This window comes from Mus caroli, unplaced genomic scaffold, assembly GCF_978045245.1.
Source record: "Mus caroli unplaced genomic scaffold, Mus_caroli_1 scaffold_11, whole genome shotgun sequence".
Taxonomy (NCBI): domain Eukaryota; kingdom Metazoa; phylum Chordata; class Mammalia; order Rodentia; family Muridae; genus Mus; species Mus caroli.
Genome location: NW_028227266.1, coordinates 104,706,419 through 104,840,394, shown reverse-complemented (window position 1 = coordinate 104,840,394; position 133,976 = coordinate 104,706,419). Strand labels below are relative to the sequence as shown.

At 44.0% G+C, this 133,976-nt stretch overlaps 1 protein-coding gene across 1 annotated transcript; it reads left to right on the top strand.

Annotated features, from left to right (window-relative positions):
• Window positions 1–33,191: 33,191 nt before the first annotated feature.
• On the top strand, window positions 33,192–131,665 carry Col6a5 (collagen type VI alpha 5 chain). The gene is made up of 40 exons (XM_021172713.2): window positions 33,192–33,272; window positions 35,512–36,207; window positions 41,287–41,919; window positions 44,212–44,772; window positions 47,144–47,698; window positions 50,157–50,732; window positions 52,875–53,450; window positions 55,395–55,735; window positions 55,835–55,916; window positions 64,700–64,842; window positions 66,854–66,946; window positions 70,113–70,166; window positions 72,673–72,744; window positions 73,012–73,038; window positions 73,174–73,218; window positions 73,312–73,365; window positions 75,874–75,936; window positions 77,235–77,300; window positions 77,698–77,751; window positions 81,339–81,374; window positions 82,383–82,445; window positions 83,945–84,007; window positions 84,959–85,021; window positions 86,803–86,865; window positions 89,411–89,461; window positions 89,563–89,598; window positions 91,269–91,331; window positions 93,184–93,246; window positions 96,201–96,236; window positions 96,351–96,387; window positions 98,094–98,105; window positions 99,145–99,632; window positions 105,728–105,821; window positions 106,335–106,991; window positions 109,810–109,900; window positions 112,397–112,605; window positions 123,622–124,311; window positions 125,615–125,711; window positions 126,406–126,638; window positions 131,275–131,665. The coding sequence occupies exons 1-40, from the start codon at window positions 33,206–33,208 to the stop codon at window positions 131,292–131,294; spliced, it is 7,923 nt and encodes a 2,640-aa protein (XP_021028372.2). The 5' UTR covers window positions 33,192–33,205; the 3' UTR covers window positions 131,295–131,665.
• The last annotated feature ends 2,311 nt before the right edge of the window (window positions 131,666–133,976 follow it).

Here is a 133,976-nt window from a genome sequence, read left to right as displayed (position 1 = left end):
GCAACTAACTAGGACTCCAGGTGATTCCTGGGTATCTCAAACCCCTTCAAACATCTCGTTCACATCTGCGTCCGTGCCACATGAGTGTAGACGCCTGTGGAGACCAGAAGACAGTGTTGGATCGCTTGAGGTGAAATTACAGGCAGCTGTGAGTTGAAAAACATGCATGTTGAGAATCGAACTCAGGTCCTCTAGAACAGCAAGGAAGTTTTCTTATTGTGGCTGTTTTATCCAAAGACCACCAAGGAGCCGATTCTGATGCAATTGCACTGGGGTCTTTATTCAGGCACAAGCTTGGGCCACACGGCCATCTTCTGACACAGCAGGGTGGGAGGGTGAAGGCTCAAGCCCGGTTTTTTCAGTAAGCATTTATTGAGGCAAACAAACAAGCAAGGGGTTTCTAGCCTGACACACATCTGAGTGGGGGGCTATTAGGGAATTGTGCTGCCCTTTAAAATACTTGGCTGGTGCTGGGAGCCAAACCATAAACTTAACTCCTGTTTTCCTCCTGATGGGTGGTTGTTAGGAAGTGTCAGGGGCAGGCTTGTTGGAGCATAATCTGGAAACTAGTGCTAGGGGCAGATTTGTTTGGGAGTAACCTGGAAACTGGTGTTAGGTACCGGCTTGTTGGTTAACTCGAGTTCAACCTTAGGTCAGGTTCTCTAAGATGGAGTCTGAACTCAAGATCTGGTCTCTCACTCTTAATTGCTGAGCTGTTTCTCCAGCCCTCCATGTTTTTACCTTTAATTCTGCTTCTCTTTGTGAGTCTGTTTCAGTTTTTCAGACCAGATATCTCCAAGAGACTTGATCAACCATCACAGCACTTCCCAATAAGCCATTGGAAAGAGGAGTCAGAGGGCTGGCTGTTCCCTCTTAGAGTATCAGATGTCACCCAAATCCTCCCACTGAGGAGGATTGGACTTGAACAGTGGAGACAGAGCCCCCCCCCCCACCCACCCACCTTGATCCTCCATTTCCAGTTCTGGTTTCCTGTCAGAAAGACTTCCTCTACTTTCTGGTTGATACTAACAGGAGGGTGGTTTATAACTTGAGGTCCTAAGAGTGCATCATATTCTGAAGCTGTTGTCTGATTTCTAGGTAGGGGCGGGGAGGTCATGGTCTTGTAAATGCTGCCCCTACCACCTGGCTTCAGATTATGCAAGAACGACCTTTCCTGGGGAAAACTGGGAAGGAAATGAAACCGTTTGTCATAAGTGGAGTAATGCCCAATAGAACCGGCTGGAGAACGAGGCTTTTGGATTCAGGTTTGAGCTGGGATGGGGAAACATAGTTGGGTTTGAAACATTTCCTTAGCATCCACATGGACAGAATGAGGCTCAAGTAGAGAAACACAAAGGTATGTGCTACTATAAGCTGCCATGATTCACTACATGAGTGCTTTAACACAAAACAAGGTGGTGGAAGACATCTAATTAAGTGCAACAGAACCAAGAAAACCCAACTCTATTCTCACTGTAGCCATAGAAACCAAACAGTGTTGGTACGAAGGGAAATGTCTCAAACCACTGAGTATGCGATGTCGCTGCAAAATATTATGGGATCTAGAGCATTCTGTTTTTAGTTGTAGCAAACTGTTTCATCCCCTACCATTCCTGATCCCTCTATGTTCCTCCCCACAGGCATTTATCACTTTTGATCATCATATATCATTTATGGTATTTATATCTTATTATCATCTGCCCTTTTTTCAGGCCTTCATAGTTTCACAGGGGCAGATATTGATGCTGTTTTGATTCACTGAAGTGGAGTGGGCCACAGTTCTGATTACTACGAATTCAGTTGTCTGTGGCTGGCCATGGTTAAAAAATAGTAAATGGCTGGGTGGTGGTGTATGTCTTTAATCCCAGCTCTGGGGAGGCAGAGTCAAGCAGACCTCTGAGTTCAAGGCCAGCCTCGTCTACATAGTGAGTTCTAGGATAGCCAGGGCTACATAGAGAAACTTCTAACCCTAAACAAAATAGAAAAGTCATCCATAAATGAACAGTGTGTAAGTTAAGATCACTTTCTGAGGAGTACAGTGGACTCATACGGTCCTGCTCCGTGGCTCGCAGAGTGAGAATCTTCCCTTGGTCCAGCACATCTGTATGGGATTTGTTGCTACTGAGTAGTCATCTCAGAGATCAGGGGACACTTCAGTGCTCATGTCTCAATGATGAGGTTAAGACAAGGCAATGCTATGGTGAATGTCCACCTTGAATGTCCCTTATTGCACGTGAACATTGTGGCATCTCACAATAAACATTCTTACAGTAGGTGGTGTCATAATTGTTCCTTTTATTAATAGTTATCATTCCTAATCTTTCACTATACCCAATTTATAAATTAAACTTCACCACAGGCAGGTATATGTAAGGTTTCTATATGTAAATAGTAGATGTACAGTTTGGGTCTATATCTGGTTTCAGTCATCTGTTGGGAGTGGGGCTTGGAATACATTCTCTATTAGCATCAGAGACAAGCTTTACGGTGGCCTGTTGCCTCCGAATCCAGCCATGATGGCACTCCTAGGCAACAAGGACCCTCATGCATCTGTTGCCATGGTAACCACCACACGTTCCTAGTGTGCACCTTGACTGCTCACCTTATCTGGTGCATCTCACCTGTGCGCAGTGGCAGTGGTGTGCATGATTACATCACAGCCCGAATAAAAGTCAGAGACCCCCAACCCCTCACCCCTTCTTCTTTGCCCCCTTCATCCTTTTCTCTTCCACGCTTCCCCATAATAAACTTGTTCTCGTGGAGCTAGCCAGGTGTGATCTGTCCGGATATGAGCTGCCTTCTAACACAACATTCTCCATGCATAAAGGGCGGCTGATGGAGTCCAAATGCTTCAAGTGGTTCCTGGAACTTGATTACTGCTCAATAAATAGTTTGGAATAAATGCTTCTGCGCATCCCAGCAGCACACAGACCTCTCCATGAATAGGTGTTAATGAGGAGAGCCAACTGTTGGTCTCTGGCCTTTGAACAGTCAGCTCTCTGGGCAGTTCCTGACTGCTGTTTCATTACAAAATAAGAAAGTTCAAACTCAAAGAGTAGGAGACACATGGTCTCATGAGAAGCAGGCTGTATGATGGTGGGCAGAATGGAGATGCTGAGGGGTGAGGGGACTTGGAGAAATGAGTACAAAATCCAAAAAGAATTCATGCATTGGGCACCACTGAGTGACATCATACACAGCTCTTAACTGTTGAGATAAGGGCTCCGAGAGTAGGGACTTAGATGGGGAATGCTTCCAAGCAATAGATGTAGGTCTGGCCTGCCGCTAGCCCTGCACACCCAGCCGGATACCTGCCACCCCTTTAGCAAGTAGTTGGCCACACAGGACTGCTTCCATGGAAAAGAGGAACACCAGTGACAAAGGAGCCAGCGAGGAAACCAGAGAAATGTCAGGAGATTAAAATGGAAAAAGTTACTGTGGCAGGAACCTGAGAAGAACAGGGCATGGTAGGTTATGCCTTTAATCCCAGCATGTGGGAGGCAGAGGCAGGGGCATCTCTGAGAGCTTGAGGCCAGCCTGGCCTTCATAGTAACTTCCAGGCCAGCAGAGCTACGTAGTGAGTCTCTGTCTCAAAACAAATAAACAAACAAACAAACAACCCAAAAAACAAAAAGTAAAACAAACAAATAGCAGGGAGAGAGAGAGAAAAACCCAGCTAAACAGCAAAACAAAAACCAAAAAACCCCCAAAACAAACAAACAAACACTCAAAAAGCAAATGTTACCAAGAATAAGAAAATATGGAACAAACATTTTTCCTGAAATAAGTAGGAGAAAACCACATGTGTTCTTTGCAATAAGAGCGTAAGGAATAGATGCTAGGGTACGAAGAGGATGCTTTTTACGAATTCTAGGATGAGATAAAAATGTGCTGGAAGAAGCGGGGGGGAGGGGAAGGAAAGATGGAAAACATTATATGTCAGAAGCAGAAGAAGGGAAAAGTCATAAAAATAGCGTCAAAGCTACAAAACTGTAAGTCACAAAGATACCAAGCACACGTTTAAGAAACTGGAGCAAAACCACAAACGAGCAGAGTGGAAACAGAAGGAAGACAAAGGAGTCTTCATTTCTGTCCTACACCATTGGTATCCGCAGCTAAATTTATAGTCAATTGAAAAAGGCTCAAGGACACGGAGTTAAGAAAATCTGTGCGAAACGTAAAGATTAGGCTTCATCTTGACAGCAACGCGCTCTTCTGCAGTGGAAACCCTCGCGGGTGTCACCTGGGCAGGGGAGTAGTTACTGTCAGGAACGTCAGACACTGTGCGTTATCCCTTATCACTGGCAAAAATATAGAGAACACCTTCCAGGAGGGATGAGGGCTTAAGATTCCGGAGGGTTTAATCTGTGGTTTCTTGGCTATGTGCTTTGGGCAGCCTGTCGCAGCAGCAGGGGTGTGCTGCTGAAGAGCTCTGTTTATCTGAATGACCCGCAGCCGCAGGCAAGAATCAACAAGGAGCCATAAAACCCAAGGAGCCGCCCTCCCCTACGGAGGGCCCGACCTCTCAAAGCTTCAGAACCTTGCCAAATAGCACCTCTCTCTGCGGACCCTGTTCACAGTCTTCGTTCTAATGTCGATCAAAAACCCAAATTCAAGTTCCCATCCAGGAGTTAAGGCAATCTCTTAGCTGTGAGACCCTTTAAATAAAATACACATACCCCTGACGTCCTATTGCACAGTGTAAACATACCCATTCCAAAAGGAAGGGGCTTGGAAATTAGCAAAGAAAAGACTGGACCAAAGCAAGACTGAAACCTGAATGACAAACAGCAGTAAAGGGGAAAGGAAAGGACATGGCTGCTCCTAGGTGTGGTGGGGGAGAAAGTTTATTATAGATGTGTGGGAGCACATCTGGGAGAGTCCAGGCTGGACATGATCCTGAACAATGTGGGGAGAGGGAGAAGGGAAGTGGGCGGGGGAATCAAGCACAGTACCCAGGAGGCCAAAGGTGCTAAAGGTACCAAAAAGAGGGGTGGGTAACCAAAATGTCTGGTTTATGTAGGGAAGAGCATCTGTGGGAAGGACCCTGGACTGGAGAGTTCAGGGTAGAGGGCAGGGTATGCCAACCATACCCTGTAATGGGTAGGGACTGACGGGTGCTGGGAGAACCTGGAGGCGAGGTTGGCTTTGATATGTTAAATAGGCACCTCAGCTTTTTGCTCCTGGTTTGAAACTTAACATAAGTTAAGCTTCCAACAGGGAAACAGGCAATCTTTAGCTCTGTAGTAGGCTGAGAACTCTGGAGTCCTGATATGAACTCCAACAGCTTTGGGTAGACCCTACACCTATGGCTTTGGCTTTGGCAGGCCACATGGCCACATGGTACCTCTTTTCTGGCTGACGCCATGCATTGCCCGCGGCCTTCCTCAGCAACTGTTTCACAGTCTAGCCTCTTCAACCGCCTGGGAAACTTCCCCTTTGAGGCTTTAACATCATCCTTACAGATTCATATAGTATCCTTTGGGAGGCTCCCTGCTAGGAATCTGACCCTGCTCACCAGGACGGGAGATAGAAATGGGCTAGGTAGTTTAGGAGCAAGGATGTAGGAAGAGTTCCATTATTGTTCTTGGCCTGAAGCAGGGAGTTTCCTGGATTCTCTGCATGGGATGCCAGAGGGAGAGGATGGTATCTTTTTGCCTAAGCTAACAGCCTTCCCTGGATGCTTCACTTCATGTTGAAACTCCAGTTCAGAGTCTAAGCTTCCTGGTGAACAGCTTTTGAACTGGGTCTCTCGAGGTTTGTGGTGAAAATGAGTTATATTTGTTCCTCAATTCCAGCCCATCTTATAAATTATTTTTGGGTTACCTCTTCAGAGTGGGGAATATTATAATAGCCTTAATCGGGGATCTATTGAGGTCCATTAAGGGAAAATTATTTCCTCCTGGTCAAAATAATGAAAACTACCCTAGCCTTGAATGGAGCTGTGGAATTCTGATCTACACTGAAAACTACATACCACTGTTGGCTTACTTATGAAACTGCAGCTGGGCCTATCTATCCTTGGGTAAGTAGAGCTTACAGGTTAGAGACATTTTGTTTTATAGATTTCTTAAGCACAGTAATTAAAAATTTAAATATAACTTAGCCCCGTTTTTTGACAGCTAGTGTTCCAGACATGATAATATGTAGATAAATAGAAATTTTACACTCACAGTCTGTAGTCTGCTCCTAATAGGAGTCCTTGTTCCTATCTGAAACCTGACAAAGGCCAACTTTACTGTCTACATGTCTGCTAGGATTGTTGTCTCTGAGATCTCATAAGAGCTACCTACTAAGCTCTGATGACAACATTCTAGGTCTTCTCTAGCTTGCATCTGCAAACTCTTCCAAATTTCTCCCCCAAGCCATCTCCAAAGGCCTAGGACCCACACAACTTGACTTTTTCCCAGAAATGATCCCACCCTCCTGCTATCTATTAGTCACTTTGTACTCGCTGTGACCAAATGCCCTACAGAAACACCTTCAATCAGGGAGATTTACATTCAAGCTACGGCCACTTGGATCCATGCACTTGGGAAGAACATTATGGGCGCAGGAGTGACTGACTCAATGGCTGATCAGAAACCAGAGAGTGAGACAAGAATCAGCCTGGGATAACACCCCGTGGTGCTTCAGATGAGAATGTCCCCCATAGACTTGGGCATTTGAATACTTCATCCCCAGTTGGTGGTACTGATTGGGTAGGCTTAGGAGGCGTGCCTTGCGGGGGTTGGGGGGAGAGTATATCACTAGGGATGCTATGAGGCTTTAGAGCTTTGAGTCAAGCCCAGCTTACTCTCTGCTTTCTGACTTCTGTTCAAGCTATGAGCCCTTAACTTCTGCTCTAGCCACTAGGCTGCCATGCTTCCTTGTCTTGATGGACTCTTATTCCTCTGGAACAAATAAGCTTTTATTTATTTATTTATTTATTTATAATTTTTTTAAGTTGCCTTGGTCATGTTGTTTTATCAGAGCAACAGGAAGGTAACTAAGACAAACCCCAATGACTCATTCCCACTGACCGACTTTTCTTTAGGCAAGCGCTGCCTCCCAAAGGCATGAGACACTCTCAAATCACCATTATCTGAGGATCAAGCATGCAAAACACAAGCCTGTGGGGGGCATCTCAGATTCAAACTATAAAGTTTATAGACATTTGGGATTGGAAAGTATTTGAAATCTCTTTACAAAATCCTTCCTACAACAAAACATCTACTAGAAAATTCTTACTAACTTTTATCATGGTCCAAGCACAGAGGTTGAATGCCTGTACAGTTTTCCTTAATGGTTTCTGGACTCGATTAGTCAGACTAGTTTCCTTTTAGAGAACCTAGGCTGCAACAGCCCAGAAATGTTAGGTGTATGCAGCTGGGACAGCTATGATGAACACTGACATAAATCATCCTGGCAATATCTGACTTGCTCGCTGAGTAGAATTAGCATGGAGAACTTAAAAGTCCTCATTTTTAATATCCTTTAAAGACATCTTTACACAATGAAGCTTATGCCTGACAGATGTTTGCTGATTCTGGAGTAAATAATGGTGACTTCAAATATGTAAACATAGCCAGGGTTACTCAATAACTCATAGCCAGAGTTACTCAATAAGTCACAAAGAGAATCCGTTTCCCATGAGAAGAAGCAGAAAGACACGCAGAGCTTTTGGTATTTCTTTTAAGTGTTTAACTTGAGTATATACATGGACCACACAATGTGTATTAATTTATTCAGATTTTTGACTTCTATAATGTAAATTATGTTGGTAAATTATCATGTGCTATTTGAGCTCACTGTGGAGCTGGCTCTGGAAGTGGGGGTGTCCTGCTTGCCCCATTTCAGACTCAAGAAAGCTTGTCTCAAAATGTCTTTTGAGGCTTCCTGTTTGGGGAAGGATTGTCCCCTTAACAGGGGTGAGAAGGGAAAACCAAACAGTCTTCAAATAAAAACATGGCGCCCTTAAAGGCAGCAAAACCCCATATATAACCAAGGCCATGTTAATCCCATAAAATGTTTCTGGAGGAAAAAGGAGGCTCTGGAAGGTCAGCTGCGGGAAGGTCATTCATTGAGAGAAAGCTCACCCCAAACTCTGACTGCTCCAGTTCCCCCAGTTGATTTCTACTAGATGTTCTGAATACCCAGTTTCATGATGTCTATCTATGCATCCATCAATGTATCTATAGAGCTATGTAATTATCTATTATCTAGCCACCTTTCTACCTATCTGTCTCTTACTATTTATTTCACTTGAACGTAATATGTCCTTAATAAACTAATTCACTTGAAACCCAGAATATAGCTATAGTGTAGATCATTCTCCAAGCAGTACAAAGTGACACACATTGTTGTTGATTTTTAGAGTCATCATAATGAGCTTTCACGGTTCTTTTCTTCTTCTTCTTCTTCTTCTTCTTTTCTTTCTTTTTTTCTCTATTTCTTTTTCTTTCTTCCCCTTTTTCCTCCTTGTGGTGCTGGACATAAAAGCCCCGGCCTCCCACAAACTAGGCTAGTGATCTACTCCTGAGCCATAGCTCATCTCAGGAGATTTCCATATCAGATATTAAAAAATCAGCTCCAATAAGCTCAGATTTTAGTATGGTTTTATATAAAAGCCCTAGAAATGATATAACACTAAACAAATTAACTAATTAGAAAATACATATGTTTGCAAACAGATATAGAAATTAAAATTTTATTTATTTATTTATTTATTTATTTATTTATTTATTTGAGATAGAGTCTCACTCTGCTGTTCCTGCTGTCCTGGAACTCACTATGTAGACCAGGTTAGCCTTGAACTCACAGAGATCAGCGTGCCTCTGCCTCAAGTCCTGAGATCAAAGGCGGGTGACACTATGCCAGGCTCAGAAATTGAAAAATTTGAAGGACCAGAGGCTATTAAAAAATTCCCTAGAGTGGGAAACCATAATCTATTAGTGAGGGAATATTTACACAGATGGGAGGAGAATCAGGAGCGGCTCACGCTGATTAAGCACAGGAGGCTTGGGAACAGGGTGAGAACTGGGATGGCTAAGAGGAAAACCTGATAGAAGCTACCACAGGGACGGCCAGACTAGGGGAGTCCCTCTGCTCTAGGTGGCAGCTGTCTCAGAGACGGTCTTCAGTCTGAAAGACACTTGGGGAACATATCCCATGTCTACCCAACTGCCACTAAAACCAACATGGTGGACCAAAAGGGTACTGGATGGTTGTTGTTGTTCTTTCTCCATGTGGGCTGGTGAAAGGGGATCTCAACGGCTCAGGTAACCTCACAAGAAAAAACCATGCACCAGTGGAGAGGATTCATTCAGAAGGAAATGGAGACACTGCACTCCGGGAGGTCTAGGAAGCTGAGAATCAAGAATGCAGAGACTCGATCTCCATCATTCACTGCCATTACCTAGCCCTACCCAGTCTCCGTGATATCAGACTGAGACCCAGTAAAGTAAAATAATCTAATCTACCTCCGGGTGGTCCATCAGCTTTCAGATGTGCCTGCCTCTTCCTCTGCCTGGTGAATCCCCACTTAGTCCTTCTGGCATTATGTCCTCATAGTGACCTCCATTGGGAGCCTGAACCACACCTCGCATCCTAGTTTGGTATCTGTTCTACCAGGCTGCCTCACAGGACCTCATGACTTCTTAGATAACCTATTCCTCACCCTTAACTTCACTAAAGCATGTTCTCCCACATCCAGCATGGATTGGGCCCTGGAGCCACGTCTCCGGGCAGTGAGGGAATAAAGAAATAACATGCAGGCGTGGGTACAGAAAGGCTAAAATGGACACTCAATGTCTTTGTTATGTACAGCACATAAGGAGGAGTTAGCCAGACTCAATGGGAGGTCTTTGTAGCCCGGAAGTCTCAGGCTGTAAACAGTATGAGAAGGCAGCTGTAGTTGCTAGTTTCTGTACACATTGATCAAGTTGTTCATAAACATATGTACTTGAACACACTGTCCGTGCTCACGTTTAGACCAGAGGAAGGTGTTGCCATCACAATGGGTGGTCTGAGACATTGTGGCTGTTCGCATGCCATGCACCTAGGACTTCATCTGCTCTTGGCGCATTTACACCTGGCTTCCTCTGCTCCCTCCCATGGCGCCTGTGGCATTCACTGCACAAGGATTTGATCCTATTGCAGAGCCCACAGGACATCTTCATTCTTACTTTCTTCCCACAGACACAATGTTTAGCAGTTGGACTCCTTAAACCTGGTTGTTGTGAAGGGCAGAGGGAGGCTGTGTAAATGTGGGCCAATGGAAAAGGCACAGTGAGTGCCTGGTGCCCTGTGGGTCAGGATTCTGTGCATTTGAATGCATGACTCAATTCTTTGGCTCGTTAGCGCTCATCTTTGCCAATAATGTTTTTATCTAAAGAGTCACCCTTGGTGTCTTATCAGATCCACGTTCTTGGCACCATTCCCTAAGAATTCTGATTGAGTCAGCCTTAGATAGAGTGTCATCCCCTGGAGCCTGGGCAGGCAGCCTACCGGTGGCCACAAAGACACGTGACACTTCTTTTCCCCTAGGAACGAACCATCAATTGCCAATAATTCCTAGGCGAGAGCTAGGGTGTCACGAGACCCTTCCTCTACTTGTGCTGGAATTTTGATTGGCTTGTTTTTGTACAGCCATAGAAACTTTGAATTAAGTGTGTGTGAGTCTGGAATCCCTACTTACCCCTGTTCAAGCTGGGAAATCCCCAACTCCCCTCCTTCCCCCAACCCAGCCTTTCCAGAGAAAACTCTCCCTCCTGCTTGGAGGAAATCTCCTGCTAACTTGCCATCTTTCCTTGTCTCCAGTTTCTGACAACCCACCCAAGACTGCCTGCCCAGGGGTTCAGTTTTTGACAGAATCCCAGCTCCTAGCTGGCACACTGTCACTCCTTGCCTAAGCTCTGTAAAACTCCCTCGCTTTAGCCTGGATGTGTGACTCCACTGACCTCCACCTGTGAGATCGGTGGACCTGCTAGAGCTGCCTCCTGATAAACCTGTCTTTATCTACTTTTAATCTGGTCTAATCCGGCCTATATCTGCGTCCCTAAGGGAGAGAAAAAACTTGTTAGTGTGCATCAGCCCTGTTGTGTCCAGAGGACAGCATTTCACAGCTGTCTGACTCCCAACTCTTTGATTCTGTCTGACGGTTCTTCTGCTGTGCTCTGATCCTCAGAGGGAGGAGGTTCATACCGGGGACCCATCTGTGGCTGGAAGCACTCACTGAGTCTCAGCATTTAGAGCAGGCTGAGTCTGCCTTACCCACTGCCCGTTGCACATGCCTGTCTCATAAAAGGGAAGCCAGAAACCTGAAGTCAGGAACCTAAGAACCTGTCAAGTACAGCGCCTTCGAAGCTTGTCTTGAGCCTTAGCCACTTATCATACAATTTTACTGGCCAACAGAGTGGCGTTGGGGTCGCCTGCTTTGTCTATAAGTTTGAGCTAACTCTGAGTTCCACTTTGGTGACCTGACCCTCTGTAAACTTTCCCATCTGCTGGGGGAAACATGCTGAACCTTGGATCGGAGTATGCTCAAGTGTTTGGCTCCATATGTTGAGTGGGATCGGAGATGAAGTTCTCTATGCTTGGCTCTTTATTTGAAATGCAAACAGAGAATGCATTTCACTGTTTATTCTTTTACTGTGGTCCCATTTGTAAGTTAATTTAGAACAGTTTTAAAATGCCAAAACGACTAAGACATAGCTTCAGTAATCAAATATAACCAAGATTAAGGGAGAGAAACAATCTTTCTTTTAGTCAGGCTTCTTTTATTGAGCAAAACACAACTCAAGTTGCCCAAGACAGGCCATTTCCTCTTCACTGTATTTATGGGAGGACCAGAGTCTCAATGCTGACTGGAACACAGGGTTCCAGTGCTCCCCAAAGCCTCCCTCTCTTCTTTGCAAGTCAGCACTCATCTTTGAAAGATCCTTTCAGAGTGACTGGAATGTGGCTTCTGTCACTTTAGACTCATATTTACTAAAAACCAGTCTCCAGCCTCCTTGGACTCAGGATCCTAGAGTGGCCAGAACTGTAGTGCCAGAGAAATGTTAGTGATCCCCGAAACCAGACAGGAGCCGATCTGATGCAACTCATAGCAGGGTCTTTATTCTATTTGAGCTGTCCCGGCCCCTCCAGCTCACCACCTGCACCACCTGCACCACTGTCACATCATGCAGGATGGTTTTGGTGGTGGTGGGGGAGCCCTGAATGTCTTTATAAGGCAAGCCTTTATAGTAAGCAGCAAGCGTGTGTGTGTGTGTGTGTGTGTGTGTGTGTGTGTGTGTGTGTGTCGGGGGTAAGTGTGCAAGCATCTAATTGGGAAGTTACTGTGGCCTTTAACACAATTGGCTGGTGCTGGGAGTCATATCATAAACTTGGTGGTTGTTAGGCAAGGGAGGGGCTTGTAACCTGGGGGTGCAGGTTTGTTGTGGGAATAACCTGGAGACCTGGTCTTGTTGAGGGTGTAACCCAGAGACGCTCCTCTTGTTAGGCATTAGCCTAGAGACCGGAGCTAGGCTCGGGTTTTGTTTGGGGGGGGGGGCAACTTGGAAACTAATGCTAGGTACCAGCCTGTTAATTTACCTGAGTTCAAATTTAGGTCAGGTTCTCTAAAATAGAGTCTGAACTTGACTGAGATTTGGCCTCTCAGAACAAACTTGGGCAAGTCCAGTCCTTAGATCAAGAAATGTGACTAACGACGTGGGCCTCCCACTACTGCCAAATGACATCTCTTTTGACAGTAATACAATTAGAAAAATGTTCCTAAGACAGAGAAAGGAAGATTCAGGAATTCAAAGCAAAAATCTCGGCTCAGTATGGAAATGAGAGGAACTTGCTAAAATAGTATTTGTGTGTACTTACATGAAAACTTACTTTTTAAGTGTCATATATGCTTCATATATATAATGAAAATTAAAATAAAATTATATTATGCTGCACTTTGATATGATGATGTGTGTATGGAAGAGAAAGGGAGAGAGAAAGGGACAGGGAGAAGGAAAGAGGGAGAGCGGGAGAGAGCGAGTGTGCCCTACAGAGACCGGAGTGGCTATCAGCTGAGAGCGAGTGTGCCCTACAGAGACCGGAGTGGCTATCAGCTGAGTGAGGATGATGATGGAAAGAGAACTCTTAGAGGAACATTGGAGTGAGTTTTTAAGGCTTGGTGGCATGTCAGCAGGCACACACACATAAAGAGTGAAGGTGTGTATGTCTTTGTGGACTGTGTGGGCCATACCAAGCTCGCTGCTATTTCAGTGTAAATTGGCAAAGTAGGCTTGCATCTACTTCTTCTTTTCTTTTTCTTTTTAATCCAATCCACTCCCATTTACATTCCTGGCTCTAAATTGAACTTCATCCTATTGTTATTTAGATCTCTGTTTTTGGCTGGTGCAGCTGGAAGGGCTTAATGCCATGCCTGGGTTCCTGAGTCCAATCCTGAGGATCCTCGCTGTGGAAGGAGAGAACCTGCTCCCTCAGATTGTCTTCTGGCCCCCACACTTGTGGGGCACCTGCACACCCACACTCATACCCACCATGCCCACGCGCAGTTAAATATGGGAGTTTAAAGTCAGACTTCCTTTAGAGGTAGACTGTTAGGCGTCTTTAAAGTTCAGCCTTCCGTCTGGAACCTGAAATTGTCCAGCTGTTCTGCGCGCGCTCACTGTGGCTTAGCAGACCCTCTTCAAGTTCTCCATTCTCCACTATTTTGGGAAAGGTGTGGTCTATACCACAGGAGGGGCAACACTCATGAAGGTCCCCCTGTCGGACTCTTCCTGAAAGGCCAGCGGGCCTTCTCTCTATAGTACTATGGTGGGGACAGGGGACAGGGGACAGGGGACAGGGTCAGAGTTGGGTTTGTGAGAAAACGAGGCTTAAAGATCCAAACTGCACATCAAAGAAAAACGGATGCTACACGAGGGGACACTGTGTGCTCCATAATTGTCACCCTGAGCCCTTCAAGCTTACTTCCCTCTCCCGTGTTGTTTCTCTCATTCACCCACCAGCAAGTGGGATTCAGAGACAATGGAAAGTTTGTGACCCGGACTTGCTGGGGTTTGTCCAGGTTGGCTAAGGAGGCCGCCGTGGCAGCGCAGACCTGGTTTTGACAACAAATTCATACTTCTTTTTAGTTGCAGATACCCAGAGTTTCATAGGCAAAAGGAATCACCACCTGGCCAGTGAGAACAGATGCTCAAACTCAAACCGGATTCTTCTTCTCTGGAGATGGGATATAACTGATTAGCCTCCGAATCTAATTAGTAAGGAAAACACGTATTTATTTTTTTAAAATTGAAAGCATGCAAATATTACAATGAAAAATGCCTGGAGTTATAGCTAAATGTGAAATTGGTTCCACTAGCTTATTGTTGAGTTTGAGGCTCGGTTTAGAGATAAAGGGAAACAAAGCTATGAACGAAGAGAGAAAAGTCCAACTGTTTGGGAAAACCACCCGTGGGCTGATTAGGCAGATGAGCTTCATCCTGTAGCCAGCAGCTTCCAGGAGCCTGGGGATTCTGGGGAACATGAGGCTGTGTCCCCATGACTCCCAGAGGCACTATCAAGGAATGGACGGATGTGGGGGAAACTAGCCAACATGGCTTGATGGTGACACACTACCTACTGCCAGCTGCTTCTTCACAGAAGACAGAGGGAAGCAAGGATCAGCCTAAAGCAGTGTCACTAAATCATGAAGGCATTCATTCTGCCTCTCATCATGTGTTGCATACCCAACACACTGATAAGCTAGTGCTTTGATGTCTCCACCATCCTCCTTTCCCCAGCCCAGTGTCCTGCCGAAGCTCCACAAGCTTTCCCATCATGCATCGGGCCATGCTTCTCACTGGCAATGCTTCCAACAAATTCTTGAATAAGCCTCTACCAAAATTCTTATAAAACCCACATTTTTATTATAATTGGCAAACCCCAGCTGGATGCAGCCCCAATCACTGTTTGGTTTTTTTGTTTGTTTGTTTCTTTCTTTTTTCTTCCTCCCTCCTCCCTCCTTCTTTTCTTCCTTCCTTCCTTCCTTCCTTCCTTCCTTCCTTCCTTCCTTCCTTCCTTCCTTCCTTCCTTTCTTTCTTTCTTTCTTTCTTTCTTTCTTTCTTTCTTTCTTTCTTTCTTTCTTTCTTTCTTTCTTTCTTTCTTTCTGCCACTTTCTCACCCACATGGTCCCAGCAATCCAGGGCTCTGTCAGTTCCTAGGAAATGCTGTGGTCTGTCCCATTCCACTGCTTTTGTACTAGGAGATCCTGAGCCTGGCCCTGGCAAAGCTGGGGCTACTTTAGCCAGACTTCAAGTTCATTGCTTCTCAGAGGAGCTCTCATCCCAAAGCTTCTCCTCACCCCTGACATCTCCTGTGCCAGAGAATCCTGTGTGTTTATGGCTTCCTCAGCAGGCACAGGACTCCAAAGTAATTTCAGCTGCTTCTTATCTGGACTCTCCAAGATCAGGAATCTAGAACATAGTAGGATTTTAATAAATGTTTTTTTTTGAAAGAATGAACTGGCATTCAGAGAAAAAAGGATTGGGGGTTTATATAAAAATATAAAGGTATAGAGATATATGGGGCTGATGATGGGTTTGTTAAAAAATCATATAAACACTAGGTATGGTGGTGGATGCCTTTAATCCCCAGCAACTGGGAGGCAGGTGGATCTCTGAGTTCTAGGCCTGCCAGGGCTATACATCGAGACTGTCTTAAACAGAAACGAAGCCAAAAACAAACCCCCAAACAAACAACCAAACCAAACAACAACAATAACATCAACAACAAAACAAACCCCAAAATTCAAAACCAACCAACCAACCAACCAAGAAACAACCGACTTCATATAAGAGGTATCTGAAAGCTTGAACACTCACTCGAGGTGTTAAGGTGGTGGTCACTCAGCACAAGTCCCATAGGGTTAGCATTGTCTGAGCTTCTGTCCCACTGATTTGCTTCCACATTACCTCTGCCTTTTTTCTGTCCTCTGCTGGTATTGAACCCAGGGCCTTGTGCATGCTAGGGCTGTACTCTACCACTGATCCATATACTCAGCCCCTGCCCTCTGTATCTTTCTGGGGTCTGCCTTAGGCCTTTTTGATGAAGCTGATTTCCCTCTATAGACTACGGGGTCCTAATTTCACTGTCACATCTGGGGGACTGTGAAACCCGTGAGACCCAACCCTTGCTGCTCTCATTGGGGTCGGGAGCACAAATCCAAAGCTGTCAGCTGTGCCTGGATCTTCTGCATCTTAGTTTCCCCTTTGCTTGCCATATTCTTCCTCCACTGTGGTGCTGAGTGAAGCGGCTCTAGAACTAACCTTGTTTTCTTGTGTGCTGTTGGGGAATGAAGACCTGTGGTCACAGGTTCTAGGGAGTCACAGGGATGGCCTGCCAGTCGGTGCGCACAGTACAAGTGATGGGCTAGCTGTGATACTGGCGTGCCTTTCCTGTGTTTGGTCACCTGTCGTCGTCCTGTCTCCCCCCCCCCCCCGCATCCCCCCTCCCCCGTCAGGAAGTGGGGCACTATACCCTTTCCTTTCTGCAAGGCCACCTTCTCTGCCCTTGCTTGCAGTTTGTTTTAGAGTAAGTCTGTGTCCTGTAAGCTTCTGGCAAATGTAAACACAAGCCATCCCAGGATTCTGCCATGTCTAAAATATCCCCACATAAGGAAGGCTTTTCTAAAATAACAGTGTCTGGCTTTCAGTGTGAAATCGCTAATTATTACATCCTGTGCCTCCTGTGAAATGTGTCATCCTAACAGACAGGGGGATGTGTTGTTCAGCGTGGCTTCTAGGACAAGGCGTCAGGTGAGCCAATGAGAAGAAAGCAGTGTTTGTCGAGCATTAACTACATGATGCACGCCGGGCTCTCAGGGGTAACAGATCCACATAAGGAACAGGGACATAAATATGTTATATACTTAACAACTCGAGGAACTGCAATCTAGAGGAAAAACAAAATCAAGTAACTTGTTCCAAATCAGACAGCCAGTAAAGTAAGATACATAACAGAAGGCACACTTTACAAGTACATCATTTTGCTTTATTCTGAGGTATTGTATGGCAAATATTATTATGTTCATTTTGCCAGTAAAACAGATCGGCTTGCCCAGAATCACCATCATCTTAAATCCTCATCTCGCCGTTTGTGAACTGAGAGCTGTTGTCTTCCCAAATTCACATTCTAGTTTGGAAGATGTTGCGTCAATGTAATTGTGCGTTTCCCGACGGCTTAGTAATATATAATGGAGTTGTTATTCTTGTTCAGTAAGATCTAAAAGAAATATTGTTTTATTAGCTTTAACATCAAAATGAAGACACACGCCTGCAATGTGGCTCCAAGTGTTTAGCGAGGCCTGTGTCTGTTATTCTTGCTGGCTGACTCATGGAGACTTGGGGTTCTCAGTCTTGGGGGCACTTTTATTCACCTTCCCCCGTGGGATCAGACAGGTTCTCTTCAGGTTTCTCGGATTTCAGAGATTTTTTTTTTTTCAGCACTGAGGGAGGCCGGGGCTCCCTTTCAGTTAGGAATCCACAAGCTTTCTATTTCTGATGGTTTTTGGGAGAAGAGGGTTTCTCTTAATGACAGTTTCCAGGCTTGCAGCATTGGACTAGAGACTCACTGTCTCATTGAGCCTCTATTGACTGTACTGTGCCAAGTTATCCTCACAGCTGTCTTGACCCTTCTCTGTGTTTCTGTAACACAGAGTAACACACATGAATGACAGTGTGATGTCAACAGCTAGATTCCCCAGAACACCAACAGATCACCCTGATTATCAAACTTTTTTTTTTGAGACAGGTAACCTAGTCTGGCCTCAAATTCTATATATTCACATTCAGCTGATAGCTGAAGATGACACCAGCCTTCTGACTCTCCTGCCTTCATCTTCTAGGTACTGAGATTACAGGGTTGTGTCACTACAATCAGTTTGGGCAGTGCCAGGGATCAAACCCATGGCTTTGTGCTTGCTAGGCAAGCATCCTAGCAGCCGAGCTATGCCCTGCTGATTAGACAAAGGTGATTAGTAAAGGTGCAATCTGCAGAGACAGAGTCTTCAGGGTCCTGCTGAAAGGGAGCCAGAGGGTGTCTGCAGGAGTAAGATCCTGGCCCGGATGGTGGCGTTGGCAAGTTAGAGAAAGGCTTACACATGGGTAGAGTTCATGGCATGTTGGCTTTGGGTTGCTGGAAATGGGGAGATAACGGAGTTGAAGCAAGTCTTTTGGGTAAGCTGGTCACTACTGCCTAGCCAGCTGTTTTGGTAGGCTGGTCACTATTGCCTAGCCAGCTGTTTTGGTAAGCTGATCACTATTGATAAGCCAGCTGTTTTTGTTAGCTACAGCCTTGTCTTTCAGGAGCAAGCATTTCCTGGGGGAAGCGGCTAAGTCACCTATACTTGTTTTCAGTGTGCCTTAAGCATAGAGAGAAGAGAGCAAATTATATTCTAATAGTATTTAATAATAAGAGGAGAATGGGTTGGCTTCAGTTATGATTAAACATTTGTTATTAATTTTAAAAGTGTGTGTGTGTGTGTGTGTGTGTGTATGGGTTTATGTGTATTAGGGTGGGAAGTCGAAGGATAATCTGGGGTTTGGTTTTGCCTACCACCATGTTTGACTCTGGGTTCTTTCCTCCTTCACTGGAGCCTTTGCCATAGTCACTGGCCTGTGAGGCTTTGGAGGTTCTCCTGCGTTTACCTTCCATCTCTCACCAGGTTTGCTGAGATTAAAGCCACCTGCAGCCTGCTTCCTCGTGGGTTCTGGGGATCGGAGCTCAGGTGGTCAGTTTTCTACGGCAGATGCTTTACAAATGGAGCCGTATTCCTGCCCGTTATTAATCCACCTAATTTAACACAGGCGTGACCAAGTGACACCGAGAAAGCATTTCCTGATCTTTTTGTTTTCTTTTAAGAGTTCTGATTGCGTCATAGAGAAAGTCATACTCCACTCAAGCCATCTGCATGCAAAATCATCTTGCATATTCCTGATAATGCGGATTTTAAACTGCACCAGTGTTTCCCAGTGGGGGCCGAGGAGCACAGAGCAGAGTTTGGTATCTATCACTGTGCTGTAGTTCTCCACTTAAAGCGTTTGCAGAAGACAGGCACTATGCAGGCTGGGTGAACGCACAGCAAGTGTAAGTAATGATAACGTCTGGGAAAAATGTAAAAGCCTTTTTATACTTGAAGAATCTGGCTTTCTTTCTTTTTCTTTAACACCTCCTTCTTTTCCAGAGAAAAGACAATGTGCAACCCCATTTAGCAAAGTAATTTAGCTTTGCCAGAGTCCCTCCTCTGTGCTAGGAATTAGGGTGTTCTCCCTAAGAACTTAGTGTTCTCCCTGCCTGGATGCGTTCATTTGCTGAGCTCCAGACTCCACTGTTTGGGTCTGAATTCAGCTAATGTATCTTTAGGAGAATGAATACAATCCTCAAGATAGGATGTGTTTACATTAAAGTTTCTTCAGGGGAAATTTGTTTCAGTTTTAGAAGAAGAAGAAGAAGAAGAAGAAAAGGAAACAGGAAATATTGATTTCTCCAGAAAAGGCAACAGATCCCCAAAGACACTTGATTTCATACGGTGATTGTAAAACTTAAATCATAATTGTATCGCTTGTGTTGCAAATAAACCTCCCGTAATAATACTTCCTAGAGATTTTTCTGACTCAGGTGGGTGTCTTTTCTTGCTTAAGTAACTCTGCTTGAGAAGGGGATCCCAGTGAGTAAATCTTTGCTCCCTGGGAACTCACAACAGCCCACGCTTCCCTTTGGACCCGTGAGGGTGAGTTAGAAGCTGATTTTCCCCTCCAGCTCTGGCTTGGCAATATTCTTGCCCCCAGGTGTCACTCTGTGCTTCGCTGTGTGGTCAACAACTGCTAAAGCCTGGACAGATCTGAGAGTCCTCTGGAGAGCAAGCTGTGACACTCACATTCAGGATCCCGGGACCCCTGCGCAGATCACTTGGAATTCTGTAGTGAGTGGGTTCAGAGCAGAAGGGATACATTCTTTGGGGACAAACCATTTTACTCGCACACAATAATTTTTTCTTATTAATGCAAACCAAAACGGGTATTGGTTTACAGAATTTTGTGTTCTCTCTGTAAAAAAGGAAACGACCTAAGGAAAAGAAAATCTTAGTCATCCGGTTTCCAATCTCATTTCCCTTCCCCATCTCATTCTTTGTGGGGACACACGTGGAAACTTTCTAACATTAGAAGCAACGGCAATATTGGGGCAGGGGTGGGGGTGAGTGTTCTGGAGGTGTTTGCTCAGCAAGGGAGAGCCCTAGTCTCTCAGGATAGGCTTTAATCATTGCAAGTATCTCCAGAAGGTGTCTGATATTGCTGTGTGGTGAGGTGAAATCTCAAGCACCAATACATGTCCAGGAAAGACAAACAAAAGTCCAATGTTAACACTAAGTAAGGATAGCCCGTGCTTTCAGACCTGCTAAGCACACCTTTGCTCCTGCCACCCCTTACCCCCTTCCCCTTCCAGAAACCCCAGGATAAAACCTGCGGCTGCTTCGGAGGCTTTTTCTCTTTATCCTGCTCTCCGTAGGGCATGGCCCTCCTAGGAGATTTTCTCTGGTTTCCTCCTAGCTAGATAGGAAGAACTGCAGAGCAAGGAGCCATAAAGTGACTCCTCAGTCCGAGTAGCCACAGTGACCTCCCAGTCAGCTGAGATGGTTGTGGATTTCTGAGAAACTCTGCCTTGCCAAATTCATGCGGCTTCCCTAAGACCGGTACAGTGGGCCAAGCCAAAAGACAGCTGGAGGCCTCTGACCGCTGGAGTTGAAGTTTGCCAAGCTTTAGAGAGTCCCTGGGGGGAGCCGGGCCAAGGGCGCAGGGCGGGAGTCAGCGCTGACTTAAAAGAGCTGATGGTGCTCAGTCAGCACCTGCCCCGGAGCAGCAGGAACCCAGCAGCGAGGTGCATGCTCCAAGGGGACACAGGGCTGCACTGCGGGCTGCCCCAGGATCCTCGGGGACCCCAGGAAGTCTTGGTAAGTGTGGGGTGCAGGGCTCCCAGCCTGAGATTCAGGGTGTAAGGAGACTCTCTTCCTCTGCCGATTTTGCTTGGGTTCCAGAATTGAGGCTCAGAGAATATTGTCACTAGAGGAAACTGAGGTCCCTAGAGCAGCAGTTCTCAACCTGTGGATCATGACCCTCCTCCCGCCTCCCGGTGGTGTCCAATCAGGTGGTGTCGCTTATCAGATATCCTGCATATCAGTTATTTAAAAAAATTACACTTTATGAAGTAGCAAGGAAAATCCTTTTACGGTTGAGGGGGGCATCACAACATAAGGGACTGTATTAAAGGGTCTCAGCGTTAGGAAGGTTGAGAACCACTGCCCTAGAGGCTGACTCTTAGAATGGAAGAGGACCTCAATTCAGTGTGGTTTCCAGGTTTTTAAAAGCATCTTGGAAATGTTTGCTCGCTGGGAGTGCGGTTGGGGGCTCTCCAACCTAGACCCTCTGAATGTGTATCTGAGGGTCTGCGGACCAGGATGGTGTGTGCCGGACTTCTCTATCATTCAGTCAGCCTGTTGATGTCTAAGGCCCATGTAGAGGAGCCCTCATAGAGAGCAGTGGGTGTACTGTGGGTGGATTCCACACTGGTCTGATACACTGTACTGTGGGAATTGGTGTCTGGCCTCAAATTCTGAACTGCCCTGTGAGATTTCCTCAAAGCACCCACAGCTTCTACAAACACTGCTGAGTTTCTAGTGTGTATGGAACTCCAGCGAAGATTCTGAGCGAGTTAGCTGCTCTCAGAATCTCCACTTTGAAGCCTGCTTCAGCTCCAGTGGTGGAAGCCTGTTAATTAGGTGCAGGGTTTCCTAGCCCATGTGGATGTTGATTTTCAGGGCTCAGCTGCCCTTCGGAAGTTAATTTTCATTGTTGCTGATGTTGTCTATCTAGCCTGATTGGTTAGAAATTTTGGAAGAGATGTAGTTTATGAATTCTGAACAAAATCTCTAAGAAAAACCCACAGTTGCAAAATATACTATTTGGACATGTATACTTTGGTTTATTGTGCTACAATTTACAAGTAGAATAAATCGGTACACTATTAGTTCCTAATGTGTATGTGTGTGTGTGTGTGTGTGTGTGTATGTCCACACGTGTCACTGGTGTGTACATTCAGAGGTCAGAGGACAAGTTGTGGGATTTAATTCTCTCTTCCCACTAAGCAGTCTCTGGGGATTGAACTCATATCTTCAGACTTGGCAGCAAGTCATTTTACTAGCTGAGACATCTTAGTGGTCCCTAGGGCATCCTGAAACTTCTAAGGAATTGATGTAAAAACACAATTCCCCAAGATTCTGAATCATCCTTCAGATGAGCTGGCTTTTCATCTTTGCCCAGAACCCACCTCATTAAATATTTAACAACAAAAGCACACATATAGTTTGTGTTCAGTTCTTGATTTCGTACTTTTTCTTTTAGTGGTTTAATTAAATTAAGCCTACATCTTCTTTTTGGTACCAATTTCTTTGCAGGTCTCCCCCCAGATTCCCCTCTCTTTGGATGCAGTAAGTGTGTGGTGTTCTGATTTAGCACTTGCCAGTTTTATTTCAAAGTGTTTCCCCGATATTCCCTACCAATGACAGGCCAATGACACTGAATGACCATCACTGTCTCAGATGAAACAGAGATATGCTCAACACAAGACCAGCTACTGGTCAGGGTTGCTTGAAAACCAGTTTTAGTTATGTCAGTAAAATCAGGAGGCCTCTCTGGGAGTCCTGGAAGCCTGCAAAGATGATTTGTGTCTTAGTTAGGGTTTTATCGCTGTGAAGGAACACCATGACCAAGGCAACTTTTATAAAAGAAACCATTCAATTGGGGTGGGTTACATTTTCAGAGGTTCAGCCCATTATCATCATGACGGGAAGCAGGGCAGTGTGCAGGCAGATATGGTACTGGAGGAACCAACGAGTTCTATATCTTGATCCTCAGGCAGCGGAAGGGGAGTGTTTAACACTGGACAGTGTTTAACACTTGGGCACTAGGAGACCTCAAAGTCCACCTTTCTAGTGACCCACTTCCTCCAGCAAGGATCCATCTACTCCAACAAAGCCACACCTCCTGGTAGTGCTACTCCCCATGGATCAAGCATTCAAACACATGAGTCCATGGGGGCCATAACTATTCTAGCCACCACAGTTTGCAATGATTAATTTTCAGATCTAGGCTGCACATGGTTTGTTCTGAAGATTTAAATGAGTATATGCTCATTTGATGGTCCTAGGTAATACCTCAAGACTGTTTGTTCTCTTAGCATGGAATGATGTGATAGGCTAGTGATTATTATCTTGGAAGGAAGCAGAATTTTAGGAGGATGAAGTAGTGCATTAGAAAATATCTTTGTAGTCAAGAGAGGCTGCAAGCCTTTGGGCAAGCTATGATAAGCGCTCCATCCTCTGTCTCTTTGTAAAATGGGTGTAATTATAGTTACTTTACATAACTAAAGGAAGAATTGAGCCGAAATAGACAGCATATAAAAATTTTCCACATAGTAGATTTATTGAATATGTGCTAACATTTATTAACATTATAGTTGTATAGCTAATTTTAGGCTAATTGTTTTCTTTTTTAAAAAAAAGATTTATTTGATGGATCACAGGGACCCCAATGGAGGAGGTGGAACAACAGTATGAACTAACCAGTACCCCAGAGCTCTTGACTCTAGCTGCATATGTATCAAAAGATGGCCTAGTCGGCCCATTGGACATGCAAACTTTATATGCCCCAGTACAGGGGAATGCCAGGGCCAAAAAGTGGGAATGGGTGGGTAGGGGAGTGGGGGGGGAGGGTATGGGGGACTTTTGGGATAGCATTGGAAATGTAATTGAGGAAAATACCTAATAAAAAATATAAAAAAGATTTATTTGTTTTATATACGAGTACTCTGACGCTGTCTTCTGACACATTAGAAGAGGGTATTGGATCCCATTACAGATGATTGTGAGCCACCAGGTGGTTGTTGGGACTTGAACTCAGAACCTCTGGAAGAGCAGTCAGTGCTTTTAACTGCTGAGCCATCGATCCAGTCCAGGCTAATAGTTTTTAACAACTTGGAAACTAAAACATAAGTTTGAGTAAATTGTAATGTATATTGTCAGAGGTTTGGCCAGACTTCTTGATTAATAGGACAGCATAATCTATAATTTACATACTAATTATTTATATGTGAGTATTGCTAAAAGTTTAACTATGTATTCATGTGAGTACTATCACTATATATTTTTTTTTCCACAGAGATCAGAGAACTAACACACTGAGAAAAGTTCTATTTTCTTGCTGGGTTACAGCCCCTCTTCCTCTATCTGTAAGATAGCCCTAGCTTTCAGGGAGTTTACAGTGTGTTTTCATAACCTAGCTCGTCACCTTGTCTATCAATATAAGGTTTTCTTTCTTTTTCCTTTTTTTGTTTTTAAGATTTATTTATTTATTATGTATACAGTGTTGTGTCTATCTGTATGTCTGCATGCCAGAAGAGGGTACCAGATCTCATTATAGATGCTATGAGCTACAATGTGGTTGCTGGGACTTGAACTCAGGACCTCTGGAAGAGCAGACAGTGCTCTTAACCTCTGAGCCATGTCTCCAGTCTTCTTTTTCCTTTATTTCCTAAAGATTTATTTATTTATTTATTTATTTATTTATTTATTTATCTACCTACGTGTTTATTTATATTTTATGTGTGTGAGTGTTTTGTCTACATGTGTGTAAATGCATTGTGTGTGTGCGCAGTGCTTATGGAGGTTAGAAGAGGGTATCAGATCCCTTGGAGCTGGAGTTACAGATGATTATGAATAGCCATGTATGTAGTAACAATTTCGGAGTTTTAGTTTCCTCAAAAAACAAGTATTATAAGAATATGTTTTTGTTTTTAATCCCAGGTGTAAGATGTGGGGTTGCCTCAGATTGTCCACAGCAGCTGACTATGATTTGCCTCGTGCTCTAGGAAATGTGTGATTTTTGCCAGCTGCCGATGGTTTCTGCAATCGTGTGACATTTGGAATTTTAGGAACTTTTGAGAGGGTATATAAATGCTAGGTCCCTGACAGATGGGGTTGTTTTTGTTGTTGTGTTCTTGGTTGCTTGCTGTTGATTGCTGTTGGTCATGGTTGGTTAAGTAGTCATGAGCAAGAAGAAACAACAAGAAAATGAAATTAGATAATCTGATGGCGAATATCAAACTTGCCCCAAAGAATTCAATGTCCCTAATCAGCAGGAAATGGTTTAATGATAACATCACCCCTTTCCCTTCTATTCTTCTTTTTCTCCTATCTAGTGTTAGGGGGGTGAAAGGGTAGAAAAAGGGTGGAGAATGGTGAAAGAAAGAAGAACTTATAAAGTAGCAAAGGCCTGCTGCATCCGTGGGCATCCTTGCAAGAGGAACAAGGGCTCTTAGCTGCTCAACCATCACTCTGGCCTCTATAGGATTCCTCCTAATAGAGAGAAAACCCAAGAATGTTGGAATATTGGACAGGAAACTGCAAGTCTGCAATACTGATACAAGATGAGAATAGTTCTTAGTTCTTTGGAGAATATAGTGTGTGTGTGTATGTATGTGTGTGTGTGTACATACCCACATGCTCATGAATGTGTATATCAATGAATGGGATGTTGGAGAGAACGTCTTAATACCAGCCTTCTAGGTAACTGGGTGGTTTAAGGGCATTCAAGTAAAACAGGTAATCTTCCCCAAGTAGAAGTACTTCAGGCATGAAATAGAGTAATAGTGATATTTTTACCTGGCCTTGAAGGAAGTTATGTAAATTGCTAGCTTTCAACCCCAGAGTAATTCTGGGAGGTAAAAATGACAGGCATTTGGCTAGGATGACGTGCTCAGTCAGCCGACAGTGATTCTTAACTTCTGATCCCTAGTCCATTTACTTAATGGGTGGGCAGGGTTATGTTGTAGAAGAAACGAGAGAGTAAAGATGACTTCACATATTTAGCTTTGCATTGGGATGAGATTTAAAAAAATATATTTACAAAGAGTGAGCTATAATCAAATTCAGCAGCCATCGTCTGAATTTGATTATTCAGAGATTCGTTGTCTCCAAATATTAACTCAGGTTAATATCACGGCATGTGCTAGCTGTGGGCCATGTGGGTAAGATACCTACCATTAGTTCATCCTTCTGTGGTTTTAGTAAATAAAAGTACACACCTAGGGAGGATAGAGACAAAGGATTAAGAGGGTTGATGGCCATGTAGTAAGAGATGTGTAAGTACTGCTGTTCTGTCCTCTCACAACTAAGAAAATTAAAGAAATGACAAAGCCAAAGCTAAGCTAATCAAGACAGCTGACTGGGAAATAAATCTAGAAACGATATATATTCATTTGAGTGAAGTAGCATCAAGGACTTAAAAGCACACACAGTGAGGGGAAAACTTGGATGCTCAGTAGTAAGGAGCCATAATTTAGCTAACAATTATGAATGCTGAGTATGCAGAGCCAAATCTTGTTGGATACTTTATTCCTCAACATACTACCTCCCACAAGTATATCCAAAGGTTTCACAGGAAACTCAAGGAACCAGAATAAGCCTCATCCAAAAAAATTTTTTCCCATAAATTTTTTTTCAAAAAAGTTTAAAACATTTGTAGGATTCTGTCTTTGTCTTTTATTACAAAGCAGATTCCTTAGTTTATGGCTTGGCATTTGGGGGTCCCTGTATTTTATCTCTTTGCAAATTATTCTGACTCCTTAAGTGGCTCATAGGGTGTTGGAAGGAGGCTTTTTAATGTACGTTACTCTTTGTGCCTGAAAGCCTGCAATAGTTCCGTGAATTATCTATCTACTGTGGGGCTAGCTGGCTAACAAGTGACAGACGGCAGAGTTGTTAACTTACCTATAGCAGAGTTTCTTTTAAGCCTTATTCATCTTGGCCTTAGAAGACAGAGGCATACACAGAGCTCATCCCCTCTGTTCTGGTGAGTATGCTCTTAGAATGAAATATCAGATATTGTCTCCTTCTGCAGAAAGGAGACAAGCTTGTGGGGCAGTTTCCTTGCGCTAACAGGCTGTGTTGTCTAGCTCTTGGCTCCTCTCTGTCCTCCATCCTTGATCTCCTCCTTTTTGTGCATAAGATGACTTCAGTATTGGAAAGTAAACTCAAAGGTTCCTTCAAGGTCTATGTGATGCAAAATCAATCAATCAATCAATCAATCAATCAATCAATCTCTTCATGTACCCCAAGCATTCCAGTACAACTCTTCTCCCAGCCAAAGCCCATCTTTGGCTCACAGTTGCCAACAGGATAAAGTTAAGTTCCTTCCAAGCTCCCTAGGGTGTCTAAAGTCACCTACCACCTAGTCCTCTCAACCCTGCCTTTCCTACATTGTCTTCCAAGTCTCTCCTTCTCCCCGACCCCAACATCTTGGTCGCTGTCAATGTAGAAGACTCCAGTCTCTGATCTCTCTCTGTCTCTCTCTCTGTCTCTGTCTCTCTCTCTGTCTCTGTCTCTGTCTCTCTCTCTCTCTCTCACACACACACACACACACACGAATGCACACACATACACATACATGAATACATATATGCATGCATACACACACATGCACACACACTCAAGTGCACACACATACACACGCATACCTCTATTGTTTATTGCTACCAACAGGGCTCGCTGTCATTCTGATCTTTGTCACTTTTGCCTTTTATTTACTCCAGGAGTCTTTCAAATCCTCTCAAGATGCTGCCTCTTCCTTGAAGCCTTTTCCAAATTCTATGCTGTTTTCCAAGTGTTTTGCTGATACCCTCGTTTGAGATGATACCTCATGCTGTCTTCTTACATCCCTATCTGCTGTCTACCTTTCTCACTTACTTCCTGTGTTATTTAGTGCTCTGCACTAAGCACTGGAATCAGAGAGACTTGGTCTCTGCTCTGGAAAAGTTTGCCTTTCAGAGAGTAAACATAGAGAACAGAAATAATCTTGCAAGCTTTTGGTCTGCTTTCTCCTGCTAACTCTAAACCACCTTCAACAGTGCCAAGAGTATAGTTGATTCTGAAGATAAGTATGCTGAATGGGCAATGTATCAGAAGTATGTGTGTGGGTCTACGTGAGCACATATGTACCTATGTGTGTATGCTTGTGTATATAAATATTTTTGAACTACACAAAGTCTGGTGAAACCACAGAGAAGAAAGGATACCCTTGTCTAAAACAAGAGTTGGACTTGGTTGGGAAATACACTGTTCTTGCTTTATGTAAAGACTGGGTTGTCATTTTCATCGTCCTACGTTGCAGGAAAAACTTCCTTTCTATTTCTCCTACTCTGAGCCAGCCATGGGCCTCCATTTATTGCAAAGGTGAAGCTAGGACTGTTTCTGCACCCCTGTACCCTGCTGGAGTTGCCCTATCCCCTAGGGATGGTTCAAGAATGGTCCAATATGGTAGAATGGTGTACTAGTTATTTCATTTGTCGATATGGTAAGACACCTGGCGAGAATCAACTTAAGGAAGGAGGGATTTATTCTTAGTCACAGTTTTGGGTTGCAGTTCATCATGGTGAGAGATGCATGATGACAGAAGAGTGAGGCCACTGGGTGCACTGCATCTGGAATTAGGCAGGAGAGATGAATGTTAGTCAGACTATATCAGGAGAGATGAATGTTAGTCAGACTATATTGTCTTTTTTTTTTTTTTTTTAAACATAGCTCTGGTTGTCCTGCAAGTCACTATATAGCCCAGGCTGGCCTGAACACACAGAGATCCAACTGTCTCTGTCGTCTAACTGCCGAGGTTAAAGGTGTGCACTGCCATACTTGTCTATATAGTTCTATTTTTAAAAGTGTGTGTGTGTGTGTGTGTGTGTGTGTGTGTGTGTGTGTTATATGTGGAGACTGGAGAATAACCCCTGGTGTTATCTTCAGTAATGTTGCCCACTTCCTTTGAGACAGGATCTCTCATTGGCCTGGAGCTTACCAATGAGGCTAGGTGTGAGGAGCGGGTGTGGCAGCAGTCCCAAGATGGTGCCCGGGACTGCAGCTAAGTCTTATGACTTGCACCTGACTTCCTCATACACCTGAAAATAAGCCACGACCATCCTGAGAGCTGTGCAGGTGCACCATGTTACTGGTGAATCCATATTTGGTGGAGACATGCCCCTGCCGCCCTGATTAGCTGAAGCTACGTGCTTGGTGAGGTGACATGGCCTTCTGTGAGTGGATGGGAACTGAGTGTATATAAGAGTGAAGAGGCCCGGGTTAGGGAGAGAGATAAAGTGGAAGGATAAAGTTGAAGCGAGAGAGATGAAGACTGAAGTTTGCTGAATAAACTGCTGTTAGAAGGACTGGTGGTCATGTTGTTCTTGCTGGTTGAGAGCAGACATGACAGCTAGGCTTGCTGGCCAGTGAATCCTGTCTCTGCCTCCCCAGTACTGGGATTACAGACACACATTTGGCTTTTTATGTGGGTGCTGGGACTTGAACTCAGGTCCTCATGCTTGCAGAGCCACCACTTTAGCAACTGAGCTTTGACAGATGCTTAGTTTTTCTTTTTTATTGGGCCTGGGACCCCGGCTCACAGAGTAGCACCGCCTACATCCGGGCGGTCTTCCACTCTTATTTAAACCTCTCAGAAACACTCTCAAAGGCAAGCCCAGAGATGTGTTCTTAGGTGGTTCTAATGCAGTCAAGTTGACAATAAAGATTAAACACTGTGCTTGGGCTTGGTGTAGGATGCTTAAACTGTAGAGTTGACTTTTCATGTATAGAGTATTCCTTTGTTATCCTCGAGACATTCAAGATATGGTCTTTTGTCCTAGAAGTGCCTGGTTTTGCTGCAGTGGGAGGTTTGATAGGGCCTTGAGTGGCAACGGCTGGCCGGTGCAATCTCTTATCACTTCCTAATTAACCCAGTTCAACCACTTTTTCTTGAGGACCTGGTTTTTTGAGCAGACACTGAGCTGGACAATTAGAACTTTCAGTGGTGGGACAGGAGGCATCCAGCCCTGCCGTCAGCAGCTGCTCAAACCGGGAAGAAAAGATGGGTTAAGAAAGGCCTGTGCAGAGTCCCAGGACATGGCGGAATGTGCTAAGTGTCCGATAGATGTGCAAGAAGCTTGGGCCTGGGTGTGCTGATAGATTTGGGAATATGAAGGAGATCACACATTCTTTGAGTAATGGATCCAGGGAAGAAACAAGAAAACCATGAGAACCAAAGGCCACAGGACCATGAAGCACCCAAGGAAAGACAAGAGAATCAGGCTGGGCCCCTCACTGTCCCTACTGATGGGAAAACCAAATATGCATTCCAGATGTCCCCAGAACTGGGCCAAAGCACCAGAGGCCATGTGACCTTGGATTTGCTGTTCAACTTCAATAGATCTCAGATCCCAGCTTTCTGGAATGGCAACCATGTGTGGTCTGGAGCCTTCAGCAGCTGGAGCGTGTGGTTCCTGAAGTTGTGATCTTAGCCCTTTTGCTTGAGCTCCTTATTCTGGTCCATGCTCGATCCTGGTCTGTGTGTGGGGTTCTTATGCTGAGTGATGGATGATGAGCCAGGAGGAGAGGAGGGTAGATCCAGTGAGAAAGGAGACAGTGACTGATGGGAGGGGCACCCTCACTTTTATTTTCTACTCTCATTCATCTCTTCTTGTTCCTTTAGCTGCAAAAGGAAAGGAAGAAAAAAAAGGAAGCTAATTAATAAGCTGTTTTAGTGTTAGGATTTAGTTGTGTAAACTTCCAATAAACTGTTTACATAAGCAGTTGCAAACCAGAGGACTCAAGACCCCAACACCTTTGTTGTGTTAATAACTTATTAAATAATTTCTGGTTTCTTTTAGTGTCTGATGCTGCTAGAATATCACAAGCCTTACCATGTTCTTAAAACAAAACAAAACAAACACAAAAAGACTTTGTTAAGATTTTTTTCCCCGATTTACCAAATTGCCTCAGGACCCCAAATTGCACGTTTCCAAACAGACCATCTCAGGAGATGTGTGACAGGAGAATAGGGGCTGGAGAAGGAACGGTCAAGATTAACACAGGAACAAGCCAGTTGGTGGGGAATGGGCTGGAGACCATTCCCTATCTGGGTTTCATGCGTCAAACAGAGCATGCTCAGTCAGTATGCAGAGGGAGGCTAGAAGCTGGTCTTCCCCTGGGCGTCATCTAATGAACAGAGCATGCTTGAAGAAGGCCCTCTAAATACAAACCAGAGAGAAGAGTGCCATATAAAAGTCCTATAAAGTACAGTCTGCCTTGTGATCCAATGCGCTCTGGGATCCTTCCTCATCCCACTAGCCTGCTTCTGTTCTTGGGAGTATTTTCCCTTTCTGAATCAGCCATCTCTGTTTCTCTAACCCTGTGTCCCTGATGTGGTTCCTGGAACAAAAGTTCCTAGAATCTGGTCCCCTCTGAACTCAGACCATCCGCGCAGCTCTAAGCACGTTTTTCTTTTTCCTTTCTTGGTATCTTTTTCAGATACTGGCCAAAATTCTAAGCATGCTTTCCCTGGTCTTTCTCGCTCTTTGTCCAAAGTTTTGCCACCCTTTGGCTCTTGATTTTCTCTCTGTCCCTTCTCCATCTCTCTTCCAGGAAGCCACAAATATTTGTGGTTTCTCTGTCCTGTTGTGTTTCTCCTGAGCCCCAGTAAAACTGTCCTTATGTTCCATTTTAACAAGATGGAGAACACAAAAGGAAACCTTGGTTTCCTTGGTAACAATAAGAAGTACAGTTACCCAGTGAGAATGAGCAATGCTGCCCAGTATCCAAGGAAACTACTCCCGCCTGATAGCCTGATGTGTGGTTTAACTATTTCTCCACAAGGGACATGGGGTTCCCTCCTCCCAGAGGCCATGCTAGTTTGAATTCCCATCAGGCTCTCAGAGTTGGGAAGCACATGGGTTGAGTTGGTTCTCTTGGAAGCTTTTCAAACTCCTCATCTTTTTGAGTCCCCAGTCTGGTTTGGGCTATCTCTACTCCAGAAAGAGATTAAAACCTCTAAAATATAATTTGTTTACACTACTAAATTATTTCCAACTTAGCATTAAAGGATCATAAAATTTTCAGGGGAGGGTGTTGAAAATGTATGAGATTGACCCACCCCTAAGTACTGAGATAACCTATAGCTGGAAGATTTATTTATTTAATTTATATTGAGTACAGTGTAACTGTCTTCAGACACACCAGAAGAAGGCATTGGGTCCCATTACAGATGGTTATGAACCACCATGTGGTTGCTGGGAATTGAACTCTGGACCTCTGGAAGAGCGGTCAGTGCTCTTAACTGACTGAGCAATCTCTCTAGCTCTGTACTGATAGTTCTAATTCTAGGGATTTTTTCCCCTTAAATTTAAGAATAATTTCTTAAATTATTGCCAGACCATGGTGGTACATACCTTTTGTCTAGCACTGTGGAGGCAGAAGTGGATCTCTGTGAATTTCAGGCCAGCCTGGTCTACAAAGTGAGTTCCAGAACAGCCCAAGTTGTTTGTAACATAGAGAAACCCTGTCTCAAAAAATATATTTTTATTACCATTATTATTTTAAAGTACATCTTAAGGTGAAATATAATACACAGGGTGGGAGGAGTCTCTTTGCAAGTCATTTGTCTGCTAAGCGTCTGGTATCAGGATGTGTAAGCAATTTCTGCTACATGGCAACAAAAGCCTGCCTAAAAGTAGGCATGATATAAATGTTTCTACAAGGAAGATCTATAAGCGCCCAACATATATGGGAAAAGATATGATAAGTTTTCATAAGAGAATGCAAATCAACACCACAATGAGATTCCATTTGAACTAACTAGAATGGAGGTCTCGTGCAGCTGAGGCTGGCTTGGAGTCACACTGTAGCTGAGAATGAAGGTGAACACTGAATTCCGCTGCCTTCCACTCCTAAATTATGGGATCGCAGGCATGACCACCATACCCAGCCCTGGTCGCAGGCATGGCCACCATGCCCAGCCCTGGTTGCAGGGATTGCTACCATGCCCAGCCCTGGTCACAGGGATTGCCACCATGCCCAGCCCTGGTCACAGGGATTGCCACCATGCCCAGCCCTGGTCACAGGGATTGCTACCATACCCAGCCACATTCAGGGCTCAACTCACATCAACATCTGTTTTCCACGCACTTGCTGGATGCCTACTTCTCTTTTCTTTCTTTTTTTTTAAAAATACTTCTTTTTCAGTATACTATTCTGTATAATTCATATTGCATTTTTCTTTTCAGAATAAAAATAAGAAACCCCGTTAAGAGAATGAAGCTCCGGCTAATTGCGTTTGTCCTAATCCTCTGGACTGAAACCCTGGCAGACCAGAGCCCAGGTACCAGTATAGTTTTTGTTCATTTTTATTTGGGAAAAATGAACATTTTTATGCTTTATCAAACTTTAATATAAAGGAATACTTTATTTACTAACAGATCAAAGTATATATCACTTAATAATAATAATAATAATAATAATGATGATAAGAATAATAACAACAGCAGCCTTAGGAGATAAAATGACTTCATCCCTTAAAGGTAGGGAAAGCTTTGGGTAAAAAAAAATCATATAGCCCTGGCTAGAAAATCTTTATTCATTGATTTGCATAACTCTTAGTATCTCATCTCTGGGAATACACTAAGCCTATTTGTGAATAGAATAGTTTCAGCCTTATCTTTAGAAATGTTGCAGAAATGCTAATCAGCAGACAACTGAGCAGGCACTTAGAAGCGAGCAGAATTCAGCTTTGGAGATGAGCATCCAAGGGTGTTTTTGCATCCCGTTTCCACCCAGGGGACTTTTCACCACAGTTAAATACGAGATCGCCAGAACAAACACTGTAGGTAGAGGTTAAAGCATTCCTTCCTTTGCAAGCTGGGTGTGTGGAGTGAGCAGATGGCTGTGGTAATTGTCTCTTACTGCAGTTTCCAGTAGGTGTTTGCTTTCCTACGAGGAAGGGCTCCACCAAGCTTGCAGAACTCAGCATACTAAACTATTTCAGAAGTAAAATTTTAATTCACTATTCCGACATTTTCCTATAGTTTCAGGTGTCTTCACTAGGGTTTCTAGTCCTGCGGTAAAACCCCATTGGCCAACATCATCTTGGAGAGAAAAGGTTTATTTGCATTTACAATTCCACAGCACAGTGTGCCACTGAGGGAAATCAGGGAAGAGATGCAGAGCGGGAACCTAGACACAGGCGCTGATGTAGAGGACATGGAGTAGAGCTGCTTAGGGCTTTCCCATGGCCTGCCCAACCTGCTTTCTTATAGCACCCAGGACTGCCAGCTTGCGGGTGACATTTGTTGCCTTCAGTAAGCTGGGCCCTCCCACATCAATCATCAATTGAGAGAATGTATTGCAGTGTTGCTCATGGGCCAGTCTGGTGGAGGTGTTTTCTCAATTGAGATTCCCTGTTCTCAATTCATCCTGGCTTGTGTGATAGCAACATAAAAGCAGACAGCCAACCAGGCATCAGTCATTACGAGGCTATCATAGCACAGGGTAGTAGTTTGATTTTGTTAGGTGCGTATATAAAGACTCAATCTGTCCATCCATCTCTTTTACTAATATATGCTTTCTTATATGTATATATATATAATATATATTATATATATATAATGTGCAATATATAATATGTAATATATGGTATATGATCTATGATAAATATATATATATATATGCTTCCCCTTTAGTTGGTGGAAGACAACTAACCCCACATGGAAAAACATAATCTAAGTGTTTCTGTGACTAAATCACTGCCCTTTTCCCTTTTCCCATTTACAATATGAAATATACACGCTGAGTAGCCCCAGTCTGAACATCCTCAATCTGTAATGGTTCAGGACCCCAACCTTTGTGAACCCCAACAACACCAAAGGAGGAAGCTGCACTACAGCCTTTGGCTTTCCCAGATCACCTTTACCAAAGAAGACATACCTGTAATTTTTCCTTCTATCCAAATGTGGGGGATGGTCTGCGTCAATGGTGGGCCCATAGGGGAGTTTCGAAGCTGATCCCTTTGCCTCTGCATGGCGTAGCTGTGGCAATGGATGGTTCAGCCACTTTCAGACCAGACCTGGTGATGCATTGGTGACCTCTCTTTGCTTCATGCCCACGTCTGATCCCGATCCTCCTAGTTCATGGTCCCCAAAGAGTCCATACACATAAAGTCTCTCTTCATGTCCTCTGAAGTTCTCCGGCCCAAGACAACTGCTTATTCTCTGCGGTATCCAAAAATAGGTATTAATCCTCAAACCACATTGTGACCTTCTGGAGGGCTACTGTCTCATTAATTTTGTAGTACAGTATCATAGTTTGGGGCTCCAGAAATGAAAAGAAAGTTAATTACCTTCAGAGATAGATTGGAGGATGAATGGTCTGTTGGGTAACTTTACTAATGAACTCTTGACGTGTCAGGCAGAAGAAGTTTCTTCTGTTTGAACTTCCAGCGAAAACAGTCTTTGGAATTATGATAAAGCTTTGACACAAGGACATAGTCTTAAGTGACGACTGAGGTTTAAACTGTGATGGTGGAGATAGATCGAATGTTTGCTTGCTGTCTTCTTATTGTGCAGGGCCAGGCCCCGAGTACGCAGATGTGGTGTTTCTGGTGGACAGCTCCGATTACCTGGGAATTAAGTCCTTCCCATTTGTGAGAACTTTTCTCAACAAGATGATCAGCAGCCTCCCCATAGAGGCCAACAAGTACCGCGTGGCCCTGGCCCAGTACAGCGATGCTCTCCACAATGAGTTCCAGCTGGGCACTTTCAAGAACAGGAACCCCATGCTGAACCACCTGAAGAAGAACTTCGGGTTCATCGGTGGCTCCCTGAAGATAGGGAACGCCCTGCAGGAGGCTCACAGGACCTATTTCTCTGCTCCCAGAAGTGCAAGAGATAAGAAACAGTTCCCCCCAATCCTGGTGGTGCTGGCTTCAGCAGAGTCTGAGGATGATGTGGAAGAGGCTTCGAAGGCCCTGCGGGAAGATGGGGTGAAAATCATCTCTGTGGGGGTGCAGAAGGCTTCTGAGGAAAACCTGAAGGCAATGGCCACCTCTCAGTTCCATTTCAATCTCAGGACTGCCAGAGACCTCGGCGTGTTTGCCCCAAACATGACACGGATCATCAAGGATGTGACTCAGTACAGGGAAGGGACAACTGTGGACCTAATCACAGCTGTAGTCCCAACCACACCTGCAGCCCCAACCACACCTGCAGCCCCAACCACACCTGCAGCTCTAACCACAGCTGCCAACCACATTGATAAGACAGGTAGGAAGACCTTGAGGAGGCACCCAATCCCCATGGGCTCCGTATCTATCCACCCTTAACTATGGCAGCTCCAATCTGTGTTGTCTCAGGACACCAGCTGTATTGAGCTGTTGTGGGATTTCCACACACCAGCCTTTTCTTTGCCTCTGCCTGCGCCATTTCTCTGACATCAATCCTGTTGCCTTCCTTTGCCTCCTTTTGGCAGAAAAGAGCCATCATTTAAATCTCAAACCCATATTACTCCTCTCTTTGGAGGCTTTCATTTTGGGTCCCAGTATTCCTTGGGCACATCTTATGACAACAACCTTTCCCATGATTTTCCATCTCTCTTTGTCCCTGTCCTGTACCATGAGTGGGCAGTGCCATAGGGGCAGAGTTGGCAGCTCGTGTTTTTCTCTGTCTTCCTTGAACCTAGAGAGTGAGCTGGTGTCTTGTTTCTCGTTATGAGTAAATGAACATCAGGCTATCATAGATTTCTGAAACCCATCTAGACGGCTCCTTTTTCTTCATAGTCCTGGTGATGTGAAGCTTATGGGCGGTAATTCAATAAGTGACAATCAGCTAGCATATCACAGCTCCTGGTGAGAATGGGGACTGTGGGACGAGAGGCTTGTCTGCACATGTTCAAGCTTTGTCACACAGGCAATATAGGGGTGACTTGTCTGGTCAGCAGTATGGTAGGCTGCAATCTTGGGCTTGTAGCATAGTCCCTCCTGCACCATTTCTTCTAAGCTCGTGTCTAATGAGTACCATCCAGTACCTGCTCCAGACAGAGGGCACTTGTTACCGTTCCAGCTATGTGGTCCGTCATCCTATGGTGATAGCTTTTACATTTATAGCTAAATATTTCACATTTCCATATATTTAATATTAGGATATATTTTTTGCAATGCATTAGTAGTGCTTTTTAGTGAGACTCTGAACTACTGCTATTAAGTAACAGTGTCTCCCAGCAGAGTTTAAACGGAAGAAATACTAGTAATATTTATCAAAGGCTTATGGGATAAAAATGAGAGCAATTGGGGACATCTCAAATCGAATTGGTTCAGTATCTCCCTCATGTACATAATTCAAGACCTCAGCTGTTACCTTGCCTATGTGAAAAATTTCCCATTTCCTTTCCTGAGGACCCCCAAGGACATCTCTGGGGACCCCTTCATCCATGCTGATGTTTATGTATTCAGAGCTACTCAGGATCAGCCTTTACCCCAGCTATCAAAGTATGTCCTTTTAGGGCGTATGTCCCCAGCCCCTGCAGCATGTCCTTAGTTAGGTAAGTTCTGATTTCCATTCCAGAAGCCATCTCTGTTACCTTCCAGCTTCCGTCCAGCTGCCTGGACTGCCTTCCCTTCTGCTCCGGGAAACCCTGGATTTCATGTAGAGACACACAGTGCCTTCTCTTCATTTACTTTGATTCTTGACTCCGTTGGCCCAAAATAGGAATGCTATTGCTCCATTTGCTCATACCTTCTTATTGAAGGATGCTGTACTTATGTCTTAGGTGAGTTTTCTATGATGTCTTCAAAGCAGAACACCAGTCACTGGGGACATGGGCCTAGAAAGCACCAGTAAGAAACAGGGAAAACAAAACAGGAGGTTGCACACGCCGTCCTGGTGATGAGGCAAATGGGCCAGTCACAGCTCTAGGTGTGTGTGCAGTAAGAATGCTGCTCTGGTGAGAAGCCTGGCCATGCCTCTGAAGTACAGCAGCACAACCCCCAGCTTGGCAGACTTCCCTGGCTGCTCTCTGACTCTTCGGGTATCTCTTAGTCTGGTCTCTTTGGAACAGTGGAGCTCTGACTCTTTCTTAGAGGGTCCCATGTATTGATCATATTTCTACTCCTTGTAGTATAAGACAGGATGGAATGGTCCTTGCCTTCTGGAAGTCAAGGCAAGGCTGTGTTAACAGTGATTTTAAATTATGGCCTAGATGCTTAGGACTGTGGGTAGTTTTTGTTTTATCCTCCTCCTCCTCCCCCTCCTCTTCTTTCTCCTCCTCTTCCTCCTCCTCTCCTTCCTCCTCCTCTCCCCCCTCTTCCTCCTCTCCTTCCTCTTCTTCCTCTTCCTCATCTTCCTCCCCTCTCTTCTTCCTCCTCTTGTTTCTCTTCCTCCTCCTCTTCTTTCTCTTTCTCCTCCTCTTCTTCCTTCTCCTCTTCTTTCTCCTCTTCTTCTCCTCTTCTTCCTCATTCTCCTCTTCCCCCTTCTATTCTCCTTCCTCCCCCTTTTAAACTTTTTGTTGATTCTTTGTGAGACTCATATCATGCACTCCAGTCCTCTGTATCTCCCTATTCCTTCACATCCTCTTCTCTCCCTTGCAATTTTCCCCCAAAGAAAACAAAAAAAGCAAAACAAACAAAAAACAAAAATCAAAAAATAAAAAACAAATTAAACAAAACAAAGCATAGAAAATATCTCATCATGAAAGGTGCAGTTTTGGAGCTGTAGGATCCGCCCCTTCACGTGCTCCAGCAGTTCATAGATGAGATAGATGTTAGGGTGGGTTAACTCAAAGCCCTGGATCTGGCCCGGGTGGCAGCTGAGTTGGATAGCCTGCTAGCTCTCCCGCATTTGGGTAGTGTTCTTAACCTGTGGACTTCTGTTCCCTTCCTTGTAAAGTGAGGGGAATTGTGTATATCTACTAACAAGGGTGAAGGGGCTTGTGTGATGTTTATTTATTGCTATTGATACTAACGGCTGTTGGCAAATAAATGCTGAATTGGGTAGGTCATGCTGGGACTTAGTTTACTCAGTAGTGTGGGATTCTGAGGACAGTTCATTTGAATTAGTTTTAATTAACTCTCTACAAATACTCCTGTTCTCACCAGGAGCCCCACACTAGAGGGGCAGAGATAAGTAAGACATGTTTTTCCATCTTCTGGGGTCGCTTGGCAATGGTAGCGTTTGGCAAGACTAAGCTTGTGTCTTGACCCCACTTCCCACAGATGCAATTCATCCACTTGTGTTTGGAGTAGGTATTTGCTGTGAATGTGGTGTACTTGGCCTGAGACTCCAGATTCTTGCAAACAGATGCCTGTGTGACATCTACTCTGGGATGTTCAATGCTAAGTGGATGCTAACATGTCTGAGGTGGAACTCTCAAGTCCTACTGTAACTCCCTCTTCCTACTGTCTCAGAAGGACACAATGACCCCATTCATGCAGATGTGCAAGCCCTAAGCCCAAGAGTTTCCCTCTGTGTCTGTGTTTGTGTCCAGTCATTAAGCTTTCTGCTGCCTCTAGTCATTCATCAGAACTGATCTTGTTGCTCCATCTCATTGCTGTTGTCCTGCCCCTTGCCTGGCCTAGAAGAGGTATTATTGTAACCTTAAGTTCCTAATTTCCTTCAGCACCTAGAGCGATACTTAAGATGTGGGACAAAAATGGGATCCCGAGTCTGCTCGGGACTAGGGCCACTGGGCAAGGCAGACTCCAGGTTGCCACTGGGCGGGCATTGGGCTGTGAGAAGCCTCAGGACCCCACTCTGGGGGTGGTAAGGAAGGCGCACACAGCCTGGGGTCCTCACAGAACTGCCTGAGTCTGGCTTTGACTTTCAGGCACCACAGACACTGCTGGGTACCTTGGAAGAGCCCGTTCTGGTGTTCCTGGGCCACATGGAGGTCAGGGATGACAGGTTCTCACTCTTGGACATCCCAGATGCTGATGTATGTTGAGGAAGAGCTGAGAACAGAGTGGGGACCCTTGGGTGGACTCTGGCCTGGGAACCAAAGGGAAAAGGGCAGAGAGGAGAGTCTGGCTAGCTCAGGTGGCTGGTTTGGAGGGTGGGTTGGCATGCTGCTGGCAGCTGGAGTGCAGGGAGGCTTCCCAGTGGGAGGTTAGACACACACATGGCTCTATAGAGGGAGACCTACTCCATTGCTCCAGCACTGCGGATCCCGATGAGAAGAGGCAGTTCTTGGTTTTAAAGCATTTATTGAAGAAAGGCAGAGAGAGGGAGAGAGTGGGGAAGGAGAGGCCGGCCATAACCATGTGGAGAGAGGGGGAGGGGTGGGGGAAGGGAGCAAGAGTAAGAGCAAGAGAATAAGAGAGGCAAGAGAGGGAGGAAGGGACAAGCAGCTTCTTTTATAGTGGGCTGGGGCTACTTGGCTGTTGCTAGGTAACTGTGGGGGTGGAGTCCAGACAATACCAGGAACTTAGGGCATCGCCTACAAGACTGATGGCCTCACACCTCTCTGCAGGGGGCTGTGGGAGGCTGTAGATTCAACAGGAGCCAGGGGCCCAGGAGGCATGAAGGTAGGAGTTTGGCCTGTGCTCAACGGGGACCAGGCTGTCTGTACACAGTTCACCACCCAACATTAAGACATTTAAAACAGGTCATGTGACTCCTAGGAGATCTGGGAGATCTGAGATCTCCCTCTGAGTTCATCACCATGGCTTCCCTTCATCCATTGGCTCTAGCCACTATGTATGTCTTGCTTGTCTCTGCCTTTTGCTATTCTCTCTCCTAAAATTTCTTTCTTCCAAATTCCCTATGATCGAATCCTACACATTTCATCCAAATGGGACCCTTTCAGAAAGGCCTGTCCCGACTTCACAACTTGCATGGGTGAGAGTCTCTTCCTCAACCACACATCCAGTAGAGCCAATCAAGCCACCTGCTTTGCTGTCTTTGTAGCAGTTGTCACCTCTTGAAAGAAAGTAATCTGGCCACCGAGTGTGAGTTTGTTCAGGTCAGAAATATGTCTGCCAACCCATCCCTGCATGTCAGCATGAGAAAGTGATGAAGGTGGTGGCAGCCATGATGGTTGCCTTGCTGATGAGAGTTGGGTGTGGACGAGGGTTACTGTAGAGGTGGTCACAAAGATGGCTGCAGCAGTGCTGGCTATAAGCATGTGGCAGGAAACTGGCTAAGTATAGAAGAAAGTGTACACACAAAACCTCTGAACTCAAGGACCTTGCCAGTCTTATTCAGAATTCTCCTGTTGTGTTTAATAAGGGGAAGCAATTCAGACTGGGTCTGTGGTAACCCTGTCCATTTGCATTAGCATCTCAACCATCCTGGAAGTCCTCTCATCCCGGGCCAGTGGTCTCTCCTAACCTCACAACTTTTCTGTTTCCACAGTTCCCTTTCCCACCTCTTGCCAGAAAGACTCCCTTGCCGACCTTATATTCTTGGTGGACGAGTCAGTGGGGACCACACAGAATCTGAGGGACCTGCAGAACTTCCTGGAGAATGTCACCAGCTCTGTGGATGTGAAGGACAACTGCATGCGGCTTGGGCTGATGAGCTTCAGCGACAGGGCTCAGACTATTTCGTCCCTGAGGTCAAGTGCCAACCAGTCTGAATTCCAGCAGCAAATCCAGAAGCTTTCTCTCCAGACTGGGGCATCTAACGTTGGGGCCGCCATTGAGCAGATGAGGAAAGAAGGCTTCTCAGAGTCCAGTGGCAGCAGGAAGGCCCAGGGGGTCCCCCAGATTGCTGTGCTGGTCACCCACAGAGCATCAGATGATGTGGTACGGGAGGCTGCACTGGATCTGCGCTTGGAGGGTGTAACTATGTTTGCAATGGGCATCGAAGGGGCCAACAACACGCAGTTAGAAGACATAGTGTCATACCCTTCCAGGCAGAGCATTTCTACACACAGCTCCTACAGTCACTTGGAATCATACAGTGGGAACTTCCTGAAGAAGATCCGCAATGAAATCTGGAACCAAGTTTCTACCCGTGCTGAACAAATGGAGCTGGATAAAACCGGTATGTCTAGAAGACGCTTGTTATTACGTAGCTAATGGGAATGGTTGTCTGGGGTTGGGGCAGGAATGGGCATTGAGCAAAACTCAGTCAGGGGACTTTTAAGGGTTGTGAGAACATTAAAAAACAACAACAACAACAACAAAAACGAAATCTGGATAATGGTTGCATAGCTATAAATATGCCAAGATCCATTAAACAACATACTTAAACAATTGATCGATTTTATAATGTACCAATTGTGCTTCAGTAAGATGTAATAAAGCCATACACATTATACATAAAACATTTTTTATAGTGTAGATAAACACAGAGAAGAAAAAAAATAATCTATAATCCCACCTTCAGATAACACTGGACTTGGCTTGTTTTTTAATGATGTCTCTTTGCTTGTCGCTCTGTCTCTGTTTCTTAGAGCATTAATAAACCAAGGACATTTACGTTATCCAGATACTGTAACGGCAAGAAATGTCAGTGTCCAGGAGCCTGGCCATTCATGTCCTCTGACCAGAGCATTTTCTATTCCTAGACACGATAAGATAGAAACTAAATTGTAATAAAATGACTGTTGGGGTGTGGCATCCTATCAGAAAGTCAGTTTTGTGACTGACAGGTCTAGTGCCACCCAGTTGACAACAAACGTCTCTATTTTAAAAGCCAAATCTACACATTGGTAGCTCTACCTCTGATTAACTGAACTGTGAGGCCTTATGTCAGGGAACAGATTTCATCTCTGCCTAACCAACTGGTGGACATGTTCTGTAGCTGCCGTTCGAGGGTTAGTTACCACCAGCCAGTGAGTTATAAATGAGATGACTTTTGATTTTATTTAATTAAGAATGTATTTATCGTGTGGGTAGGAGGCATTTGAGGTACAAGCACACATGTGGCCTGGCACTCTGTGGAATTGAGAGGACAGTGTTTGAGTTACTTCTTGTTTTCTACTATGGATTCTGAGGATTGGACTCAGGGTGTTGGGCTTGCATGGCTATTATATTACTTACTGAACAATTTTGCTGACTCTAACTTTTATTTAATTTTAAAGTCTCCTTAGTATAACGGGTGGGTTTTTTTTGTACAGTTACATGTGTTCCTGTGTGTGTACATACTTATGTGTGCCTGCATGTAGCGACCAGAGGTCACTGCCGTGTCTTCTTCAATTGGTTTCCACCTTACATTTTGGGGTTGGGTTTCTCACTGAACCTGGAGCCCCCAGGTTCATCTAGACTGGCTGGCCAACACACCCCAGGGATCTTCCTGACTCTACCTCTCCAGCACTAGGATTGCAGAAATGTGTGACCTCCTCACCCCTTAATGTAGTTGCTCACACTCGGGCAGCAAGGGAGTTCCTGGCTGGGCTCTAAGTTGGTGGAGTAGGAGCATCAGTGACGGATGACGAGTGTTGTCCAGTGTCTGGTGAGAGGGCAGAGGGCAGGGAAGCCTTGGGATCTGCTGCGCTCGCCCCACATGCTCTCTTTAGCATCACTGGCCACTGCTGCCTTACTCTGGCGAGCCCTCCGCTCTTTATTATGTATCAGTTCGCTTTGCTCTATCTCAAGGTTTGCAAGCCCAGATCAACCTGTGCTTGGCAGAGGACCGTGATCTTGGCCCCAAAGCTTTGTGTATTGATCTCCATAGTTGTAATTCTCTGGGTTGGACTTATTTATTTCTTAAGGAATGGTGGCTCAAAGTCTACAGCAGTGTCAGGAATCACTAATTACCCCAAAGCTGCCAACAACAAGAATTCTAAAATGGCCAAGTTGCTCTGTGTTTAGAAGATTGGCTCATTTACATAAGGAGATAATGGCATGGGGAAACTTACAGTTTGAAAATGTGCTCTTTGTTTACTGGCTGTGTGATCTTAGATAAATCACTATGCCTTGCTGTGTTTCCGTGTTTTCCCAAGATGGTGGTACATTTCAAAGGTTAAAATGGACAGAAAGATCCAGGCACCATACCAACACAGAGGCTTATTTTTGTTTGTTTGGGTTTTTTGTTTTTTTTGTTTGTTTGCTTGCTTTGTTTTTTTGAGGCAGGCTTTTTTGTGTAGCCCTGGCTGTTCTGGAACTTGTTCTGTAAACCAGGCTGGCCTTGAACTGGGAGATCTGCCTGTCTCTGCTTCTTGAGTGCTGGGATTAAAGGCGTGCATCATCACTGCCTGCTTCTGAGGCCCTGTTCTTTAGATTCTCTACAGCCTCATGTTCCCTTACAAAGCCTGGGACAAAGTTCCCTCGAGATGCTCTGTGACTAACAGAGTGCTCACTGCCCACACTCTCACATTTGTTTTCTTTTTAGGCTGTGTGGATACAAAGGAGGCTGACATCTATTTTCTCATTGATGGGTCGTCCAGCATCCGTAAGAAAGAGTTTGAGCAAATCCAGATATTTATGTCATCTGTGATAGACATGTTTCCTATCGGCCCCAACAAAGTCCGGGTTGGAGTTGTGCAGTATTCACATAAGAATGAAGTGGAATTTCCTGTCTCTCGCTACACGGATGGCATTGACTTGAAAAAGGCTGTTTTTAACATTAAGCAACTCAGAGGTCTTACATTCACTGGGAAAGCCCTGGATTTCATATTGCCTCTCATAAAGAAGGGAAAGTCAGAGAGGACCGACAGAGTCCCCTGTTACCTCATCGTGCTGACTGATGGGAAGTCAAACGACAGCGTTCTAGAACCTGCCAACAGACTGCGGGCTGAGCAGATCACCATCCACGCCATCGGGATTGGTGAGGCAAACAAGACACAGCTACGGCAGATCGCTGGGAAGGACGAAAGGGTTAACTTCGGACAGAACTTCGATTCTCTGAAGAACATAAAAAATGAAATCGTTCACCGCATCTGCTCTGAGAAAGGTAAGAGAAACAAAGTGAAACCCAGAAAGGGATGCAGAAAAGTCAGGCGAGGATGGGAGTGGAGCTCAGTGGTAGGACACTTGCTTGGAGTGGATATGCCCAAGGTTTGAGCCTCAGCCCTGCAAAGCAAGCAAGCAAGCAAGCAGGCAAGCAAGCAAACACACCCAACAACAACAACAGAACCAAAGTTGGGTATTATAGTAGGTGGCTGAGGTTTTCACTGGAAAGAAAGGACAAGGATGCAAAATATAGGTGATTTTTTTTTTCCTGAACCACTGGAAAGAAAAGCAAAGAAGCAAATGTGTAGTACTGTGGGCAGAATCCCATGTCCTGGGATTCATCTTCCTCTTTCCCCTGCTGGTGAACATAACACAGTTGTCATATACAGTTGGGGGTCTAAGAACAAGAAGATGAGAAGGAAGGGTTCCCAGTGTCTCCTGGGTTGACTACAGGAAAAGAGAAGAGCTTTGGGGGGCACAACATAGAGGACACCATAGATTCTTCTTCAGAGAAGAAGGTTCTAGGCTGATGTGAGGAGGCTGGTACGGTGTTTGTAGTTCAGGTATCCAGGCATGGACAAGGAAATGAATCCTAACTAGTGAGTGGTGCTTAGAATGCTAAGGAGGCTAGGCCTGAGGGACCAGAGAACATCAGTACGCCCCACAGCCGATGCTGATGGCTGACACAGTATGTCTGTGTGCTGGACTAAAGTACTCCAACAGCAACTCTTCAAGCCCAAGGTTACAGAATGGTATTGCTCGTTTTTCTCATCTGCAATAGGCTGGGCAGTTCAGGTCCAGTGGACAGGCAGGGGCTTCCACCCTAGGTGGAACTGAAGTGGTACTCCTCGCCTCCAAATGTGGACAGCGAGGCCTGAAGGGAGCTTGCCATACTCAGTTGTTTTGATGGTAGCACCCAGAAGAGGCTGGGCTGCTGTTTCTCGGTTACTGGTTCAAATTTAGTCGGGGGGAGGGGGAGGGGTCATGTCTTGTTGCAAGGAAGGCTGGGGCACGCATTCTTCTGCTGGGAAAACATCTGCCTGGATGACCCTTGATTAACAGGTAAAAAATGGGAAAACATTAATTAGCATTCTAGAAGCAGGCCCTATCACGTGTAGAAATAAGGGAGTAGCTTCCGTGAATGTTAAATGCATATAAAAGTATCTAAGCCTTGATATGTGCCGCACACACAAGTGTTGCTAGCAGTTTGCTTTACCTTGGGGTTTTGGTAAAGCCATATTCATATTGTTTTAATTTTAAAGATTTAAAAAAAGTTTTATGTGTATGAGTGTTTGGTCTGCATATATGTGTACCATGTAGATGCTATGCTTGCAGAGGTCAGAAGAGGGCATCAAAACCACTGGGGCTGGAGTTATGGATGGCTGTTAGCTACTCTGTGGGTGCTGCACGTTAAACCTGGGTCCTCTGCAAAGACAAGTGTTGTAAACTGCTGAGCTGTCTCTCCAGCCCTAGTAACACTCATTTTCCAAAGCTTATAGAAGTTGTACATGCATATATATATATATATATATATATATATATATATACATATGCACACACACATATATATACATATGCACACACACATATATATATATACATATGCACACACACATATATATATACATATGCACACACATATATGTATACATACATATATATATGTATATATGTATGTATACCCAAATTCTATAAGGGCTGTGTGTGTGTGTGAAGGAATAGTCCCTGGTGAATGAATATATGTGTGTACTAAAGCATGTAATATCCTAAAACAAAACCTTTTCACTACAATTTCTAGAGTTGACTTATTTATCAAATAATTTAAAATTATCCCAGAACATAACGTTGCTGTAGGATTACTTAGATTTATGTTTTTCATGACGATTTTTGCATTAGTTTCATAACTGTGTCTAAATGAAACATTAGTCCCAGAAATGTTGAGAATTGGTTACTCTGGCTCTGTTTAACTTTTAAAAATCACCATTACAGCTTTAACATTTAATTACCTTGAAGCTTGGTATTTCTATGTACTTAAGAGTTATGAATGAATGAGTGGTGAATGGGTGAATGATGAATGAATGATGGATGAATGGGTGAATGAATGAATGAATGAATGGGTGATTGTATGGATGAAGGATGGGCATTTGGGATTGGCATTTTCTTTTTAAAGTTCCTTGGGTTGTCCTCAGTGAGTTTCTGAGGCAGGGTTCTTGTCAGGTTTCTTCTACCAAAGTTACAAGTAAAAATGTCTGATGTAACAGCCATGCTGGGTCAATTCTACACTCTCCTCATAAGTGAATTAATTTGTGATTGCTTACTGCGTCCTCCAACATAAGAACCACACTGATTTCTGATCTTTTTCTCCCAAACAGGATGTGAAGACATGAAGGCAGACATCATGTTTTTGGTGGACAGTTCTGGAAGCATAGGGCCTACAAATTTTGAGACAATGAAAACTTTCATGAAAAATCTGGTGGGGAAGATTCAGATTGGCGCCGACAGATCCCAAGTCGGTGTTGTTCAGTTCAGTGACTATAACAGGGAAGAATTCCAGCTTAATAAATACTCCACGCAGGAGGAAATTTATGCGGCCATAGATAGGATGTCTCCCATCAACAGAAACACTCTGACAGGAGGTGCACTAACCTTCGTGAATGAATACTTTGACCTTTCCAAGGGGGGCCGCCCCCAGGTCAGAAAGTTCCTTATCCTCCTCACAGATGGAAAAGCCCAGGATGAAGTGGGGGGCCCAGCCATGGCTCTCAGGAGCAAAAGTGTGACCATCTTCTCCGTGGGTGTGTATGGTGCCAATAGGGCTCAGCTGGAGGAGATCAGTGGAGATGGCAGCCTGGTTTTCCATGTTGAGAACTTTGACCATCTGAAGGCCATAGAGAGTAAACTCATCTTTCGAGTGTGTGCTCTGCATGGTAAGTGCCTCACCCCCCACCCCCTCTTCCCTTTAAGCCTCCGGGATGTGAGATATTGACTTACCTCACACTAAGAGGGCTGCACTCTGGTCTCAGCCACTTCCTAGACTTCAGTGTTTTTAAGTTTTGAGTCATACCCATATTTTTATGGGTATGGCTGCTTAGTCTGCATGGATGTCTGTATACCACACGCACACACTCAGTGCCCACAGAGGTCAGAAGAGGGTTTCAGATCCCCTGGAACTGGAGCTACCGATGGTTGTGAGCTACCATGTGGGTGCTGGAAACGGAACCTGAGTCTTCTGGAAAAACACTCAGTGTTCGCCACCCTTCCAGCTCCCTTTTCTTTGGTTTAAAAAACTCTCTTTATTTGAAAAAAAATATAGAATTGAGCATATTCTCCCATACCCACATACCCTCTCTTCTCTTCCCTTCTTGCCCCCCTCCCATTAATTCGTTCTGTCTCCATAGATATTTTTACTTCTACTTTTAGTCAATTAGAATGCTTTCATGCCTCTATAATCCATCCAGGGCAGGAAGTAATTAGAAGCATCCGTGCATCTCCCTTTTAGCTGTATTAAATGGTAACCTCAACAGCTCCGCTCTACCAAGAACATCCCTCATATTTTAAATACACAGTGTGCATTTTTATTGATTGGTAGTCTTCTGGCAGCTAGGCATTTGTCTCTTCATTTACTATCACTTGTGAAATTATAGTGTGTGCCTTTCTCCCTGATGGCTTAAGGTTACCACAATTCTCTCATAAATTATAGTGCTTTTTAAAAAGTATTGAGCAATACTCAGTTTGAGCCAACCCCCCCCCCTTTTTTTTTAGTGCTGGGAATTGAGCTTCCTGCCTCACTAGTGCTAGGCCACTGAACTGCATCCCAGCCCAGATGCTATCTGATTTAACCTCTCTTGAACTAGAGCTTGCTATTGAGCTGCACGAGGCCTGAAGACTCACATTTCAAAGCCTGTCATGTGCCCTCATCTGTTTTGAAAACAGCTAAGGGAGCAAGTGAAACCATCGGAAGTCTGTTGCGTGTTCTCCTGGCAGCATAGAAACAGCCATTGGGTTTCATCCTTCAAAACTGGGTGTTCAGAATTTTTAGAAAGTTAACAAATGAAACACCTTGTTGCAAACTGGGCTTTGGGTGTTATCTTGGGACTTTCCAGTAATGACCTAATGGGAGTCTTCTTTCTCTACGTGTGGCAGTGATTCTCAGGTTTTGATAGCATTGAGAGGTGTACTAAAGGACCAAGCCTCCAACTTTAGACTCTTCATTTTGATAAATACTAACATTGGCAGAGCACTGTCTGGAGCATGAGGTAAAACTGCCTCATATAGCAACCGACTTGAATAATTGAAAGCCTCACTGGCTGAAATAAAGACTGGAGGTAAAACAGGCTGGTAGGAAGTCAAGGATGAAGTGAACTTTGGAGGGCAGCTGCCTAGGTTATCAAGGAAAGGAAAAAAATTACCATGAGAGTCTAGACTTTAAAGGAGCACCAGAGTGGTCTGTTGGCTTTGAAAATGGAAGAGGGCATGGGGCCAGGGAAACAGAGATGGGCACTTTCATTCTCCCATCCGCATATCCATTCATTCCTAAGTATGAGTTCTGGAGGCCAGGATGGAGCACACATTAAGTGGGGAGTTCCATGATACATCTGGGGAGGTTTGTGTACTGGGGCTACAGAAGACAGCTGGAGCCATAGAGAGTGGAATATAATCCCCAGCCTACACAATGAGTTCCTGAACTCTCCAAGACAGCAGGCTGTGTTTTGTTTTGCAAACCCTAGCGTGTCTCCCGTTATTATTGTCCTTGAATTGGCTTCTGACATTGTTTTTATGCTGAAAGCTAATTAGCAGAGGCACCCTTGGATCAGAGATGCAGCAGAATGGAATAGTGCAGTACAAGGGCCATCAGCCATGAAGCCCCTTAGTTAAGGGCGCGTGTGCCCTTAGAATCCTGCTCTGCAACTTGCCCTTGGCTGAGCTGTAAAAATGCCAGCAACCACCTTGTAGAACCAAGTGAGACAGGGGCTCAACTGGCAAAGTGATTGCCACAAAAATATAAAGATCAGAGCTTGATCCCCAGCTTCCATTGAAAAAGCCAGAGTTTTCAGACATGTGCCTGTAACTTCAATGTTGAGGAGGTAGAGACAGACAGAGCCTTGGGGCTTGCTGGCCAGCCAGCCTAACCTACTTGGCAAGTTCTAGACCAGTGAGTGAGGGAACTTGTTTCAGAACCAAGGTAGATGGCGTTCTGAGGAGTGAAAACCGAGGTTGCTTTTTGACCTCCACGTGCACACAGCTATACACATATGAGAAAGATGAGACATGGGCAATGAGGTTGGGGCGCCATGTACCTAGAATGCTCATGGCAAACGTTGACCATGTTCACTCAGTGTATGTAGGTTGGAGTTTGTGAGTGCCTGGTGTTTATTTCTTTTTCAGATTGCAAGAGGATCGAACTCTTAGACATCGTGTTTGTGCTGGACCACTCAGGCAGCATAGGTCCACGTGAGCAAGAAAGCATGATGAATCTCACCATCCACTTGGTGAAGAAGGCAGACATTGGTAGGGACCGAGTACAGATTGGAGCGCTCACATACTCCAACCATCCCGAGATCCTCTTCTATCTTAACACTTACTCGAGTGGATCGGCCATCGCTGAGCATCTGAGGAGGCCCAGGGACACTGGAGGGGACACCTACACGGCCAAGGCTCTTCAGCATTCCAACATCCTGTTCACAGAAGAGCACGGCAGCCGCCTGAAGCAGAACGTGAGGCAGCTGATGATTGTCATCACAGACGGCGTGTCACACGACCGAGATAAACTCGACGAGGCAGCACGGGAACTCAGAGACAAAGGCATCACCATCTTTGCAGTGGGTGTAGGAAATGCCAACCAAGATGAACTGGAGACCATGGCAGGGAAGAAAGAAAACACTATCCATGTAGACAACTTTGACAAACTGAGAGACATTTACCTGCCTCTGCAAGAGACTCTGTGTAATAATTCACAAGAGAGTAAGCCGTCATAACTATTGCTTAATACTTTGTTCTTTGAGACTTGATTATGATGTGTGTTGATCATATTCACACCCCCTCCTTCCTCCAACCCCTCCCAGACCCACCTCTCACCTCCATTCCCCCAGCTTCATGTCTTCTTTTCCATTTTGGGTTGCCCAGATACTTGTGGATGTGGGGCTAGCTGTTGGAGACACCCTTAAAGAAAAGCGAGTCTACGTCCCCCAGAAGCTACCCACGGCAAACAGTTCCTCAGTTGGGATGGAGATGGGTGATCCCTCCCACTTCCATGACAGAATGTTCACCTATTGATCTCATGCAAGACTCAGTCACAGCTACTCTCCTATCCTCAAGATGCTGTATTATCTAGTCCTCTTCAACCTCTGGCTCCTACAATCTTTCTCCCGTCTGTTCCATGATGGTGTCTGAGCTTTTAGGTGTGTGATATATGCATGTGTATACCTATTCTTCTCTGTGTGTGTCTGAGTGTGTGTATCACCCCTCCACCCATCTGTCCTGTTGCCATGCGGGCCACTCTCAAAAATTTATGATGTATCTTACACACACTGGACTACGTCACACCACTGTCTACAGCATTTTGGAAGCTTTCTAACTCTCTCCAACCGTTGTGCACTTATCCCATCTCATCTGCCGCCCCTGCCCTTTTCATGTCTTCTTTCCTATTCTGAAATTTCTCCACCTCTTTGTGCACTTCATTCTAACCCCTGAGATCAGCTTATCACTTGCCTGTAGCCAGTCTACTTAACAAGTTTAGCTTTGTTTGCCCCATGCTCCCAGACTCGCATACTTGTCTTTCTCTTGGTGTCAGCACTTAGTGCATAGCTTATTGTGGTGAGCTTCTCTCATCTGCTCCCATCAAATGACTGCGGGTTCATCAGCCTCTTGTTCATTACTGGGTCCCTGCCAAATCCAGCACATCACTAACCCTGGTTTTGTCCTAGGAATATGCATGCTACTTTGTCTTCTATGATACCTTTCAGAAGTGGATGCTGAGATGGAGTTTGGGGTACACACATTTTAAGGAATCACACTTGTGAAATAAAAAGAAAGGCAGGGTAGGCAGAAGTCAGCCCGTGGTGCATGTCCAGTGAGGCTATAAACTTAGCACTGGTGCAAGCACTTCCCAGGATGGCTGCCCAGCATCAGGCTAAGATGGCAAGGATGGGGTGAGGAGGGAGTGTGAACTGCCCTGGGAAAGATGTCATTTGCAAGACATCTCTATATGGAAATCAGACCTGAAGGAACTGACAGCTGGAGCCTCCAGTCACTGCAGGAAGCTTAATCTTTCTTGAAGGCTTGTCTGAGCAGCTTGGCTCTGTGTCTGCCCCTCTGCTTCACAGGGAATTGTGTGACACTGGGCAACCAATGGTTACCATCTGTGATTGCCCTTCTGCTGTTCAGAGCCAGGGAGTCTGACTGGAAGTTGGAGAAAGTTATCCCTTGGTTTTAGAGAATTTCATACTGAGCTTCAGGGAGATGGTCCTGTGTTTATGAGCAGTGCACACTTGTTTCATACATGTCTAATATTGAGACATTAGAAAACAGAAGTAGAAAAAAGTCTATTTTATGTGCTTTTATGAATCTACCCAACTCTGAATTCCCCTTTCTATACATGCACAGTTAGAATGTGTCATGAGCTGGTTGGGATTTATGATGTTAGTGAATGCCCAAAGAATTTTGGAAATGATACTATTTAATACACATGTAAACTGGCAACATCAGCAACAACAGAAGTTTCAACAATACACTGTGGTATTGCTACTTCGCCCCTTCTGATCTGCAGACATTGCAGAGACTTCCAGGCTTGCAAAATATCTCTTCATGGGAGTATTCAATCTGTTCAAATTACCTACTTCCTTTCTGAATAGCCTGCAGTATCTTTCTCAATACCTCATGCAAATATAATTACACTTTGAAAAACGTCTATTATCCTCCCCTTTCCTGATATTTTTCCTTCTCTTTGCAGTCCAATCACTGAGTCTCTCCTCTGTTAATTTATCTCAATTCCCTGCTAATGCAAAACAATTTAAGTATTTAGCAAAGCAATTTGAGTAGCTCAGTAATGGAACAATTTAGAATGATGCATGAGGAAATAATTTATACTTCTCCTTTCTGTTCCAGCTTGTAACCTTCCGGAAGCTGATGTGATTTTCCTTTGTGATGGCTCTGACATGGTGTCTGATTCAGAGTTCGTTACCATGACAACTTTCTTGTCAGACTTAATTGATAATTTTGACATTGAGTCTCAAAGAATGAAGATCGGGATGGCTCAATACGGGAGCCGGTATCAGGAAATTATTGAGTTGGAAAGCTCTCTGAACAAGACTCAGTGGAAATCTCAGGTCCACAGTGTGGCCCAGAGCAAGGGGTTGCCACGCATTGACTTTGCTCTCAAGCATGTGAGTGACATGTTTGATCCATCCGTTGGCGGGAGAAGGAACGCTGGTGTCCCTCAGACTCTGGTTGTTATAACATCTAGTTCTCCACGCTATGATGTGACAGACGCGGTAAAGGTCCTGAAAGACCTTGGCATCTGTGTCCTGGCTTTGGGCATAGGGGATGTTTATAAGGAACAGCTTCTGCCCATCACAGGCAATTCAGAAAAAATAATTACCTTCCAAGACTTTAATAAGCTAAAGAATGTGGATGTGAAGAAGAGAATGGTCCGTGAAATTTGCCAGAGCTGTGGGAAAGCCAGTGAGTGTCTTGCTGTTGTTTGGTTTTATCAACCAAGGCTTCCTGTGCTTTTGTTTCATAAGGGTATACTGTGGGCTAGCCCCTGTGGAATCCACTTAGAACACTGTGTGCTGAGAGGAGACATCGATTGCTGCTTCTCCCTGGAAGCTTGCGATTAGTCAACCTTCCTCAGTGGCAGGATTGGGTACAGAGCACAAGGGGATAGGGTTGGCTGTGTCCTGTAGACATCCCTGTCTTCTCACTACAGCCAGAGTTTCTGCTCCTTTCATACACGGAGCTCTGTCCCTTGTACAAGGAAATGAAGGAGCGTGTCTTTCATCTGGTAGGATGTAAGGAAAATGAATATTCAGTATTGAAACTTTAACTGTTTCAACATTGTGTTAAGCTAGTAACAGACTCGTGTGTGTGTGTGTGCGCGTGCGCTGTTTATGTGTATATGTGTATGTATATATATATATTTATAAATATGTATAGAGTAGATTTGTAAAAATGTTATTTTTATGGTTTTGCTTTTGTATGTGGATGTTTTGCCTGCTTGTATGTCTGTGGACCATATGCATGCAGTGATCTCAATGACCTTAGGGACTAGAAGAGGGCATCCAATCCTGTGGAACTTGTCTGCACGCAGCTACTGTGTGGGTGTGGCTGCAGTGGTCCACAAAAGTCAGAAGAGGGTGTCAGAGCCCCTGGAACTGGAGTTGCAAATGGTTGTGAGCCAGCCTGTGGGCACTGGAAACTGATTCTGGGTCCTCTGCAAGAGCAACACGTGATCTTAATTACTGAGCCATCTGTCTAGCCCTGGTTTGTTTCCCTTTTAAAGAATAACATCTTCATGATTGTAACATAGTAAAGATTTTAGTTATCTTTACAGATTACTTAATCCACAAATGTAAATGGTTGCAAAGGCCTCTTGGATGTTGTAGAGGAATCAGCTTGGCAGGGTGTGAGGTCAGGAAATTGTAGAATGGTATTCCATCCTACAGGGATGTCACTCTTCAGGGGCAGCTGGCAGGAGCCACAGGGCACTCAGGTTCTGTGCATCTGGGGCTAGGAGTTGGGAAGACACCACAGAAGCAGGCATTTTTCACTATATGGAATTTGTGTATGGGCAGTAATCCTCCCTACTGCCATCTCCAGAGCCATGATGCTGGAGGCTACTGCATCCTTTATAGCATGTGTCAGGCTTTCCAAGTGCTCCCTGTTTTTTCGTGCCCTGCTTGGGTACTTGTGTGGAAGTAAGATGAAAGAAGATCTGGGGCTGGAATTAGCCAGAGTCCTTACTCTGGAGTAGCACCACCATGTCCCTTAGTCCGTCCGAGAAGGAGCAACTGGCAAGGAACAGAAGGGACCTAACATGCGACTTGCTCATTCTGTCTAGCCGGGGTAATGTACTTGTTAGTTGACTGTGCTTACAAACTGGAAATGGTACAGCTCTCAGGCTTTACTTTAAAAATGGATCTAACAACATGGGGCCTCATTTACTACTTGGCCACTCTCAGTTGCTGCTGGCTGTGGACAGGTATGCGGCTCCATCTGCTCTCCAGATAACGGTCTTCACTCTGAGGCCATTTGACTCACCTACATGATCCACCTGTCTTTGTAAAACTTTACATTTATGACTGCTAGAAACTGAATAATCTCCAGGACAGGTCAAATTATTTAATGTTATATTCTTATGAATCAGAATATGTCATCTTTAAAAGCAAGAAAACTTATCTACATACATAAAGCTACAATTTGCACTGAAACTTTTAACATATGAAGGGACAAGAGGGAACCTGTTTTATGTTGGTAGACTAGCCAGTATCTTCATTTTCTTGGGCATCATCTGGGTGCTGCACACTGCCTGGAGTGTGACAAAATCATCTCTCCTATTTTCAACCCCCTCTGCAGTCCTTTGCTCCTGCTTGCTGATTAATCTAGCCTTGTTTCTTTGGTCTCCAGATTGCTTTGTGGATGTAGTGGTCGGGTTCGACATTTCCACTCACCGTCAGGGCCAGCCTTTGTTCCAGGGCCATCCCCGCTTAGAATCCTACCTCCCGGGCATCTTGGAGGACATCACCTCTATCAGAGGGGTGAGCTGTGGTGCAGGTGCAGAGGCGCAGGTGAGCCTGGCCTTTAAGGTGAACAGTGATCAAGAGTTCCCAGCCAAGTTCCAGATTTATCAGAAAGCAGTGTTTGACAGCTTGTTGCACGTCACAGTCCGTGGACCAACTCATCTGGATGCACCGTTCTTGCAGTCACTTTGGGACATGTTTGAGGAAAGATCTGCATCCAGGGGCCAGGTATACAGCCTACCTTCCATTCTCCACCGCAAGCCTGTTCATTTGTTCCCCGTTATACCTCTGTGTTATGTCATCCCATTTCCTTCTCTCTTTCTGTAGGTTCTGCTCATCTTCTCAGACGGTCTCCAGGGTGAAAGCATCACCTTGCTGGAGCGGCAGTCAGACAGGCTCAGAGAAGCAGGTAATGAATTGAAGATACACACAGTGGAGCTTGGAGTATGGGACCAGGTCTCTGCCCTATGTGTTCTAAGATCTTGGGATCTGCATAGCCATTTGCAGAAGATACTGCTGGTGATGTGTGTAATATGCTTTGATTGGTCCCCATTTTTCTCCCCTTAATGATGCGATGCTACAGCCACCCATTTACATTTGCAGCCTTCCTCAGACGCGTGCCCTTGATGAACCCCAGATGCTTGGACTGAGGGTAGTTTGTTGATAGGAAGTAGCTAAGGAAGGAGATGTTTCTCTTGGTTCGTGTTTAGGGGGATACAGTCTATCATGGCGGGAAAGGCATGGTGGAGGCAGCTCATAGTAGCAGATGGCTCCATGGTGGCAGTCGCTTGCACATATCTCAGTGGAATAGGAAGCAAAGAAAGGAATTCTGGAGATCCGTTGGCTTTCTCTTTTTTCTCCAAGACTCCAGTCCAGGAGGTGGAACTGTCTATATTGAGGGCAGGTCTTCCACCTAACTAGAAACATTTGCATGGATATACCCAAGGCTGTGGCTCATTAACACCCTTGGTGCTTGTTAAGTCAATCAGGTTGACAAGGAAGAGTAGCCATTACAGGAGGGGTTAGATGGAGTCTCATCACAGTGACTGTGGCTTTCAATGAGGCAGGCATATAGAAGTCTGATGCTCTTGCCTCAAGTGGGTCAACTTTGGCACAGTTAATACTTCAGAGTCTCTCATGATGCAGCCAAGGCTGAGATAAAACCCTGCTCATGGCTTTCTCTTTGCTGACTCCCCCCCCTGTACCCCCCTCCCCTGCACACTTGCTCACACTTTCTCCTCTCAGATCGGGCTTCTAGGGTGTCTGACCTAAGATGCCTTTCATTGTTTCTGGTTATCCCCGTGGAAGGTAGCAGTGTGGGCTAGCACAAGCACTTCTCACCCTACCTCTGTATCCACCAGCTTTGGTGAGCCCAGGGTGAGATGGAGAAGCCGAGAGGAATCTTCATCTAAAGGAGAAGTCCCTTAGCTGTCAAATATGACTCATCGTCTAAGACTGCCTTGAAGGAGCACCAGACTGGCTTTGGGGATTCAGTTTTCCTAGATACCCCTCTTAGAATCATAATGCTTCCGGCCTTATTGCTGGGTGGTGCCATCTGCCTCCCTTAGATCCCTTCAGCATCTTCTAATGTGGCAACTTCTTTAATATGACACCCGAAGCTGCAGAATCTTGCTTCTGCTCCTGCTCCAGCCCCAGTGCATTCCAGATGCTCCAGCACACAACACTTTTCCTTCTTCAAGGTGTTTACAGCCTCGTTCCTTTCAGTCTCCAGTAGAGCTCCACACATCCCCCTCCATTCTTAGTCTTCCATTGACCCATGCCTGGTTCTTTCTTTTTTTTTTTTTAATTTATTTATTTTTATTTTTTTGATTTTTAATATTTTTATTACATATTTTCCTCAATTACATTTCCAATGCTATCCCAAAAGTCCCCCATAGTGCCCCCCACTTCCCTACCCACCCATTCCCATTCTTTTGGCCCTGGCATTCCCCTATATTGGGGCATATAAAGTTTGCAAGTCCAATGGGCCACTCTTTCCATTGATGGCCGACTAGGCCATCTTTCGATACATATGCAGCTAGAGACAAGAGCTCCGGGGTTCTGGTTAGTACATCATGTTGTTCCAACAATAGGGTTGCAGATCCCTTTAGCTCCTTGGGTACTTTCTCTAGCTTCTCCATTGGGAGCCCTGTGATACATCCAATAGCTGACTGTGAACATCCACTCCTGTGTTTGCTAGGCCCCGGCATCGTCTCACAAGAGACAGCTATATTTGGGTCCTTTCAGCAAAATCTTGCTAGTGTATGCAATGGTGTCAGCGTTTAGAAGCTAATTATGGGATGGATCCCTGGATACGGCAGTCTCTAAATGGTCCATCCTTTCATCACAGCTACGAACTTTGTCTCTGTAACTCCTTCCCTGGGTGTTTTGTTCCCAATTCTAAGAAGGTGCACAGTGTCCACACTTTGGTCTTCATTCTTCTTGAGTTTCATGCGTTTAGCAAATTGTATCTTATATCTTGGGTATCCTAAGTTTTGGGCTAATATCCACTTATCAGTGAATACATATTGTGTGAGTTCTTTTGTGATTGTGTTACCTCACTCAAGATGATGCCCTCCAGGTCCATCCATTTGGCTAGGAATTTCATAAATTCATTCTTTTTAATAGCTGAGTAGTACTCCATTGTGTAAATGTACCATAATTTCTGTATCCATTCCTCTGTTGAGGGACATCTGGGTTCTTTCCAGCTTCTGGCTATTATAAATAGGGCTGCTATGAACATAGTGGAGCATGTGTCCTTTTTACCGGTTGGGACATCTTCTGGATATATGCCCCAGGAGAGGTATTGCTGGATCCTCCGGTAGTAGTACTATGTCCAATTTTCTGAGGAACCGCCAGACTGATTTCCAGAGTGGTTGTACAAGCTTGCAATCCCACCAACAATGGAGGAGTGTTCCTCTTTCTCCACATCCTCGCCAGCATCTGCTGTCACCTGAATTTTTGATCTTAGCCATTCTGACTGGTGTGAGGTGGAATCTCAGGGTTGTTTTGATTTGCATTTCCCTGATGATTAAGGATGTTGAACATTTTTTCAGGTGTTTCTCTGCCATTCGGTATTCCTCAGGTGAGAATTCTCTGTTCAGTTCTGAGCCCCATTTTTTAATGGGGTTATTTGACTTTCTGGAGTCCACCTTCTTGAGTTCTTTATATATATTGGATATTAGTCCCTTATCTGATTTAGGATAGGTGAAGATCCTTTCCCAATCTGTTGGTGTTTTTTTTGTCTTATTGATGGTGTCTTTAGCCTTGCAGAAGCTTTGTAGTTTCATGAGGTCCCACTTGTCAATTCTCGATCTTACAGCACAAGCCATTACTGTTCTATTCAGGAATTTTTCCCCTGTGCCCATATCTTCAAGGCTTTTCCCCACTTTCTCCTCTATAAGTTTCAGTGTCTCTGGTTTTATGTGAAGTTCCTTGATCCACTTAGACTTGACCTTAGTACAAGGAGATAGGAATGGATCGATTCGCATTCTTCTACATGTTAACAACCAGTTGTGCCAGCACCATTTGTTGAAAATGCTGTCTTTCTTCCACTGGATGTTTTTAGCTCCCTTGTTGAAGATCAAGTGACCGTAGGTGTGTGGGTTCATTTCTGGGTCTTCAATTCTATTCCATTGGTCTATTTGTCTGTCACTATACCAGTACCATGCAGTTTTTATCACAATTGCTCTGTAGTAAAGCTTTAGGTCCGGCATGGTGATTCCACCAGAGGTTCTTTTATCCTTGAGAAGAGTTTTTGCTATCCTAGGTTTTTTGTTATTCCAGATGAATTTGCAGATTGCACTTTCTAATTCGTTGAAGAATTGATTTGGAATTTTGATGGGGATTGCATTGAATCTGTAGATTGCTTTTGGCAAGATAGCCATTTTTACAATGTTGATCCTGCCAATCCATGAGCATGGGAGATCTTTCCATCTTCTGAGATCTTCTATAATTTCTTTCTTCAGAGACTTGAAGTTTTTATCATACAGATCTTTCACTTCCTTAGTTAGAGTCACGCCAAGATATTTTATATTATTTGTGACTATTGAGAAGGGTGTTGTTTCCCTAATTTCTTTCTCAGCCTGTTTATTCTTTGTGTAGAGAAAGGCCATTGATTTGTTTGAGTTAATTTTATATCCAGCTACTTCACCAAAGCTGTTTATCAGGCTTAGGAGTTCTCTGGTGGAATTTTTAGGGTCACTTATATATACTATCATATCATCTGCAAAAAGTGATATTTTGACTTCATCTTTTCCAATTTGTATCCCTTTGATCTCCTTTTGTTGTCGAATTGCTCTGGCTAGGACTTCAAGTACAATGTTGAATAGGTATGGAGAAAGTGGACAGCCTTGTCTAGTCCCTGATTTTAGAGGGATTGCTTCAAGCTTCTCACCATTTACTTTGATGTTGGCTACTGGTTTGCTGTAGATTGCTTTTATCATGTTTAGGTATGGGCCTTGAATTCCTGATCTTTCCAAGACTTTTATCATGAATGGGTGTTGGATCTTGTCAAATGCTTTTTCCGCATCTAACGAGATGACCATGTGGTTTTTGTCTTTGAGTTTGTTTATATACTGGATTACGTTGATGGATTTCCGTATATTGAACCATCCCTGCATCCCTGGGATGAAACCTACTTGGTCAGGATGGATGATTGTTTTGATGTGTTCTTGGATTCGGTTAGCAAGAACTTTATTGAGGATTTTTGCATCAATATTCATAAGGTATATTGGTCTGAAGTTTTCTATCTTTGTTGGGTCTTTTTGTGGTTTAGGTATCAGAGTAATTGTGGCTTCATAGAATGAGTTGGATAGAGTACCTTCTGTTTCTATTTTGTGGAATAGTTTGTGAAGAACTGGGATTAGCTCTTCTTTGAAGGTCTGATAGAACTCTGCACTAAACCCATCTGGTCCTGGGCTTTTTTTAGTTGGGAGACTATTAATGACTGCTTCTATTTCTTTGGGGGATATAGGGCTGTTTAGATCATTAACCTGATCTTGATTCAACTTTGGTACCTGGTATCTGTCTAGGAACTTCTCCATTTCATCCAGGTTCTCCAGTTTTGTTGAGTATAGCCTTTGGTAGAAGGATCTGATGGTGTTTTGGATGTCTTCAGGATCTGTTGTTATGTCTCCTTTTTCATTTCTGATTTTGTTAATTAGGATGCTTTCCCTGTGCCCTCTAGTGAGTCTGGCTAAGGGTTTATCTATCTTGTTGATTTTCTCAAAGAACCAGCTCCTTGATTGGTTGATTCTTTGAATAGTTTTTCTTGTTTCCACTTGGTTGATTTCACCCCTGAGTTTGATTATTTCCTGCCGTCTACTCCTCTTGGGTGAATTTGCTTCCTTTTGTTCTAGTGCTTTTAGGTATGTTGTCAAGCTGCTAATGTGTGCTCTCTCTAGTTTCCTTTTGGAGGCACTCAGAGCTATGAGTTTTCCTCTTAGAAATGCTTTCATTTCGTCCCATAAGTTTGGGTATGTTGTGGCTTCATTTTCATTGAACTCTAAAAAGTCCTTAATTTCTTTCTTTATTCCTTCCTTGACCAAGATATCATTGAGAAGAGTGTTGTTCAGTTTCCACGTGAAGGTTGGCTTTCTATTATTTATTTTGTTATTGAAGATCAGCTTTAGTCCATGGTGATCTGATAGGATGCATGGGACAATTTCAATATATTTGTATCTGTTGAGGCCTGTTTTGTGACCAATTATGTGGTCAATTTTGGAGAAGGTGCCATGAGGTGCTGAGAAGAAGGTGTATCCTTTTGTTTTAGGGTAAAATGTTCTGTAGATATCTGCCAGATCCATTTGATTCATAATTTCTCTTAGTTTCTCTGTGTCCCTGTTTAGTTTCTGTTTTCTTGATCTGTCCATTGGTGAAAGTGGTGTGTTGAAGTCTCCCACTATTATTGTATGAGGTGCAATGTGTGCTTTGAGATTTACTAAAGTTTCTTTAATGAATGTGGCTGCCTTTGTATTTGGAGCATAGATATTCAGGATTGATATTTCCTCTTGGAGGATTTTACCTTTGATGAGTATGAAGTGTCCCTCCCTGTCTTTTTTAATGACTTTGGGTTGGAAGTCAATCTTATCAGATATTAGAATGGCTACTCCAGCTTGTTTCTTCATACCATTTGCTTGGAAAATTGTTTTCCAGCCTTTCATTCTGTTGTAGTGTCTATCTTTTTCTCTGAGATGAGTTTCCTGTAAGCAGCAAAATGTTGGTTCTTGTTTGTGTAGCCAGTTTGTTAGTCTATGTCTTTTTATCGGGGAGTTGAGTCCATTGATATTAAGAGATATTAAGGAAAAGTAATTGTTGTTTCCTGTTATTTTTGTTGTTAAAGTTGGCATTCTGTTCTTGTGGCTGTCTTCTTTTAGGTTTGTTGAGGGATTACCTTCTTGTTGTTTCTAGGGCGTGGTTCCCGTCCTTGTATTGGTTTTTTTCTGTTATTATCCTTTGAAGGGCTGGATTCGTGGAGAGATAATGTGTGAATTTGGTTTTGTCGTGGAATACTTTGGTTTCTCCATCTATGTTAATTGAGAGTTTGGCTGGGTATAGTAGCCTGGGCTGGAATTTGTGTTCTTTTAGTGTCTGTATAACATCCGTCCAGGATCTTCTGGCTTTCATAGTCTCTGGTGAAAAATCTGGTGTAATTCTGATAGGCTTGCCTTTATATGTTACTTGGCCTTTTTCTCTTACTGCTTTTAGTATTCTATCTTTATTTAGTGCATTTGTTGTTCTGATTATTATGTGTCGGGAGGTATTTCTTTTCTGGTCCAGTCTATTTGGAGTTCTGTAGGCTTCTTGTATGTTCATGGGCATCTCTTTCTTTAGATTTGGGAAGTTTTCTTCTATAATTTTGTTGAAGATGTTTGCTGGTCCTTTGAGTTGAAAATCTTCATTCTCATCCACTCCTATTATCCGTAGGTTTGGTCTTCTCATTGTGTCCTGTATTTCTTGGATGTTTTGAGTTAGGATCTTTTTGCATTTTACATTTTCCTTGATTGTTGTGCCGATGTTCTCTATGGAATCTTCTGCACCTGAGATTCTCTCTTCCATCTCTTGTATTCTGTTGCTGATGCTCGTATCTATGGTTCCAGATTTCTTTCCTAGGGTTTCTATCTCTAGTGTTGCCTCGTTTTGGGTTTTCTTTATTGTGTCTACTTCCCTTTTTAGGTCTAGTATGGTTTTGTTCCTTTCCATCATCTGTTTGGATGTGTTTTCCTGTTTTTCTTTAAGGACTTCTACCTGTTTGATTGTGTTATCCTGTTTTTCTTTAAGGACTTCTACCTGTTTGATTGTGTTATCCTGTTTTTCTTTAAGGACTTGTAACTCTTTAGCCACGTTCTCCTGTAATTCTTTAAGTGAGTTATTAAAGTCCTTCTTGATGTCCTCTACCATCATCATGAGATATGCTTTTAGATCCGTGTCTAGCTTTTCCGGTGTGTTGGGGTGCCCTGGACTGGGCGAAGTGGGGGTGCTGGGTTCTGATGATGGTGAGTGGTCTTGGCTTCTGTTAGTAAGATTATTACGTTTACCTTTTGCCATCTGGTACTCTCTGGGGTTAGTTGTTATCGTTGTCACTGTTTAAAGATTGGAGCAGAAGCTGTGTTCCACTCACCAGCAGTCTCAAAATCCTGCGGCGGGGGTCGTGGGTAGCTGGCGGTACCCCAGTGCTGGTCCAGCCGGAAGAGGCCTGTGGTCCTACTCAGGCTGGTTTCTGCTTCCCTAACTAATGCAGTCTCAGGTCCCGCGCGCAATTGGATTGGAGCAGAAGCTGTGTTCCACTCACCAGAAGTCTTAAGATCCTGTGGCGGGTGTTGTGGGTAGCTGGCGAGTGTCAGCCGACCCTGCGCCCTAGCTGCCCCGGTGCTTTTCTGACCGGAAGAGGCTTGTGGCCCTATGTAGGCCGGATTTCTCTCTCCCCAACCAGAGCAGTCTCAGGTCCCGCGTGATTGGACTGGAGCAGAAGCTGTGTTCCACTCACTAGCAGTCCCAAAATCCTGTGGCGGGGGTCGTGGGTAGCTGGCGGGTATCAGGCAACCCTGTGCTCTAGCTACCCCGGCGCTGATCCGGCCGGATGAGGCCTGTGGCCCTACTCAGGCCGGTTTCTGCTTCCCTAACTAATGCAGTCTCAGGTCCGGCGAGCAATTGGATTGGAGCAGAAGCTGTGTTCCACTCACCAGAAGTCTTAAGATCCTGTGGCGGGTGTTGTGGGTAGCTGGCGAGTGTCAGCCGACCCTGCGTCCTAGCTGCCCCGGTGCTTTTCTGACCGGAAGAGCGCCTGGTTCTTTCCTTTGACCAACTTCTATTCATCTTCAGAGTCAGCTTAGCCATCCACCACTTTCTCCAAGGATCCTCCCATACCCCCTGAGACTGTCCTCCCATATCCCCTGAGACTGTCCTCCCATATCCCCTGAGACTGTCCTCCCATATCCCCTGAGACTGTCCTCCCATATCCCTGAGACTGTCCTCCCATGTCCCCTTAGACTGTCAGGAGTATTACATCAAGCAAAGCTTGCTTCATTGCTTGGTGCTCTCTCCCAGAGAACTCTGAGTTTTCTGATTCTGTCGGTCTTATCAATTAGTTCACGAACGCTGACACAGGAAGGAGTGTGCCTGGCCCGCTCATCTTGTCATGCTGGAGATTACAATAATCAGCCCACAACAGGCTCCAAGAAGCAAATGCTTGTGTAATGACAGGATGGATGAGTCAGCAGGTAGTGGAGGAATTAATGAATCAGTGAATGAGTGAATGAACTGATACATTCATCTGAGATAGGAAACACCCAGAGTTGGGGACCCTGGGGGATCACTGGTTTTAATAGGTATTCCAGAAAGTTCAGACCCCCACCCCAAAGATAAACAATGCACTTCTTAAAAATCACATCTGAATGCCCAAGAGTTGCATCAGAATTCGTGTGAGATATTGAACACTATTTTCTGCTGGCATTTTTCAGTTGATTTATCAATAATTTCTCTTGGATTTTTTTTGGGGGTGTGGGGGGCATATTTCATGCTAAGTCAGAGACAAGAGTCTAACAAGATTTCAGAAATGCAGGTGAGTCTGCTGTTGGTATATCGGGGATCCTGCTTCCTCTGCTGATTGGCTCTTCCATGTTCTGCTTTTGAATAATGTTTACCGAGTGGGTGAGCCCCTGGGTTACTCACGGGGCGACCTTTACTAACTAGGACTCGATGCTCTCTTGGTGGTGTCCCTTAACACATTCGGTCACGATGAGTTTTCCAGCTTTGAATTTGGAAAAGGATTTGACTACAGGACTCAGCTGACCATTGGAATGCTAGACCTGGGCAAGACGCTCTCACAGTACCTGGTGAGTTATTCGTTACCTCAAGCACAAGAACCTGCTTAGAATCTCTGTCTTTCTAGACGGCTGCTGTTTGTGCTATTAGGTTAAATGCATGACATGTAGGATGTTAAAACATACAAAAGTCTGTCACCTTATATTTTCCCCAGTGTTCTCAAGCATTGAAATTGACGTGTCTTTGGATATTAGTTTTAAAAAGCTTCTTATTAACTACATTTGGGTTTTGTTATTATGGTAGAAATGTAGTATTTCTTATCTCAGCAATTTGAAGAATACAGTATGTGATTGTATTGGTTTCTTGTCTGGTAGTTATGAACAAACTACCGGAAAATGCAGCTAAGGCAGGAAGGGTTTATTGGGACTTGCAGTTGGAGGATACAGCTCTTCATGCCGGGGAAAACTCAGGCAGCCAGAACCTTAGGCAGCTGGAACCTTAGGCAGCCGGAACCTTAGGCAGCCAGTCACACTGCATCTACAGTGCAGAAGCAGAGTTGGGTGCTACTGTAATTAGATTCCTCCTTTTTATCCAGCCTGTGAGATGGTGCTCCAGCAGCCCATATGTAGTGTGGGTCTTCCTACCTTAAGTAACCTTTTGAGAAAAATCTCTCAGATAGATCCAGAGGTTTGTCTCCATGGTGACTATAAATGTTATCAAGTTGACAGTCAACGCTGACCAGTGCACTAGCTCGTGTGCACACTGTTGTTCAAACCTCTAGGACGTTTCCATTTTACAAGACTGGAGCCTGTAAATCCTCAGCTAGCTGTATGACTCCTTTCTGCCCCAACTCTACAGAGCCCAGTGCCCCTACTCCACTCTGTACCTAAAAGTTTCTCTGCTTAAGATCCCTTATATTGGCCTCAGGCAGCATTTGTCTGCTTGGGAGTGGCTTAGCGTATTGTCCCCAAGGCTTGGCCATGCTGTAGCCCGTGACAGGATTCCCTCCTTTGCAGCACTATGTTTATCCATTCTCCTTTTCCCTGACACTTTAGGTCACTTCCACCCCCTAGCAAAGGTGAATGACACTGTGATAAACGTGCATGAGCAAACATCTCTTCAGGATCCAGTGTTCAGTTTTTTTGTGTGTGTACCCACAAATGGCATTGTGGAATATGATAACTCTGTGTTTAGTGCTTCGAGGAACATGTCTACTCTTTTTCATGTTTTACAAGTTCTGATTTCTTCACATCTTCCTGGACACTTGATGTGTTTAGTTTCCCCCCTTCCTCCTCTATTTGTTCCCTTCCTCCTCTATTTCCTTCTCTCCTTCCTGTCATTTCCCATTGTCTACTCCCTCACTGCATCCTTTCTTGAAGAGTAGCCATCCTACTAGGTATGAGACAATACAACATTAATGGTTGTCTATCTATCTATCTATCTATCTATCTATCTATCTATCTATCTATCATCTATCTATCTATCTATCTATCTATTTATCTATCAACTGAGTCTCACCTTGTATCTCCAACTCTCCCGAAACTCTCTATGTAGACAAGACTAGCCTCAAGTCAAAATACTCTACCTGCCTCTGACACCCGACCACCCTGCTACCTTAAAGTTTTGATTTGCACTCAAAACATCATAATTTGTTTTTTTTCCTACCCTCCCTCCCATTGTCCTGTCACTGAATGAATACCTAGGGTATCAATAGATCAGCCAGCCTCTAATGCCATTAAACAGCTCCCAATAATTTGTACAATAGAAATTCCAGAAGATTGTCAAGTAGGAATCAATGTCTCCAGTTAACTTGACCTGTGGCCATGTATGTGCTTTGTACCCTTCCCGTTAGCTGAGGTTGTTCCTTGAGTGGGGATGCTGCCCACACCATTTGTTGGCCTGGTACTCTCTCTACAGTCTAAGTCATAAAGCCCCTTATTACTTGCAGCCTTCTCCCAAAGGCAGGGCCTGAGTTTGTAGGTAGCATATGATGTGTCTGAACAGGGTTCTTATGTGAGAGATCCCCGATGATCGTGGATCGTCCCACTTTGCTTCCTTTAACGTTTCTCTCTCTCTCTCTAGGGAAACATCGCAGAAAGGGCTTGCTGCTGTACATTTTGTAAATGTCCGGGGATTCCAGGACCTCATGGAACCCGGGGACTCCAAGCCTCGAAGGTGCTGTTTGGTTGTGGTTCTTTTTTCTCTAATGTGCCTTGCTTTGTTATGAGTGGGGCTGAAACGCAACAGTTGAATTTGCAACCTTTGCTCGATAGAATGTGATTGCCTTGGGCATTTTCTGTAATTTCCACAGTATAGGACTGGGATCAGAAGGGCTCACTCTGGATGCTGACGCTGAGAACGGCTCCCCCTTTCTCTTCCATATCTCTAGTAAGGCTGTTTTGGGGGTTTGCAACTTAGACTTTCTAAATATGCTTTAGATAGTCTGAAAGTGTCCAAATAGTGGAGAGGGTTGTGGGTTTCCAACAGTAAACGAGACCAAGCTGCAAAAATAAAAGACGGGATTATAGAAGATCAATCACAGAGCAATAGAATGGGAAAATGCGTCATGGCATTTTCAATGGAAGACTATGTCAATGCAAACAGATGAACTACATTCATTTAAAAACATGAATGAATTTTTACCTACATTGTAATGACCACAGAAAGTAGAAAAGATGAAGCAGGAGAATATATAAGTATGGTTATACACACACACATGTATATATGAGAATATATAGATAGGTTATTAAAGTGAGGCTATCTATTCTGAGAATGCATATTTAAGCAGTGACATATCTTTACAGTCCAGAAAGTATTATCCTAAGAGTTAACAGTGTACCCCTGATGTGGGCTAGGGTAGTGGGTTCTGAGTGCCTGTGATGGGGTGGCCCTGTGCCTGGGACTGGCAATGCTTCAGTTCTTGGCTGGGTGATGTCCTACACAGATGTCACATAAAGTAATGGCACAAAAGTCACTGTAACAATTAAACAGTGCATTTATATTGTATTCACTGCATGTATGTTTTCAAATGGATTTGAGGTGTCAGAGTATAAGGACTTTTTGTGATAAAAGTATTTTCATTTTAACAATTTTAGCCTTCATTTCTTCCCCTCAATATTTCAAAAAGACTCAAATTATTTATTTTTTGGAGGTTGGGGGGGTATGACTGTGCAGCGGTGCACCTGTGGAGGGCAGAGGATGACTTGCAGTAACCTGGTCTCTCCTTCCACTTTGGGAGTTTTGGGAATTGAACACAGGTCACCAGGCGTGGCAATGAACATCTTTACCTACTGTGCCTTCTCTTCCATCCAAAACCAAAGGATTATAATCCTTGCTGAGGATTTCTGCTCTGGCTATCTGTGTTGAAGGATAATTTATACAGAGTGTTTTGCTGAATTGTGACATTCCGTTTATTGAACCCTCTCCTCTTGCATGTCAGTAGAGTTGTGCTCCAGGGCACAGAAAGATCTGTGTTAGAGGGACAGAAAGCAAATCTCAACAGACCTTTGTTACAAGTAAACAAAGCCGCTAAACTGTGGCCTGCAGAACATGGCTTAGTTTAAAGATGGCTCTTATCAAAGCAGAAGAGAGTCAGATGAGCCCTTTGTAGGTGTTTTTGATTTGTCACGGATGGAGCTGGAGAGGTGGCTCAGGTGCTTGCCCAGGTATCTGAGTTTAGTTCCCACATGCACATCAGGATGCTTTTAACCATCTGTAACTCCAGCTCCAAGGGCCCTCCTCTGAATTCCACATCTTCCTGCACCCATGTACATCTGTGTGAGTGCACACACACACACACACACACACACAAACATGCATACACACAAACACACATAACACACAAACATGCATACACACAAACACACATAACACACAAACATGCATACACATAAACATGCATACACACACAAATTCACATACACACACAAACATACATACACAAACATGCACACACACACACAAACATGCATACACACAAACACACATACACACACAAACATACACACACACACAAACAGGCATACACACAAACACACATACACACACAAACATGCATACACACAAACATGCATACACACATACACACAAACATGCATACACACAAACATGCATACACACAAACACACATACACACAAACATGCATACACACAAACATGCATACACACAAACATGCATACACACAAACACGCATACACACAAACATGCATACACACAAACATGCATACACACAAACATGCATACACACAAACATGCATACACACACAAACATGCATACAGACACAAATACACATATACACACAAACATGCACACACAAACACACATACACACACAAACATGCACACACAAACACACATACACACACAAACACACATACACACACAAACATGCACACACACAAACATGCATACACACAAACACACAAACACACATACACACACAAACATGTACACACACACACAAACATGCATACACACAAACATGCATACACACAAACACACATACACAAACATGCATACACACAAACACACATACAAAAATGCATACACACAAACATGCATACACACACAAACACACATACACACACAAACATGCACACACACAAACACACATACATACACAAACATGCATACACACACTCACATACACATACACAAACACACACACATACGAACACACACGCATGCACATAGTCTTATGGTTGCTAGTGCTGTGATTAAACACCATGATGAAAAGCAACTTGAGAAGGGTTTTTTGGCTTATATTTTCATATTACTGTTTACTACTGAAGGAAGTCGGGGCATAAACTTAAATAGGCTGGACCAGGGAGGGGTGCTGCGTACTGCCTTGCTTCTTGTGGCTTGTTCAGCCTGCTTTCTTACTTAGGACCACCAGCCCAGGGTGGCATCACCCACATGGGCTGGGCCTTCCCCTATCAATCAGCAATTAAGAAACCACCCTCCAGGCTTGTCTACAGCCTGATCTTAGGAAGGCATTTTTCTCAGTTGAGGCTCTCTCCTCTTTGACGAGTCTAGCTTGTGTCAAGTTGACACAAAACCAGCAAGCACATACAGAAAACAATAAAAATCTGTATTAAAAATGATGACCATGGATATAAGAGTGGACCCTCATCCATCACCAGGAGGATCTCCTCCTCATCAGAGATGAGGCCAAGAAAAGGCCAGCTGCAGATGTTGGATTCTCTGCAACCCGTGGCTTTGGTGGCCCAAAGTCCATCTGATGTTCAAGGGAGGGGGGGTGAGCCTGGAATGCCTAATGACTTACTTTGCAAGTCTGTACTGACAGAGGATGGTTCAATGGCCTTCTCTCTTTCCTCCTAGGGTTCTTCAGGTCCAAAAGGTAGCAGAGGACACAGGGGAGAGGATGGAGACCCTGTAAGTCAGCATTCCCCCCCTTCTCCCAGTGAATCCACACTTATTGATTTCTTTGTTGTGAAAAGCTTTATGGGTGTGTGTGTGTGTGTGTGTGTGTGTGTGTGTTTTCTTTTTAAACTAGTGCTGTGGAGGAAGGGGCTGTCTTCCTTCCTCTCCATTAACATGAAGCTGTGGACTGGAATGGCTCACCTGCCAGGGATGGGATTGTTGTTGTTTTCACATCAGTGTTGGGGTCTGGAATTCTCCTGTGTCTCTAGACAGGATGGAATAGCTTATCTGCCAGGGAGCTCCTTTTAGGCCCAGTGATGGAGCACATGTCCTTCTACCACAGAGAGGAAGTGCACAGGCCATCTCCAAGAGCATGACTTCATGACTAAAGGCTGCCTGGAGGTTTGGAAGCCTCAATATTTTACTCTAAAACCAGAGCTGTCACTTGGCCTATCACCCTTGAGTAGAATGTGGAGGGACCGAAGCCTCTGGGTGGCTTTGCTAGGCAAACAGAGTGCTCCGTTTATAATGCTCAGACTCTGGAATGAGACTTCCAAGGACTGACCTATGAGCTAGACCTTGACCAGGGCATTTAGCTTTCTGATCATTTTTCTAGGACTCAAGGCCAGCCTAGCATACTTTGAAAGGATGGCTTAGGGAATACACTACCTGGCTCACTTTGTACCCCAGTGCGGTCTCCAACACTGCCACGCCAGTCTAAGCATGCCTTTGCGTGTGGTGAGTCACCTCTCTGCCTTGCTGAGGGCCCATAGCAGGCTGTAAGTACAGGCTATGGGAAATTGTGATGCCTAAGGTCCTCTCAGCCACCCGTGGCTGTGGGCAACCCCTTGAGGTCGTGTAGGGCCCATCCATCTTCAGGGTAAAGGAAGCAAGACAGATAGAAGAAGCCTCACTTACCCCTTCCCTCATGTGGAAGCTGTGTTAGCTATTTTTCTTCTTCTTCTAAAAAAATGTCCAAACAGAGGCATCTTAAGAAAGGAGGGATTTACACTGGCTTCTGATGTGAGGGGATGGTTCATCACAGTGGGTATGCCATGAGACATCTGCTTACATTGTATCCACAGTCAGGAAGCCTGCTCATCCCCCCCGCCCCCCAAACCCCTCCAAATAGCCTTTTCTCCAGATAGCCTCCTCTCCCTAGGTACCCCCCTCCCCAGGTGCTTTCGTTTTTTGTTTTTTTGTTTTTTGTTTTTTGTTTTTTTACCACACCCATGAAGTGATATCTCATGGTGTGATATCTTAGGGTGGGTTTGTTTATTTGTTTTTTGTTTGTTTGTTTGTTTGTTTCTTTTTTTAAAAACTTAATCTAAACAAGAATATTCCTCAGAGGCATATTCAGAAGATAACTTAATCTACATAATCCCTCACATGTTGGTCCAGTCCCAGGTCCCAGAGACAGTAGGCTCCCACACTCATGTATAGCTCATGGTTGTTTTCTCTTAATGCGTTTAACTCTGGCTCTTGGTCACTTCCAAATATTTCCTGGGAAAGCTAGGGTTAATGAGAAATATATTGACCTTAAATATTCTTCCTGTGTGGATAGTCTGACTTTGGACAGACCTAGACTGTGAGGAATGGCTGTGTGTGTGTGTGTCTGTTTGTGTGTGTGTATATGTGTATCTATGTGTGTGTCTGTGTATGTGTGTGTGTGTGTGTGTGTGTTTGTCTGTGTGGGGTTTGTGTGTGTGCACGTGCCAGAGGTCAATCCCAGATGTTGTTTCTCAGGAGCAATCTACTTTCTTTTACTTTTTTCAGTTTTTTTTTTTTTTTTTTTTTTTTTGAGACATGGTTTCTCTGTGTAGCCCTCGCTGTCCTTGAGCTCCGTAGACCAGGCTGACCTCAGACTCAGAGATCTGCCTGTCTCTGCCTCCTGAGTGCTGGAGTTACACATGTGCACTGCCAGCACTTTATTAGCAGTTTTTAAAGATGGGGTTTCTCATTGGCATGAAGTTTGTGGATTTGGATAGGCCAGCCAGCAAGAACAGCTGGGTTCCATTGTCTCTGACCCTTGTTCCCAGGGCTGGGATTAAATACATTCCACTGCTGTTGCATTTCTAAAATGTGGGTTCTGAGGTTAAACTGGGACCCTTCCTCATACAGAGAAAGCACATTACCTACTGATGCTTCTCCCTGAGGACAGTCTCTTCTGCCTTTGCACTCCATTCTTGCAGTAATTTGTCTTCCCCTCTGTTCCTGCTCAGCTCCAGCCCTGGGCACTGAGCTGCTTTCCAGGGTGGCATCAGGGCCCTGGGCATGATATCATGGGACCGCTGAAGACTTAGGACTGTGGCTAGGAGACAGAGTGACTTCTGAGCCTTTGATTGCACTGTCTGATGAGAGAATAAAGCAGGCAAGCTCACCCTCAACCCATTTGTGACTCCTGAGGGACTCCTGAAGGCTGACAGGGAAAGCCTGTGAGGAACTGGAGGATCACAGGAGGAATCGCTTTGTCTCAAGTTGGTATAACTTTGGATATATGTTTAAATTCACTTCTTAGGGAAGACGAGGAGAAATTGGGCTTCAAGGAGACAGAGGAGTCATGGGATGCCCGGGGACTCGAGGTCAAAAGGTAAGCCTCTGCTGGCGCATCCTTCTCTCTCCCCTGAGACAACTTCCTGTCGGCCCCCATTTTCTTGCTTGTTTTCTCTTTCCTCTCTCCCCGTGTGACGTGTTGGTTCTTACGTTAGTAGTTGAGTCTCCAACATTCATCTAATTCCACTTGTAAGCTTTATCTGGGTGTGTGGGCAGAAGTAATCAGAAAGACAATGCAAGCCAATACTCTCAGAATCTCCATTCAAGACTAACCCTGCAGTGACAGATGTTTCATCTTTTGCAGGGAGTCAAAGGACTTTCAGGAGCTCAGGTATTGTATCTCCTTCTCAGGCAAGTTTGACCTCCTACTTTGGATTCATTTCCTAGCAAGCACAAGTCAGAGACCTCCTGGCTGCTTCAGTACTGCCACCAGCTGTACTGACTGCCGATTCTTGTCTTCCCTTAGGGGGAACATGGAGAGGACGGGCTTGACGGACTGGATGGAGAAGAAGTGAGCCGCCTGTCTCTTCTTCTTTGAGTTAGCATAAAGCCATTCTGAGGCTGATTGTTCTAAGTGAGATTTTTTTGTCTTATGTTTGTTTAGGGATTTTACGGATTTCGTGGGGGAAAGGGACAAAAAGGCGACCTTGGCGATCAGGTAACTTTTCACTAATTAAGTTGTCCCTGGTGACAGATCCCGCCTTGTTAGCTGTGCCAGCAGTTGGGGATAAAATTGACAGCTGACTTCTCCAGCATCTTGGTTACCTTCTAGCTGTGACCAAATGCCTGGTACCACCCAGAAGCCCCTGGGCTTAAGGGAGAAACTGTTTTGTCTCACCATTCGAAGGAACACAATCTGTTTTGGTGGGGAAAGCATGGTGGTTAGAGGGTCCTGGTGCGTGGTACTGACTAGGAAACAGAAGGGGGTCGACCAATGCTCAGCCCTTTCTTAGTCTTATTTTATATAGCCAAGGACCCCAGCCCATGGGGAGGTGGCATCCACAGTCAGGGTGGGTCTTCCCTTCTCAGCTTAAACCTTTTGGGATTGGCCAGCAACCCTCAGAGACAAACCGGAAGGTGTGCCTCATAGGGTCCTGAATGTTTCTTAAACTCAATCAGGTTGACAAAATTAGCCATCCCAATCACATAATGAAAGCCCATTGCCAACAAACAAGATGGCATTCTTCTGTTTGGGGCACACGGACTACTGTATTGTTCTTTTTCTGATGCTGTGATAAAAATTCCTTGGCTAAAAGCAACGTAAGGGAGAAAGGCTTTGTTTTAGCTTATGGTTCCAGAGGGACTGGGTCCTCATGGGTGTGGGGGAGGCCTGCATGGCAGCCAGTGGGAAGCTGGCTGATCATATTCATTCATATACAGGAAAGCGAGGGGGCATGGGAAATAGACCATAAACTCTCAAAGCCAGCCTCCAGTGATGTGTTCCAGCAAGGCTCCACCTTCTATGGATTTCAGAACCTCCCGAAAAAGTGCCACTAGCTGGGATGGGGCCAAGCTAGTTTCTCATTCAAGTCACCATGACTACTATGTGATCTTTGGGAATTTCCAGATAGGAAAGGTCACTGTGCGAGCTCTTTCTGTTCTTCAGAGGTCTGCAAGTGAACATGTTTGGCCACTACGGGCCTTTATATTCTTTCCTAACATCAAAACCAAAGAAAATGAAAGAGTTAATTTGGGTGGCTTTGGAGTTATAAATTCTAGTGAAATATTTTGTTTATTTTAAATTCATCCCAACAGCCCAGTCCACCTTTATGTCCTGACCCCAGCTGACTCTGCCTTTATGTCCTGACCCCAGCCGACTCTGCCTTTATGTCCTGACCTGTTTATGTATCAATATTTGTGAGCATCTCTAACATACCAGACACTGAGTTATTTGTCAGGGGTCCAGAGATGTGAATGGACCACATGTCATCCTCACCCTCAAGGGTCCTATAGTACACAGAAATGGCTGGGACCACTTGGGGTCCTTTTGATCCCAGTCAGCTTGGAGGTAGGATGTCAAGGAAGTTTTTTTGAAACCAGGAGTGAACTGTAGTTAGCAAGGCATGGATGTGGAGAAGGAACATTCTAGACCAAGGGTAAGCAAGCAGTTGAGACTGGGGCCAAACTGACAGTTGCTCTGCCTGGAAGGAACAGAGTTCAGGTGGAGGAAGATGGGTTTCAATAGGTTGTAAGAAGAAACTCAGACAGGTCCAGTGAGCTATAAGGCTGTGTGTGTGTGTGTGTGTGTGTGTGTGTGTGTGTGTGTGTGTACGTGTATGTACATGCATGAAAGGGTTTAAACAGCAATTTAATTTCTGTTTCAGAAATACTATTTGGAAGTAGTGCAGGGACTGTTGGGGTTGCCATGGATATAAGGAAGGCTTACGGGTTGGGTCTGTAGTGACTGAGGCTGGATGGGATGTGAGCTTTGAAGTAAAGCAGTTACAAAAAGAACAGGCATATGATCTATTAGGTGCATGCAGGGACCAACCAGGGATGAGGCAATGGGGATGTTGGTGCAAGGAGCCACCCTCAGGTTATTCAGAGAGAAGCCTGTCTTTGTGATGTTCTTAGAAACCTCTGTTGTCTCGCTGTAACCTTGGCTCAGAGACAGGGCAGCAGGAAATGGGGAATCAGTCTAAATGCCTCCAGGGACCCTAGTATGGGTAAATTTCACTGGAAAGTTGTTTGAGGTGACAGTAGAAAACCCCTGGTGAGGTTTCTTGTGGAGAACAGAAGTGCTAAACTTGCTGGACAGTCCAACCAGGACAGCCAATGTCCATACGTGACTGCTCAAATTTAAATTCACTGAAATAAAAAATTCCACCCTTCCGTTCCACTAGCTACAGTTCCAAGTGCCACATAGCCAAAAATGATAAAAGGAACATGGAGTTTCCCCCACCAGCTGAAAGTCCCATTGCACAACCCTGCACTTGACCACGAGAAGGTTTCCTACTTTTCAGCCTGACCGTGGCTTAAACGTGACCTTGGGAAAAGGGCACCTGGGAGAGGCAGGAAAACATGAATTATTTCATCTGATTGACTATCCTCTCCATGTGCATTGCTTGGCATTTAAGGCCATTATAAAAGCCACATACAAGATAACACAGAGGCACATTTTGTTTTGTTCTGTCTCTCCATCTATCCATCCATCCATCTTTTTCAGGGCCACCCAGGCATCAGAGGCGCTCCTGGGGAAGATGGCGAGAAGGGCTTCCCAGGGGATCCCGTAAGTTACCAGATCCTACTTAGCTCTGAATTTTATCTCCGCACAATTCAGCTCCCATTTTCCAAAGTGATTTCCACTGAAGTGCCGGCAAGGGCTGGCCTTGGGAGCTGGGCAGGAAGGTTTGTGACCTGGGGATTTCTTAGTTGGGGGGAAACCTAATCAAATCTGACATGGACCGATTATTTTAAAGGCTTAGAACGGGGATCTAAAGTTCCATTGCTTGAGTTCTCACAGTGGGTTGAGACTTCCAACTTTCTATAGTGAAAACTTCCTTTGTTTTATTTGTCAGATAGAAAGTGCAGCCCAGAGCTTGATTTATTCATGGTTTGCTTGTTTGTTGGTTTAACAGCACTGGGACTCACACCCAGGTCCTGGTGCCTGCTAGGCAAACATTTTACCATGGACCTACAACCCTAGTAAGATTCTCTCTTCCAGACTCAATTATAGGAGGCTTTCATTCCACAGCCAAGGGACTGGCTTGGCACGGGTTGGGCCGGCGCCTCAGTGAAGCCACATTGCAGGAAAGTTAGTGCACAGCATGCACTCTTAGAAGACTGCATCAGTCACCAACCCCCTCCTCTGGAGCAGATAAGAGTTTCAAGTTGGAGATTTTTCTTACATTTCATCCATTAGCTTGAATTAGCCCGGCGCCTCTCAACCTTTCTAAGGTTTCTATCCTTTAATACAGTGCCTCATGTTGTGGTGACCCTCAACCATAAAGTTATTTTTGTTGCTACCTCATAACTGTAATTTTGCTACTGTTCTGAATTGTAATGTAAATGTATTTGGAGATGGAGGATTGCCAAAGGGGTCATGTCCCCAGGTTGAGACTGTGGAAGCCTGCCTAACACTTATATTATACCATTAAATAAAGAGCCGGGCGGCACCGTCCTTGAATTCCAGCTGTGCAGGTCGCTGATACAGGTGCATCTCAAGTTCAAGGCAGCCTGAACATCTCAAAAAAATCTGTCAGTGACAGAAATTTTGCCTGATGTATACTAAGCCTTGGCTTTAAGTCCATGTACCACACAAGAAAGAAAAAGAAAAAGAAAAAGAAAAAGAAAAAGAAAAGGAAGGAAAAGAAAAAGAAAGGCTGATGTGGGGCACATATCTGTAATCCTAGAACTCAAAAGGCCGAGGCAAGAGGCTAGCTGTGAGTTAAGGGCCAGCCTGGGCTCCTTAGTCACAAACTCAAGGCCAGGATGGACTCTATAGCAAGGTTCTGTGTCCGAACTGATGAGTTAACTCCCTCATGGTGGCGTTTCTGGACTCTAATCATTTCTGAAATTATCTCCTAGGGTGACCCAGGAAAAGACAGCGACATCAAAGGCCAGAAGGGCGAGAAAGGAGAACGAGGACGACAAGTAATTGGATCTGTGTTACATAGATAAGTTGACTGATTCTGTTGTTGAGCTAAGTAAGTTTAGGGAGGTGTATGAACAAACACCCATCACATCATCTATAGATAGAAGAAAATAAAGTATGTTGGAAGTAGGCTATACATTTGGGGGGTGTTATTAATGTCTAGGAAGTGCTGATATACCTCACTTGTCACCATTTACTTACGGTATGTTGCTACTCCTATCTTGGTCCTTGCTGGCCATTTCACCAACATTGTCCTCTACAGACTGGTTTCCAGCATGACTCCCTTATTCTGCCATCTTGATGGCATTTGATATTTCACGCTGACAGCTTTATAACCTACTCAGGACTTATAACCTGCTCTTGACTTACGGCTTTGGGAAATTGTTGTGTTTCTAGGGGATAACTGGGCAGAAGGGGACACATGGCCGTCCTAGCTCCAAAGGAAGCAGGGTAAGTATGTCCCAGATATTTCTCTCCCTCCTTATCACTTGTGATGGCCACAGAGACATAGATAGAGACCGCAGACCTGTGCCTGGAGAGTACATTTGCAGGCACTCTAAAATCTCAACTCCACTCATTGTTTAGGCCTGAGAGAATTCTTTCTTAGGAAGGACTGTCTTGCACCTTGTAAGATGCTTAGCAATACCCCCAAGCTCTCCTCATCTGCTTACCCCTTAGTAAACATCCAAAAATGTCTTTCCAGATACTGCCAAACGTCTACAGCTGGTGGCTGTGGGAGGCAAAATCATCTGTGACTAAAAGACAGCATTCTCTAGTCTGCCTCTGCCTTTAACTTTCAAGGTGTTTCTGAATGCCTTTGAAGGGAGCCCAGGACTTGAAGATGCACAGTCTCCTAACTTAGCACCTGGGAGCTGTTAGAACACTATGGACTGGGTGGACACAATCTCCAGGAGCTATGTCAGAACACTATGGACTGGGTGGACACAATCTCCAGGAGCTATGTCAGAACACTATGGACTGGGTGGACACAATCTCCAGGTCTTGACACATTGACAGTGGAAAGGGAGCATAGGAGTGGCTTCTTCCTGAATGGACTCCCAAACCCTGGCTATTAGGACCAACATTGAAAGCCAACTCAATGGAGGCCCTGGGGTAGCTTATAGCATCTTGTGATATCAATCCTACCTCCTCCCAAATAAGACATTAGATGTTTCTTCAATTTTTAAGGACTAACAAAGAAACCGCATTACCTTCTGTGGATGACTGAAGTTAGAGATGATAATTATTTATTTTTCTGGGGTATGGGGGAAAGAAGAGTCCTTCTACATACCCCTGGCTGGCTTGGAAGTCACTATGAATAGACCAGGCTGGCCTAGAACCCACCATGTAGATCAGGCTAGCCTCAAACTGACAGAAAATCTTCTGCCCCTGCCTCCTGTGTGCTGGGATTATAGGTGTGCACAGAGATGACATTTGTGTTGAAAGCTCTTCTGTCTCGTACTCAGTATGGGTGTGATAACAGAAAAGAATGTTCAGAGTCCTGGCTGGGTTTGGCTTTAATTTGTTTGGAGGGAATGAAAATCCTTGGCTTTCTTTTCTGAGTAGTGTTGGATGGTTCTCATCCCTTGAAGTCAGCAGCCTGATGCCCTTTTCCCTGGGAACAGAGGCTCCATCCTAGTCTGTCTTGCCTTTGTTTATCCAGAATGGCAAAGATCCTAAGCCAGAGGGGCTGGGCTTCCCAAGCTTCTGGGACCATTCCCTAGGATTGTGTCTTCCAGACTCAAGTGGATTAAGATGTAATTGGGGGAGGACATCAGAGCCGTGAGATAAACTAAGTGTTATAAATTTTAGAGATAAATATATCTGTTGGCTCAAGAGAAAAAAGGATTTTTAGTTTGAAATAGGTTTGTAGCTGACACATAAATCATGCACTTTAAAAACAAAGCTGTTAGGGATCAGGGTAGGGATTAATCCTTGGACCTGCTAATCAGCGCCTTTTAAATCACTATAAGGATTGAAGGACCTCAGTCTTGTCCCTGTCTTTTACCTATTTCTTTGCTTTGCAATTTCTTTGCCTGCGAATTAAATAAAGCAACATTCATATTCATCTTCATAATTAAGCAACCTGGGCCTTTTCTGCCCTCCCCCCACATCTCCAATGTAGGCCAGAATGCTGTCGTGCGATTCAGAGCATCATAAGTGGGTAATGGATTGTAAACAACACACCCCAACCCAGGCATGGGCTCCCTGTGTGACTGAACTTCAACTTACATGGAGTAATCATCACAACAGCTGTTACTAAAACAATGGCTCAACACACTCCCAACCATACAGGAAGCCACATTCCAGACCCATGGCCTTTGGTGGCCTTTGGTGGCCATAGGCAGAGTCTTTATAACACTTCTATGTCTAATGTGTCATCTGGTTTGGAGCAGATACTCACCTCATCACTTTCAAATGCTCATCTAGTTGAAACCTGTAAGACCCCTGCCAGGTGGATTATATCATCATATCCACATTAGAGATGAACAAGTCTCAGAGACTTGGGCAACTTGCCATAGGTCACAATAGCTAGTAAGTGACTGAGCTGAGCTTCAAGCTCAGATGTTCTTACTTTAGAGTTTATGCTCTGTGTGAGGCTTACTGTGCATTTTCTTTGGGCCACTTAGGCTTTAAATAGTGGGGCCAAAAGCAAGAGAGAGTGATTATTTCTAAGGCCGAGCCTCTAAGGACAATGTTGTACAAAAACCAACTATACAGAATAAACATTATTCTTCCTTTCAATCTTTCTTCTCTACCCCTCCCCCACTTTTTGTGAGGAAGGGTCTCTATCATCCTGTAGCTCAGGCTGGCATTGAACTGACTATGTAAACCAGGCTAGTCTTGGACTCAAGGTCTTTGTGCCTTGGCCTGTCAAGTGATGTGATTATAGGCATGTACCACCATGACCAGTTTATTATCCTTGCTCTTATTTTTCACTTGTGTGTGCATGTGTGTGCACTTGCATCCAGGTGCCCACGGAGGCCGGAAGAGGAGGTTAAGTTACAGGTAGTTGTGAGCCCCCTGGAGTGGGTCCTTTGCAAAAGCAGCAAACGCATTTGCCTGGGAAGACACCATGCTAGCCCTCATCCTTGCTCTTTGATGGAGACAGAATGTGAAGTTATGCCAACAGTATCCACTTTCGATGGCTTTTCAATCTCCTCCGTTTTCCTTCTCCAAGAGCATTAACTAGTCATATCCAGAAACAGACAGCTGATGAGTTACTATGGTAACTTCTCTCCAAAGGATATTTTAAAAATTTAATACTTGATGGAGATGATAGTTGGGTGATTTAACCTAAGGAGCTACAGGAGAAAAATGGCAGTTCTGAAATAATTCCTCCATAATAATTGAATAAAAGCAATTATTTAAAATAGTTGTGGCTGGTTATCACAATATAATATCAGTTAGTGGTTGAGAGTGTTCCACGCCTTCTTCAGTGAGAGTAATGCCAGCAGATTTTTATGGCTGAGGTTTGGAAACTATAAGTTAGGACTGGGGTCCCTCCTGGCTTTCTTCTGTCCTGGAGCTTACAGTTGACATGAACTGCTTCTCAGATAAGTGCAGACAGAGCTGAGGGACCAGCCTGGCTTTATTATGATAAACTTGATCAGTAGCATCTAGATCACACAAAGAAGCAGCCACACCCCAAGGGATAATGGGAGGGGCGGGGGGGCATGATGCACTGAGTGACTTACCTCAACATCTAGAAATTTCCCTTTTCCCTCTCCTCAGCACACAGTGCTTCATGGGTTTGCAGGGAAGAAAACAGTTCTTCAGGGCGATCTAGACCTCCAGATAGCCCATTCGATAACCATGAGAGATTATCAGACTGGGGCGGAGCTGTAGTGACTTTTACATTGGGTTGTCATCAATCCCCTAAATGTTAATGTGATTAAAACGCCCAATGGGAAAACATGCTCTGCTAAGGCTCCCAGAGAACTCTCTACAAGCAAGGAAGAGGAGAGACTGGTTTGCCTCAGGGACCGTCCTTCTGTCTGGGCACACTGACTGATGCTTTGCCTTCGGTGTTTCAGGGAATGGAAGGCCGGAGGGGGCCCCAGGGTCCCTCAGTAAGTATTCTTTTTATTTTTCGTTCTTTCTGGTAGAGGACTATGAACATCTCTCCTACATAGATGGTGCTGGGCAAATAGCATTCGACAGGATGGTGTAAGGATGCCCAGCACTGGGCATGAACCCCACTGACTAGTAAGGAACACAAGCAGCTCTAGTCAGCTTCTAGAAATAGCAAAGGCTCAACAATGGCAAAATCTCCCTCAGGAACACCTCCCAACAAACAAACAGAACACGAGCAACCTCGACTCTTACACCCTCGATTGTCTTTCACGTGTATCGGGAACCAGCATGAAAGAAAGTGAAATTCTTGCTTCTTCTTAGCTTTTATTCAAGTCATTATTATTAGCTATATATTCCAGGTATTCCCTCCATGTTTTTTTGTTTTTTCCATTTAAACTTGTTTTTAATTAACATGCTAAATATTTGATATCATTATGGCAGTTTCAAACAAAATGTGTGTCTTACTGTTTTATTGCTGTGAAAGAGACACCATAAAAAAAAGCAGCTTATAGAGGAAATCATTTAATTGGAGACTTGCTTGTAGTTTCAGAAGGTTGGTCCATGATCATCATGGTATGGAGCATGGTACTGGAACAGTAGCTAAGAACTTCTTCCTGATCATAAGGCCGCAGGCAGAGAGAGGGTGAGCCTAGGGCTGGTGTGGGTTTTAGAAACCTCAAAGCCCACCCCCCAGTGACACAGTTCCTTCAACAAGGCCACATCTCCTAATCCTTCCCAAACAGTTCTCTCATGTGGGAACCAAACACTCAAATATGTGAGCCTCTGTGGCTATTCTCATTCAAACCACCACAGCTTGTTTGAGCCAATTGTCCTATGCACCCCCCATCTTTATGATAATTAGAAGCATACTTGAGTTCATTCCTGACAGCTGGAACAATAAGATCTCAGGCTGTGTAAGGGGTGAGCCCAGCAGACAAAACAAATGATCTATGTATGGGAACCATGCAGAGAAAATCTAAACACTGAAAACTCTTGTTCATTAGGGGCAAGCAGGAGACCCAGGACCTCAAGGTACACAGGGACCTGAAGGACTACAAGGCTCACAGGTATGCTGGGTATTTCATAAATGTGTGCAAAGAGCATGGAGTCATTCTGGTTGTAAGAAGGCAGGTAGCTCAGTAGAACAGCATACAACAGAGGGGCTAGAAAGATGGCTCTGTGGTTAAGAGCACCAATACTTTGCTATGGACCAGAGTTTGATGTCCAGCACCCAGGTGGGGTGGCTCACAAGAGCCTGTAACTGCAGCTCCAGAGGCTCTGGTGCCCTCTGCTGTCCTCCTTGAGTACCTGCACTTAAGTGTGCAGACACACATGCACAAAAACTAAATAATAAAAATTTCAAAATTATATAACTGATAAAATAGTGATCTACAGACATCTATCGCCTTGTGCATTTCTCATTGTGGGAGATGATTCTGAATTTTGATTTTGTTCCATCAAACCTGGTCCAACATTTGCAGCTCATTAATGACCCTCAAGAGGGGAAGAATGTCCTCTGTGCTCACATTGCATAGTACTGGGTTCTGGTAAGAAGGAAAAACAGCTCAATAATATATTATTTATTATTATTTTACATTGGGCTTCCATCAGTCCCCAAATGCCACTAGTGGCACAGGTGTCAGAGGTGAGGGCATCTGCTCTGTATTCTCTGCCTGGAAGAAGCCATGATGATCCCACAAGGGTGGCTTTGTCCCACACAGGTGTTGTCACTGGTGAATCTCACTATGTGTTGAGCTCACTTTAAACCTGGACTTTTGAAAGTTCATGTAGAAATGCCCATTTTAAGGTCTTTCAGGAATCTCATTTTTCTTCTAGAAAATTCCAGATTCTTAACCGTAAATGAATTTCGATTTTCTTGATTATTTCAGACATCTAGTACATTTGCCACGTTGAGTAACCATGGTATCTGTCTGGCACTACTCAGCTCTTTTTGGGGTTGGGTGTGAGACAGCAGTCATTTTGATGCTCTGGGATCTTTTGACACTAGTGGCATGAGGTTTACTCGGTGATTTCTGCTAGGCAGGGACCATTTTAATTCTATAAGCTAGACAAGAGAATTCTGTGAGACCCACACATAAAATATGTCTGAGAGATAAACTTTCAGCCAGCAGACATCTGCGACCATGTGTTTTTTAGCCCCTACTTGAATCTACCGTTTCCTGTATTCTACACATTGAAAAAGCACCTTGGTCCAGTGAACCATCAATGAAATACATTCAATGGCTGTTTGTGTCTCCCTTTCTTCATGGGTTTATTTTTTCCCTTTTGACCTATTTTTATTTCTCCCTGTAGAAGAAGGATGAGACTTGTTTGCCAAGGCAGAGAATCCTTTAATAAGATCTGTGTCACTATGTCTGGGCTTGTCCACAGTTATTCTTCTAAAAAAGGACTTAATCTCACAGGAGTAAGGTTGCTTGAAGGTGTAGACCATTGCTCTGTTTCCATGGGGATGTTTCAAAAGCATCCATTAAGAGAGTGAGTTTCACTGACATCACAGCACATCAGTTTTTGTTGTTGTTTTGTTTTTTGTTTTTCCAACAAAAAGGGATCAAGCGGAAATCGTGGTGGGAAAGGAGACAAAGGAAGTCAAGGGTATCAGGGACCTCAGGTGAGTGACCCAGAGACATCAGGGCCAATGACTTGCAACCTTTAGTTTGTTCTTACTGTAAAATGCCCAAGCATGTAGAATATTTTATGCCATCTGTGGGACATTTATTTCATCGTTTTTGGTTTCTATGGATACATGTTTTCGCTCAGCTCAGAGCCCTTAGGTGATCTTTCTCTCTGAAAGCACAAACCCACTCCCTCAGCCCAAGGAAGCATTTGAAGATCTAAAATTGCTGCCAAATGATGGACGTGTCTAACACAAATGAATTATTCTTCTTGCACTTTTAAATTTTCGCTGTGCCATGTGTCTGCCTCTCCACTGAACACGAACATTTGACATGGCAAAGATCCATGCTTACACAGTTCTGTTTGATTCCTAAGCTAGGTTTTCTAATTCAGCATTTGAATGAGTTTCCCAAGTAAGGAGTGAGAGTTTGGATGGTGAGGGGCTTGTATGGAGCGCTTGATTCTATTGAGTTCTTCCTCCAGTTCTGCCAGTGAGAGCTCAGAAGGCAAGACATGCCTGAATGTGCTCAGTTATAACTTTCTAGAGGGACAGTGAAGGATGCTTATGCCCAGATTTAGAATAAAAAGTTGAAATCCACTCTGCACATCATGATGGATGTATCTGTAGCTTTGTGGGACTTGCATGTGGCATTGGTCTGTTTTATTCTAACACCACAGTGAACTTCCTCTCACTTATGTTGCTTGAGTCAAGCCTTTTGCCTCCCCTTGACCCCCAAGGTCTCACATGGACCAGTAATTTCTGGTGGAGGCAGAGCTGTGGTCTATTACCTAGGTTACCCTCTCCCCTCGCTCACTGCGTGTGTCTCCTGTTAAGCCTTCTGGGATCTGGGACTGTTGGGAAAGATGTGAGTTGATAACTTGCTCCTGGTGAGTTTTCAGGAATTCTGTAGCAGTGGCTTTTTCATCTCTTACTCTTTATTTTCAGGGTTCTCCTGGGCCAGCAGGACCCAGAGGGGGTATCGGAAGACCTGGATTTGTGGGGAGAAAGGTAAACACTATTTCTTGTTGGTTTCAAATACCCAGAACAAAAGTGGCAACATTTTTCCCCCTGAGCTCTGTGAAAATTCCTCACATGCTCAACCCACCTGCATCCTGCCAGTGTGTTCTCTCCCATCCCTTGAGCAGAGAATTCCCTGTGGCTTCTTTTTAGGAGGCTGTCCCTACTATAAGGAGAGGCAGTTATATGCCCATCACAAAATGCTGCTGAGAAATCTCTTCAGTTCCTATATTCCCTGAGCAGGAATGAATTCATTCACTGAGATGCGTGGAACAGATGTTTTTGAACTCACCTTTGTGCTTCTTTTGGTCTCACCCAGGCCCACTCTGGCTAAGATAGCTGTGGTGGGGACTGCCAGAGAGTCAGTGGTTGACCTCAGGTCCACCTGGACCCTTTGCTTTCATTCTTCAGGGGCTGAGGTCTATGTGGCCACAGCGGTGCCCTTCGAGGTTTTCTCTTCTCTTGTCAAGACCTCAACTCTTTCACAGTTGAGCCAAGGACCTAAGGTTTCTTTTTCTACTGAGTTCAGAAAACTAGGTTGTCAGTCTTCTGCCGGGAAAGTCTTCAAGCTTTAATCGTAATAAGCTAGGGCTTGGGAGATGGCTTGGCTGACAAAGGGCTTGCTCTACAACACTGGGACCTGAGTTTGGTCCTCTAGAACTCATGTAATAAGCTGGTTATAGAGGTGTTGTCCAGTCCATTTAGCTGAATTGGTGATCCCCAGGTTTCCTGAGAGAGCCTGTCTCACAGAATAAAACGAGAATGACTGGGGAAGGCACCTGATGTTGACCTCTGACCTCCACATGCATGTCTGCACATGTCTACACACACACACACACACACACACACACACACACACACACACACACACACCTGAACATACACTCATATATCAACAAGAAAAATCCAACTCAAGTAGAAGACTATTACCAAGCAGTGTGGTAAGAGATGTGTTAATGTGATTGTGACAGCCATTGCAATATACACATACACACATGTTATCATGCTATCTACCTTCAACTTACTTACAGTGTTATCTGGGCATCAACCCTGGGCCTGGGATGGGGGAGAAGATCACAAAGGTTTTTGCATTTCCCCATATTCAATTCCAAGGTTTCTCAGTTCAGTTCCTTCCTGATCCCACACCCCACTTCTCCAGAGCCAACCTTTCCCCTCTCCCAGAGTCACTCTTAGTCTCCCTTGCTCCTTCCTCAGCACACACAAAGTCCTTTGGGCTTCAGCTTCTTTGTCTCATGGGGAAACCTCATTGGACCTTTGAGTCTCTTCTTTGTTCTCACTCAGGGTGGTAATTGCCCATCCCATTCTTTCTCTTTCTAACCACACTACCTTCAGTGGGGGCAGGACTACATTTATCATATCCAGTCATTCATTTTCCAGGACAATAAGCAAATATTGTATGATTAAATACAAAAGAGCCAGTTTCCCCTGGTGGGAGCTTTCTACCCTCCCTTTCCTTCAGTCCATTGACACTAGGGAAGCAGGAAACATTGTGGTATGTGTATACACACACACACACACACACAGGAATACTATGCAGCCTTAAAAAGTCCCCAGAGCTCAGCCCTGAGCTGTGCTATGTGTGTCATGCTATCCTCTGGGTAGACTATATTATGTCTTTCACCCTATCCCTTTCACCCTATCCCTTTCACCCAGTGCTGACTGCTCAAGGAGGACCTTGTGTCCCCTCGCTCAGCAGACAGAACAGCCTAGGGTGGCTTTGACTTTGCTGAGCTCTTTTGCCCTTTGTCTAGGGGGAACCTGGAGTTCCTGGAGGCCCAGGACCGGTGGGGCCCCCTGGACAGCGAGGAAAGCAGGTATGAACCTTTGAGTACTTGGTTCTGAGACAAGGGAGATGGGGGGGGCAGCATGGGCCCAGCACTTGGGGTAGGAAGATGTGGGCCAGTTCTCCATCTGTTGCTGCTTTCCTGTGCACCTGGCCTGTTGGATGTGTGCATGGGGGTGGTGTTTGTGTGTGTGTTTGTGTGTGTGTGTGTGTGTGTGTGTGTGTGTGTGTGTGAAGGAGATGAGGTAAAGGCAGAGGAAGTAACAGGTGAATGAGAACAGAGCGTTTCAATATTTTAACAATCAGCATGGGCATGTACATTCATTTTGGTTGAACCACAAAACAGTGCATCTTTCTCTCCTTGCAAAACCCTAGAATGATAAGAAGCAGAGGAGGGTCAAGGAACAGACTACTGCCTTTTATAGCTTGTGTGGCCTAGTTGCTCCTCCTAAGCCAAAATCCCAGTGTAGGGACAGCCCATAGAGGGAGAGTCATTTTAAGTTAATTATAAAATTATATGTAGATGTTAAATAGTAGAAAATTTACCAAGTATAGGGAAGATATGGAGTCAACTCAAGTGTCCGTTTGTGCATGGACAGCATAAAAACACTGTGGTATATCCATGCGATGGAATACTATTCAGGCTTAAAAGTAGGGAAGTCCTGCCACATATGCCACATGATTGAACCTGCAGGCAGTTACGTAAACTAAGGAAGGCAGGCACAGCATAAGAAAATGAAAAATATAACTAAAAAAATTAAAAGAAGGCAGGAACCAAAAGGCATACACCAGGCCACAGAATCTTACATATAAAATGTTAAAAATCTGAACTCAACAACAGAGAGTGAAATCCTGAACTACAAGAGAGCCCACCTCAAACCAAACAAACAGAAATGTGACTGTCTTTTTGTGATCCAGTTTGAAAACATGAATATTCAAAAAGAAAGAGAGAAAGAAAAGGGAAGGGGGATTCCTAGGCATAAATGTGAGAAGCCATGGAAAGAAACATTACCATATTCTGGCCATTTTAAAGTATTTTAGCCTTTACATTCCAAAATAAAGACAAAAACCACATCACTCAGGTAAAAACCGTGTCATCACCTAGTGTTCACTCCCTCCAGCAGCTCTTTCCCAGGTCATTGTGTCCCTGCAATGTCACTTCAGTAGTTTCAAAATACTCCCCTGAGGGATTCACTGTGTCTGTGGCCTCAGTGAATAAGTCTCCTTCGGAGCTCCCCACTATTAAGCTGACTCTTTTAATCGGCTTATTGAAGACAAGCAGAGGAACCTGGCTTGGATACAGGCTGTGTTTTTTATGATCTCTTATTATTAGCTATTTCATTTGTTTCAGTTTCTCAGTGTCATAAATAACACGCCAGTGAATCCTTTTGGAAGGAGTTAAGGGCTAGGGATAGAATCCCGGGGTTCCTATGTGCCAGGCAAGGGCTCTACCACTGAGCTATATCTCTAATGCTGTAATTAATTTCTGTGTAGAAAGCTCAAGAATTTTTTATAGCTAGGTCAGATAAATATGTATTTAACTAGGCCTTTGAGATATAGTTTCGAGCACTCTTAAAAAGATTTAAACACTACATGGGTCAATGTGTTCTGTGCAGGAGCCTGATTGTCTTAGGGCAACAGTTCTCAACTGTGGGTTGCAACCCCTACAGGTCACATATCAGATATTCTGCATATGAGATATTTACATTATGATTTGTAACAGTAGCACAATCACAGTTAGGAACTAGCAATGAATAGTTTTATGGTTGTGGATCTCCACAACATGAAGAACTGTATTAAAGGGTCGCAGCATTAGGAAGGCTGAGAACTACGTTTTAGGATCTCCATACCAACAATGGCTATTGTAACTTTTTCCTCTTTGCTGTTGGCAAAAATGCTAACTCATTAGTTGTTTTGAAACCAATGAGGATGAACATATTGTGATTCATTTTTTAAAAGGTGTATTTATTTTAATTTATATGTCAGTATAATGAACGGCTGCTTATATGTATGTGCATCACGTGCTGGCCATTATGTATCAGATCTCCTGGAACTGGAGCTAAAAATGGTTGTGAGCCACCATGTGGGTACTGGGAGTTGAACCCAGGTGCTCTGCAAGATCAGCCAGTGCTTTTAACCACTGAGCAGTCTCTCTAGCCTCATTTATGTCTTTGGCTGAATTCCTCATTCATCTCTCACACACACACACACACACACACACACACACACACACACACACGTGTGTGTGTGTGTATTAGATCAACTCCTAATTTTCTAGGTAAGAAATTGGTGAATGCAGAAATCCAGATCAGTTAACCCCCTGCCTCCTGTGGAGGCTGTAGAGTGGAGCTGGCCAAGGTAGTAAAAGGGTACACACTAGGAATGAGAGACTGGAATTGTAGCTCAGTGGCAGAACATTTGTCTAGTGTACAAGAGGTTCTGGGTTCAATCCCCACTATAAGGAAAAGAGGTAATAGGAACTGAGAACCCCCCACCATCTATAGCTAAATCCTAGCCCCACTGTCTCCCCATCTAGATAGCTTTTGAGAAACTGAAATTAACCAATGTACTTGCAGGGAGATTATGGCATCCCAGGCTATGGTCGGACAGGAAGAAAAGGAGTTAAGGTAAATATGCCAAAAAATTATTTTCTCAATTGATAAATCAAAATGATGGTGTGGAGGAAGTGGTCTGATGATTTACATATGTTCTCTGCTGAAAATTTCAGGGCCCAACAGGATTCCCTGGGGACCCAGGGCAGAAGGTGAGGTGCATGGGAATTTCTTCTCGCCCCAGTGACCCATACATATCCCTACTTGGAACCCTAACCTCCAGGCAGCTGTCTGGATTAGTTCTCCCACCTGGTGGTCTCATTCACCGCCTCGGTTTCTGTTACTAATCCAGCATCATTGGGCTTTGCTACCTCTCCTGAAAACCCCGTCTTTCTTCTTAGTGGTCTCCTATTCCCACCTTCTCTCCGTCAACTGTCCATAAACATCATGTTCACTAGATTTTTGCCCCCAAAGTCGAACCTAATTATACTGTCTTCTTGATCCAACGTCTTGCAAGGTCCGCATTGTCTATTAGATAATCTGTCTGTATGCCTCCAGCCTGTGGTTTCAACAGGAGTTTGCCTCATTACATCATAGGGTTCTATGCTATGATTTCCCAAACCCCAGCCCAGCTTCGTCCCTGTAATGTCTCAATCAAGAAGAGACGACTGGGCCTAAGGTAAAATAACGAATGAGTCAACTCCAGGAGAACAGCCAAGCTTCAGAGCATTTGAAAAGTGCTCTTCACTGATGGATTACCCGAGGCTCACAAGAGGTTAGGAAGAAGCAACATAAATAACCCTCAGAAAAGAGTTCTCATTACAGAGGATCAGTTTTCTGATTTATTGATAAAGGGGGAAATGTAATAACTTATTGATCAATGTGATATCAATAAATAACTACTACCAAAGTCAGATTGGATTTCTTTAAATAAACCTCTGGGTTTGTTGTTGTTGTTTTGTTTTCATCTTAGGCTATTTCCTTTTTTGTTAGTTCTTTGAGAATTTTGTATAGCATATGTTGATAATATTAACCCCTCCCCTATTTTCTCATAGATCCATTCCCCTTTTATACCTACCACCACCCCCCCACCTCCCACTTAAAAACAAAGCACCAGATACAGCCTGTGCTACCCACTACTCTTAGATGTGTGGGCAGAAGTCAGCATACCTAGGTGGTACCTTTAGAGAAAATTGACTCTCCATCCCTGAAAAGCTATCAATTGCCAATAACTCCTTGGGTAGTAGTAGAACTTCCTGTCTATCCCTCCCACCTCCATGCTGGCTTTTTTTTCTGGCTTGAGTTTGAGCAGGTTTTATGCATGCTTCCATGACTTTTAAATGCATTCTTAAACTTTAGAACTTTAGTGTGTGTGGCAAGAGAGGGATGTTAACACAGGAGTGCTAGCATTCCAGATGTGTGCCTCTACATCTGGCTTCTTACATGGATTCTAGGAGATTGAACTCAGGACCTCAGTCTGGAGCCATAGCACCGTTAGCAGCTGGAACATCTCCTTACTCCAAGATTAATATTTTTTTTTAACCTCAACTTCCCAGAAATAACCCATAGAACTAGTTGTTCTTTAATACCTTAGGTAGTCAGTACACCATGTTTTCCAGCATAGGATCTCATTGCTTTTAGCAAGTGGATGGTCCCTGGGTTGATATTTATATATAAATATTTGGATTATTAGAGTGCTTGAAGTAATTTTGCGAATAACTACCTGTGCCAATAGTTTAGTTCTGAATTTATGCCAAGATGTATTTATTGTTGTATGAGCCTTCATTGCATAATGATGAAAAGATTGGCTTATGTATTGATTACAGAGAATATTTTAATCCTTTCGTAGCAAAGATTTTAACATCTTGGTGTATGTGATCAGGGTGACGCTGGCAATCCTGGAATTCCTGGGGGGCCTGGACCCAAAGGATTCAAGGGACTGACTGTAAGTGGCCAATGACTCCAGAAAGAATACGCATTTCTTTTGTAGACCTCAGCTTTTTTACTGTGATGATAAACGTGTACTTTTGATTAATTCATTCTGAGGGCATCCTGGGTGGTTGGGAAGCCACCAACTAGTCATGTGACCTTGGTTAGGGCCTATAGTTCCTGACTATCAGAATTGAACCTCGTGACACACATGGTTACTTCAGGTCACTCTTGGAACTGAAGCAGATATCTTCCCGGTGTCCCAGGGGCTACCTGATGATTCCACAGGATGGTGGAACTGCGTATTGGTTTAAGGGAGGCTAGTGAGGTTTTTCCAACCAGCAAAGCACAGAGCAGAAGGCTACCCTTTTTAAAGTACAGCTGGCTAAGACAAGCATCCTTGTACTTTGAAGTCTGAGGGCAATGCCTCTGTTACCCTGGGTGTGGAAGGGATGCAGTTGAACAGGTCCTTTGCCCTAGGCTGAGAATAATTTGTTTGTATCTCTCTATCACTGTGAGTCTGGGGAATAAACATAGTCCACTCATGGACCATTTTGGATGTGGAAAAATTATTTTTAATTACTTGATTTAAAAATATTTATTTTAAAGCCGGGCGTGGTGGCGCACACCTTTAATTCCAGCACTCGGGAGGCAGAGGCAGGCGGATTTCTGAGTTCGAGGCCAGCCTGGTCTACAGAGTGAGTTCTAGGACAGCCAAGGCTACACAGAGAAACCCTGCCTCGAAAAACCAAAAAAAAAAATTATTTTTTAAAATTTGACTGAAAATAGATTTTTTTCATATAATATATCCTGATTATAGTTCCCTCTCCCTCTACACCTCTCAGTTCCTCCCCACTTACCCTCCCATCCAGGTCCACCCTCTCTCTGTCTCTCATGAGAAAACAAGCAGGTTTCTAAGGGGCTATAATATAATATAATGAAGCAAACACATTGAAATAAGACAATACAAACACACACATTTATTTATTTGTATTTTATGTATGTGAATGTTTGCTTGCCTATATGCACATGTACCAAGTATGTGCCCTTGGAGGTCCAAAAAGGGAACTGGATCCTTTGGAGTTACAAATAGTTGTGAGAGACCATTTGGTGCCAGGAACTAAACCTGGTTCCTCTGTAAGAACAGCAAGTGCTCTGACCCTCTGAGTTATCTATGCAGCCCATATTCTTTGATCTGTATAGATTAAGAGGTTTCTACACAGTCTTTGTGTGCCCTGTCCCCCCCCCCCCCACTTAGCACCAATCCCAGCTTATGACTAATTTAGATTTAAGTTTAAGGCCAGTGTCAGAGTCAGATATGCTACTAAATAAAGGAGACAAGACGGAGATGGATGTTCGTCAATGATTAAGGGTCAGTGGCTTGTATTATGGGCAAGGAATTTAATGGATACGAATAAGCTGCTGTATTTTATTTTTAATTAAATTGTTATTCATTATCACCATTATTATTTATGATACTAAGGATGGGACCCATATATTCTAGGTAAGCACCCTGACACAGAGATATGTGCCTCAGTCTAGATGCTCTTTTAAATTTTTTGAGAACTATAACACCTTATTTAAACTAAGATAGTTGTAGGGCTGGAGAGATGTCTCAGTGGTTAAGAACATTTGCTACTCTTGCAGAGTTTCTGGGTTCAGTTTTCAGCTCCTATATAATGTCTCACAACAATCTGTAACTGCAGTTCTAGGGCATCTGATGCCATCTTGCCACTGTGGGCACTGTATGCACACAGTCTATGTTCGCAGGTATGGGCAAAACACTGACACATATAAAATAAATACGATATTAAAACCTGAGATAGTCTCCAAGGGTACAACTACATTTTGTGTGTTCTTCTTTTCAGCTCTCTCAAGGCTTGAAAGGCGGGAGTGGACTTCAGGGGTCTCAAGGCCCTCCTGGTCGGAGAGTGAGTATGAGTGGGAAAGGACTGATGTGTGGTGGTTTCTGGTATACCCAATGGAACCAATGCAGAATTCAAGGCAGAAGCACTGTGTCTAAGAAGCCAGTCACCGTGTCTCTCAGTCTATTATTAAGATGAATATGACATGTCCCTGTCCTAGCTGAGAAGGTGGCTGTGGGATCAGATGACCAAGAGGAGACTCTGTAAACTGCAAGAGCAATGCAGATATTCCATTACTATGGCTTATCACTGTAGCCTTTGTAATAGGCATAGGTCTGCCTGCATTTCATAGAGGTCTCCTGACAGAATCCCAGCATGTAAAGCAGGTTGGCAGATAGAGTTTGCCAGGACCACTCTTGTTGCCTTTTGGGCCTTTATTTGGACTCTAGAGAGATTTGGAAATGTAACCACGACTTCTACTCTGGTTCCATCACAAGAGAAATGTCATCCGTGGAAGCACTTCCAGGCAGAGCCAGACACGCCTCTGCAGGCCGACCTGCCTCTGTTCCATTTCTTCTCAAGTGATTGGTGATCCAGTGTCTCCCCTCCCAGGCAGAGTCAGGGCAGAACTAAATAAGGCTGGCACCTACTGTATGCAGGAGACCCAGACAACAACTCTGTAAAGAGTGCATGAAAAAAAATGCTTATCTTGCTTTAGGCATCGAAGCATTCCTGAACTTTGGATCTAGCAAAGCAAAACTTGCCTGTGGTTTCTTGGATAAATGACTCCATAGTACAACAAAATAATAATGTATAAATGATACTCTGCTGTACACATTGAGGAATGGAGAAGCAGCTAATCTGTGGGCCAGTCTTCTCTAGTCTGGGTTCATCTTTTCCCCAGGCTTTAGGGTGTACTTAAGGTGTCCCACATCTCAGTCTTGTGCTCGGCTCAACTGGTCTGAATTGAGGGGTGGCCTTTGTCTCCAGTGCTTGGTTCTTAGCCTTTGCTAAGAACTTGCTTGAAGTTACTGTAATATTTATCTTGTGTATCTACATGTGTGTGTGTGTGTGTGTGTGCATGTTTCTGTGTTTGCCTATGCACCATACACCATGTACATGCGGAAGCCAGTGGAGGTCAGAGGGGCCTTGGATACCCTAGAACTGGAGTTACATATTGTTGTCAGCTGCCAGTGAGTGATGCAGCCTGAACTTGGGACAAACTCTTCCTACTTTTGACCTCCTGAAAAATGTAGCTCCAACTCTATGTGTTACCCAGAAACTGTTTCTCTGTGTGGGTAGTCATATACTCTTTCCTGTTTTCTGTCCTAACTTGAAAGGAGGCTAAGCTTTCAAGGCTCTTAGTGATGGCTCCATTGGGCAGAACCACGGACAGCGCATAGTTCTGGTTGAATCAGAAGTGTACCATAGGCTATCCTAGCACTTAGCAGACCTTTAACCATTGTCACATGGCTAGATGGATGGGTGATGGATGGATTGATGAATGCATTGATGGATAGATTGATGGATGGATTGATGGATGGATTGATGGTTGGGAGATGGATGATCAGACAGGTAATTTAGTTGTTATTTAGAATAGAGGTTGACTTTGCTGACATTTCTGCTTAAGCATCTTAGAGCGGCAAGTGCCCAAGGGAATGCTTGAGTTTGAGTATGTAAAGCGTCCTTTCCCTGAAACAAACACACTAGCAAACACACTAAACGCCACTGCTAATGAGAAGCCCGATGCTGGGAAGAAGAAGGGGGTGGGGGGCAAAGGAAAAAACTCCAGTGGAAGAGAGCGAGGGCTGATGTCTCTCCAGAAGTCATCTCTGCTTGATTTCACCTATTTGTTTCTTTATTTTTGTTTCTGAGATTCTAATATAATTACAACATTTCTCCTTCCTTTTCTTCCCTTTATACCCTCCCATATACTTCTCCTCATTCACTTTCAGATTTATGGCCTTTATGTTCATTAATTGTTATTGCATATATATATATATATATATACACACACATATATATACACACACATATACACACACACATATACACATGTATATACACACACATATATATTGCTACATATATGTATATACCATATATGTATATACCATATGTGTATGTGTGTGTGTATGGTATATACATATATGTATGTATACATATACCATATATATTATATATATGTTCCTAAATATAGCCTGTTCAGTCTGTATTATGCTACCTGTATGCATGTTTTTGGAGCTGACTATTTAGCACTGAACAGCCAATTGATTTCTTATCCCCCTGGGGAGGACCACCTCTCCCACTTTCAGCTTCCCTCAGTTGCCTATAACTCTTTGTGGAGGGCTGAGGCTCAGGGCCTTTCCCCTATTCCCTTTGGCATTCTATTGGTCTCATCCTTGTTCGCTCATGTTAATGAGACTTTATAGGTGGAGTGTCTGACATTACGAGGAGACACAGTCTCACAGCAGACTCCCTCCCCGGCTGTTTGGATTCCTTTGTTCCTCAGTCTGTGTCATTTATGAGTTTAGCATGTATGCCCTTCTTTTGTGTAAATCTCATTTGCTATGCAATTGCCTTTGGTTCTTTTATATATACCAAGGCTTATTGCCTTTTGCGGTTAAAGCGCTTTGGTTCTTTTATATATACTAAGGCTTACTGCCTCTTGCGTTTTGATTTGTAAGTTAATCTACCTCTGTCTGCTCAGTATATCCATCTCCTTCGTTCTGCCCCGTGGAGACAGTCTGCTGCTTGCAATTAGGAAGAAGAAAGGAAAAAATAATTTAAAAAGATTCCTTTAGAGAAATTTATTCTGAGGATTACATCCTTGATACAAACAAAAAATAATACACGACCTTGACATAAATAGAAATATTGCAGTGTAATTGACCCACCAGGCCCCACAGTACTTTAAGCACCTTCGACATTTTTACGTCCAAGAAAGGAAGAGGGGTTTAAATTTTTGTTACTAAAAACTGTAGTTCACAAATCAATAACTTGCTCTTTTCCCCCCTTAGGGTCCTAAAGGCACAGCAGGGCAACCTATATATCCCGTATGTATCTCCTTATTCATGAAAACAAAACCACTCCCAGTTCATCTGGAACTATACACACCCACCAGAAGGTCTCTATACTCATCCTTATCCTCTCTCTCTTAAACTTTCCAGCCCTGTGAACTGATCCAGTTCCTGAGGAACCACAGCCGTGAGTATCTGGATGTTATAGCCAAGGACGTCAGTGGTTAGCAAGAGCTTGGGACTGGGTGTAGAGTGGGTCTGTGGAATCAGAAGACTGGTCTTTGTGGAGGAGCCTCTGTAAGAGGATTCTCTTGGGATTGGGGGGACATCTCACACCCAAGGTAAAAGAAAATATATAAAAACATGGGCTCATAATGTGTAATGTATATTGGAAGAGAAAATATGTACATGAGAGATAAGACCAGCTCAAGGGCACATGAGTTAGCTTTATTATGATAATATTATACATATGTGAATTATCATTATTAATGTAACAATTATGAGCAGAATGATGGATGGCAAAGTACTCAAGGGATGGACCCAGGGATATAGATTTAGTTGGTTAATTATTTAACTATTTAGATATTGAAGTCACTTGTGTGGGTCATCCTCGACATCATAGACATAATGATGTTCCCGAGGCCACGAAACTAGAGAGATAGAAACTGAAGAGACAAACTCATGAAAATGAGAAAGAACAAGGGTCAAATTGCACAGAATGGAACCTCAAATCTTCAAAGAAGGGAGTTGACAGAAAAATTTGACCCTCCCCTGTGAATAAAATTAATCTAGGAGTGTAGGGGACAGGCAGAAGGTGGCTGATAATAGAACTGGAGGCTGAAAATAGTGTTTTGAGCAGAGGCATGTAAAAAGAATTTTAGGAAAAAAAACTCACTAAATAATATGAAGTGATTTCTCCAAAAGTCACCCCGCTTTGATGGACTCACACCTAGCATGTCTCATGGATCCGAAGTCAATACATAGATGTTTTCAGCCTTGGAATATGGAGAAGGTTGTAGATTACTCATCTGATGTTATCAGCTGTCTGATGGCTGGGGGCATCTCAGGGACCACAGGATTAAGACAAATAGAAGGTGTTAGTATGGCTAGTGTAAGGGCTCATGTGGCAGGATGGAAGGCAGCTTGTCACCAGTGGTAATGAACTTTAAAAAAAAAAAAAGACTAGAATGATTCATTTGCTTCCTAGAAATTGAGTCAACTGAACATGGGAACTGTCAGGCCTATGGTTTATTAAAGATTTTTCAGCACTTTCCTTGGTGTGCCTGAGATTTACAGTGAGGTCAGATGCTGCCCTGCTCACAGAAATCCATGGGGAAACTGCTGGAAGTTAAACAAACAAACAAACAAACAAACAAACAAACGAACAAAAGCAGTTGTATTTTTCATCAGAGACAAAGTTCATTTGAAAAATCCCTGCCCTCCGTGGTTCTACAAATAGAGAATCCCAAGGCTTTCATCAGGAAAGAAAATCAGACCCCATATTTTAGCCTTGTGTAGTTGAATGAGTCTCAGAAGGCTCTAAGACGAGAGACAAAGCAAATTGGATTTCAGCTCTCTGGCCATTTAATCAGAGCTGGATCTATTCTGCTTTTACAAGCCACCAGCCTTTCAACTTCAGCTACAATTCTGCTCATGCTGGCCTGCTCTGGTTCACAAGGGGCAATGGTCAAAGATGCTCCCAAATAAATGCAGTTGCCTGGACAGCTCCCTGTCCTTTTAAACATGTCTCCCTGTAACTTAGAAATTAGCTTCATTTGAAGCGAGAACCCAAATTCTCATTTGGTTAGGATTCTATTGTTTAGATTATTTTTTGGGTCCATGTTTCAAAATTATAATCAATCTCTCTCTCTCTCTCTCTCTCTCTCTCTCCAGCCTGTTGGAAAGGTGAGTCTTCTGGCCATACTGTTCTTGATTAAATAGCTACTGTATTTTGATAAGACCAATTTGAAGAAAGCTCTCCTCCCCCAGGGAAAAGGGACTTCCATCTTCTATGTAGATATTCCTCTTTTGATGGTAGCTATACCTGTCATGTCATGTTTTCTACCTGAGTGTCTGCAGTGACCATACAGTCCCTCACACTATTGTCCTGCCTAGGGACCATCATGGTTTCCAACTCATTATTTTACAGAGTAGGTCCTGACTGTCTTGGTGGGGCCAGGAAGGGTTGAAGGTTCATGGAGAAGGGCTCTAACTCCTCTTTTCTGTGACTATCTTCATTGGCTTCTTGGATTTGATCAATGTCCTGCCTCCCTCTGACCTACATCTCTGCCTGTCATTTTACCAAGTGTCTTAGTCAGGGTTTCTATTCCTGCACAAACATCATGACCAAAAAGCAAGTTGGGGAGGAAAGGGTTTATTCTGCTTACATTTCCACACTGCTGTTCATCACCAAAGGAAGTCAGGACTGGAACTCAAGCAGGTCAGGAAGCAGGAGCTGATGCAGAGGCCATGGAGGGATGTTACTTACTGGTTTGCTTCCCCTGGCTTGCTCAGCTTGCTCTCTTATAGAACCCAAGACTACCAACCCAGGGATGGCACCACCCACAATGGGCAATGCCTTACAACTGGATCTCATGGAGGCATTTCCTCAACTGAAGCTCCTTTCTCTGTGATAACTCCAGCCTGTGTCAAACTGATATACAAAACCAGCCAGTACACTAAGTAAAATGCATAAATCTTATATATAAACTATATATACACACATATATATGTGTGTGTATACATATATGTATATGTGTTTAGACATTATATATATCATGCATTCACACACACACACACACACACACACACACACATGAAACACAGCCACTGAGACCTGGGATTTACCTTGGTTTGTCTGAACCAACTTCACTGGTGTAAAGGGTATGGGAATAACTGTGATCTAGTGAAATCTTTTTAATAATTTTGCTTTTCATTTTCACAGAAAAGTGTCCTGTGTACCCAACAGAGCTGGTATTTGCTCTGGACCAGTCCTCTGGTATCACAGAAAGGAGATTTAATGAAACAAGGGACACCATCACTTCAATTGTCAGTGACCTCAACATCAGGGAGAACAACTGTCCCGTGGGAGCGCGGGTTGCCGTGGTCTCCTATGACTCAGACACCAGCTATCTCATCCGTGGCTCTGACTACCATAGCAAGAAGCAGCTCCTACAGCTTCTTTCCCAGATAAAATACCAGGTGCCCCGGAAGGCCAGGGACATTGGCAATGCAATGAGGTTTGTGGCCCGCAACGTTTTCAAGCGGACGTCTGCGGGAACCAACACCAGGAGAGTGGCCGTGTTTTTCAGCAATGGCCAGGCAGCCAGTAGAGCATCCGTCCTCACGGCCACCATGGAGTTGAGTGCCCTCGATATCAGCCTTGCCGTCTTTGCTTATAACGAAAGAGTGTTTCTTGATGAGGCTTTTGGGGTAAGAATCTCCCTTGGTTTTTTTGTTTTTGTTTTTGTTTTTCAAGACAGGTTTTCTCTGTGTAGCCCTGGCTGTCCTAGAACTCACTTTGTAGACCAGGCTGGCCTCGAACTCAGAAATCCGCCTGCCTCTGCCTCCTGAGTGCTGGGATTAAAGGCGTGTGCCACCACGCCCGGCTAGAATCTCCCTTGTTAATTTTTAAGTTGTGTTGGTAAGGCAACACGAGAGTTGTGTGGAGTCGTGAGGCAGAGCTGGATTGCCCTTACAGTTCTTACTGAGTCAGTAGCAGCCAGTTTGTTTGATGCTGTCATTTGCCAGGCCCTGGAGCTAGAGCTTTGTGTACATGTTCATGTAGTCATGAAACATTGACTTGAATGTGTGTGCCATCTCCATGTTAAAACTCAGAGCTGGAGTGTTCTACGAACAGATTCACTTCTACATAGCCTACTCAGTGCCTTTCTGAGATAATTAACTCAGGTCCATCTGAAATGAAAGTATGTGAGTAGGTGCTCTGCTGGCCCTGTCAGCCTCTGCTGGCCCTATGGGTGCTCTGCTGGTCCTCTGTCATCTAGTACTTCTCAGAATAGCCAGCCACCTGCTTGCTGTTGATTCATCAGTCAATGAGTCTTAACCTTTAGTGGAAAAAGCTCAGGGGAGCTGTGAGCCCCTAAAATGTTATGGTTTATTTAATATATATTAGTATTTCCCCCTAGAAATGTTCTTTCATTTTGGGGCTCACAGATGTTAAAGAAATCAATGTTCCTCCATCTTGCTTTCTTAACCAAAACAAAACAACCTATTAACATCCAAATCCTCAAAATCTGCAGACCCTTTTCATCTACGGTCCAGTGACTTTCAGTGTACTGATTACTTGTGAGTGTGTGTGTGTGTGTGTGTGTGTGTGTGTGTGTGTGTGTGTGTGTGAGAGAGAGAGAGAGAGAGAGAGAGAGAGAGAGAGAGAGAGAGAGAGAGCTTCCTTGTATGTGATAAGAAACAACCAAAGGGAGGAAGGGTTTATTTATTTTGGCTTACAGGCCAATAAGGATGCAGTTTTATGGTGGGGAAGGTATGGTGGAGAAGCATGAGGCACTTCAGTAGGGAAGAAGAGAGATGACAGGAAGTGATGTTCAGCCTGCAAGCATCAAGGCTGGGCTCCAATGACTCATTTCTTCCAGGTAGGCTCCACCTCCGAAAGATTCAACAGCTTTACAAAACAGCACAGAGCATTCAAACACAGGAGCTAATGGGGAGTACCTCACATTCAAAACACACTGGGTTCTGGAGCTGGGTGGAGCCATCTCATTGCTCAGGAAGCTACAAAGATCTCTTCATAGACATACATCTCTATAATAAAGGGATAGGGGTATGCTTGCTCCTGATTCACACCACACACACACACACACACACACACACACACACACACACACACACACACACACAGAGAGAGGAAAATAGACACAGATACACATAAACTCACAGACACACACAGGCAAACAGATACATACACAGACACAGATACACACACAGACACAAACACAGGTACAGAAACTCACACAGACATACACATAAACACACAGGCACACACAGGCAAACAGATACATACACAGACACAGATACACACACAGACACACACAGATACACATAGGCACATACAGAGACAGACAGGTATACATACACAGATATACACACAGACAGACACACAGATACACACACACACACACACACACACACACACATTCTTTATGGAAGTAGGAGGCACAAAAGTTCCTGATAAGAAAGATCTCAGAAGTCAAGGTCTTCTGGTTCCTGTTTTCTCTTTCTAAGCTTCCCTGCCTCCATAATTTTGCTCTCTGAAAAAAACAAAACAAAACAAAACAAAAAACAAAAACAAACAAACAAAAAAACAAAAACCAAGTAAGACCTCTGCTCTGAGAGCCACATCTAGTTCTAGGATAGGAGAAATCTGAAGGATGTCAAATTCAGTTTATAGTCTCTGTGGGGACCACTTCCAGACCCCGTGGAGGTCCCAGCATCGAAGCACTCCTAGCTGCTCTCTGCAGAGCATTAACCCAGGCAGCTATATTTTATCACTCTTCTCTTACCACATAGCACCCTTTCTATTAATGCTAGCCATGTGTCCTGCTGGAACAATGCTTCCTGCAGTCATCACGTGTATTCCCTTGCCTCCATGTTCTTCCCCACTCCTTGGACCTCCTTCCTCTTCCCTAAGCCCCCTCTATGTACTTTTCAATTTTGGATTTTTATGTGTGTTTAAAAGATTTTGCCACAATGAGAGACTGGAGTGATGGCTCAGAAGTTAAGAGCAGGTGGCGCTCTTGCAGAGGACCTGAGTCTAATCCACGGCACCTATGTGAGGAAGCTCCCAACTGTCACTCCAGAGTGACAGTTATCAGGTACCTCTGGATCCTGAAGCCATTTGCCCTCAAGCACCCATACCCACACACCTCTGACACACCCACACACAAATGCACACCCCCACACAGAGACACATCCACACACAGAGACACCCTCACACAGATGCACACCCACACACAGAGACACCCTCACACACAGATATACCCACCACAGAGACACCCACACACAGATGCACACCCACACACAGATGCACACACATATACACAGATATACACCACCCATATAATTAGCACAAAATCATTACTCCTTTTTACTGATATGATAAAGAACATCCCACTGTTGTAACCAGTATATCTCTGTGTGAAGATAAATATTTTTATGTCGTTTTGGCCACTTTTTATCCTTATAAGCCACCTCAGACTCTTCACACCATTTTGAAATGGCTTCTTTTGACAAATTGATTTGAAAATATTATCTTGTCTTTTTTATCTCTGATCTGCCTCGATTGGGAACCGAATTTGCAGCATTCCCCTTGATGTCCCAGAAATGTATAAAAATGTTGCAAGTTTTGGATTGAGTCTCTAGAAAGCTGCTCTGCTCTGTGGAGTTCCCTCCAGTGAGCTGAATAGAATGAACAGCTATTAAGTACTTGGACATTCCCCTAAAGGGCTGCAGTTTTATTCTTGTTAGAGACTCTCTGTCTACGATAGATCATTTACCCCCTTCTGTCAAATTGTTCTAATCAAGAGAGGAAGAATGCGGTTTCCCTGACCAACTTCTTACTTTAGTCATGTGCCCATTTTGTAGCTCCCCATACAGTGATTTCTTAGGGAAAATTGTTTCTGTCTGCAGCACCTCTTCTTGCATAGTCTCCTTCTCCCCTCCCCCTTCCTCCCCCTTCCTCCCCCTTCCCCATCCTCCTCTTTTTGTCGTCTCCTCCTCTCCACCTTTTCCCTTTTCTCCCTCTTTCCTTCCTTGTGCCCCTTCCCCTTTTTTTCTCTCTTTGATCTGTTTCTCTCCCCTCGTGATATGCTGTTTAAATTGAATTCATGGACTCATGAAATTATCTTGCTTCCCCATCCTGGGAGCCGAGAGCAGACCCAGACAACAACCTGGCTCTTATGTTCTCTCTTGAACAAATCCAAATTGCAGATTATTTCTGTCGCTGCCCCCAAAGTGTTCTTTTTCAGTCGACAATATTCTCACTTGCTGTGGTTCTCACACTCCACCCACACCACTATTAGCAATGTAAGATAGCTGTGGACCCTGCCCATTCTTGGCAACATTTCCCCCACACTGATTCAGTACATGTTACATGAACAAATGTCTCGAACACAGCGGCCAACCAAAGTAATTACCCAAGTGTAGCTTAGTGAACCAATGGGTTCATTGGTGATCAGATGAGTGAGGGCTGTGGCGATTTGAATTAAGACAACGTCTACCACAGGCTCAGTATTTGAATCCTTGGTCTCAGGTGGTGGCACTGTTTGGGGAGCCATGGAGCCTTTAGGAAGTGTAGCCTTGCTGGAAGGAAGCATGCCAGGGGAGTGACTTTGAAAGACGGTAGCCTTACCCCACCTGTAGCTTGCTGTTTGCTGTGCATGGGGTTGAGATGTGATCAATGCAGCTTCTTGTTCCGGCTGCCGTCCTTCCTGCTGGCAGCCATGTCTTTTCACCTCTGCACACTCTAACCCTCGGGAACCATTGGCCAAAGACTCAGCTTCTTTGTCTAAGTTGCTTTTGGTCCTAGTACTTTATCACAGCCACAAAACAGTAACTAATAGAACGGGTTACACATAGACGCATGGGTGAGGGTTTACTTATGGTGCATAGGTGGGAGAATTACTTAGAGGAATGTGGGTGACACTCAAAAACACTGCATCACTGAACAGTCTCAGGCAGGTGTGGATGAACACTCCTCGTGAATGCATTGATGAGGACCCCATTCAGTCACTGCTTCTCTTCCTGAACACGCTAGCACCTCCCACAACCATATAGGCAGAATTACATACAACTGGAGTGGGTATTGAAGGCAGAAGTGTCTGGAATCTCTGGTGAGAGTCTAGTGACCATCCCTACCTCCTCCTCCTATGAGGAAGGTCAGCAGATCCAACCCTGTGGAGAGTCAATTGCTCACGAGTAATCACACCTGCTCTGATTAACATGGTAATGAGTGCTCCTTCCAGGTTAGTAGGTCCACAGCATCTCATTTTCCTGTGTGTTCTCTCACCTCATTGGCTGCTCCTCTTCAGTTTATCCTTCTCTCCCAGTTTCTAGGTAAATTTCACTGAAATGGTACCTAGCATTTACCATCCTTCCCACCCAACTCTGTTTTGAAAGGAAATGATTATCTCTCAAAGTAGAGACAGTTTACTTATTTTTATGTTTATGATGGCTCTACCACACTAGAGCATAATACAGAGACATTTTTATCTGTTCTGCTCATTTCAGTACCCCTAACATCAAAACTGTACCTATAACATTGTTGGCATTCAACCCATGTTTGTTGGATGCATGAATGAATGAACATAGAGCATGTGGTTTAATCCCATGAATCAATTCCTTGGTTCACAGAGCAAGTAGATGTGGCCAAAAATGGTCAGCCGTAGAGTGACACCCAAAGTGTCCAGTTTTATAAGAGTTAGAGTAGTAACATATAGCTCTCATTCTAAGGCTGAAATGATTACAGGTATATCCAGACACTCAGCACTTTCCAGAAAGGCAGAGGGCGTGGCTTTCCTCATCCCTCTGTGATCTGAGGGAGGGAGAAAAAAAAACTCTGAACAAAGCTGTGGGTTGAGGGGTTGCCTGTCACCAACAGGGAATGATATGTTCCTTCCACTGTAATAAAGGCATCTGCTTTGCATAGGACCATAAAAATAAAGGGCCCCAAATGAGGTATTGACTCAAAGATGAATGAATGATCATTGCATGTTGCCCATTTTGATGAACATTAAAGCAAAAACAGTAATCAAGAAGCAGATGGAAAGAGAATGAGGGGTAGTCATAGGAGAGACAATGGAGGACAGAGGGGTCATAGTAAGAATGTGAGTAAGCTCAATGACTTCGGTCTATTGCCGTTTGAAGGAAACTTCATTGTTGTTTGGGATTGAGAAGGTCCAGAAGGCATCACGAAGATGAACCTTTCTGATGGAGTACAGTAGGAATGTTCTGGTACCGCCACCTAAAATGACTGGTGGAAACCTATGAATAAACAGTTTCTGAAGGGCCCAACGTTAGAAGCTGACGCTATGTGTATTCCATTGTTAAACTCAGTCCAGCTTGGCAGTGATGGAGAGGAGATGCTAAGACTGGGGTAGAGGGATGCTTTGGCAGTTAAGAGCACTCTCTGCTCTTTCAGAGGGCCTGTGTTTGCTATCCAGCATCCACATGAGGACTTTTAACCATTTGTGATTCCCGGAGATTCTAACACCTTCTTCTGGCATCAAGAGCACGGGGCATGCATTCAGTGCATAGACAGACAAACGTGCAAAGCATCCAAACACATTAAAAAAAATCCTTATCATGAAATAGGGATGCTGATGGTGTGTGTGTGTGTGTGATACACATGGGGTGGGGGAGGGAATAAACCAAAAGATTACAATACAAAGGTAAAGTGATTGTGAGCATTTTTCAAGCTTTCCCTCGGGATTAGCACATAATTTCCTAGTAAAGGTTTAAATTGCACGAACAACATTTGCTTCTCTTTTTCACTGCAGTTTGATGACACTGGGACGTTTCAGGTGATTCCAGTCCCCCCAGTTGGAGACTATGAGCCACTGGAGAAGCTTCGGCGCTGCACACTTTGCTATGGTAAGATCGATGGGAACAGCTGACTGTGCAGGAGGCTAAATGCTTTCCCAGTGAGCTATTGGATTGGGCTTTAGAGAGAGGTTTCTGTTTATGACGGTAGGTTCTATTTTCAACTTTCCAGTTTTGGAAGGTACACTATGTCAGGATTCCAGTCTTTAGTGTTTATAGAGTTTCTGTGGAATGTGAAAACTGGTTTTGAAAATTACCTGACTGGTGAAGTCTCTCCGGGAACAGTGCTATAGTTTGTATCAAGAGTCTCTAAACTACTGAAAATACTTTCTATGCGAGTTTGGGCATGATTGTGAATTTCAGACACATACCACCTAAATCTGTTTTCATCAGAGACCCCCTGTCATTAGTTGCTAGTTGCCACAATTGTCCTGGAACCTTGGCCATTTCTTGTTATTTTAAGTGTGAAATAGAAGCATTGATACGTTCATTATTTCTTGGAAGCTCTCAGTGTCTTGTGCTGCTGCTGATTCCATGATGTATCATCTTTCTGTGCATTTTTAGACAAGTGTTTTCCAAACACCTGTGCGGAAGAGCCTTTCTTTCCTGAGAATTCCTACATGGATGTTGCATTCCTCTTAGACAATTCCCGTAACATCGCCAGCGATGACTTCCAAGCTGTGAAAGCGCTGGTGAGCTCAGTGATCGACAGCTTCCACATCACTTCAAACCCTTCAGCCTCAGAGTCTGGTGACAGGGTTGCTTTGCTGAGCTATTCTCCCTCAGAGAGTTCCAGAAGGAAGGGCAGGGTGAAGACAGAGTTTGCCTTTACAACCTACGACAACCAATCAATCATGAAGAACTACATCTACACTTCCCTCCAACAGCTCAATGGAGATGCTACTATTGGCCTTGCCCTACAGTGGGCCATGGAAGGTCTCTTCCTGGGGACCCCCAATCCAAGAAAACACAAGGTCATCATTGTGATTTCAGCTGGAGAAAACCACGAGGAGAAGGAATTTGTGAAGACGGTGGCTTTGAGGGCCAAATGTCAAGGCTATGTCATATTTGTGATATCTCTGGGCTCCACACAAAGAGATGAGATGGAAGAATTAGCCAGCTACCCACTTGATCACCATCTGATACAGCTTGGGAGAATGTACAAACCAGATCTGAATTATATTGTGAAATTTCTGAAGCCCTTTATATACTCGGTCAGACGTAAGTTATTATTCGGTTATTTTCCTTTGGTAATAATATTGATGATCTAAGATCAATATCATGAGATCTATAACTAATCCAAATATACAAATTAGGTAGTGACTGGGGGCAAAAGTGGGTGTATATCCTGAGTGCATCCTGCTTCTGCCTTGGGTGTAAGATGATGAGACTGTGCTATGGTAGAACATCTCTTGCCCAAATCTATGGAGTAAAAACATCAGAGTGGCTGGTGGTCTCCTGAACTGTGTTTTATCACCCAGAGGAAGTCTTAGCAGCTCTTAGAAAGTATGATGTAAGCATTTAAATGAGTTCATTTCCCAATCTTGGCACCGAGTGGAGAGCTGAGTGAGGGTGTGGTGTTGACCAATCATGTCTCATAGGGATGCTAAAAACCTGGAGGCAGCTCCTGTTCAGAAGGGCTTGGGTGGAGCCTGAGACCATTGGTCACAGGCGCCTGAGTAATGCCAGTGTTGTGGTTCACAGACCACACTTTAAGCACCCTGGCTCCAGTCCAGCATGCTGTAACGTGTTACCCTTGGGACACAGGCCAGCCCACGAAGTGATCAATGAGGCGCTAAGTTCAAAGACTGAGAGTAAGCACACTAGGAAGTTTTTGAAGAACTTGACAATGGTTGCTGGAGCATAAAAGTGCAGGGTCAGTGGACTCTGTGTCATCGGAAATGATAAAGAGTAACAGCGTTAGCCTGCTAAGGTTTAGAAAGAGCACTGTGTCCTGTCCAGAAATGCCTGGAACAGTTTTCTGATTCTTACTACTTACAAGTGCTGTTAATGTCAAGTAGGTAAACCTAGGGATGCTATAATCACTCTACTGTTCACAGAATGGACATCCAGCCCTCTGAACAAAAATAACCTAAGCCTGAAAAGCCAAGAAGTTTGTTGAGGAACTTGTGTGTTATTCTGCCTAATACAGAATTAAATACCCAAGGCAATTATCTTATAAAAGGGAAAGGTTTATTTTTGGTCATTGTTGTGGAGTTTACTGGCCAGAGTCAGGAAGCCTGTGCTTTGAGCCTTTGGCATATCATGGCCAGAGTGTGAGGGAAAGCAAATTTGCTTCCATCAGAAGCCAGGAAACAAGGCAGATGAGAAGGGGAGGGGACCCAAGGCTCTTCTAAGGGCGTACCCTGATGACCTAGGAACCTCACTTTAGGTCTTACCTCCTAAAGAGTAGGGTATCTCTCAGTAACCCTGCCCATGAGTTCAAGTCTACACTCTTGGACTTCTGGGGGACATTTACCAAATCATAGCACTGTCTTCTGGAAGACTCCAGAAAATGGAGCAGAGCCTGTTCTTTCTGGAATTCTTGCAGGTTTAGAATGAGGTTCAGCCCCCTGTTTCCCTAGTGTTGAAGGAATGTCCCCACTCCATAGCAGGAAAGTGTCTCCCATAATTCATACTCACTCGTCGAAGCCATTACCTGGGAATGTTAGATTATTGCCTTTAAATCTAACGTGGACTCATTTGGATGCCATAAAAAGGAATTTAAATAAGTGCTTTCAAATACATTTTGATGCCAACTTTTCAGCTGGATTAGAGCGTTTTATTTTATTTTATTTTATTTATTTTATTTTATTTTATTTTATAGTAATTCTTTCAGGTGTACACCACCGTACGTTACTCTGGTGCATACATATGAAGAACAGATGTGTAGTAGACATCCAGGTTATCCCCCAGACAACTTCTCATCTGAAAGAGACTTCCAAATGCTCAAAATTTAGAATGTTGACTTTTCGCCCCAGAGGCAGGGCTGTCTGTTGTTCCCCACACAGTACTGTCGTTTGTGCTCTCTAGATGGCTAACAATGTTGAAAGTTTTAAGAGACTCAGAGTAACTCAGGTCTGCAGGGCTGGGGAAGTGGCTTTGCAATTGAGCAAAGCTGACAGACTTGGACCCCCCAACTGTCCCTGCCTTCCTGAAGGAACGCACTTCATCTGTTGGACTTAAATGACTGCTCTTGCATTTTCTGATCCTTTGAGAACCTTTTCCCAAAGTGCAGGCTCCAGTTCTGGCATTTTTGCTTTTTTTCTGTTTAAAGCTGTGACATGATTCCTCCTTCTACTCATAGCCACTGTCAAAGGAACTAATCAGAGACACAGTCTCATTTTAGACAAATAGAAAATAAAAGTGTATCCCAGAACCAGAGAAATGAAACTGCAGAGATTCTTTGAGATGCTTTTGCGCTTGCGTCTTAGATCTTCACTAACCAAGGCCCAAATTTTCATCAAAATTTGTTTTCCTGCATGAGGAAAATTACAGTCCATGGTACACTATGCAGCTTATAGACTGCACAGAAAGAGCTTAAAGAGATGTATTGTGTTGGCAGTAAGTTAAGATCCTCTCTGTGGCCCCTTTTCTCATAGGAAATCAGTGTTCATTGGTGCAGAAGCAAAGAAATAATATCATGTAATAAGACACCATCTTTCCTATGTTTGAGCTGGTAGTTTAAGTCTGGGAGAAAAAGCCAATGAGAATCAGAATAGATTGTCTTTCAGATTATGTTAGCCTGAGCATGTAGTAGTCAGGTGTTCCTGCATTACAATGAGCCCGTCCCTGAGGGGTTAACCTTGAGCGTATTCCCATGACCCTTGTCACTCTCTGGCCCTCGGAATCCTCTGAAGTTGAAGTTGTGAATGCCGTTTCTTGTTATCAGTATTTTCCATTTTCACCTTGGCCAAACACTCTTGAAATGTGTTACTAACGTTTTATTGCCTTGAGAGGATTCCTGTCGGGCTTCTCTTTGCCTAGGAAACCCAATTTCTGGTTTGGAAATCAAACTATAACTTTGTTCCCTCCGTAGGCGGATTTAATCAGTACCCACCACCAATGCTGAAGGATGACTGCAGACTTGTTGAGTTAGAGAGGGGAGACACGCTGCCTCATGGCCTCAGGTGGGTAGTGGAGCTGAGCAGGCCCTTCTGTTTACAAGCGCTTGTTAATTGACCAATGGGTGTGTGCCTGGCTGATGGCAGACTATTAGGCAAAGGAATCTAACAAGGTCTCTGAGGTATAGGCTCTTCACAGTTTCTACCTTCCACAGCAGCAATCAAACACCAGTATGCTTTCCACTTTGAAGTTTAGTTTTGTTTTTTAATAAAACTGTGAATTTCATTAAATCTTGCCTTTAAAGGCATGGTTTCCTCAAAGGGGTCTGATAAACTTTAACCCTGACAAACAAACAAACAAAAGTTCACAGCTTATTCTTAACGTCACTGCCCAGAACCCCAGGCTCTGAGTTCTTTTTGTACTGGGCTGACCCATGTGAGCTACACCCTTTCACCTGCCTGGTTTCTGGTCATCTGCCTGGGCTCCCCTTCCTTCCCATAATAATGGTCCTGACTAAAGTGGCTCCCGTCTTTGAAACTAATTCTTACCTCACACCCTGTTCACAGTCCACAGCCTTAGCTGGGCATGGTGTTACACTCCCAAAACCCCAGTCCTCTGGAGTTGGAGGCAGGAGAATTGTGAGTTCAAGGCCAATCTGGGCTACTTAGAAAGACCATGTCTTTTTAACAAAACCAGCAGACAGAGCTCTTCCTGAGCCCTTTATACCTTCTCTAAGGTCCTGCGGCACTCACTCCACTGTCCAATCTCACTAGTTCTTGATCTGTGTCTGAGTTATTATTTCAACCTCAACACATCCTACAGAGGAGCTCGTAGCGCAATTGCACATGCAAACAATTTTCATTCACGTTGTATCTTAAGTACAAATAGAACAGGTGGTTGACTCTGGCCCCTCAGATACTGTGAGCGTCGCCCTTCTCGGTCGCTTTTAGCTGGAGCTTCACTGAACTGGATCCCTGGCCAAAGCTGGCCTAGGCCCATTGTTACTCCCTTATCTCAGACTGCATTAAGCAAGGCAGCTTCTCAGAGAAGGTACGGCTCCTTCCAGGTATCCAGAAGCAACTGGAATTCGTACACGTGCACACTTCTTTAATGCCAGATTCCGTTTATTTAGTAGGTTAGCAAGGGCGTGTCCAGCAGCCAAGCCCTTGGGAAGACAGGGCCACATTAATGTCCAGTTGAGCAGCTTCCCTTGAATAAGCCACAGACTCTTTGTAATATCTGTACATATCATAATATGAGTGATTCTTTCGCAACTACTAAACACAATCAATTTTACACATCAAATCTAAATAATCGAACATAACAATGCCATGCGGTGAGTGCTTTTGGTTTTCTAAAGCTGAACATTTGAATTTGTACACTATGACCGTGCTGCAGATGCGTCTGGGCTTCACTGGCCCCTGTTGTTGCCTGATAGCCTAGCTTCTTACCAGGGACTCACACACACACACACACACACACACACACACACACACACACACACACCCTGTATGTCATGATATCATTTGGCCTTCATGTATTCTGCCTCACAGCTAAATAATACCTCTGGTATTAAACGCAACTGCAAACAGTAAATTAAAAGTGACACTGTCAAGAATATGCTTGTGTATGCTTTCTGTTATCATCTAAATAAAGACATAATTCTAAAATCACGAAGAACCCTTAAACTGCCCATCTAAATGCTGGCCCCATTCCAAGGGTCTTGTCCGGAGCCTCGTTCCTCGCAGAACAGGGCTTTGTCCATTAAAAGCCTATTTTCTATGGTAACTGGGATCAGTCTGAGGTATAACAAGGATGTTCCAGGGGCTGCTTGATGAACGACATCTTCATAATTTATTGACAACTCTATGCAAATCAGATTTGGCTCATCCCAAAGGAATACTCCATAGGTTATAAGTGGACTCGAGGAAAGGAAGATCAAATGGAGACGAATTAATTGATTGAAGTTAATTTAGAATTTTCCAGCACCCAGTTTTTTTCTTTTTCCTGTGTATGTATGTGTATGCATATGGGCGTTCATATGTGGGGGTGCTGTGTATATGTGTGTATGGGGAGGCCAGAAGACAACCTTGGCTGCTGTTCCTTGGGCGTCATCCTCCTTTGTTTGGAGTCAGGGTCTCTCACTGGCTGAGCTCACTGAGTCGGCTGTGCTGATTGGCTGAGCTCACTGAGCCGGCTGTGCTGATTGGCTGAGCTCACTGAATCGGCTGTGCTGATTGGCTGAACTCACTGAGCCAGCTGTGCTGATTGGCTGAGCTCACTGTGCTGATAGACTGGCGCACCCCAGGAGTCCACTCAGCTTTTCCTCCTAGTACCTGCATTGCAAGCAAATGCCACTATGGTCAGCTTCTTCATGGGGCTTCTTGGGGGACCAAACTCAGGTCTTAATGCTTGCAAACCAAGCCCTCTACCAACTGAGCTACACCCCCCCGTTTTCTTTTAATAAATAACTAAAGAAACACATTAAAATGTTTGGATAATTTACTTGCATCTTTCTGACTCACCTGGATGCAGCTGAAACCCGCCTTTTCTTCATCTAGATTGACTGCTAAGCTGCGGGAGGTTCCTGCGAGCACAAACAGCCTGGCTGATCAAGAGCTGAACGCTGGGAAAGACTCATCTTTTGTGTTGGAGGATCACAGAGGCGACCATTTGGTTTACGTTCCAAGCCAGATGCTAGAGCCACATAAGTTAGTGAGCCACTATGGAAATGGCCGGGAATCTGTAGCAATGGCGAGTCTCACTTCTGGTAAGCACATGGGCCCATGAGGGAATCTTTTCAGTCACCCAGAGCCTTGACTTTTAATATTAGGATTGAATTCAATAAATTGAGGCTGGGCTCTGAAACAATTAAGGATGGTGGATTCAGTGGCAATTATCACAGCAACAGAAGTAGCGGATGACAGGTACAGCCATGGGAATCACTGAGCAAAGTCTCAGAAATGTCCATGATGGACTTAAAGAAATTAGAGCGTGCAATTCAGAAGGTTGGCATTATTCAGAACACGAAAATATAAAGAATATCAGAGCAAACACGAGATCAAAACAACCTCCAAAACTTGGCCTGGCCATTGCCCCAGGATTTGTGCTTACACAAGGTTTAAGTTTTATTTTTTCGAGATACCCAGAAATGGCAGAGTGTGCAACTCCCCCATGGCTTACTCTAAATATTTTAATGTCAACATTTTAATAGCTTTAAAACCAACTAATATGTAAGATAATAAACACATAAGATACATAAAGGTATCTTATTTTCATTTGAAAATGTGAGGGGCTGAAGAGGTGGCTCAGCGGCAGGGAGCATTCCTTGTTCTTGCAAAGGCCCCAAGCTTGATACCTGGTACTCACATGGCAGCTCACAGCCATCTGCAATTTCACTTGCAGAGGATCTGATGCCCTCATCTGGCATCTGCATGCACTGTACCCACATGATACACAGCCGTACATGCAGGCAAAATACCCATACACATAAAAGTAAACACATAGTTAAAAATTTTTTTTTTAAAACTGTGAAATGTCAAACAGACTACTCAGCCATCCAAACCCTGCATCTAGAATCTTCCAAAATAACCATCTGGCCAGGATGTTGCATTTAAGTATTGTATCCAATGCATCAGATGCATGACTAGAATATGCAAATATAAAAGGAAAAAGGTGGCCTTCACACCATATTATTGATTCTTTGAAGCTTCCTGGATAGCTCTTCTTTTTCTTAGATTTAACACTTGTGTCCCCATAAGTATTTCAGAAATATAAGCATTTGAACTTTACTTTTAAAGTAGCCAAACTAGCTTTTTTAAAGCTACAGTAAAGAATTTAAAAGCTAATCAATCTTCAGTTGAAAAATAAGCTGTGTTAGCTTTAAAAAGAAGATTCTCAGTAAACCTGAACATGTGATGTCTATGTATTAAGCCTGTATGTGACTTCATTAAGGCAATTTTAAACTCTCATGTCGGCATAGCCTGCACAAGAGAGTTAGGTGCTCTTTTAATAGGATAGTGTTGATTTTGTTTGTTCACTTAATGGTACGGGATTATGATTTTCCTCAAGGCACAGGAATCCATTCTCGCCTGGCTTAGAAGAGGGAGATGCATTTTGGCAGAGGGTCAACGTGGGAAAGGGTAGCGTGTGATGGCTTTGTTAGAGGTGACCATTCCCAAGTCTTAGAAATGGATCAGAGAAAGCAGAGGAGAGAGGGAGAGAGAGAGGGAGAGAGAGAGAGAGAGAGAGAGAGAGAGAGAGAGAGAGAGAGAGAGAGAGAGAGAGAGAGAGAGAGAGATGCTGCAACCATCATTACTGATACAATAATAGCAATTTAAGAAGAAAAGAAAGATTTTTCACTTGGCTTTCCAGATGTCTGAACAGTTCAGGGCCTTGCAGCCACTGTGGGGTTCAGTTTGGTTAAAGAAATACCTGTTCACATTTCTATCAGGAGGATAAAAAGTAAACGATTACCCCACCAAAGTTCTGAAGTGTGTGTGGGGGGATTCCTGTAATGGATTGTGGGTAGTGATAGTCTGGGAATAGTGTCTCAGGCCCCGGGATGTCATGTTTATGTCTTTAGTCCTATAAATAAGTCTGAGTCTCAAATGTCTGTCTGTCTGTCTCTCCCCATACTGCCATCACTGCCATGCCTTACCCTGCCCTGCCCCTCCCTGCCTTTCTCTTCTCTCTCAAATCTTTTGTAGCCAGTTGCCAAAAACCTGCTAAGGACTTACTGTATGATGTGCTTTCCTTCTGGGGTCAGTTGTGATTCCAAACCTTTAGTCACTGAGAGCTAAGCCTTCGTAAGTTCCAGATGCATGGTACAAATTAGTTGATAACTTTGATGAGTGCCTCCATATGCTGTGTCTACCACTCATTTATCATGTAATTCTTGCAGCTGATGGCTGGCCTTTCTGTCCTTGAATGGAGAGGCTTGAGGGAAAGTCTGTGATCTCAAGCATTTAAGAATTTTATACTTCCTGTGCCCTGTTGGCTGGCAGCAGGTTGTCACCCTCTTCCACAAGATACCCAACCCCTGCCTGTCTCCCCCAGCTAGCCTCTCACTTAGCTGCTTCTGCCTGCTCCGGCTTGCACTGGGCTCATCCCCAGTCCCACTCTATGAGGCTATATGGATTCTATATGGTCTCTGGTGTGAGATCCACTGTTCACGTGACTCTTACAGTGAGGCCCCTCCCTTCTGGCAGAAGCACCTGGGGATTCACTAGCAACGAATCCTGTAAGTGTCCATTCTGGACCGAGTCAATCATTTGGGGGTAGTGGAGCCCCCAAAATGATGTTTAAATGTTTGTGCATTTGTTTCTTTGTTTAGTGTGTGTGTGTGTGTGTGTGTGTATGTGTGTCTGTGTGTGTGTCTCTGTGTGTGTATGTGTCTCTGTCTGTGTGTGTCTGTGTGTGTCTGTGTCTCTGTGTGTGTGTGTGTGTCTGTGTGTGTGTGTCTGTGTGTGTCTCTGTGTGTGTGTCTCTGTGTCTGTGTGTGTGTCTGTGTGTGTGTTGCAATAACCATTGTGTATGTAGAGGGTTAGAGGACAACTTGGCCGGAGCTAGTTTTCCTTATACCACGTGGGGTCTGAGGATGTAACTGCGGTATCTGGAGACTTGTTTTTTGCAATAGCTGAAGAGGGATTCTGGCATCTGGTGTGAGTGGAGGCCCGCAGCATCTCCATCTGCCCATTACTGCCCCATCATTACTCCAGGATCTTAATTTAAAAAAAACAAAAACAAAACTCAAAGGAACCATAAAATGATAATAAAATTTTGAACATAAACCTTCAAAAGCATTTATCAAACAGCTTTTTTTTTAGTGTTGAATGCATCCTTTGTCTCCCTGGATTTATTCAACTGCATGTTCTATTTTTTCACATGGTATCATGTCTAACATTGTCCAAATTGCTATAAACTCCATCCTGATTTTTCTAAACACTCTCATAAAGTCCCTTCAACAAATGGATATATTTAGTTATGGACCTCTTCTTGAACATGTCATTTGATTCTGACTTTTGCTGCCACATATTCAACTTGCACATACATGCACTTAAACTTAAATCTGCATTGGATGGCAGACTTGGCTTCCGAACCATCCCTGGAATGTCAATCAGCTCATGTTCTGCATTGCATCAGCCTCTGGTCACCTGCACCGTAGACCTGACTGTGTGTGGTTGGTGATGGCTCCGTGGTCACTTATAAACGGTGAAGTACATTCATTTACCAAACCTGAAAACAACGTAAATTGCATCATTATTTTGGAGAGTTACTTTCAAATAATTTTGGTGATATAGTTCTGGTATTTAAAATTTTTTTCCTATTTAATTTTTAAAACTTGCTTATAATAAACCCACCTAGAAACATAAAGCACAGAGTAACTTCATTTAAAACCGAAGGGCATGTGTCTGCAGGTGGTTTGGGTACAGTGCTTCTCCAAAGAGGCAGTGCTTCTCCCCAGGAGGCAGGCCTTTTCTGCCGACTCTTGTTTCTGAGCACAAAATGGTTCAGAAGTGATGTTATGACGATTTAAGAACCACCTAGAAAAATCAAGGCCAAGAAGAACATTGGTCCTATTTTCAGGGGAAAGAATGAAATCTGTTTTCAAGTTTTGTCTACTTAAACGAGAAGAGGTTCTCACCCAGAAAAACACGGGGCATGTAAGGGTTTCTGTTTCCCCATGACATGTTAATGGCATGCAGTGGTGTGCACAAGCTGTGCCTGCCTCCCCTGCCTTCCTGGCCCAGCCCTGGGACCCTGGCCAGTGACCTCACCAGACAGAGGGGAGGAGAGGCCTGGGCTGCGGGTGTGAGATGGAGAGGCTCATAAAGTGCTGCCAAGTTCTCTGCAGATAAGCCTGCGAGAACACAGTGGGCTCGTCACTTCTGGGGCCTGAGTGAGCGCGTCTGTAAGTTAGGCCAACAGGCTGCATTTTCTTTTCTTATCGAAGTTCTGAAGAATTTACCATTGCAGGGAGGATTTTCGTAGCCCTAGGAGTTTTCTTCTTGTTTACTTATAAAGATTAAATTTGTGAACACTTTAATTTGTTGTGAGCTTTGCAAACTATTCCATTTTTTTTTTCTTCTCAAAAACCTCATGGAATTGTCGTGTATTAGCATGGCGCTTTGTAGAGAGGAACGGAGTGGTGGAGAAGAGCCGGGGTCACAGAATTAAAAACAGGTAGAAATAAGGCTCCAGCTCCTATGACCTGACCATAACCACCGCTCTGCAATGCCCACTGGAGGAAAAGGAAGGCCAATTTTATTTATGTCATGACATAGTTTTAGAAGAAAATATTCCCTCATGGCCTCTGTCAGAGAGAATGCCAATAGACTGAAGACGACTTTCTTCTCATCAGGTCCCTGAGCCTTTCTCGCCCTGGTTAGTGTGTACTTCACTATTTCTGCCCTACCCTGATATTTGACGACTCCTCCTTCTGAAGGAGTCAGCCATTGGGACAGATTTGGGATAGATTCTGTCTCTACTTCTAGGCTTTCGTTTCTTGGCTAAATCACCGGACGTCTCCAAGCTTAGGTCTGCTTAGGTGTGAATTGGGAGCAGCGGCAATCCCAGTCTCCTGCTAAAAGGATGTTTTGATGAGAGAAGATATGTGGAGATCTGACCCCAAGGCCTGAAGTGGATGGAATACTTGGTGTGGTATCAGAAAGCAGAAACAGAAAGCATCGCCAGTGCTTTCAAATGTTGGGAAAACGGTGAACTTGAACAATACCAGCGATATGGACCTCTAAGGGCTGGCTCAGTGGTTAAGAGCTCGCTGGCCGACTTGTCAGAGGACTTGGGGTTTGTTCTCAGAATCACATGGTGATTCATAATCTTCCTGTTACAAGGGATCCTACACCTTCTGGCCTCTTTGAGCACCAAGCATGCATGTGGTACATAGACATGCATGCAGGGACACACACACATTTTTTAAAAAGAAGGAAGTCAGAAATTATTCACATGAATAGAACTCAATACATATATTAGCCTCATAGCACATCCTTTTTAATCCCAGCACTTGGGAGGCAGAGCCAGACAGATCTCTGAGTTTGAGGCCAGCCTGGTCTACAGATCAAGTTCTAGGATAGCCAGGGCTACACCGAGAAACACTGTCTTGAAAAGCAAATAAACAATGTAAAAGCAAGACAACAATAACAATAAACCCCAAAAGAGATAAAAAGAAAAGAAAATCCCATGGCTAATTTTGGCACTGGTACATTCCAAGGCAGCCCACTGGATAACTCACAAATGTCGATGAGATTTTCCACAAATGTCATGACAGACAACCATACTGATTCAGCACACTCGTCCTGTCCAGAGGTCTCATGCCCTATGATGCTCCCTGCTCCCTAAATTTCCCTTCCACACCCCCACTTGGCTCAGTGATGCACATCTTTGATTAAAGTTCGGCTTCTCTCTGGGGAGTACTTCCTAGGAAACCTGACCACGTCACTCATTCCATCCAAGTCTTATGCATGGCAGTGAGCCAGTTATCACCCCTCTGCCCTTTTAACTCAGTTCTTCCACAGAACTGAAGGCAAGAATTTAGTTATGCTGACATTTGGAGAGAATGTTGAGCATTGCGGCGAGCTGTGTGCAAGTTTTATTTAGGCTCCTGCCAGGTTTTCTTAAAGAAGAAATATTTCTGAAGCCTGAATCTTCCCAAATAACATGAATTTAGACCCAAAATAGAACAATCCTACCTTAGGGTTGGACTAAATTTTGAGTTTTCAAAGCATGGTCATCTATATTTAGTTTCTTTGATTTTTTTTTCATGAAAATCTAAGTTCAGAGGGAACCTATTTTTAAGGGTTCCTTGTAGGTGGTTTGTGCCTCTTTAGAAAAGGATTTGTTGTTGGATACTTGGAGGAGGGAAATGAGATTTTAGTTTATTTATAAAAATAAAACTAAAAATGAGATAGTGATATTTCTAGGCATGCACGGAATGGCATTTTACTACTCCGGTCAGTCAGTCCTTCCTCTCCTACTGTAGCATCTGTGCAATCATGGCCTCTGTGTTTATGGAAGTCTGCTGGTTGGCCCCTAAAAAGATGGATAATCAAGCGTTGGAAACCAGAGCTGTTGCTGATAACACAGATCATGGTCAGTCAGGTCCAGAACTGCGAACTCCCAAAATGCAGAAAGCCCATTCTCCTCTCAGTACAGTCAGTCCCTCATGTGCTGTGGCTGTGACCTGCAGAGATGGTTTGCACTGTCAGCAAAGAGCGCTACAGGACACACTTCTAATCTGCTGATCAGCAGTTTAATCAGGACTTTCATCTGGAACGTACTCATTAAGAACTTCAAACTGGGTTTCTGGTGGGGAATGAGACCCCTGTACATTCCAAGCAAGCTTATGAAGTGCCAAATCCTGTTGGTTTCTATAAATGTACTATGAACCTAGTACACGTGTGACCAGTTCTTTATGCTTGGAGAGAAACAATCACCCCCCTACACACACACACACACACACACACAATGATCAGTATTTTATAACAGAGCCTCTCAGGTAGAATAGAGGGGCCAAATCCAGCATAACCAACAGAAAAGAAATCCCACACAGATGAGACAACAGTTAAGACAATAGGCTGGAGAGCTGGCTCAGTGGATAAGAGCACTGACTGCTCTTCCAGAGGTCCTGAGTTCAATTCCTACAACCACATGATGGCTCATAACCATCTGTAATAGGATCTGATACCCTCTTCTGGTATGTCTGAAGACAGTGACAGTGTACTGATATACATAAAATATGTAAATAAATAAATAAAAAAAGAAATACACTGGACTTTAGGAAGCTCCTGGGAGATAGAGAAAAGGAGGTGAGTAGCAGAGCCTCTGCTTTCCTCACCTAAGATTCTGTGTGGCGTGAGAGAATTTTAGGGGACCCTTATGAGTTCTCAGAGATGAGGAAAGAGATCTGAAGGCACAGGGAGACCAGGAGCTAAGGTTCACAGGATAGGGGAGAGAGCTGCACAGAGAGAACTCCAGAGATCTGTGGATGCTCTCCCAGCTACGCCGCTGGTGAGTGTGTGCGCGTGTGTCCGCCCACATGAGCGCACTCTCACAGAGGAGGACACTTGGTGACCTGCTCAACACCTGCTCAATCAGTCTTTGCCTGACTTCTTTCAGGATCTCTCAGGGATGGAGCCAGGGTGGCAGCCAGTGAGCCCCAGAAACCTCCTGTCTCTGCACCCCACAGTGCTGGGGTTACAGGTGCAGTCACAGCCAACCTTTTACCTGGGTGCCAGCACAACAGGAGCCTTTACCCACTGAGCCTCTTCTCCAGTGCTCAAGTAGCATCTGTAGAGAGGAAGACCATCGTGTTAGGGGAACAGTGCACCAGCGAGGAGGTTAAGGGCAGGCAGCCTCGATCTAACAACAGGAAAAAATAGCAGGCCACTTGAAACTATAGCAATGGAAATTACTCAAATGAAAAAACGTTCAATAATTAGAATAAAAAAATCAGTGAGTCTCCATATTCCCTCAATATCTGAGAGAGAGAGAGAGAGAGAGAGAGAGAGAGAGAGAGAGAGAGAGAGAGAGAGAGAACAAGTGCATGGTAAAGCAACATTATCAGCTAAAGTAAACTTCTTGGCACTTCCAGAACATTCCACCCAGGAGCAGCGTGTACATTCTTTTGTAATGCTCATGAAATACTTGCCAAAATAGACCATGTTGTGTTCATGCGTTGGGACAATGTTTGAGAATGTTAAAGGATTCAAGTCATAGCAAGAATATTTTCTGACCCAAATAGAACTAAAGTCAAAATGATTAGCAGAAGGATCTTTGAAATATCCCTAAATCTTTAGAAAAGTAAATAAAACACTTTAAAACAATCCATGGCTGAAACAGAGATCAATAAAGAAATCAGGAAGGATTTGGGGAGAAATACAAATGAAACAGACATTCCAGATCTTCCAAGACCCCACTAAAGCATAATTAGAGAATTTTAATATCAAATGCTTATACTGATGAAAAAACAAAAACATGAATAACTTCCAATCAGTCACCTCAATTTCCATTTTAAGAAGCCAGAAACAGAAAGACAAGCAACCCCAGAGTGGGCTGAAGGAAGCAATAACATTTAAGGACCCAGTGAACAAAAAAATGATAAAAATCAGTAAAGCCAAGAGTCAGATCTCTGAGATCAATAAAACTGACAAAGCTATAGAATCAGACTCTCCAGAAAAGGTAGACACAAATAACCAGTGTTAGCAGAGAGAGGAGGCATCTTCTGTATTCTACAGCTTTCAAAAGGGTTACAGGACGCAATGAACCACTTTTACATATAAATTAGACACAGTGTCTGACAATATGAAAGTCACCACAAGAAGAAATAAGCTAACTAGCTTGTCAGAATGATTGGATTTGTACTTGGAGTTTTCCCATGATTTTACCACAAATTCAACAAACCTCCTAAGAAATGATGAATATCAATTCTTTTAAAAAATATTTCTTTGAGACAGGTTTTCTCTGTGTAGCCCTGGCTGTCCTGGAACGCACTCTGTAGACCAGGCTGGCCTCGAATTCAGAAATCTGCTTGCCTCTGTCTCTGAATGCCAGGATAAAAGGCGTGCGCCATTACTGCCTGGCCATGAATATCAATTCTATGCCAACTTTTCTAGGGAATTGAAGAGGAAAGACTATTTGCCAACTCATTCTTTGAAGTCATTTTAACACCAAAAACCAGGCAAAGAAATTACCTGAAAGGAAAACTATATACAACCATTGCATTGTTTTTTAAAGTTAGATTCATTTATTTGTGTATCTGGGTATTTTATCTGTGTGTATATATGTGTACAATATATCTGCCTGGTGCCCGTGGAAGTCAGAATTGGGTATTAGATTCTTTGGAACTGGAGTTACTGATGGCTGTGAGCTACCCTTTGGGTGCTTGGAACTGAACCTGGATCCTCTACAAGAGCAACATGAGCTCTTAACTACTGAGCAATTTCTTAAACCACTGGAATTTTTTTTTTTTTTTTTTTTTTGAGACAGGATCTCACTATATAGCTTTGGCCTGGGACTCACTTTGTAGGCCAGACTGACCTTAAACTTACAGAGATCTGCCTGTCTCCTGAGTTCTGGGATTACAAGAGTATACTACCATACCTGGTCTAGACCACCATTCCTAGTTAATATAGATTCAAAAATTACTCTAAAAAGGGATTAGCAAGTCAAATCCGAGAATAGACAAAAGGGTAGTGTGGATTTGCCCCAGGTTCATTTGAACATTCAAAAACCTGTCTAATAAAACATTTCCAGTATTAATAAAAATCATTTGTACTAATCGTGTGTTTGTTGCATCCTATCTTGATACTAACTTTTATAGTATTAATCTAGTATTGTTGGTTCATTTACTGTTTGGAGACTAAATAGAACACTAAATGTGAGACCTTCTACTAACAGGTTGAGCAGAAATAGAAATCAATACGTCTTTCCCCAGTTAGAAAGCTACTGATTGTTCGAGTGTGCTTACAAACACACTTCTTTCAGAGAGAAAGGACACTGGCCATTTACTTCTTGTCTTACAGAGCTGATGATTCCCCCATTTCCCCATCCGGCTGCCTCTCCCAGGAGTGTAGAAAGCTTTCACAGTCCTATAGATTTAAAGCAATATCACTGGGAGTGATGGTCTGCAACAAAGGAGCTTGCATCTGAATATAAACTGAGAGGGATGGAGAGATGGGCCAGGGGAAAGGGAGCCTTCCTTGAAGGTTGGGACCCAGCACTCATGTAAAAGCTGCACATGTCAGTACTCAGCTGTAACACCAGGGCTGGGGTATAGGTCAGGTGGAAGTAGGGCATGGAGACAGGTGGGTCCCAGAGCTCTTGAGCCAGCCAGTCCGTCTAGCTGCGAAAGCAAGGGCTGGGTTCAATGAGAAACCCTGTCTCAAAAAGGTAATGGGGAGAGTGATAAAGGAAGACACTCAGTTCCAATATCTATTGGAATTCCAATATTCCTCTTCACATGCATGCCCGTAGCAAGTACAGTTTTACACACACACACACAGAGAGAGAGAGAGAGAGACAGACAGACAGACAGACAGACAGACAGACAAGTGTGTAAATTGGGGTATTAATTTCTTCTCTGAGAATGCTTTGTGGAAAGAAATTAATGTTAACTGATTTAGGCAGTGCTTACTGATACTGTTTGACCTTCCTCATGATGTGAGTTCCTTGTCTAGTCATGGGCTGATAGCCACCACTCACAGTACCCAAGTCTTAAAGATTGTCATATCTTACAATCAGCAAGGTTCTAAAGTCAGTACTGACTTATACCTGCCCCATGATGTTGCTTTATGGATGTTGCTTTTATCTACCATATATGCCAGCACATGAGTTGTAACTTTGACATCTGTACTTTCTCTTGTGTTTACTCCTTGTAATTAAATAGTCAGTAGATGTGAATGCATGCTGCAGGATTTGTAACCATGAGGAAGAGCTAAAATTAGGCATATATTTCTCTTCTTACATTGAGATGTTTTGGAGTCAAATCAGTCATTTCAGAAAAACATGAAGTTGGTAGCAAGTAGGTTTCTTATGTGGCACCATGTGTCAAATAGAAATAATTCTGCACCAAGTAAAGGCAGATTTGAAGAATGTATTTCAGGACAAGTACTGAGATTAATTAGTGATGCCTGCTAATATATTGATTAGTGGTGTCTGTCATGGTATGGGAATGAAGAGTAGGAGCATCCCATGGCATGTGTTTACACTCATGTCTTAGAGTTTCAAGTTAACCCTTCCACCACTAGTGACTAAAGTTATTCTGTTGCAGAACATGAAAGTCATGGTAGAGAAGAACTGGGTCTTGCTCATGAGCCTGGGGATGCTTCTCTTCAAGAATATTACATGGACGTGGCTTTCCTCATAGATGCTTCTCAACGAGTAGGAGGACGTAACGAGTTTAAGGAAGTGAGAACTTTTCTAACGTCAGTACTGGATTACTTTCACATCGCCCCAGCTCCACTGACCTCTGTCTTAGGAGACAGAGTGGCTGTCCTGACCTACTCTCCCCCAGGCTATCTGCCAAACACTGAAGAATGCCCAGTCTACCTGGAATTCGATTTGGTCACTTACAACACTGTACACCAAATGAAGCATCATCTCCAAGAGTCTCTTCAGCAGCTCAATGGCGATGTTTTTATTGGGCATGCCCTTCAGTGGACAATTGACAATGTCTTTGTAGGAACCCCCAATCTGAGGAAAAACAAAGTTATCTTTATAGTAACTGCAGGTGAAACCAACCCTTTAGACAAAGAAGTTTTAAGGAATGCATCTCTGAGAGCCAAGTGCCAAGGCTACTCCATATTTGTATTTTCCTTTGGTCCGATACACAATGACATGGAGTTAGAAGAATTAGCAAGCCACCCCCTGGATCATCACTTAGTCCGGCTTGGCCGGGTACACAGGCCAGATTTGGACTATGTCATCAAGTTCATCAAGCCATTTGTTCACTCGATCAGACGTAAGTCACTCAAGCCTCTCTCCTTTGTTGCTTTATTGATGTCTCTGTGTGCAGTCAATCAGTCTACTTAATCAAATGCATGTCATTTTAGTAGAGAGTGGTAGGATGTGAACAGGAGTCAGTGAGAGAATCTCAGAGAAAAGCCTGTTCATGTTGGGTACAGTTCTAGGCAGGAGATCCTCAAAGACTTGAAAGATTTCCTTTAAGCCTGACTTCTGAACATTTGCTAAGTGTTTGGTTCTCTGACTGGCTACATCAGTTAATCTTCAGCATAGCCCTCAAAGGGATGAATTCAGATCCCTTTTCTATAAAGGAATAACTAAGGTTTGAATACACTAAATAAATTTCTCAAAAGTTCATAATTAATGCATGGTAAATTCTAGACTCAACCCCTCACATTCTGACCCTAGGACTATATTCTTTTCTATTAAGCTGCACTTTAGTTACTAAACCCTTAACAAAGTGTACTGTTATAATAAATAAAACCCCTACTATCACTACCTCCACTTTTCCCAAGGACATCTGGTCTACCTTGTCAGCCTTGGTTCTGACTTGAATTCTTATGATTTATAGGTATAGCTATTTTCTAGAGCCTCTCTGCAAGATCTAGCTTAAATGCAACCACATAGTGATTTGAAATGTGTCTCTCCACTGTGGCTCTCTGAGAGTAGCTACTTTAGCTTCTGACCTTGGCATTGTAATTTTAGACAGAGGTATGGAATAGGCTAAGTTTTTAGAAGTGTCAAACAAGTCTTGGCCTGTGCTAGGAATCAGGACAGAGCAAAACCCATGCTGTGTAGTTATCTGCAGTGGCTTGGAGCTTGCTAGGGTTAACCAGGATTTTGGGAGTTCTGGCACACACACAATCCCAGGACTCGGCTTAGAGTTAGGAACCATGGAGTTCAGGCAATATATTTACTACTGAGTCAAAAACAGTGCCTTCTTTCAACCCCAAGGTAGAAACAGGGAAGACAACTTCAATGGCCAACAGAACCTATTAAGAAGAGCCTCCATTTCTTGGGTGTGGGATGAGGGGGGAATAGATAACAGGAGGAATGCAGAAATGTCCTTGAATTGAATCACCAAGCATGGGAACTTTTAATTCAATTATTGCTGTATCTCATTGACTTGGCAAGAACAAGGTCTTCCAATGCCAGCATGCCGACTTTGCAAAGTCCCTCACAAGATTAATTTGTTTTTTTTTAAAGAGACTTCCATCTCCAGGAAAAGATGAGTTGACTTTTTGGGTGATAGGCATTATGTGGGAAGGTAAAAACTGGACTAAGAATTCCACTGTCTCCAGGTGCTATCAACAAATATCCCGGCAGAGACCTGCAAGCCAAGTGTGATAATCTCACCTTCCCTGGCCCAGAGAATGCTGGCACAGAAGACAGTGCATTGTGAGTTAAGAAATCCATTCTCAGATGTGGGGAGTACTGCCCAGGAAACAATCCTTGAGAATGTGAAGTGGTAACTGGTCCAGCATTAGTGGGTCATAATCTAAGGATATGAAGTGAATGGCATTTTCATTTCAGGATGTAGGATTTGGGCTGAGCAAGGGTTTTTTTTTTTTTTTTAAATGTTGTGTTGGTGATGATGTCACTGGCTAGCAGAAGGCAGAACACAATCTGTATTATACAGGAGGTCCACATTTTATATTGCAATCAACCATATACATTGCTTTTATTAAAACTATCTCATATTGATAACTATATAATGCAACTCAGATTGGCTACTGCCCAAGAAAAGCTTACAGGTTGGAAGAAAAAAGTGACAGAAACCATCCTGCCTTTCAGGAAGCTCATGTCAGAGCTGCAGGAATGATTCTGACTTTGCAAAGCAAAAACCCCAAGTCCCCAATAAAACTTTAGTGATGAAAACAACATTGGTGTGGAATCCTAGACCTCTGAGACAACTATGTGTCTAATTCTCCTTCTGGATATTAGAAAATCGCCCTTGCATCCACAGACCCCACGAGGACTATTCCTATCACGTGCATAAGATGGATTTCTGTTCTGGTATGTGGCTAGATTTGCACTTAATCTTACACAGGACTTGGCTAACCACTTTGATTACTTTTCTCCTTCATCCCAGACTCATCCCCGAGGTGTACAGAATCGAGGCAGGAGAGAGTGAGCTGTCTGGAGACTCTGGATCTCAGGAGCAGCATTTCTTCCTCCTAGGGAACAGTCATGGTAACCATTCAGAAAGCGCTGCTGATCTGATGCAGCAGTTGTACCTGCTCCTATCCTCCGGGGAACTGATGGTGAATGATAAGGAAGAGCCTTGTTCCGCAGAGACCCCAGCTCCAGTGAACAGCAAACAAGGTAGTCTGTAGCGTCCTCATTGGAGGCCCTGAAGTGCTCTTGTCTGGCTGGTCTTTTCCCAGGAGGTTGAAAAGCATGACGGCAAGAAGTAAAGCAAGAAGTATAGCAAGGAAATAAAAGAGATGCTGCTGATCTAGGAACACAGGGAACACCCTGAGATAAGAGGGCAAGGGAGATAAAAATCTCAGAAAGGTAGGAAGGGAGCTGATGTGTTCAGAACAGAGAAGAAAGTAGCTCTGAGGATTCCTATGGAGTCAGGGAGCTGGGAGGCAGGTGTGTGTGTGTGTGTGTGTGTGTGTGTGTGTGTGTGTGTGTGTGTGTGTATGTGTGTGTGTGTGTGTGTGTGTGTGTGTGTGTGTGTGTATGTGTGTGTGTGTATGTAAATGAGGACCAAAACATTCTAGGAAGGCAGGAGCTGCATCCTCAGGCAGGTGGGGAGCCTCCTGACTCTGAACACTCCAGCTCTGCCTTTGTAATCCAAGCCTTCCAGCTTTGGAGAGGATGAAGCTCTTGTGATACAACTCTGAGATCTACGTGAGGGCCAAGGGCAGCTTCTTACTGGGTGGGGGTAAGGAGTAGTTATGGATCTGTGGTCAAGATGAAGTATGGAATGGAGATTAGAACTCCACAAAGGTCTCTAGGACAGCAGCCCAGAGTCCTGCTGTGCTCCAGGATCTGCAGGGAAATTACTGTATACTACATATGTATGGATTACACCAAAGTTAGATATATGGCTCTATACTTGTTCTAGATTGTTCTACTGGCTAGTTTTTAAATTTCAACTTGACACGGGCTAGGTTCATTCAGAAAGAGAGAACTCCAGTGAAGAAAATGCTGCCACCAGATTGGCCTGTAGGTAAACCTATGGAGGCATTTTCTTAAGTAGTGATTGGTATGGGTAGGGCTCCGCCCATTGTGGGCGGGGCCAACCCTGGGCAGGTGGTCCTGGGTGGGATGAGAAAGCAAGCTGAGGAAGCCATGAGGAGGAAGCCTGTAAGCAGCCCCTGCTTTAGTTCCTGTCCCTGGGTTCCTGCTCTGCTTTTCCTTCATTATGGTTTCTGGAAGTTTAAGATGAAAAACCTTTTCCTCCCCAGGTTGTTTTGGGTAATGGCTTATTATTACAGAAATAGAAACCTTAACTAAGTTAGTTCTATAAAGCCAATACAATTTCTATTCATATGTGTGTGTAGGTGTGTAAAACAATCTGTACATATTCATACATACTAGAATGCATATAGCAGCACTATTTGTAGTGGCTTCTAATTGAGAACAAAACCACACCCCAGATAAATGAAATCACTGTTTGAGGGTGAGACACGGAGTTAATATTATTCACAAAGCTCCCTTCGTGGTTCAGGTATGTGTCCAAGTTTGGAAAACACTGCCTGAATCCTGCCTAGATCATTCCTGCTGCATGTCTCAGGGCAGTCCACTGTTGAAAATCATCAAATTGGTACAATCTAATCCCAGCAACATCAGCACCATCTAGCACTCACTGGATATGCAGTTTCTCAGATCCCACCATAGACAGGCTGAACTAAACCTGTCACTGAGAACATGTGAGGGAGTCTCATACAGGCTGATGCTTGAGAACCACCGGCCTACTGTTGTAGATCCTGAGTGCAAATCAGATTTTTTGAATAGGAGTCCTTCAACTAGATATTACGATGTAGAAGATCCCATGCTCCTGGGAAAACACCAACAAGTAGTCTGGGTTTGCGGGAGATTTCGTTGTCTTTCATGAGTTGGTAGGCACTGAGTCTGAGAGAGCAGCTATCGTCAAATCAATCCAACCACAGACACTGTCTGAGGAGCTAGCTTAGAGAGGTAGGGTTTTGTGCCCACTTAGGAAATAGTACTTGAATGTTTCTTCAGTCACTGAGCATCTGACGTTGGGCATGCCACTCTGCCTCTCTGAACCTCCATTTCCTTGGCTGCAAAGTAAAGACAGTAACAGAGCTTATGTCATAGCCTAAGGTGAACAATGAATGTATGTGATGTGCTTCAAACGGCATGTGGCCTAGGCTGAAACTTCAGTGAGTGCTAGCTTTCTGCAGCTGTGATGAGTGACAGAGCTGATGGATGCTTGTGTGGACAACTCACCAGACTGGGCACGAGGAGTCCCTGATTGTTAACCTAGCGCACAATCCCTAAAGCTCTCCCAGCTGCTGTGGTCCTCCACCACTGCTAATGAGGAGCTTGTTTAAGGTGGGTATTTTCCCTTCTGGGGTGCATACATCGTCTCTAGTGGACACATAGAGACTTGCCAGAGTGTGGCTGTCTAAGGAGCTAGTCTTAAAGAACATGTTTTATGTGTGAGGAATCTCGGAGGCCTTCTTCCATCTCTTATAAATGCCCTGCCCCTTCCCCAGCCCCCCATGAGTATGACAGGTCTCTTAGCCATCCTGCATCCAATTAAGGTGCTGTGGCCCAGATATAAGATCTTCCTAAGATGCTTTGGAGATTGGGTGGAAATGGTCAGACCAGAGTTAGAAATACTACACAAATTATCCATATAATTAATACATCTCCAATACAATGTTTACTTTTCCCTGCTAAAATGAGCAAAGTTTACATATATAGGCATTTGTGGTAAATTCTAATAATATCCCATCTTGACAAAAATTTGATGCCTAGACTTATGACATAGGAAATTAAAACACACAGAGAGAGAGAGAGAGAGAGAGAGAGAGAGAGAGAGAGAGAGAGAGAGAGAGAAAGAGAGAGAGAGAGAGAAAGAGAAAGAGAGAGCCCCAACAGAAAGGTATGATTGGGCAAATAATTTAAAGTTTAAAGTATTTGAATCATTTAAAGTTGGAATGAAATCCTATACTGGAAGAGGGATGGAGGTAGAAGTTTAAGGAGAGAAATGAACACTATAAGTTATCTGACATAAACATATCTTATACAATGGACAGCTGATATCAACCACTATGGAATTTAGATTTTGTTGGATAAGCTAAAAAAGAAACATGGCCATCAATGGTGGTGTCTGTTTGTGGTTTAAGCCCTCTGGAGGTCAAGGCAGGATGATCAGGAGTTCATGGCCAGTCTGGGCTACATGATACCCTGTCTGATAAAAGAAAATAAATATAGAAGTGTCATTGAAAAACATGTTAAACTTTGTTATTGTTGTATGTCTGAGTGTGTATGATGTGTATGTATATGAGTGTATTATGTGGGGTGGGGAGGTAGAGGTCAGAGGACACAGGTTTCTCTATCTTTTTGCCTTGTTTGGAGGAGGAGGGGGAAGGAGGAGGAGGGGGAAGAAGGAAGAGGAGGAGGAAGAGAAGGAGGAAGAGGAGGAGGAAGAGGAGAAGAAGGAGGAAGAGGAGGAAGAAGAAGAGGAGGAAGAAGAAGAGAAAGAAGAGGAGGAGGGGGGAGGAGGGGGAGGAGGAGGAGAAGGGGGAGAAGAAGGGGGAGGGGGAGGAGGAGGAGTGGTACATACCCCAGGTTGGCTTTGCCTGCAAGCTTCTGGGATATTCTCCTGTCTCTGCTTCCTACTTCACCGTAGGAATGCTGGGATTCTAAACCCATGCTTCCTCACGGGGCTTTCACACATGGATTCCAGGGACTGACCTCAAGTCAAGCGGGCTTGACTTTTCCCTTCTGAGTCATCTCTCTGGCCCCCACAGAAGCTTTATTTTTAAATGTCAGCTTTTACAGGATGTTGCAGTTACATACTTTTAGTGACTTTTAAATTGTTACGAAAATTTAGGGTTAGAAATTTAGAAACTTTCCAAGATGCAGGGCAAAAGGACATGACCTCTCCCATGGAGACAGGTACTTAGATACCTTCCCCTGAGGCGCTCCCTGAGTTGACAACCTATGTTCATGAGATCCATTCGTGGAGTAGTCACAAGAGAGTCCATCAGGCGACGCCTCCATCGCATCCTAGGGAAGAAGACACCAAATGAAGTGCTATCCCAGCACTGTCCTATAGAGGGCAGCCAAAGCCTGGGCCTGGCCCGGAGTTAGGCTTTTCTAAGTTAGGAGGCAGAGCTATCCTGAACAGAGGCTGGAGGTTGGTTGGGTCTTCCTCCCGCCCAGATCGCTGATGGATGGACCCAGAGCTGCTACAGGACAAGGCCATTCATCTCAAGGACTCATTGAGCCACTCTATCGCTCAACAGCGCCCTCTGAGGGATAGATAGTAGGTGCTGGTATTAGCAACCAAAAGCTTACATGGGGGGGAGGTCAGGAGCAGGTGGATGGGGATAGGGGAGGAATGTTGTCCTGTAAATGAATTCCATGAAGAGGCCACAGGAATTCTGAGCAGAGCCACACGTTGCAAACAGTCATTACCCTCCTTCAAAGGATTATATAATAATCCTATCTGCTAAAGCCACTAAGCAGGGAATTTCAAATCATGGGTAGACCAGAGAGACTTGTGTCTGCAGTCCTTTGCATTATACAGTTTTACCAATGGTCACGTTTTTTTTTTTTTTTTTTTTTTCTCCATGGACCTCCTAGATGACTCTAGGTTGGACTTTTAGTTTGACTGTTGAAGATACCAAGGATTATCGTTGTTTCTTGTGTTTGTTTCATACCTGGCACCTACAGGAGTAGGCTCAGGAGGAAATACTGTCATCCAATATCGTGATGCTAAGAGCAGGGTGTCTTTCATGCTTTACAGATGGCGAAGATGCAAGATGAGCTTTCAGGAGAGAAGAGTGCTCGCTGGCAGATGGGACTCCCTGCGGCAGTAGTTCCAGCCAGAAAGTGCCAATCATTTATTAGAAGGGTAGGGGCAGGAACTAAAACTAAATTTGCTTCTCAGTCCCAAACCTGAGGGAGAGACTCTTCAGGATAGAGACATCAAGGAACAGACCTTCAAAACTAGGACCGGGTTTCATCTCTCAGGAGGAATGGGAACACTGAGCAAGAAGAGGCAACAGGCTTCCCTGTGACAGCTTGGCTCACTCGCTTTGATCAGTTTGGATGAGTGTCTGCCAAAAGAAGATGTTTGTCACGATCGCCATCATATATACATCTCAAATTAGACCCTCGAGTAAAAACAATTTGTAATTGGAATGTCCCAATTGTCTTTTTTTTTTTTTTACTCATTTATACAACCCTAAACTCGGCGTCGCTGGTTCCCGTAGAACCCTGAGATTGCATTTAGCACCGGTTACCTATAGTCAGTGGGTTTTCTTTACCGGGACATTTATAGAGTAACAAATTCATAACAGAGAAAGGGGAGGAGAAGCTGCCTTGTGAGCTGCCCGCCCCTGCTGGGAACACTTGTTTTCTATTTTAGTGTGCTTTGCATTGTGTGGACTTGAGTTTTGCTGCCAAAGAAATCATGTCAACACGTGAATCTGGAAACAGAGCTATTCTCAAACAGTGTATCAAAACAGACTCTAAAACGGAAAAAGAACAAGACAATAACAACAAACCCAAGTCTGACCCAGAAACTTATTCTGTGCATTCTTATTAACTGTAGTCTCACTCAGACCCTTTAGAATACAAGCCCAGGAAAGCACATTAAACCTACTTAGGAAACACACATACAGGACAAGACAAAGCAGTAGTGAATTAGTTACACAGTCAGTTTAACATGGAGAACGCAGGCAGTGGAGTACTGTTGGGGCATAAAGGAGAGTAAAGTCATGTGACTTGTGGGAAGATGGACAGAACCGTAGGCGTTCGTGTTGATCGACATAAGCCGGCTTTATATGTCTTCTCCCATATGTGGAATTCCAGGACTGGGGGATTAAGAGGATGGGAAGTAAAGCACATTTGGAGGGGAGAGGGGAATAAAAGGAGATTCAGAGGAGGTGAATGTTATCAGAGTCTTTTACATGCTGTCTGGAAATGGCATAATGAAACCCATTATTTTGTACAATTATTATATTCTAATAAAAATCACTTGATTTGGTTAAAGCAACAAGTAAATGCCAAACCAATGAGCATGTGAAAATGAATATGCTGGTGGGATAACACACGGACAATTTCATATTTGTTCCACATAGTTTTCCTTACTGTGACCGTTGTCTTTCATATAATTGAAAAATAACACAGTCGGTTAATTTTAAGTAGCCAGTTATTGCTTTGGAAATTTCTAAAACAAAGTCTATTTAATAGTTTTGTTTTTCTCTAAGAACTTTTGTCAGTGTGTCTTAATGGAAGCATGAAGGCTACAGCAGACCCTTAAATCTGATAGCGATAATGGTGTCCAAGAATATGAACCAATAGACACCACACCGCTGGTGGAAGATTGTTACAACGCGGGGCAACACTGAAGCAATATCTGTTCCATATCTAAATATCCTTCAGCTCCATCACTAGGTGGATATATAAAGCTTTCACACATATACACAGGAACCATAGGAAACTATATGTTGTGACAGAGTTAAAAGCAACCATGTATCCTAGTGTATCATATGCATATAACGATATTTCAGGGCAGTCAAACCAATAACTTGAGCTGCATTCATAAACACATATGAGTCTCAAAGAGAATATCAAGCCAGAAGAAGCTGCAGGAAGATGCACTGTGGCATCACGCATATATTTAAAAGCCAGAGAAGCAATGCCCCAGGTCCTTTATGACTACTGAGGTCTCTAGTAAAAGAGGAGAGCCTGGGAAGTCAGTGTCAGGAAAATGGACACTTTGTGACATCTAAAGAATGACTATAAAGGAAGAAGATAAACAGAATATCCCATCATCCCCCACCTCTGCCTCGCTCCACAGCCTGGGGTGGAGTGCAGGGGCAAAGGTAGCACTCCAGGGGAGCGGATCAACACAGGCACTGGTGATGAGTTCTCTAGCCCCTGCAGGCCTATGGCCTAAATAGACGAGAGACCTGAAACCTGCCCAGGAGCTGGGCATTGGAAAGGAGTCTGCTCCATATCCCCTAAGCCAAATGCCAGACTCCACGAGGGAAGAGGTGAGGTGGGGCATCTAATGGGCACCATGATATTGTATTTCTTCTTAAGGGCTTAATGCAGAAATTCTTCATACATGCTGAGATGACTGGTAATATATAGTTTAAGAGAGAATAACGAAGTCATGGGGGAAAAAGCAAATGCAAAATGTAAGTAAATCCTTATATACATTTAAGATCATGTCAGGAATTAGAAAGGAAATTTAAAAAATAGCTATCAAATCTCATTCACCCTGAGGAGTTTGCAGTAAGCATCAGTCACCGGAGTTAGTACCATTCAAGAGACAGTTGAGTGGTCACAGGTCACATGTGTAGTCACAGAGTGGTCACAGACACGGGAGAAGTCATTTAAGGTTGCATAGAGCACAGCACAACTTGATGTGTATAAGAAGCAAGTGGGACAGGCTGGAGAGACAGCTCAGCCACAAAGTCGATTGCCTTGCAAGCA

What these genes read in the sequence shown, in the direction of transcription:
- Col6a5 (XM_021172713.2), top strand. Translation starts at nt 33,206, where the DNA reads ATGAAGCTCCGGCTAATTGCGTTTGTCCTAATCCTCTGGACTGAAACC. An exon ending in CCTGGCAGACCAGAGCCCAG is followed by an intron (nt 33,273 to 35,511) that starts GTACCAGTATAG and finishes CTTATTGTGCAG; the next exon opens with GGCCAGGCCCCGAGTACGCA. An exon ending in GTGTAATAATTCACAAGAGA is followed by an intron (nt 50,733 to 52,874) that starts GTAAGCCGTCAT and finishes TTTCTGTTCCAG; the next exon opens with CTTGTAACCTTCCGGAAGCT.